A 144,179-nucleotide genomic window follows, 5' to 3' on the forward strand; every position below is an offset into this window, starting at 1 on the left:
GCCTGAAGTCAGGAAGACTCATCTTCCTGAGTTCAAGTCTGGCCTCAGACATTTACTACCTGTGCAGCCTTGAGCAAGTCACTTAACCCTATTTGCCTCAGTTTCCTCATCTGTAAAAGGAGCTGGAGAAGGAAATGGCAAACTACTCTGATTTCTTTGCCACCTAGCTGCTTTATACTACCTTTAGTGTAATCATCTTTTATATACTTCCCTTGCCCTGGGATACAAAACTGTTGCTCATGAGGCTGTTCTATACTCAGCTGATGAGGAAGTGATGTCAATGGCTTAAGCCTTTAATCCTCTAAGCCAATCAAGTCTAAGTCCAACAAGAATTGTTTCACTACCTTTAAAAGACAAACTAGCCTAACTTTCATGACAGTGGGGCTTGGACTATTACCCTCACCACACCTGGTATGAAGAGTCATTGGATGGGATGCAATTTCTGTCTCTGGAAGGAACTCCATAACATAGTAGAGTAGAAAAAAAAGATAATTGCACATGAAACTGTAAATCTATTGTGTACAACTTACTATTCCTTTTAAATATATAATAAATTTATTGTGTAACTCTTTTTTTTTCTTTTCTTCCTTCCCCCTTCTCCCCTGCCCTAGAGATGACTACCATTAGATACAAATATGCCTATGTATGTAAAATCATTGTATATATACCTCTATTTATCAGTTTTTTCTCTGGATGTAGATAGTATCTTTCTTCATAGGTCCTTTGTAGTTAACTTAGAGAACAAAAGAGAGATGTGAGGTCAAGTAATTAAGGCTAAATACAAAGTTGTGCTATAGCCCGTAAGAGCAATGTCACTAAAGATCAAAATGAACTAAGACTGGAGTAGGACGCTAAGGACAACAAAAGGGGCTTTCTGAGCTATATTGGAGGAAAAGAAGGCTCAAAGGGGAGACAGAATTGCTGAGAGGGTGGGTGAGATGAAAATGAACAGTTGACAAATTCTTTATCTTTTATTTTGCTTCTCTTTTTTCTGCCAAGAAGAATGAGTTTTGGACTACAACATTAAGAAAATAATTGCCTAAGATGGAATTAATAACTGAGGTAATAACAAGCAAGCACCTAGCCACCTTTGATAAATCAATCAATAAGCATTTGGTAACACCTGCTATGTGCCATGCACTGTGTTATGCACTGAGAACACAAATAAAAGTTTTTGCCCCTCAGGAACTTACAATATATTCATAGATAAGTATAGAGAAGATGGATATATAGTGATTTGGAGCAGAAGTAAAACTAGCAAGTGAGAAAATCAAGAAAAGTCTCTTGAGGTAGATGGACTTGAGCTGAGCCTTGCAAGGGGATGAGGTACCAGGAAGTGGCAGGGAGATAGGTGAACATTCCAAAAACTGGGGACAGTTTATGCAAAGCCACAGACAGGAAATGGAATGTCATGTCTAGATCAGTGGTTTTCAAACTTTTTTGGTCACAGTATCCCTTTAAAACTCTTAAAAATTATTGAGAAACTTTTACATTCTTAAAAAAATATGGAAGACATCAAGAGCTTTTGTTTATATGGTTATATCAAGTGATATTAAATTAAATTAAAACTGGTATTTTAAAATATTTATTCATTAATTCATTTTAAAATAACAAACCATTATAGATTTATGTAAATAACATTTTAGGAAAAGTAACTACATTTTCCAAATTAAGAAAAATTTCATGAGAAGAGTGGATTTTTTTTACATATTTTTGCAAATCTCTTTAATGTCTGGCATAATAGAAGACAGCTGGATTCTCATATCTGCTTCTGGGTTCACTCTATTGGGATATGTTGTTTTGATAGAAGCATATGAAGAAAATCCAGCCTCTCACGGATATTTAGTTTGTAAAAATGGAGTACTTTAGTAGGCAAATTAACATGTAGTCTTATTATTAAAGTCATTTTAACTGCAAGACCTAAAAGGCTCTTAGGGACTCTAGGGGTCAAAGGACCACACTTTGAGAACTGCTAGTCTAGAACACCGAGTGTATGAGGAGAAGGAAGAGGTACACTGACTGGAAAGATAATCTGGAGCCAATTGGTAAAGGGCTTTAAATGCCAAACAGAGTCTGAATTTTAACTCGCTTCTTTGAGTTTCAGTCAGTCAATTAGCATTTCTTAATATGCAGGGCACTGAGCTAAGCACTTCAGTCAACTAGTGCTTAAGAATAACAATTTGGTAGCTGCCTGAAGTATACACTGGAGAGAGGAGAGGTTGGGTGTGGGGAGACCATTTAGGATATTATTGAGGTAGTTCAGGTAGTGATGGCAAATGTAGAACGAAGAATAGCAAAAAGAAATGGGTTCAACTGAGCTACCACTTCCTCCATTGAAATATAACCTCCTCCTAATCCATTCATTCACCAAGTGAAGATGAACTCAGTTTCCTCGAGCTTCTCATAGCAAGTGATCACCTTTGTACTTTTCTCTTCATCTTACATTTATTATCCTTATTCTTCCCTCCATTAAACTATAACCTCCATGACAGTAGGGCATATGTATCTATAGAAAGCCTTGAGAGTAGGACCTATGTATCTGTAGATAGCCTTCAAGTAGGACCTAGCTTTCTGGTATCCATCTGTAGAGGAGAGCTGGGCCTAAGCATGGAGCTCCAGTTCAATGGAGCCTCCTAGGTAATAGAAACAATGAGGTGACCCTTTCAGACTGTGAGTACTTGTGTTCAAAATCTGTAAAGGATGTTTGAGTGGCTCAATCCCTAAGTGGTCTATATTTGAATTTTAGAGCACAAGAAACTTAGAGTGCACCATGTATAATTTTTAAAGGAAGTAAAGAAAAATATTTACACTTTTTTGGTTTTTGACATTGGAGAAGAAGTTCCTCAGTCAACTGACTAAAGTATAAGCAATATCCCTGGAAGTCTTTACATGTTAAGGTAACTAGCAGAGAGTCAGTCAAGGGAGATTTCTGTTAGTGGAAGGAGTCATTTCTGACAGTCAATAAAAAGAGTTAGCTTTGGAGAAGAAATATTGCCCTTGAAAAGGAATCACTTCATCTTTTCCCTTGAGCCTTTTCTGGAGTGCAGTGGTGGGAGTAGATTGCTTACTCCTTTGCTCCCCATTGGCTCTGGTGTCTTACAGTGGAGTAACACCCAGTAGGAGACACTATGCTCAGCAGAAAGTAGACCCAGAAAGTTTGGTTGCAGACAGAACTGAGCTAAGATGCAGAAGGAGCTAACTCAGGAAGCTCAGCAAAGCACCTACCCAGCAGAGACAATAAACCCAGGAGGAGCAACATTAGGAATCTAGAAGCAGAGAAAAGACATCAGTGTCCTACAGTGCCAGAGGCAGGAGTTGTCCTGATCACATGTGTTCACTTTTCTAAAACAAAAATCCTATATAATGTGCTCATTCTTTCCACTTCTCTGTTTGTGGGAGATTGTGCCTTAAGTCTATGGAAAGAATTTTTTTAACTGCAGCTTTTACTATGCTATTTCAGTACATGCCTTTGTTTTGAGCTAATCAGGTCAACTGAATGACTGTTAAAGGTAAAAGCATCAGTGGAGGCTCATGAGCTATAGTAAAAGGAAGGCAGACCCAGAGAATATCTTGAATTCAGGTTGGTCATCCTAAAGGGGACCTAACTCATGAGTAAGAATTGAGAAGGGAGCCAAATAGTGGGATTACAGCTCTTGAAATCTCCAGCACCTAGCTCAGTGCCTTGCCCATGGGAGGTACTTAATAAATGTAACCCAGGGCTCAAGCCTGGGCATTTGCATAAGAGTCTTCTCATTGATGGAAAAAATGATTACTCTAGAGTCCATGACTTCCTAAGGAGTGAAGTTATTGAAAGCATGAGAGAGAAGAATCTTTTTTCTTCTGGTTCTGACTTCAAGAGAAATAGTCAGTTCCAGAATCTCCTCAAGGAGAGGTGCCTGGAGGGAATGAATGACTGTGCGAAGGAACAGGGATGAGGAACCTGAGGCCTCAAGGCCTCATGTGGCCTTCTAGGTACTTGGGTGTAGCCTTTTCACTGAGTCCAAGTTTTACAGAACAAATCCTTTTATTAAGGGGATTTGTTCTGTGAAGTTTGGATTCAATCAAATGGCCACACTTGAGAACCTAGAGAGCCACATGTGGCCTTCAGACTGCCGGGTCCCCACCTCTGAATAGAGGAGCTGGTACCTCTAGTATGTTTCCATTTCCAGCTTGCCACACTACAGAATTCAGGAAATTTCCTCTCCAGTGAAATCAAAGACTTCTGTCTCTCTCTGTCTCTGTCTCTCTGTCTGTCTGTCTGTCTGTCTCTGTCTCTGTCTCTGTCTCTGTCTCTCTCTCTCTCTCTCTCTCTCTCTCTCTCTCTCTCTCTCTCTCTCTCTCTCTCTCTTTCTCTCTCTCTCTCTCTCTCTCTTTCTCTCTCTCTGTCTCCCTCCCTCCATCCCTCCCTCTCTCTCTCCTGAACTGAGACATCTTACTTCCAGTGAGAGAGTTCATTCACTTTGTTTATTGGCTGACGTACTCTCATTTGCTTGGATAGATGGATTTATTCATTTTTCAACATATGATGGTCTTTATGTAAACTAGCATTTATTAGAAAGGAAGTTAAGCCTTCAGATATATGTTGGGGCACTCCACCATTAAGGGGAAGCAGTCAGGAAAAGTGTCTTGAACATAAAAATAATTTCCCCATGAGTAAAAATAGAGGGGGAGCTAGATGTAATTCTAGTCTAATATGCCCTCTCTGAGTGGCCAGCATCATGCCCCTAATCTTCTTTCCTTCTCTAGGCAGGAATTAAAATATTTAAAGGGTAAGTGTGATTATAAAGATATATATATTTATGCCCTCTTTGAGCTGAATTTAGACAAACCCATGTTACATACCTACATTAGCCACACATACCATGTATCATGTAACCTCTTCTTGGCTAAGATTTTCTTTTTCCTCTCCAGGAGAGAATTTAGAAAAGAGATGAGTTTTAACACCTTGGGCATTCAACTGAAAAAGTTGCTTAAGGTCTTTTAATGTTTCCCTGTAGTGAACCAACTAAAAACAAAACTAGTATCTGGGCTTCGTAGGCAAAACACTAGATGGCAACATTAGACCCCTGTGCTTTGTTGACCAACCTTTTAAGAATCTATCAAGGCTTCATTTAACTTCTTTCTAGAATGAAAATGAAGGACCACTCCCTGCCCCCCATGAAAGTGTTCAACTGATGGCCAGCTTAAAAAGTTGGAAACCAACTGTGGGGAGCTAAGATAAAAACTGTCCCCAAAATGGGATAAAATACATGAAGGGTGATCCCTATCAATAAGCACTTTGAATGTCCCTCCCCAGTGCAAACGATTATGGGAGGAGAGTTGGGATTTCAGCTCTCACTAGGAGCTATAAGAGTTTCTGGATGCTTCAGGGCTGATGGGGTTCTAAAATCAGCACTTAGTTTCATCTTTCCTGTTGTAAAGAATTCACTTACTGTACAGATGAGTGAGTAGAGAAATTCAGCATGGCAGAGTAGATAGGTGGTTATGGAACTAGTAAGTTATGGTCTCAAGTCCCATCTCAGACACATACTGTCTGCATGACCCTGGGCAAGTTACTTAACTTTTCAGAGTCAAGCTGTCTTAAACTAGTTGCAAAGAGGTTGCCAACCTGCATTTGCAGGAAAAGTTTCCTCATCTGGTAGCTCCTATATCAGTAAAAATCACATCCATTCCCTATCCCTAGGAATGTGTGATCCTTTTGGGTCACATGAAGTTGGGAAAGAGATGAAGATTGCATGGGGACTGAACTGTCTGAGAAATTATGAATTATTTTGAGGAATGTATTCATACCCTTAGAAAGCACTGGGGAAAGCCAAGGCTGGTCATGGCTGGTATATCACGAGCAGATTTCATTGGTAGAGTGATGTTGATATAGCTGATGCTTTGGGCTCCACCCAGAGGCTCAGTTGGGTATAGCAATCCTCTGGGATGACTGTTTAGTTTGCACATGTCTAGTGAGAGAGCTCAAACCTAGAGCACCACCTGGTGGCTTACCTAGATATAGACGGACCTCTAAATAGCCACCTCAACCCCATCTTGTGTTATTAACATATGAAATGTTGATACTGCCTGGGGTGTTTCAGTTGAATGAATGAAAGTCTGTTCTTTGGCTAGCTGTCAACCATGTGTGAGGATGCTTTGTATCCTCGGCACACACTTGACTTTGAGGACCCCTAGAAAATTTATGAAATATCTTATTATTTATTTAATTTATTATTAAGTTTATTGATTTGTTATTAATATGTTTTAAGCTGGTACATTCTGACTTGTAGAAAAAAGGTCCCTATCCCAAATGATTAGTTAATAGTAAAAATGGCCTTTAGATGAGATGTAATGAAAAAGGAAGACACAGAAGACCATGGTTATATCCACTATTTCCTAGCTATATGAACTTGACTATAGCATATTGCCTTATCTATTTCAGAAGAATGGGGAGGAGGGGTGGAATTACTGGGGTTAACTAGCTTCTTTAGATATGTTATTCTCTAGTGTTCACTACTGATAAGTGACCAAGATCCATTACCCTAGTACTCTAAGAAGCAGATGAATATAGCTAAGAGAGGAAGTAAGAAAATACTCTTAAATGGGTTAATATCAAAATAAATTTAGTTATCCATGTGAATTTGTTTCAATCTAGTCACATTTGAAAAAGTAATTGGACACATGACACACAGTGATAATTACTTCTATGAAGTACTTGAAGGACTGCATAGTTCTCATTTTACTCTCCCAGAAACACGAGGCAGGTAATACAAGTATCATTTTCCCTATTTTTATACATTAGGAAACTGAGGCCCAAAGAGGTATAGTTACCCACAGTCACACAACTAGTAAGTGACAGAGAGAGGTGACATTTAAGTCCAGGTCTTCTGACTTCAAGTGCAGGGTTATTTGCAGAAACAATGGTCTACCTTTCTGGGACTCACTTTCCACATCCATAAAAGTAAGAAGGATAGAATTCAAGGACCCTTCAATTTACACACTAAAATACAAAAGTGAAAACAGTACACATGATTTTGATCTAAAATATTTATTTTTGCAAGACTTAACTAGAATGACATTTCATGGTTATATATCTTAAAAAGCCATCATACATTTAAGTATTAACAAGAAAAAAAGCAATACTGTAGCAAGAAGTAGGAGACACTCAGTTACTTTCACTTCATAGAGAAGGAAAAGTGGAACAAATATAAGTGAAGAAATCTTTAACCCCACAGCTATAGACAGAACAGTTGCAAAATTAACTTTTTTTAAAAATCTGTCACAATAGTTTTAGATCCACTTTTTAAAAGAAGAATGATTTACCATTGGATACAGTCCTTAAATATGCCATGTATTCTTCCTTAAAACTAATCTTTTAAAATTTATGGTTGGAACTAATTTTTGGTATAATGATAATAATGTAAACTATTTAAATGGTTTAAAAAGGCTTATTTTTCTTACATTCAAGACACTTTAATAGAAAAACACAGAAAAGATTGCACATTGTTCACCTATATCCTATAGAAGAAGAGAGGTTGATTCTAGTCCCTAACAGTATGACATGGGATGGCCACTTTGAAGTCTATGTGGCTAAGTCCATAACATTTCTTGGCACAAACTAAGACACTCCTTGTTGCCCACATATCTCATGAACATACATGTGCTATATAAGATTTCAGCTTCATTTTGATGCATAGGAATTTACGTATGTATCAGACATTCAGAAGAAAAGTTTAAAAGGTGAAGAGAGAAAATGCATCCAATTTCTCATGCCCAGAAGTCCAAAACTTATAAATAATAAAGTTTGACTTGTTTGATCTCATTGGATTGGGGAACTTTCATTATGGAAACACCCACCACCAATGAAAATCAGTAACGGTTTATAACTTGCCTTAAACAATTGCCTGGGAGAACTGAGAGGTTAACTTCTCCTGGATCACAGTCAGTACATGGAAAAATTGGGACTTGAACCAGGTCTTCTAACTACCAATTTCTACTGTCTTTGGTGTTGCTCTACCTACAAACGCTATCCTCATCATACAGTGACCTCACCAGGTCTCAGTAAGGAAATCATGTTACACCTGCTTGCCCTCCTATTGATGGGTTGGCCCTTCTACAAGGGTAGAAGAGGGTATTTTGGTGAGTTGTTGCATTTATTCCAATAAAAACAGAAGCAGGGTGGCTAAGAGTAAAACTAAACTATTGAAGGAAGAAAAAAGATGATCTGATCACTGAAAAATAGAGAGAAAAATTCATATTGTCTTAAAACCACCCATTTTCAATGCAAATGCTAATTAACCAAAGGCCATTGAACCAGACTAAAGCCATGGATTCACTATTTCAAGAGAGGGACTAAGCCCTAGAGGCAAGAACTAGAATGGTTTGGGAGTTTCCAACCATGGATATTCAGCCTCCTCCATCCTTGCTGACACAGTCAGTTATCCAAAAAACTCTTTTAGCTGGATCATTAAGCCCCCAATTCATCTGGATAATTAGTGTGCTGTGAGAGTCACAGACTGCACTTGGCAAAAGAACCAGCCCCAATGAATTCCTCGAGAAGCTCCCTGAACCAAAAGAGAAAGAGGAGGGGTTGACTCTCATTTGATGAACTCCATTTGGATGATTCAATAGATCATCTAAAGAGCTGCATGTCAACCAATTCAAACATCTTTGAGGCATTTCATGCATTATTTTGGAACACTTGGACAATTCACTGAGTTGCAGTCATGTCCACTGACTGTAGATTTTATACCAAATTGCTTTTGCTGAATACCAAGTTAATTTGTGCAGAAAATTACAATACGATTCTTTCAGTTGCTGCAAAAAAAAAAACCAATAAAGTCACAAGACTATAAGATTTTGCTTTTGTTGCACAAAGGAAGCCAGATCAAACTTCCAGATATCCTGAAGGAATAAAGAAATGTTTGGAAGCAATGAAATCCTTCAAGAGAGAGCAAGTTAAGATGGCAGAGTTAGAGACGGTAACCGAGCTGAACTCTCAACATTCCCCTTCAAACAACTTTAAAATCATGATTCAAATCAAACTTTGGCATGACAGAGCCAACAAAAGGTCTGGATGACACATTTTTCCAGCCTAAGAAAACTTAGGAGGTTGACAGGAGGGGTCTGTGACAATGATGGAGGCTTGTAGAGAGCATACACACATGCAGCTGCAGAAATAGCAGAGGGATCAGCAGCCACTTCAGGAGCTCTCAGCCCAGAAATAGTAAGGAGGGGCCAGACAACTGCTCAGAAAGAGATTATAAGGGACTCTTTGTTGGCACTGAGTACAGTTGGCTCTACACAGTTCTGGGTCACAGTTCTAGGTGGAGAGGAGCACTTGTAGTGGGTCTCAAGAGAACATGGTCTCTGGTCAGAGTTTCAGGACAAAGAGGAGCACTAGCACTTGTAGCCACAAGAGAACAGGGGACCTGGTTACAGTTCTAGGGCCAAGAGGAACACTAGCAGTTGCAGGGGAGCAGAGGTCTTTCCTGGATAAGGACCAGAACACAGGTAAGGAAAGCAGCGACCATACCTCTCCCTGATTCATATCACCTTGGAAGCACCAAAAACTTGCAGAACCCCAGAACTAGCTCTGAAAATAGCAGCACAAAAAAACTGAAATATGGGACAGTGCCTCCCCATCCCCAGAAGAGCAGAACCCAATTTTAACATAAAGTTAAGTGAAAAAATAGGCTTGAAAAAAAGCAAACAAAAACCAAAAAAAAACTGCTTAAACATTAAAGGCTACTATGGTGGCAGAGAAGACTAAGATATGAACTCAGAAGAAGACAATAATCTACAGGGAAAGCCTCAGAGAAAAATGATAATTGGACATGAGTCCAATAAGAATCCTGGAAGAGTTCAAGAAAGAGATAAGAGCATAAGAGGGAAAATTGGGAAAAGAAATAAGAGCAATGCAAGAAAATCATGAAAAGAGAATTAACAGTTTGGTAAAAGAGGAGCCTTAAAAACAGAATTGGCCTAATAGTAAAAGAGGCACCAAAATTCACTGAAGAAAAAAACTCCTTAAAAAGCAGGATAGGCTAAATGGAAAAAGAGGTACATAAATTCACTGAAGAAAATAATTCCTTTAAAATTAGAACTGGGCAAATGGAAGCTTATGATTCCACAAGACATTAAGAAACAATCAAAGGCAAAAGCATGAAAAAATAGAAGAAAATGTGAAATATCTCATCAGAAAACAACTGGCCTGGAAAATAGATTAAGGAGAGATAATTTAAGAATTATTGGATTATCTGAAAGTCCTAATCAATAAATGAACCTAGACATCATATTTCAAGAAATTATAGAGGTAAACTACCTTGATATCTTAGATCCAGAAGGTAAAATAGAAATTGGAAAAATCCACCAATCACTTCCTGAAAGAGATCCCTAAATGAAAACTCTCAGGAATATTATAGACAAATTCCATAGCACCCAGGTGGAGGAAAAAATCAAAAAGAAACCATTCAAATATCATGAAGCCACCGTCAGGATCACACAAGATTTAACAGCTTCCACATTGAAGGAGCAGAAGACTTGGATTATGGTATTCCAAAAGGCAAAGAAGCTAGAATTACAACCTAGAATAACCTACCCCACAAAACTGAATATAACCCTTCAGGCAGAAAAAGGATATTTAATGAAATAGAGGATGTTCAAGCATTCTTGATGAAAAGAGCTGCACAGAAAATTTGACATTGAAATACAAGACTCAAGAGAAGCATAAAAAGGTAAACTTGAAAGAAAACTCATGAGTGATTAAATGAAGTTAAACTGTTTACATTCCAAATAGGAAGGTGATACACGTAACTCATAAGAACTCTGACATTTTTTAAATCAGTTAAAAGGAGTTTACATAGACAGAGGCCATGAATGGTAATTTATTGTTAACTGAATGATCTCCACAAAAAATAATGAAGGCATGAGAAAGAAGATTGCACGGGGAGAAAGGGGAAGGAAGATGTATAAGGGGAAAACTTTTTCTCACATAAAAGAGGCACACAAGGAAAAGCTTTTAGAGTGGAGGGGAAAGTGGATGAGGTCAATGCTTGAACCTCACTCTCATTAGAAATGGTTCAAGGAGGGAATTATATACACACAATCAGTTGTGCATAGAAATCTATCTTATCCAATAAGGAAATAAGAGGGAAAGTGGATAAGAGGAAGAGGGGGATGATAAAAAGGAGGCTGGATTAAGGGAAGCAATGGTTAGAAACTAAATAGACTTTTGAGGAGGGACAGGATAAAAAGAGAGAGAAGAAACAGGGGCCCTCATCACTGGGATGGAGGAAAATACACAGTAATCATAACTGTGAGTAAGAATAGGATTAGCTCCCTCATAAAATGGAATTGAGTAGCAGTATGGATTAGAAACCAGAATCCGATAATATGTTGTTTATAAGAAGCTTAGTTGAAACAGAGAGACACACAGAATTAAAATAGGAGGCTAGAGCAAAATCTACTACACTTCAACTGATGTAAAAAAAAGGCAGGGGTAACAATAATGATCTTAAACAAAGCAAAAACAAAAATAGACATGATCAAAAGAGATAATCAAGGAAATTATTTTTTGCTAAGAAAAAAAAGATACCATAGACAATGAAGTAATATCAAAAATTTTACAGCAAGTTTTTCTGATAAAGGCTTCATTTGTCAAATATATACTGAGAATAGAACAGAGTCAAATTTATAAAAATAAGAGCCATTTTCCAATTGGTAAATGGTTTAAGGATGTGAATGGGCAATTTTCAGAAGAAGAAAGCAAAGCAATCTATAGTCAAATGAAAAATGTTCTAAATCACTGCTGTTTAGAGAAATGCGAATTAAAATAACTCTGAGCACCACCTTATACCTATCAGAAATGACAAATGCTGAAGGGAATACAGGAAAATAGGTACAGTAATGAATTGCTGATAGAATAGTAAACAGGAGGATAATTTAGAACTATGCCCAAAAGGCCATAAGACTATGCACACACTTTAATCCACCAATACCACTACTACATCTGTACCCCAAAGATATTTTTAAAGGGAGGGAGGGAGGACCTGTTGTACAAAAATATTTATAGCAGGTCTTTTTATGGTGGCAAAGAACTGGAAATTGATGGGATGCCCATCACTTGGGGAATGACTAAACAAGTTGTGATACATGATTGTAATGGGATACTATTGTGCTACAAGAAATGGCGAGCAGGATGATTTCAGAAGAATCTGGAAAGACTTATATGAACTGATGCGAAGTGAAGTGAGCAGAACCGGGAGAACATGGTGCACGGTAACAGCAACATTATTATGATGATCAACTGAAAGACCCAGCTATTCTCACCAATACAATGATCCATGACAATTCCAAAGGATTCATGATGAAAAATGCTACCCACCTCCAGAGAAAGAACGGGTGGGGTCTGAATGAAGATCAAAGCATACTATTTTTCACTTTATTTTTTTCATGGTTTTTTTTTTCTTGGTCTTTGTTTTCTTTAACAACATGACTAATATGGAAATATACATTGTATGATTGCACACACATAACCTAGATAAAATTGCTTTATTGTTTCAAGGAGGGGGAAGGAGGGTGGGAGGGATAGAGGGGAAGAATTTGGAACACAATTCTTTTAAATGAATGTTAAAATTAGATGAATGTTTAAAATGATTTTTATATGTAATTGGAAAAAGGAAAATATTATTCAAACAAATAAAATACACTGAAAAAATCAGAAGCAGAAAGTTAGACACAAATAAGCAAGTCAATTTTGTTATTACCATTTGTTATTACCATGTTAAATTTAATACTTTAAAGAAACTATGTAACAAGTTCAGTTTTATATGCTAGCAATCCTATAATTAAATATTCATGTTGGTTAATATTTGCCAAGTTCATAATAAAAATTTTTTTTTAATTTTTAAAAGAGTACAAGTTAATGAAGCAGCTTATAGACACACTCAGGTTGTGTTCCATGTCCCCCCCCCACCAAAAAAAAATAATTTGACTGTCTTGATTTGCTTTACCAGGAGAGTTAATCTTTTGCTAACAATTGAACAAGTCTTTAAAAAAAGTTTTTTTTTAAAAGCAGGTTTTTTTTCCAAATTCAGCTATTAATTTGTCTCGTTTAAAAGTCAGTCAGTACAGTTAAAGGAATTTGTACATGTAGTGACCCCTTCACATTGAGTTGGAAAGAGCACTGGATTTGGAGACAGAAGACACAGGTTCAAATCCTGGCTCATCCACTAACTACCTAAGTGACTGGACAAGTCACTTCCTAACTTTGGACTCAAGTGCCCTGATCTACAAAATGAGGAGACTGGATTAGAAAACTTATAAGTTCCCTTGAAGTTTTTAAATCTATGATCCTATGAGTTGGAAAAATTAATAAATGGAGTTGAATCCCATCAAACAACCACTTATTTACTCATTCATTTAAAATAGCCAGCTATTTGATTACATTTAATTAATTTAGATTTCTTTTCAAACCAGTTTGTGTGTAGTCAATTTAGACCTTTGGGGCAAGTGACATGCAGACATGCATTAACAATGACACTGGTGAAGAGACTTTAGTCTTGGCCATCTTTAAATATGGGATTGATACTTAAGCTGTTTGGGACGCTTCAAGTGTTGTTTTACTGAGAAGTTGATGAAATGACTAGATGCCTTCCAACCCTAAAACATCCAGTCCCTTCTAGCCTTAAAAAGGTCTATGATTCTACATGTCAGACTACCTGATGGGATAAAAGCCATCATCATCGTATTACGGATAGGAAATTGCAGGTAACAATACTGATAATAATGATACATCTGTGCAGTGTGGGTTCAATGATGTTATGGGATCAATACCCCAAAATCTCACCAAAGCCAAAACAGAGTTCTGCCCCATATATTTCCAACATAGCAAGCATGACAGGATTAAAACCAGTGTTAGGTTAAGCAAAATCTTTAGACACAGCCTCAACAAAGTTTGGTGCTGACATCAAGATCCCAATGGTACAGATGATAGTGAAGACTGAAAAAGCCATCAGGCATAGGCGATCCACCACGCAGGCTGCAAACTTCCACTCATTGCAAACAGCTTCCTCCTCATCCTGGTCACGGAATCGATTGGCAATGTAGCGGACCTCCTCCAGGATCTTAGCTAGGTCTGGGTCCCCCTCAGAGGTGTGCCCACTGTGCAGGAGATTTTCCTCCTCAGTGGGAGAACAAGTCATCCTCCCACAGATGACCCCAGAGTCACTAGCAGGCATGCAGTGCGTCCCCTCCAGTCCACGGAAGCCAATATAGAGCATGTTTCCATTACTGGTTGGTTGCCCTGACATGGCATTGAGCTCCACGCTGGTCAGGCTACATCGGTGCTGCTTGTGCTGGCAGGCAGGGCGGACCTTGTCCTCTCCTGGTCGTTTCATTCTCAGAAACCAGGCACACCAATTCAGAAGGATAATTCTGGTCTAGGAAAGATATGCAGAGTGCATTAGGATCCAAGCCCTTTATGCATGCTGGGAATGGAGCAAAAACAACCTGAACTTGAAAGACAGACTGATTGAAACAAATCTGTCAATATTTGTTCCCAAGTGAAATTTGCTGGAATATAATAGGGAAAAAATGAGTGTGCTTCCCAAGTCAAACAGACATTTCATTAATTCTAGAGGGAAACAGAATCTAATCTCTCCTATGCCCTATTGATTTTATATACGTGATCGGGGATGACAGGCCATGACTGCTGAGCCAGTTGAGAGAAATGAATGAAAATCAACATATAACAGTAGCCTTGATGCAACAATTTTTCTCTGAGAAAGCCAGTAGTCTAGCAAAGAGCTGGCACAAGCTGTCTTAAAGAAGACATCTGGCTGAGGGAACACGTAGGATGTGATATTTCTGAAATGAAATTGAGGATGTTTAATTTCAGTGCAGTTTTATTAGACAGAGGCAGTGTGGTCTCGTGGGTAGCAAGCTGGCCTCAGAGCCCATGTCCCTACCTCTGACATACTTGGCCATGTGCCCCTGGCCAAATCATTTAACCTCTTAGTGCTCTGGGCAGCTTTCTAACATTATAAGTTGCAGAGAAGATGCTGACCTGCACTGGTAAAGAGAATTTTCTCACCTGGGAGGTTCTTATACAAATGAAATTAGAGGTGTAGCACCTATCTGGATTAACTATAAACTGGTCCCTAAGCCTATGGTAGAATTCTATATGCAATGGAAGAAAGTTGAAGTTACTTAGTTGAAATGATATAATATATGTAAAATGCATTTATTCTGCACATAAGATCATCGATCTAGATAGATGAAAGGGCCATCAGTCATCTAATCCAACCTTTCAATTACAAGTGAAGAAATTAAGGCCCATGGAGGTTAAGTGCCTTGCTCAAAGTTACATGGGAAATAAGTATAGAGGTGAGACTTGAACAGGTCTTCTGACTCCAGAGTATATGGAGCTCTTGGTGAGGGAAATCCTTCCACTAATTCAGAATGACATTTGTTTTTCAACTTAAAGTCTTAGAGAGTTGCCTAGGGCACTGGGAGGTGAAATTTTTTTACCCAGATTTTACTGCCTCTGGAGGCCAGGTCACTTAACCTCTGAGTGCTGTAAGCTAGTCATATTAAACTCAGACAGAAAAAGAGGCCACTAAATTGTATGTGAGGACCCCTGTGGGCCACAAATCAACTTACAAAACCACACAGGTATATATTTCTTTTTTATTAACATATCAGCACATTAAAGTCAAATGGGAACTATATTTTAATCTGGTTCGGAGCCACATTTGTGAATGTTATGGGCTGTGTGTACGACACCTCTCCTAGAAGCAATTCAGATTATCACATAAATTGTAGACAAGGTACCAACCTGCATCAGTAAAGGGAATTTCCTTATCCAGATGTTCCCTACAACATTGAAGGGAGGATGCCAAACAATGAATAATCTAGATAATTTAGCTATAAAAAACTCTTGCCTAAATTATCAAATTTATCGAGATATTTTGGGATATTATTTGAGATATATTGGGATATTTTCAAACAGTTATCAAATAACCGTTTTGGTTGTCCATTTTACTTTGTGGTACAGACAAAGCTTTATTCAGCAATTGAATACCTGTTTCCCATCTGAGCTATAGCTAGGAAGATGTGAATCCTGGATATGCAGCACATTCAGTGCTGGTAATTACTTTTATGATATCTTATCAGATTATTTCAATAAACAACTCTCAACAAGATCAAAGAAAAAAGAGACAAAAGAAAAGAAGAGAAGAGGGAGGAAAAGAGACAGAGAGAAAGGTAAAGGGAGGAAGGGAGGAGAAGGAGGAAAGGAAGGAAATGGGCAAAGAAAAGCTCTAGATTGGGCAAACCTTTAATCTTCAACTTATTAACTTTCATTCTCTTGTTTCATAGCAATCACAGAGAGAGGGCAAGGAAACTCAGATGCTTCCATTCAAATTCAGGCTTCCTAAAGCCACCAAATCAGATTTCAAAAGCTAATCCAAATGTTTCTCTTTCATATTTATAATCCAAATGTCATTGCCCAATGCTACATTTATAGTAAAATTTCCCTTAAGCTCAGCCAGTTTGTTAGGATTTCACAATGTTCGCTGAAGAGTAGATTTTGGTTTTGAAATAGAGTCTTCCAACAGTATCACCAAACCATATGACTTAGTCCTACCTTAGTTTTCTATAACGGTGGTGGTGGAAGGGGGATTTTCATATTTTATGATTCACTTTCCACATAAAGAGAAACAAGAAAGATTCTAACTGAGCAAAAACTTTGCATTTTTGATTCACCAGTTAGTCAAAAAACAGATTTGGAAGATCTGTGAGTGAAGATGGATCAATCTTTTAAAGACAGCAGCTCTATTTCAAAGTGAAGGGGAGAACCCATCTCTGAGAACAGTCATGAATTAAAATACAGAGGCATATTCTCCAAAAGTTGATGGAGTTTTGATTCATGGTTTTATTAGGAGGAGGTAGAGAATTCTTGTTGTGGAAGCTCCGTCAACCAATAACGCTCAGCTATTGTACATCTGTAACATCATCTCCAAGAGTTGCCTGAAGGAATCCTGTTGTTAAGTGATTTGCTCGTGGTCACATGGCCAGTGTGTGTCAAAGTCAGAAGTTACATTCATATCTTTCTGACTCCAAGGCTAGCCTTTTATCTACTCTGACATGCTGCCTCTGGGTTTCTGTGGAGGTTTAAAAAAAATTGCTACATATACCTCTAGGATTTCTCCAGGTAGTAAAGTAGATGGTTCATATCTCATGAATGTATATATTTATTTTCCATTTGTCTCTCCTATTAGAATGTAGGCTCCTTGTGGACAAGAACTATTTTTTACCTTTCTTTACCAGAACTTAGCATAACAAATAAGGCCCAGATAAATGTTTACTAACTGCCTCCCAGAAGGCTCTTTGTCATCATTTTGTTCAATGCCTGGACAAAGATACTCTTGTATGTGTATATAATTCCACCTGGCACCAGAAAAAGTATACCCTGAACACCTGATGGAGTGTGGAGGAGCCTTTCCTCTTCCTTCCTTCCTAGAGTTGATATACTCCCTGAAATGTGGGACAGTGAATCTCAAAAGGATTCAACCAGCTGATTTTATTTTGAATTCCATGAACTAACTCACTGCCTTTCAAAGCTGAAGCATCTCAACAGGCAAGATTATCCTCCTGACACTTATCAAATGCTGCTTATGTTCGCCAGTGTTGGTTTCCTGGGTTATAGTCTAGCTTCTTTCCGTACAAATGTCACATAATATTATAGCATCCCACAATAGCATCTTCAAATAACAGATAACTGCAACTGTTCCCTAGGATGCTATTATGTTTCCAATAAGAAAATAAACAGAACCATGCACCAGATAAAGCAACAGACCTTTGTCTCTGAGTTTAGTGTTTCAGCTGCAGTTCACTATAGTTTCAATATGTACTTATGCCTGGATGTGTACAATAAACATATGTTATAAATTAAGGTTTTTCTGGACAGCCTTATTGGGTTGGTGAAATATGGATGAGTCATTATCCTAGGTCCTAGTGCCCTAATTCCATCATTTTCACATGAATTGTGTGTATATCGACCTGCTGATATAATGGTTTGTGGAAAGAGCACTGGATTTGGGAGCCAGAAGGCCTGAGTTTGAATGTTACTTCTGCTACTTACTATCTGTATGACCTTGGACAAGTCACTTCCACTCTTTTGGCCTCAGTTTCCTCATTCGAAAAGTGAGAAATCTGGACTCTCAGGTCCCTTTCAGCTGTAAAACTTATGATGCTTTTTATTAAGTATTTCATACAGTGTGGGAGGTCCAATGGTGGATACCAATAAAGTATGAGACATGCCCTCAAATAGCTTAAAAATCTTCTTGGGGACCTAAGACTCACAAAAAATAATTAGAGAATTAGGTGTAATAGTAATTAAGGTGAGACTTTTTGCTGTTGACCTTTAATGATTCTGACCTTTGTTTGAATGGGACAGAAAAAGTGGGATGTTTTTGTATTTCTCAGCACTGAGACAATTGGGAGTCATTGATTTGTATCTGATGTGATATTGGGGGTGGGGAACTTTTCCATGCCCAGCCTGGGTGAGGTCTGGGCCCTCGGGGCCCTGAACAGGATATATAAGCGCAGAGGTTAACATTCTCTCTCAGAGCGCTGAGCCACAGCAGCAGTGGTGCGTGACTCTACTCTGGGCCAGCCATTGTAATGAGCTCCCCGGCTGAAGACTCAGATGTTGATAACTATGAATAGTATTTGGTCTGTAATTCAGGGTGCTGGTGTTTTCCCCTGAACTAAGTAAATGATATTTGTACACTGGATTAAAGTAAGATTGTTAACCCCTTAACGTTGCTTTCCTTAGTAAAGCAGATGAAAAGGACCTGGGCTTACAGCATTCTGTGAGCTGGTTGTTGTTGGCTTTACACCCCCACAGCAGCTGCTAGCTGGATTGTTGATACATTAGGCAATGTGCTACAAGAAGGAGTTGAGGTTTCATCAGCATCTTGAACTCCCAGTGTGGAAATTACTTTTGTCGACACAGATCACCACCCGCTATAATTTAGTAAAGTTCCAAGGAGTTCTAAATCTCTTAGGCACACAGGGTTCAGTGACCTGCACAGAGTCCACTAGTAAGTATCAGAGATAGGATGGGAGCCCAGGTCTTCCTGACTCAATGCTCAACTCAATCTATTATGCCATACTGCTTCTAACAAGTACATTGTAAAGTTTTTAAATCTGTGATATAGGCAATAATAATCACATACAATGGAAGTTCAAAGATGTCAGTTGGGAGTATCTATGAAGGAGGGAGGCTTTGTGAAAGATACACGGATAGGATGAGGTAGATGAAACAGGGCAGGAGAACACTTTAGGGGCATGGGAGGTAAAGCAGGGTTCTTTACCTTTTCTGCGTTCTGGACCCCTTTAGCAGTTAGTTGAAGCCTGTGGACCTCTCCTCAAAATAATGTTTTTTAAAGCATAAATTAAAATACATAGAATGTACAAAGAAATTTGTTGTTATTCAGTTGTTTTTCAGTCATATCCGACTCTTTGTGGCCCCATTTGGGTCAAAGATACTGGAGTAGTTTACCATGTCCTTCTCCAATTCATTTTACAGATAAGGAAACAGAGGTAAAGGGGGTTAAGTGACTTGCCCAGAGTCACACAGCTAGTAAGTGACTGAGGCTAGATTTGAGCTCAGGAACATGAGGCTTCTTGACTCCAGGCCCAGTGCCCTATCCACTGTGCCACCTAGCTGCCCCCAGTTTATTGAAATACAGTTATCAAAATTTTTTTAAAGTTCACAGACCCTAGGATAATAACTCCTGATCTGGAGCTAGAATGAACCTCAGAGGCCACCTAATCTAACCTTTTCCACTTACAAATGAGGAAACTGAGGCTCAGAAATGTTAACTGACCTGCCTAAGGTCACACAGAAGAGAAGTATCTGAAATGGAATTTGAATCCAATTCCCCCGATTCTAGAAGCAATGCCCTTCCCACTTTGCTACAATGCCTCTTCGGGTAGGGAAGAACAATATGAATCATGGCAGAGAGGTGGCAATGAACAAGACACATTTCCAGGGAAATGAGGAGACTAGTCTAAATAGAGTAGAAGTTAGGGTAGGGTCAAGTACATGTTTGTATATTGCAATAAAAAGAGAGGGAGGGAGGGGGAAAGAGAGAGAGACAGAGAGAGAAGGATGAATAGATATGGATAGATTGGATGGATGGATGGATGAAATAGATAAATTAATGAATAAATAAAATAATAATAACTTGTCAGGACAACAGGCTCCTTGTACTTGTGTCAGATGTCACGCACCTCATCAGGCTAGCCTCCTTGTTCATTCTCATCTAAGTGCAAAGGCATGTGTGAATGGAGTGTGGAGGGCACTAAGGAGCACAGTTTCGTTGAAGTGGAGTGGCAGCATTAACCTCTGGAGGAGCACAATAGTGGCACAAACTACATTATAGGACTTTGACAGGAAATGAAACCCCAATTGAGAAAATTTGGTTAATAAGGCTTTCGGAATTCAGGACCAGCACTAAAACATAAGATCCTAGGGATGATTAAGGTCCTCACTGTGATGTCTGCCTGCCGTAGCAGTTTCTATAACCTCATTAAAAGCTGCCCACCAAGCTTAGCATAGAATATTTAGTTGCGTAATTAGAATATGAAGCATTTCCATTTACTAGCAAAGAAAAGGGCATTAAAGACCTATTGCTGACACACGTGGACAAGAAAAATGGAAAAGCAAATGTGGACTATAGCCTTAAAAGCACACACATTTAATTAAAGTATGGCTCAAACTACAAACAGTTTTTACAATATTTAGAAAGAGACTGATAAAAAACCAGGCAGGATGGAGCAAAGGAAGGAATCAGTCCTATCAGGCAGCAAACACGTTTATGTGGGATGTGCTTTCACAAGGTAATGACTAGCCTTTTGTTCTCAAAACTGTTTCAGGTGTCACTAGAGGGGTTCTGAGGCCCTAAAATCAGCCCAAGGGATCTGGCGATTGCCTTGAGGTTGCTGGGGGTGGAAAGACTCTACTCAGAATCACAGCTGCTTCAGTCAGCCACCTCTACCGCAGGGCAACCTCAGAGTTTTAGCTCAGCCAGAAAGAGATATAGGAAGACACCTTAAAGAAATAGTAGGGTCTAGCAAGCAGTATAGTGAGTTAGATCGTGTGTAGGCACCAGAGAAGGAACCAGAAGATAGTGAATTATTGAAGGTGGGGGGCGGGGGTTGGATTTTGAGAGTCATTCCAATCAATCAATGAGCATTTATTATTAAACACCTACCATGTGCCAATACTAGGTTAAGTGCTGAAGATATCTATGTGTGTGTGTACATACATATACATGCACATATACATACACATATACATATCTGTGTGTGTGTGCATTTATATATATATACATAGTATATATAATGCATATAGATATAGATATATGGTGGATATCTCTGTCCTGAGGGAACTTACAATTTAAGTAAAGGAAGACAAGATATACATATATATGTATATACATAAAAGCATATACAAAATATATATAGAAGAAAATTTGATTTTGAGAGAAAAGGCACTAGCAGCTAGGGGCAGGGATCACAAAAAACTTCATGTAGAGAGTGGCACTTGAACTAAGCCTCAAAGCAAACTAAAGATTCTAAGAGGCAGGGGTGAGGAAAGAGTGCTTTCCAGGCATGGGGAATCACCAAATCAAAGTCACAGAGATGGGAAACAAAGTGCGATGTATGAAGAATAGTAAGAAGACCAATTTGATTTGATTGTAGTGTACATAAAGTGGGGCAGGGGTGGATTGCAACATGGCTAGGAAGATAGGAAAAGGTAAGGTTATAAGGGGCTTTAAATGTCAGAGAAGTTTAGAGAAGTAATAGGGATCCACTAGAGTTTAATGAGTAGGGAAGTGACCAAATTACCCCAGGTAGACTTGGAATAACTGAATGGTGAGAGGACTTTTAAGGAAAACAAGGCAGTCCACATAGCCTCCCCTTTCCTCCCAACCTACCTCTCTCATTCCATAGGTTTCAAGAAACTAAGAAGCAATTTTATGAAGACTGAACTGAAACAAAAGCCCCTGAGGCAACCTCTCAAAGTGTATTGGAGCTCCCAAGAGTACAACCAAAAAACCCAGATTGCTGAGTTTTTCCCAGACAGGGAGCATTGCCCAGAGCATTCATGAGGAAGGTATACTATATAAGGTATTACTAAAATGTAATGAGATAGATGTTTTTTCTTAATAGTAGAACTTAGACATCCAAATTAAAGTTGTCTCCTTGTTCAAAATGTTCAAAGTTCATCTTGTATACAATGTCCAAAGTAGTCACTTTGGGAGGCCAAATACTTATTCTATCAAGTTTGTTCTTGTTTGACAGAGTTTTGTAATTCTTATTATGGAATCACCTTCAAAGCATGTGCCATATTTGAGGGAATGCTTTTCACAGGTGGCAAATCTCCAAGCCATTAGAATAGATTTGATTTTTGGAAACACCGAAAGTTATTAAGTGCCAGGTGAGTAATCAAATTGACAATACCATTTCACTCTTTGGTTAAAGTAAAAGTAAAAATAAAACCAAACAATGAGGTATGACTATGGAGTCATGAGGTTGTCTTACTTGTGTGGTTGTAATCCTATGCTGGCCCCAAAGAACAGTCCAAAACAAAACTCCCCCAAAACATGGTTTTATGTTTTGGGCAATGATAACATTGTTGGAATAGTATAATATAATAATAGTATAATATTTGGATCTAGAAGGACCTTAAAGTTCATTTAACTCAACCTGTTTGTTTTGCAAATGAGGAATCCAAGATCCAGAGAGGTTCAGCAAGTCGCCCAAGGTCACAGAACAAGGGAGTGGCAGAGCTGGGACTCTTAACTATGACCTCCTGATTCAAAGTTTTAAGCTCCCTTTGACGTCCTCATTCACTAGGGGGGAGGGGTCTCCTAACAAAGCTTAGATGGCCTCTTGTCCAGTATGTTGTACAAAAGATGCTATGACGGCTATGGATGATCCTTCCAAATCTGAAATTCTCTAATTCTGAGTAAGAACCTATGTGATATTTATTCTACTTTATCTGGGCATGGATACTGAAAATACACTGGGAGTGGCGGAACAAAGAAGAATAAGGACATGCAAATGGGTGAGCAGAACCTCTGGCCAACCCACTGTTAGGCACAAGATACTGCTAGATCCCTTCTATTCCTTCAAGCTGTCTTCCTAGGTCTCTCTCTGGCTAAGCTAAAACTCTGAGATAGTCCTGAGGTAGAGGTGGATGTCTGTGAAGCAGCCGTGATTCTGAGTAAAGTCCTTCCACCCCTAGCAACCTCAAGGCAGCTGCATGATCCTTTGGGCTGATTTTAGGGCCCCAAAACCTTTCCGGTGACACTTGAAAAACAATTTGAGAACAAAAGACTAGTCCTTGCCTTATCCCCAAGGAGAAAAAAAATAGAAAGGTCTCCTATACACTAAAATATTTAGAGCAGAACTTTTTGTAGTAACAAAGAACTAGAAACCAAGTAGATGTCCATCAGTTGGAAAATTGCTAAATATATCACGGTACATGAAAGTAACAGAAGATCACTGCATTGTGAACAATGACAAACATGGCTATTAGAGAAGCAAACTCTCATCACCTCTTGCAGGGAGTATTACAATAGCCTCTTAAATGTTCTCTGTGCCTCACACCTCACGCCTCTCTGATCACCCTTCACACAGCTGCCAAAGAGATGTTTCTAAAATGACCCTGTCATTTTCCTACCTAATACAAATTCCAGTGCCTCCCTATTGTAACTCAGATCAAATATAAGGGCTTCTCTTGAATGTCCTTCAAAACCTCACCTTACGCTATCTTTCCAGCCTTATTTTATAGATTTTCCCTTTTGTGAGCAGTCTATGGTCTAGCCAAGACCTGCTTGGTTTGTTGCCGTTCCTCACACAAGACATTCCATTTCTGCCCCTTTAAACTGACTGTCTTCAAAGCCTAGAATGAATTCCCATCCCTATAATATCCTTCTTTCCTTCAAAACTCTATTCAAGTGACATCTACCTCAGGAGGTCTTACTCTGGGGTCTGTGAACTTTATTTTTCTAATACTTTGATAACTGCATTTCAGTATAAGTGGTTTCCTTTGTGATCCTACATGTTTTATGTTATGCATTTGAAAACATTATTCTGAGGAGTGCACAGGAGTGCCACAGGGGTCCATGAGCCAGAAAAGGTTAAGAATCTCTGCTCTACATGGAGCCTTTCCTAATCCCCCGCAGCTGCTAACGCCTCCCTGAAATTCACCTTGTGTTTATTTTGTCTCTATCTTGTGAATACTTATGTGTCCAGGTTTCTCCCTTAAGAGAACGTAAGCTCCTTTAGGGCACAGTTTTTGTAACCCTGACGCCTAGCATACAGTAAGTACTCAATAAATGCTTGCTCATTGATCAATTGATTGGAAACATATATACAGGCACAAAATGAAGTGAGGAGAGTCAGGAAAATCAATGTACACAGCAACGCAAAAGGAAAGAATAATAAACAACAATAAAAACTGAACACTAATTATAATGACAAAGACTGGACACAAGACTGTCCTTCCTCCCCTTGTTTAGAGCAGTGGGGGACTATGGGTGCAGAATACAGCATATGCCAGCAGATTGAACAGCTGTGTTATTCAGTTTTGTTGAAATGCCTTCCCCTCTTCTTTCTTTTTTTCTCTTTCTTATAAGGGATGGCAGTGGGGAGGAATATATTGGGAATGAAGGGGAGGCAAAAACAAATTATGTCAACAAAAATGTTTGAGGCTGGTCAACACCAGATTTCAGCGTTCAGTGAAGCAACCAATTTAGACAAACAGGTAGGAATTATGAGCTTAGTCTAATAGCAAAATAGTCCAAAACATGGAGGATGGTCTGTGGAGAGGAAGGACAGGAAAATAATTGAGCGTTGAGGGTGGAAGAATGAAGAATGCAGAGTTTCAACCTAAAGTAATATCCTTTGAAGAAGAGGCAGAGAAGTCACATTCCCTCTTTGCTCAGTTGTATATTGATTGTATCACTAGGCCGAGGCATATAGCTTTCTCCCCCAAAAAATATTAATCTGAAGAGCAACATTCCTTCAAATGTAGACTTTCTGGCCTATTTCTGACTTTAAAAAAATCCTTCATAATCAGAGCCTATAGAACTAAATCAAATACAGTAATATAAGTAGGTCCTTTCAGATAGACAGAATGTAAATGGGGTTTTGGAAGTGCTCATACACTACCAATATTTTTTAAGGAGAGATCTGTCCCTGAATCCAGGTTTTAGGAGTCCTGACTTACCCACTTCGGCATTTTTCCTCCGTCAGGATCATGGTGGTGATATTGCAAAACGATGACCGTCACCACAACAGAAAAACCAACAATGATCATCGTGCTGGCAAAATACTGAGCTGCAGAGAGAACAGAGCCACTTAGCCATAGAAAGTCATCATCATAATTCTTCAGTGAGTATCTGCACCAACAATAAAGAGAACAGGCTGAGCTGCACTGTTTTCATTTGCTGCAAGTAATCCCAATTAGTTGGAAGAAGAGTTCTGAGGAGCAATGACCTTCCTAAGCTCCATGCCCCTGGTAGATGACACAGCCCCTGGCATCTATACAGAGGCTGGCCCTGCTTGTAGAGCCTAGAGAGTCAGGGACCTGCAGGGAAAACAGACCTAATGAATGAAAAGAACATTGGACTTGGCATCAGAAGACCTGGTGTCAAATGCCACTCTACTAGTCATTAACTGAATGACTTTTGGCAAGTGGCTTAACCTCTCTGAAACGGAATTTCCTCGTCTATTAAAATGGGAATGATAATTTTTGAGCTAATAATGATTCGTATCACACTTTATAAATACTCCCTCTTTTGATCCTCACAACAAACCTACGATTATCATCCTTATTTACAGATGACAAGACTAAGGTTAAATGATTTGCTCAGGATCATGCAGGTGGTGTCTAAGAGCCAGGACTTTCTGACTCCATGTCCAGCACTCTGTCCACCACTCCACCTGCTCACTTTCAGTATTCTCATCTGTAAAATGGTAAAATTGCACCACACAAGGTTGCTAAGAGGAAGAACTCAGATAACCTACGTTAAAGCATTTTACAAACCTCCGAGAACTATATAAAAGCTAGCTATCATCATCATCGTTATCAGCTGCCTCACAGCGTTGATGGGATCGATTGAAATGTGAGCTTACATAAACATAAGTTTTCATGATTATTACTATTATCACTGTTATTGCATAATTTGGGAATCTCCTTCAGCAGAAGTGGACATGAAGAGGACTTGGTAGATATCAGCCTGACAACGACTACAGAACGGAAATATTTGAAGTACAGAAGTGAGAGGAGTAGGAAGTGAAAGAGGTAGAAAGAATATAAAACAACAAAACCTATTTGGCAGCATTGTAGTGTAGAGCAGTAGAAAGGGAACAGAAAGGGGAGTCCGAGAACCCAGATTCATATTCCAGTTCTGCCACTTTCTACATAGAGGAGCCACTTCTGATCTCCTCAGTTCCCTCATTTATAAAAAGAGGTCTAGACCAAATAACCTCTAAAGTTTCTTTCAGCTCTAAATCTAAGATCCGACTTACCCAAGTTTGAGTCTACAACCAAATCGCCTACTCCTTTCTATAGTTGTTTGGCAGCGAGGCAGCATAGTGGATAGAGTGCTGGGCCTGAAGTGAGCAAGGCTCATCTTCCTAAGTTCAAATCTGACCTCAGATACTTACTAGCTGTGTGACCCTGGGCAAGTCACTTAACCCTGTTTGCCTCAGTTTCCTCATCTGTAAAATGAGCAGGAGAAGGAAATGGCAAACCGCTCCAAGATCTCTGCCAAGAAAACCCCAAATAGGGTCACAAAGAGTAGGACATGACTGAAAAATGACTGAACCACAATCTGAAGTTAAAGTCTATTAAGAAATCAGGTTTAAAAAAAACCTGCAGGACTAACCCTACAAAAGTAGCCAATTTCACTTTATAGTTTTATTAGCTCTTTTTCCCTATGTCCATAAAGTATACAGGAATACACAAAAGATCTGTGCCTTCATCAGCTTTGGTAACTCTCACCATTATGATTTAGTAGAGACGTCCAAGTGAGCTTCCTGAGACACATAGAAATGAAGTGGCTTGCCCAAAGTCACAAAGCTAACAAGTGTCAGAGAACAGGAAACTCGGTGTTTCTCTTGAGTCCAAACTCAGGACATCCAGCCACTATAAGGCACTACCTCCCCTGTCCATAAAGCAGAATCTTCCCAAGCCCTCCTATTAGCTGGGATATACTGGACAATGGAGAATTTTATCTCTGTATCTCCCTAACCAACCTCTTGCATATTTTGCCTTACCTATTAATGGCACTGAATCGGACGTTGCAGGCATGATTTCTGCCACGAGCAGCATGAACACAGTGAGAGACAGTAAAACCGTTATTCCTAGAGCAAAACAAACAGTGCAGTATTAGGGAAGGATAGGGAGGAAGTTTTGCCAAGAACTGAAGACATTATCCCTCATTTAGAATAACTGTTCCCAAGACATGTGTTATCGATGTGACCCTGGACAAGTCACCTCCCCTCTCTGAGTTTCAGATTCCTCATCTATAAAAAATGAGAATGATAAAATCTGTATTCCCTACCTCTTGAGGTTATTGTGAAGGTACTGCTTTTGAAACTTCAAAGTGCTATAGGAAAAAATTCAAGCTATTTATTTTCCTTCTTTATTTACTTCACTGGGAATCTCTCCAATTTTCTTCCTTGTTATATGGCCATAAAGACCCTCCACTATTTGAAAACGACCTGGCAAGTGACTTATCACTGGACTCAATTCTCCAAAGGGACTAAATCACTCCCTGGAAGCAAGTTATATCCTCTGGGGACACAGTTACTCTTTCAGGCCAGGAAAGGATAATTTAAAAGCATGGTTGCTGCTATACTGGAATGTTAGAATTTATATTTGTAGTTCCAAGACACCCTAAGTCTATAAAAATCCTTCTAAGAAAAAAACATCAGTATGAAGAAAATTTTATTATGATTAAGACATTTTGATGCCCCAGCTAATGGTCCATAGTAAGAGTGTTCCATTGATCTATTTAAACTTAGCTCTATAAAACTATTTTCTGCTATCTCGAGATTTTAACAAACTTGCTTTGCTTTAGAGATTCTTTACATATATGCATATACATATGTAATATCATCTGTGTCGTGAACACCTTTGGTAGTCTGGTGGAGCCAATGGACTCCTTAGGACAATGCTTTTAAATGCATAAAATAAAATAAATAGGATTATAAGGGAAATCTATTCTATTGGAATACAGTTACCAAAATGCTTTTTCTTTAACAAGTTCATAGACCTCTGTCACTCAATAAACATTTAAGCACCTACTATGTGCCAGGCACTATCCTAAGCACTGAGGATACAAAAAAGTCTCTTCCTGGCAGTGCACAGTTCAGTTGGGGAGAGAACATGCAAACAACATTGTATAAACAAGCTCTACAAAGGCTGTATTGGAAATAATCAACAGAGGAAAGGCACTAGAATTAAAAGGGATCAGGGAAGGCTTCCCGGAGAAGGTGGGATTTTAATTGAGACCTGAAGGAAGCCAGGAGGCAGAGATGAGGAGAGAGAGCATTCCAGGCATGGTAGATGGCCAAAGAAAATACGTGGAGTCAGGAGATGGAGTGTCCCTAGTTCCATAAGAATGACCCACCCGCATTCAAGTCCTTTGCTCTGCTCTCCAGGCAACCTTGGATATGTCAATGATACTCTCTGGGCTTCAGTTTCTTCACTTGTAAAATAAGGAGTTGGATTAATTTATGCATTTTCTTCTAGCTCTTGAGTCTCTGATTCTATCTAATTGTTATTTTCAAGAACTTATCATTTGCAGGTGTGCAAGGAAAAAAGAGGAGAGCCTGTCACAATTCTTTCAGTTCGGATTGGATGGCCAGGAAAGCACAATTCCTTTTACCCATCTCCTCAAATATCTCCCTCAAGCTTATTAGAAAAACTCACCTGAGGTTGAAACCATCCTCCAAAAATAACAATAATCCTTCAATACTTTAAGGACTTGTGATTTTTGTCAGCGTGGTTCCTCATTCCATCCATACAGATTGCAACCCTGTATACTTTAGCAGACAGCGAATTGCTGTAGCCAAGAAATTCATCTCCCTGTGGTTCACGTGGAGATGAACCTGCCTGGATTTACCAAGGCCGGTGCTGTTATGATAAGCATACAGTCTGTCCCTGGGCCACACTCAAAGTCTTTCTAGAACTTCCACTTCTCTGGCATTGCCCCCAAGAATTCAGGGTTACTTTTGCACCACTGAGGGGCCTTGGAGAAGGATCAGAACATTTGATTTTGGTCTGAAACTGTGACTTTTTATTGGACAAAACTCCAAGTGAAGATCAGCACCTTCTCTGTGACCTACAGTCTTAGAGAGTTGAGTGGGAGCCCTGAAGAGTTAAGCGACCTTGCCCAGGGTGACAAAGTCAGTATCATTTTTTTTTTTGTTGCTTAGTCATTTCACTTACATCCTTAGAAGCAGTATTCAAACTTGAGTTTATGACCCTGAGACAAGTTCTCTCTATATGTAATAGAATAAAATAGAATCAAAAAGCACATTTGAAAACCAACCAATCAACCATCCCAGAAGCATGTCCAAGATAAAATGCAGGTCTGTCTGTGTAGGATACCTCCTTAAGAATAAATGGTAATTTGCTATGAAAATGCTTTCTCCTCTTTATCTTAGAGCAATCAAAGCACTTCTAACTTCTTAATTCTTTAACTGTTTCCTTTCTGATTACCACACAGTGAAGAAAAGGACATTTGATTGGCTACTAACAATTAATTCATTTATTTAATCAAGTATTTATTATTATGGGCCAGGGATTGCGCTGAGGGTAAGACTAAATCACAAACAAACAAAAAAAGCCGTCCCTACCCTCAAGAAGCTATGGTTCTATTAGGGGATAGGGAGTGGAAGGGGGGTCAAACAGGATAACTATGTATACTGATCCATGTACACTGATCAATAAATGCAAAACACATACAAAATAAATTTAAATAATTGGGAAGAACATACTAGCAACTGGGAGGATGTAGGAAATGATCTTTGAAAGAAACTAGGAGTTCTAAAAGGTGGAAATGAGGATCAAGTAAATTTCAGGCATGGCGGACAGCCTGCGCAAAGGCAGGAAGACAGAAAATGGAAGATGATAGATGAGAAATGTTGTTGGGAGGCCAGTATCATCCAGCATGAGGAACGCTGGAACAGGACACAAAGGCAAAAGCACCATTACTTCTCTAGTTCCTCTCACAATGTAGCCCTCCTAGGTTTTTATTTCCATTCTGGTGTGACCCTGGAGAAGGGCTCTAGAAGAGGATCATATCTTTAACCATTCAGTGGTGCCTGAAGGGTAGTTCATGGTTCTCTGGCAGATATAGCATCTAATCAATGTCCTAAATCAGAACCCCTCATTATGGTAGTGAAGCATACCGAGTAAGGGCCCCTCAGACCACAAGGCTACCTACTGTGGGAGGTATGTAATAACCAATTAGCACAATAGTATTTGGGGTTATTTTTATGTTTCAAATAGTGAACTCTCTCTTAATTTGGACAAAGTAGTACGCTGCCTCTTTTCTGACCAGCAGGAGTCCTACATCCATGATAAAGCTATTATCCCCTCCTTGATAATGTTTCCCTGGGTTGAGAATTCCCCCTTCCAATCTATTCGTGGTATTTACCAAGTGAGATTTTCTCTCCGGAGTCTGCAGGAAGCAAAAACACTAATAGGGCGAGTGCAGATATCAGCACGCACGGGATGAGAAGATTAAGGCCGTAATAGAGCGTCCTGCGTCTCATGGTCACGGTGAATGTTACATCTGGGTATGGTTCTTTACAGCAATCATAAAATCTCTCACTCCTCTTTCCAGGAATTTCTAGGTGGAAAAGAAGGAAAAATAATAAATTGTTAAAATCCTTTTGTGTTATCTCTAACATCTGATCTTATTTTTTTAAGGTCTCATTCTTGAGAAAAAGCATTTATTTCTAATCCTATTTTTTTCTCTTTTAGGTACACTTAGAAAATCTAGAAATAAAAACAAGAACAGATTGGTAGAGTCCAAAAAATTCATTTTGTCAGTGTTCCCACTGCCTCAATCCAAACCTCATTAAATACACTTTGCTCTTTGTACTCCATCTTAAATTTTAGTTCCCTTAAATTCATATATGCACACCATCACCCACGTTTATAAGCTGTTGCTCCCATTCCCATTAATAATCCCCTGCATCTTTTCTAAATTGGAGAGTTGCTTTTTGAGGAGAAAAAATTGCAAATGAATGGAGAGGACTAACTCCATCAGATATTTGAATGAGAGCCAGGTACCTATTAATGTTACAATTTCTAATACTTTTGGGGGAAGGCAAAAATCAAAGAACTAAAAATAGCACAGACATTTAAAAGCTCAAAAGAAAAATGCTTGTCCTCCTTTCAGTTCCAGCTTAATTTGATCTAATGACCTGGGTTCAAATCTTGGCCTTGTCATTTACTACCTTTCTGACTAACTTGTTTTGGCCTCAGTTTCCTCATCTGTAACATGAGAGTGTTGAACTAAATACCATTTAGTCTCTTCCAAATCTAAAGTGATGGCCCTGTGATTCTCTATTCTAGTTCTGCTTCCCATCCTCAAGAGGGGGTAGAAAGTGGAAAATGAATGACATATACATGCTTTTCTACTTCAGTGGATTTAAGATGTAAGTAGTAATTTACAGGGCTTATTGGGCTTTGGGAGAACTAGAAAATCATATCTAAAACTGAATTTCCTCCCTCAATTCACTTCTAGTTTCAACTTTCCATTTTCTGTTAACACATCACCACCATTCTAAGATTTCCTAGGCTTACAACCCTTTAATTTAAACTTGCTTCTCTTTATTCTGCCTCCTCCCCTCCCCCAACCCTATCCTTATCTGATAAATCACCAAATTCTTTCTTCCTTCCTTCTTTCTTCCTTTCTTTGTTTTTTCTTTCTTTCTTTCTTCCTTCCTTTCTTTCTTTCCTTCCTTCCTTCCCTCTTTCTTTCCTTCCAGAATCTAGCCCTTCCTCCTTATTTCTAAATTCATCACCCTACTTTAAGTCCTTACCCCATCACACCGGGCAAGCAGTATGGTAGAGTGGGAAGAATGCTGGATTTATTTCAAGATGAACTGAGTTTGAATCCCAACTATGCTACTATGTGACCTTGGGCAAGTAATTTCCTCTCTTTGGGACTTAGTTTCTCCTTTGTAAAATCAGGGAAATGGATTGTTACAAGATAACTTCTGAGGTCCCTCCCAGCTCTAACTCAGTGAAGGCTGCAATAGCCCCCTAGCTACTCACCAAGCTCTAACTCCCTCCCCTCCTCTGATCCATATACTTCTGACACAACAATCATTTAATACAATACTTTTGTCCTTTTACCCTTCTTCATAGGTGCCTATAATAGCTCTTGCTTGTCCATAAGATCTAATCCCAATTCCTCCACCTACCATTTGGGACCTCAGAAATTAATGCTACCTTATGGGAGGATGGCATGGCATTGTGTACAGAACTGGACTTGGTTTCAGGAAGACCTGGGGTCAAATCCTATCTCATTTACTAGCTGTGCAACCCTAGGCAAGTCTCTTAACCTCCCCAATACTCAGTGTCTTCATCTATAAAATGAACAGATTGGGTTTAAAGATCTGTAAGGTCCTTTCTAGCTCTAAATCTATGATCCTATGAGCTATTCAACCTGATATTAAACTATCAAACAACCAACATTAATTAAGAGCCCACTATGTGCCAGGCATTTACTCTCAGTTTGTTCATTACTATCTTTTTGGCTTTGTTCCTTCTGTTCCCCATAGTGAAATAGCTTTCCTCTTCCTCTCATGTAGTCAAATTCTAAACTTCCAGCTCCAGATTTGCCTCCAACCTTCCATAATTAAACCTATTTCATGATAATCCTTCCTTGACCACATAATCACATAATTCATATAAAGACTTGAAAATGTTTTCTAGTTTTTTCATGTCTATATCTTTGACTAGATGGTAAGAATCCAGTTCATTCAATTTATTAAGCAACTACTTTGTGCCAGGCACTGTTATAAGGGCTAGAAACCCAAAGACCAAAGCTAAAGAGTCCATGCCCTCAAGGAACTCACATCTTGGTGGATCAGAGGGGGAGTTTTGTTGTTCAGTCATGTCAAACTCTTCATGGACCCTGTAGACCATGCTGTCCATGGGATTTTCTTGGCAAAGATTATTAGAATGGTTTGTCATTTCCTTCTCCACTGGATTAATGCAAACAGAGGTTAAGTGACTTGCCCAGGGTCACACAGCTAGTAAGTATCTGAAGTGGATTTTGAACTCAGGGCTTCCTAACTCCAGGCCCAGCATTCAATCCACTGAGCTACCTAGTTGCCCTGGAGGTGAGGCAGTGAGTACAGCATATATACAGAACAATTAAATACAAAAAATACATGAAGGAAATATAATGTAAATTGTGGGGAGGAAGCACTGAGAACCAAGGGGCTCATGGATGATGAGGTGGCCTTTGACCCGAACCTTGACCAGATCTAGGAATTTCAAGAGGAGGAGAACATAAAGAGGGAAAGCATCCCATGCATGGAGATTGACACAAAGATGAGACTCAGAATGCTGCACACAGGAATGGCAAGAAGTCCGGTTTGGCTGGAATATAGATTGTAAGAGGAGAAGAAATGAGAAATAAATCTAAAAAGATGAGTTGGAACCCAATTATAAGGAGACTTAAATGCCAGAGAATTTAATCTTAAGAAGTAAGAAGGAGCCATAGAAGCTTCTTGTGCTGGGAAACAACGTGACCAACATCATGCTTTAGGGATATTAATCTGGCAGCAGTCTGGAAAATTAACTAGAAAGGGGACAGCATGCATGAGGATAAGGCCTGAGTCTTCTACTTCTTTTGAATCCATCACATAACCTTAAAAAGTACTGACAACATGCCAGGCTCTTAATAAGTTGAAGCGTTGCTTGCACAGATTTTTCAGACCAGTATGGATGAGAACATGCTATTATTCTGTATTTGTACTATGAATTAATTGCATTCCCTATGCTAATGAATGCAATTGGCTTACCAACTAAATCCCATTCTCCATTTGAGATGTAGCCAGAAATATCTGCTTCTTGCATCTGTAAATCCAGCGACCATCCTCCATAAGACCACGACCCAAACTTCAGTTTGCACTGTTGTATGTCAAAAGGAAACCAGCGCACATCAATGTAGCATGAGCTCTTGAATATGCCTAGATTGATTGAAGGGTAATCAAAGGGAAAATAAGAAGTCAATGCAGCATTTACATCATCCCAACTCAGGTCTAGTAATTTGTCCTTACGACACAATGGGTTTCATGGTGCGTAGCTTCAGAGCCATGCACAAGATCCATCACTTGTACCTTAAGAAATTAAATGTTTGCTAACTTGCTGGATGGATTAGAGGGCACCATGTTAAAATATTTATGAGGTTTCCTCCGTTAGCAAAGCTCTTCATTCCATGATTCATAAGCTGAACCTTGCTTATTTTCTTCCTGATGTTAATAGTCTCTTCACAGAGCAGATTATCTGGGACTCGGGATATGTGGATGTCCAAATCATTGATTCTCAGCACTAAAAGGGCCTTGATAAGTTATCTAGTCCATTCACCTGCCTCCAGACAGGACTACATAGAAAACTTTCTGGTTTGAAAACGATAATTTTCTTTAAAAAATCTCTAAGACAAAAAAACACTTCACTGTATTTCTATGTTTTTAGATTCAGTTGGGGATGACAATTCTATTCTAATCAAATGCTCCCAGAATATATTCTGCAGATAGTAAGATAAAAGAATAGGCATTTATCTGAACAATGACCACCTGACCAAAATAGGTCTATTCAACCACTCTCATTTGCAGCATTAGACTTCAAAATTTAAGAAGTAAAGAAACTGGAAAAAATCCAGGGGACCCAAAAAAATAATGATTAGAGGGTTGAAACACAGGCTGTCCCAAAAGTCTTAGTGCAGCTTTAAGCTTTAATCACTTAAGCTTTAATGGTTTAAAACTGCACTCAGACTTTTGGGACATGCTAAAAATGACTTTGGAAGAAAAAGTTGAGAAATCAATCTTCTAGCTAGAAATATATGCAAGGTCACTGCAACTAGCACAGATCCCACAAGCACTAAACAAGATGTAATGGCCTTAAATTGTAAAAGGAGGGATTTTGACTAGGTTTAAGAATTTCTTCCTGACAGGGCCTGTTAAATACAGAATTGGTTACCAAGTGACATCCCCTAGGGCTCTCAGGAGGAGAAATGACACCTGTCTGGAGTGGTTTAAAAGTAGCCCTGCCTGGAGCCAGAGAAATGGACAAAATGATGGTTGAGGGCATAAACAATTAACAATTTAGGTTGGAATGGGACAATCAGTTTATGCTACTCCTACTCCTTCCTCCGAAAAAAGGAATTAGGACTAGTATGTCAAATTCCCATGAGAAACCAAAAGCAATTATATCCAAAAATAGCTCCATCCACCTGAATAATCAATGTTCTTCTTTGCTGGTGATGACTGAATAATGCTTCCAAAGACTCAACCCTTACACTGTGAGTTGCTACAAATAAGCATAAAGAAGAAACACATGCACAGAATAGAAAAGTCATCATGGGAGAGATTATAGGAGAGCCAATGCTGAGAAGCCAAACCTGCTGAACAAACTACAGCAAAAACAAACAAAAAAACCTTGAAGTTTTCAAAGCAGAAACCAGCAAAATATCTCAAGTTCGATTTTTTAAAAAGCTATCAGAAACTATCTGAACTTCAAAAATACACGTAGCCAAGAGCAATAAGTGAATCATTTCTATCAAAAGTCAATGAAATACATAACCTAAATTAGATTGCTGCCATCTTGGGAAGGGAAGAGGGATGAAAAATTTGGAACTCAACATCTTGTTAAAAATTAATGTTGAAAACTATTTTTTTAAAAACTCAATGAAAGCAAACCTTCCATTGGTAAAGATTAATAAGGAAAAACCTTTGGGCATCCAGGGCTTTGGTTTCCTTACTTTATCTATACCAATATCACGTATGCTGCTGAAAATGAGAACCAATGCTAGGAAGTGGGTCAACAAAGCCTGGTAAGAAAGAGGAAGCTTGATGCAGTGCTAGACACGAAGGTGGAGAGCCTGGGTTTGAGTCCTTACTTGGTTACTTACTCCCAGTGTGACCTAGAGAGCAGGGGCCACTTCAAAACCTCTGGGCCTCAGTTTACTCAATTTTAAAATAAAGAGGTCAAGTGATATCACTGCAAAGCTCCATTCCAGCTCTAAATCTATGATCAGGGCACAATTCATCAATTATTTCTTTCCCATAAATGATTAGATTGCATTTTTAATGTATCTTCATTTGTCATTGTCCAGTCATGTCCAGCTCTTTATGACCCTATTTAGAATTTTCTTGGCAAAGATACTGAAGTGGTTTGCCATTTCCTTCGCCAGTTCATTTTTACAGATGAGGAAACTGAGGCAAACAGGGTTAAGTGACTGGGCCAGGATCACATAGCTGCTAAGTCTCTGAAGTCCAATTTGAATTCAGGAAGATGAGTCTTCCTGACTTCAGGTCCAGTACTTTATCTACTGTGCTACCTACTTGCCCCTGTATATCCATTCTGTTTCTCAACCCTCTGAATACATAATATGATAAAAGTAATAGAGATAATCAATTCACCAATTTAATTTAGTAGGTATTAATGAACCACCTTTAGAGCACATTGCCACGTATAAAGTATTTGTAGAACATAGTAAAGACAAAAGAAAGTCTTTGCCCCCAAGGAGCTTATAATCTAAAAGAAGCAGGGAAAGGGAGGGCAGAGGCTTGTGATATACAGAATATGATAATTACTATATTGTGTTGAAGGGGAGAAATGGGGCAGAGAGATTAATCCAGCAGATTGGACAATGAGTGAAGGTGAGAAAACTTCTTTAAAATATGAGTTAAATCAGTCCCAAAGTGACTGAATTTCAGACAGACCCAGAAAGGGATAGAGATCAAAAGCATCTTATTGACTTGTTTGTTAATACTTTTGGTTCTGCTTTGTTTAAGGCTAGGAGGTTTGAGTAAGATTTGGCCTCTTGTTTTAATCAATTCTGAATTTAAACAATTCTTGTTGATTCAATAATAATTTAAGCAACTCTTGTTTCTTCAGTTTTTGCCTGTGTGTGTTTTATGAGTTAAAAGAAAGAAGAGGGGTGGGGCAGCTAGGTGGCGCAGTGAGTAGAGCACTGGCCCTCGACTCAGGAGGACCTGAGTTCAAATTCAACATCAGACACTTGATACGTGTACTAGCTGTGTGACCTTGGGCAAGTCACTTAACCCCAATTGCCCTGCCAAAAAAAAAAAAAAACCTAAAAAAGTACTTCAAAAAAAAAAAAGAAAGAAGGGATGTGGTATGGTAGGCAGTGCTGACTTCACCTAAGATTCAAAGGCAAAGGGGCATTCAAAGGCAGACCTGGCCTGCGGAGAAGAGCTAACATCACTAAGCACTAGCAATATAAGAAACTGACAGTAGCATATAGGCAGTACCTGGAGAGGAGTGTCCTTTGACAGAGCAAGGCTGTCACATAAGCAAAAAGTATTGGTCATGCCTTCATTCAATGATGCAGGTCTGCGACATACATGGACAAAGCACCCTTAAATTCTTTTGTAAACTTACACACACATACACACATACATACACACACACACACACACACACACACACCTTACCTGGAGGGAGGTATTGACAATGTCCCGAAGAATTCACTAAAACATTGGTATGAAATGTAGCATCAAATCGCTCATCAGCACTAAAAAGAGATTAAAAAAGAATAAATTATGACATATGGATATAGTGGAATACCAGTGTGTCATAAGAAGGAGGTAGCTTCAGAGAATCTGGGAAGACTTGGAGGAACTGATGCAGAAGAAAAATAGCAAAGCCAGGAGAACAATTTATACTCTAACTATAAGATTGCAGAAACAACCAACTTTGAAAGAAGTAAGAACTCTGACCAATGCAAGGACCAACCATGATTCTAGAGGACCAATGATTCCAATCATCTCCCTACAGTGAGTCAATAGACAAATATGAAGAATGAGATATACATTTTTAATATGGCCAATGTGGAAATCTGCCTGTTTGACTATGTATATTTGTTACAAGAGTTTTGTTTTTTCATTTTTCACCCCTGGGCATAGAGGTGAGAGGAAGAGAAAATAAATACTTGCCAATAGAAAAACAAAGTTTTTTTTTAAATTTCATAAGCCAGTGCTAATAATGAGTTAACTTCTTGAGTGACCCCTATGTTGGTAATTAATTTGGTCAGATTAACTTGGACAACATCCCTGAGAAGCCAGACAGCCCATGATCCAGGGCTGAGTTTGTCACAGTCAGCACAAACCAGTAGCTGAAAGACATTCCCAGAGCACTGCACTGAGTGAGCCAATTACTGCCCCTGTTCCATACGTGTGCATCACTTTGTAGGTGAATATAGACAGATTGTCTTAACATCAAGTAACCAAGAAGATACACCTTATCCATCTCTGTCACTGTGTCTTCAAAAAAATGTGGATTTATGGATAATAATCTTTTCTTTTAAAATGTAAATAGTATTGGGTCTTAGAAATGAAAATGTTACCACTAGTGATTGTGAATCCAGATTTGATTTGCTCATCCAACTAAGTTATGGTCACCTGATTGGTAAATAATTGGTTCTGTTTCAAGTTTTAAATCCATGATAATTGCTTGTGGTGTAGCTATATTTCTAAATTTTCTTATATTGTACAACTTGGTTAACATTGTATTACCTATATTGTTAGAAAAGCAATTCCTCTTATAATTTAGATGTTAGATTAAGAATTGTACTTAATTAAGAATTGGCAAAGCCCAGTTTTTAAGCATCTGAGCCTGATTCAATTCAAAATCAACTTTCAAATGAGCTTTGATCATGTTGCAAGTGAAAGAATCAAGACTATAGTTCTTTAAAAATGCAGCTTGGTACTGGAAATAATAAGGACAACCATACTCTTGAAACTGGGATGGTAGGAAAAACTAGGTTGCCATAAAACTGTCAAGGGATGCCCTAAACATTCCCCTACAACATTACGAGAGGGGTAGGGAGGAGGCTATACATAGACATGCCTACACACGAGCAATGGAATTGGATAAAGCCTGCTTTGCCCAGGTAGAACACTAGCCTGGACCACTGAGCTTGGGCATGGCTAGGGTGAGTTAGTTGGGACCCGTACAGAAGATGGCAATCTCTCCTCTCTCAGGAGCTCTTACAGCCTACCTCATCAACCATTTTCTGGTACAGCAATAAAGAGGAGAACCCTATCAGGAATTAAGAACTCATCAGAGAAGCCACTATTTGAGAAATCTTGACTCCCCTTTTCCACCTCAAATAAATCACCACAGGATTTGGGGTAAATAGCGGTGGGCTCAAATCTTAGATTTGCTATTTATAACCTGTGTAACTCTGGGCAAGTCACTTCTCCATCTGAACCTCAGTTTCCTCATGTGGAAAATGATAGATTGAACTAGATGTCCTCTAAAGTCCCTTCCACCTCTAAATCTATGGTCCTCTCATCCTAGCTAATCCACAAGGAATTTGAGAAAGCTTTTCTCAGCTTAACCCCATTCAAGGTTCATCTTTGTTGCTACTGTGAAGGAAGTTTGGAGGGAGGAGTAATCACTATTGGCTGGGGCAAGGTACACAGATGAGATAGCACGTCAACTGGACCATAGAGTGTCCAGAGGATTTTGATATGCAAAAACAGAATAGGTAAATTAACTGGCTTATAGTATGTAAACTTTATTCTCTTCATTTTTTGAAACCTAAACATCTTCCATTTTCCAACACTGTAGTACGTCTCCAGTTCTCTATAGTCAGTCCAAACTCTTCAAGGACAGGGAATGTTTTTTGCCCTTTTTTGTATCCCCATGGCTTAGCATAGTGCCTGCCATACAGTAGGCCCTTAACTTGACACACTGATTCAAGAGTCATACATGTTCTGTGTGTTTGCTGGGCCCAGTGACTTGAACTCATAAAGGGTACATAGTCTCTTTCTTACTATGCCCTAATTTAACTCAGGCATCCCCTGCTTATTATCTGTTTTTTGTTCTGTCGTTTCCAATCCAAAGATCAGTCTCTGACAAAGAAAACAGAAGGAAAATAAAAGTTAAGCGGCTCCATTTTCTCTGTCATCGGTTATCCTCATCCTATTCCCCCAAGCTGTGGTCCTACGCAGCTTTAATCCACCTCTGTTATCCTTAGCTTTCCTTCCAAGTCTCAGCACACTCTGAGATATTTAGTCCTCCTGATGTTTTTCTTATAGGACCATGCAGTGATTTTTCATAAAGTCCTGTGAATCCTCAGCACCAAAACACAATTTGAATGATTGGATGAGCCAGACAGTCAGGTAGTCAACAAGCAATGATTGAACGTTTACTATGTGATAGACACTTACTAAGAGCTGAGAATAATAAAGAACAGCAAAAACACAGCCCTTATCCAAGGAAATCCCATTCTAATAGGAAAAACCACATGCAAATAACTATGTACATGATACAGATACACACACACACACACACACATATAATCTATAGAGTGTATAGAGCAGTGTCAAACTCATATAGAAACAGATCCCACATAACTTAGAAAACAACAATTTAACATTATCTGTGTTATATTGTATTTTTATTTATTTTGTCAAACATTTCTCAGTTATGTTTTAATCAGCTTGCTCTAGGGAGTTTGATACCTCTGGGAAAGAAAGGTAATCTCAGAGAGGAAAGTGCTAGCAGTAGCAGAGGGACCAGAAAAGGCCCCCTACAGAGGGTGGGATTTGAGCTGAGTCTTTAATGAAACTATGACTCCAGAAGGTAGGATTGAGAAATAAAGAACATTTCAGACACAGGGGAGAGCCAGGGAAAAGACACAGGAGTGGGAAGATGGAGTGTCCTATGTAAAGAATAGCAAACCCTTTGTCATAAATCATAGAGCACTTAGGGGGAAGCGAACTGTCCAAAAGACTAGAAAAGTAACTGTAAAAGACTTCAAATGCCAAAGTCAGCAATTGATATTTGACCCTAAAGGTAATAGGGAGCCATTGGAATTCACTGAGGAGGAGTGTGGCATGATCAGACCTGAATTTTAGGAAGATCACATTGAAAGGTGCATTAAAGTGGAGAGAGACTTGAAGCAGAGAGACCAATCAGAAAGGTCTTACAATAGCCCAGGCCAGAAAATACAGTGTCAGAGTTGCAGCCACTAAAAAAGTCAAAAGTGATGGTGTAGAATGTCTTGATCAGACTCACAGGACCTGATACTGAGCTATCACATCAGGGATGGAGCATCATTGCAAGCCTTTCCAGGAGGGACATGCAAATGTGAGAGAAGTACAGAAGCCCATCTAAGACTGACCTTCCATTGGTTGATGGAACCGTGAACACTTGGAGGACAGACAAATATGCCTGAGTACAGTCATATCATGCCTACTGATATAATAGCTCTGGCTGAGGTTCACTAGCTGCAAAGTTTATAGTCTGTAGAAAGTACTGTCACGGTGATTGATCCCTTGGGCTTCTAAATTCAGCTTTTCACAGCAGCACATCTGCCTGCAGATTGCTATATCCCAGAAAAGAAGTGATAGCAAAGTTGAACCTACTGAAGAACAATGCCTACCACATCTGACATTGAATGTGCTTCCAGAGTCTGGAGGAGCTCCATTTGTAAATGGACAACAATGGGATGCCATGCCCCTACAAGATGGTGCCACCATGCCCCTACAAGATGGCATGCCTCCATACCTCAAATGTGAGCAGTTCCTTCTGGATTTCTTAGTTCTTTTCTATATAGTCAGCTTTTTGGAGAAGTAAAGGCAAGGCTGGAACAGGGGACTGTATAGACTGTGACAGGATTACATCCACAATGATAACTCAATGAATTGAGCTCCCTCCCCACTGTTTCTATTTATCTAGAGATATCAAGAGAGGGAGCAAAGGAAACCAGTTTTTCAAGTCATCCCGTGAGCTCTCCCCCTATGGTGTCCACTGGAAAAACTTAGGGGCTTAAGCAGATCATTTAGAATGTATGGGAGAAAATTTTGCACTCTGCATTTTAGTCACAAGCCTGTCAGAAACAATTTTTATTATTTTATATTAAACTAATTCTAAGCATCTTCCACTTAGAGAGGGGGTTCTTAACCTTTTTTTGTGTTATGGATCCCTTTAGCAGTCTGGTAAAGTCTACGGACCCCTTCTCAGAAGAATGTTTTAAATTGCATAAAATAAAATGCAGAGCATTATAAAAAAACTATTTTTATGAATGACATAGAAATATGTTATGCATATCACAAATATATAAAAGTATAATAAAATAATTATATTATATATAATATATAATAAAAATAAACTATAAAATATATTTTTAAAATATATAAATATTATATAAAATATCATTTTCAAAACTTTTTTAAAAAGCTCATAATCCCCAGATTAAGAATTTCTGGCTGAGAAAAAAGGAAAGGGATCCAAAAATGGACAGTTTCCCCATTATTTCAAAATTCTCTAAGACAAGCCATTTTGGCATTATAATTTATATCATTCCCAGAAAAGAGACAAAACTCCACAGTCCAAATTCAAGATTAAGCAAGATTTTAGATAATAATGTGCTTCATCAAACAAAACAATGGTCACTTAACCATGAAGAACACTCCCTTTGACCATTCCCTCCAAACATTGTCTTTTCTAGCAGGTCATAGGTGGACTCAAAAGATATTTCCATTAACTGAAGTAATGAAAGGCTTCTCTCTTCTCTTAAACTGATCGTTCCCCTAATCCAGACAAGGCATTGGGTAAGGGTACTGCTTCTACCCTAACTATTTTAAATGGGAAAACTTTTTAATAGTTTCCTCAAAGAAAGTGGTTGGGTCTTTGGTAAGGGAGGGAGAAGAGGGCCTTGTTTAGGTGATATGGTTTCTCACCCAGACTAGTCCAAAGCCTTCAGACTAGAATTCTGGGGGAAACATTTCCTTAATATTTCTAAAAGACTGTGACAGGAGGAGTCTGCCTTCCCAGGAGTCATTCCCAATCAACTCTTTAACTCTTCCGTCTTCAAGTCTTGTCCCCTCTACCTCACATCTGTTTTGCATCTGTCTCCTCTCCGTTCACAATGTTACCTTCCCAGATCAGGCTTTCATCAGCTCTTTCCTGAACTATTGCAATAGCCTCTGAATGACTCTCCCTGACTCAAGCCTCTCCCCTCTCCAATCTATTTGCCAAAAAAAGCTACCCAAGTCCACATCAATCCCCTATTCAATGAACTCCAGAGGCTCCTAGTTACCTCTGAGCTCAAATACAACTATTCTGTTTGGTATCTAAACTCCTTAACAACCTAACTCCAACCCTTCCATACTTATTATACATTATTCACTTTGATCCACCCACCGTATGGCCAAACTGGACTTTTTGTAATTCTTCACACACATCATATCTCGCATCTTTATACATCTACATAGGCCCATGCCTGGAATATACTCCCACTTAACTTTCATCTCTAAGAATCCCTAGTTTCCTTTAAAAACTCACCTCAATTGAGATGAGGAACTGAGGCAAATGGGATTAAGTGACTTGGCCAAGGTCAGGCAGGTCTGAGATCAGATTTGAACTCAAGAAGATGGGTCTTCCTGACTCTAGACACAGCACTTTATCCACTGCACTATCATTCTACTAACAATATGACCTTATACAAATCACTTGTAAGTCTCAGACCTTTGATTTTTTTCAGTTGTATAAGGTGGCTTAAAATATTTATACAAGCTCACTCACAGCGGTCATCAATCAATCAGCATTTATTAAACACCTATTATGCGTCAGATAGCAGGGATACAAAAAATGAAGCAGCCCCTATTCTCAAGGAGCTTGTGAAGAAAATGATTTGTAAACCTTAAAACACTCTATAAAATGTGAGCTATCATTATTATTACCAACTCAGCAGTCCCAAGCCTTAAGGCCTCTTGGTATTAAATCTGTTTAGTTTTAAATAGACCAGAAAACACTGACTAAGGTGGACTTGAGGCTGATATTGGGGGGGAAGGGAGAAAATGTGATTAAACGTTCAGCAGAAAACAAATGATGTGAAGAGAAGAGAAACAAATACCAATACAGCAAGAGAACAAAATGAAGGGGCTGCAGGAATACAGGTAACACAAAAAACCCACCTCTTGGCAGGAGATGATAATATTGGGGAAATAAAAGAGCAGAAAGTGGAGAATAAATAACAAAAACAGAATCCTATGATTCTATAAGTCCACGTACAATGTGCCTCTCAACTATGTAAGTGCTGGGCCTAAGTATGATTAATGATGCTTCTTATTAATCCTTCATTCTTCCTAGCTTACAACATCCCTGGAAGACAGAGCAGAAACAGAATAAATGAAGATGAAGTAGCTAGGAAGTGGCATGAATGGGGAGAAAGTGGACACACCAAATTGCTTAAGAAGAAATAAAGCTTTGAGAAAGAAACCACACGATGGACATTTTGAACTGGTTTCGCTTTTATTCGTGCATTTTAAATGCTAACAATTGGCAGAATGGAACTTCAGTGCCCATCACCAATAAACCTTAAGAGAGATGGAGTTTTCTGAGTATTTCCAAGTATCAGAGCTCCTGAACTATAATGCCAACATTATAATCGGGACCAGTAGACTCACTTCACCGAATGCTGCCGATACTTCCAGTGCAATGAGATTTCCAGGCTCTCTACACATAATGCAATAATGGAAAAGGTGAATTGTATCAAACCACCAATAACTGGAAAATGTACCTGTTTGGTTGCCAGGCATGTGTTTTGCTGAATTCGGGTAGTATTTGCCCTTGTTTTAAGCCAATTTACCTAGACATTTGCTGCCATTAAATTAGGTTTGAGGTTAAGAGGCAAGGCTAATTAAATCCTCCAAAGCATCATAATAGTACCTTAAGTATTTGCCCATAGGTCAAGCTTTCCTCGGGCATAGATAACTGAGAAAAGCAGGTTCTTAGCAATCATCATCAACCTGGTGCATTTTCCAAACACAACAATAGTTTTTATTAAAAATTAAACAAATAGTTTGATAAGTTTCAATTTCTATATATAACAGTGGAACATCCAAAGAAGTTCCAGGAGAGTATTCATGATACAAGTCAAGGACACTTATCACTAAACTTCACTGTTCTTTATGACAAGTGTTTCTTCCAGATCTATCTATCCAGCCTTAGTCTTGTTCCAGAGCTCTGAACCTGTATCACCAACTGCCCACTGGACATTTCCTACTGGATATCCCTTAGGCATCTCAAACTCAACACATTCAAAAAAGAATTCATTTCTTTTCCCCAAAACCCATTCTCTTCCAAATTTCCCTATTTCTGTCAAGGGCATTACCATCCTTCTAGTCACCCAGGTTTGAAATCCCAGAGTAACCCTCACCTCCTTATTTGTTCAGCCCACATCTTTAATCATAGATCAGGTCTTAATGATTTTCTCTCTAGTCTAATCCACCAGAGAAGGAAACCTCAGTATCTGTGGCGAGAAAACCTCATGGACAATATGGTCCATGGGGTCCCAAAGAGTTGGAAATGACTGAACAATTGAGCAACAATGTGCCAGGGAAGGAAAGAGAGAGGAAGGGAACAGGAAGAGGAAGGAGAAGGGAAAAGAAAAGCAATAGGCATCGATATAGTGTCTATTGTGTGCCAGGCACTGTGCTAAGTGCTTTTATGAATATTATTCTATCCTCACCAGGACCCTGTGAGGTAGGTGCCATTATTATCCCCATTTTATAGTTGAGGAAACTGAGGTAGACCCATAGGCACACAGCTAATAAGTGTTGAGGCCAGATTCGATCCACTGAACCATCAGCTGCCTTTGCTTTATAAAATACAATCCCTGCTCCAAAGGAGTTCACATTCTAATGAGGAACGCAGTACACAAATAAATAAGTAAATACCAATCTTAGATAGAAGGTAGTAGGGGGACGGGGAGATTGGGATAGTCCTCCTACAAAAAAAATGGAATTTGACCTGAGTCTTGAAGGAAGTCAGGAGGCAGAGGAAAGAAGGGGAAGGATTCCAGGGGACTGCCGGTGTATCTCAGACCCTCAACCCAATATCACCTGGAATATTACTATAGCCTTCCAATTGTTCTTCCCTCCTCAAGTCAATCCCTTCTCCACTGTCCACCTAGCTTGTCAAAGAGGACTTCCTAAAGTCCAGGCCTGGCACACAGTAGGCCCTTAATAAATGCTTGGTCCCCCCTTATAGAGGAAAGTAAGTTCCTGCCTCAAGGCAGGAATAGTATCTAGTATAGTGACTGGCATGTAGTAAGGGCTTAATAAATGTGTATTAATTGATTGATTCTTAGTAAGGCTTCATTCAATTTTTCTTCCCTGCCCCCAAGCGTTTTTTTTCTCAGCTGCTGGCTACTTACCTAATTTTCTCAGTTTATTATCAAAATTTAGGTGCTAATTGCCTCCTTAGCATCCTCCTCTCAATTGTTCTGTCCCTCCCCACTGTGGAATGACAGCTTATAATCTAGAAGCAAAGGCCTTGGATTTGAGCTCCAAGTTTGTGTGTCTTATGCGCATTGGGGATCACTCAAAGGATTTCCAAAATAAAGGCCTATCCTATCTTTGCATCTGCAGCAGGACTCTCCCTTTGACAGTCTTTTTCCAGCCATGTGTTTCATCTCTATTTTATACAATGGCCCTGGCTAATCATCTGAAGCTTCTGCCCAGAGACTCCTTAACTGCTTATATCAGAGATAGGTTGAGTAGCTGATAGCAGACTTTATATCTACAATGAACTAATGTTTTTAAACCCACCTAGGACAGCAGTTATTGAACAAAGATAACTGCAAGGTTTCTTCCCACGGCATGAGTAGATATAAGTGTAAAAGCTGTAACTTGGGTTTTTTCCAATATTTTGAAAATTCTTTATGTCACCAGGTTACCTACGTGGCAGAATATCTGGAAACATTTTTTCCCACTTCAAGTAAAAACAAAGAAATTCTTTCAGCAGGGGAGAAGTAAATAAATATTTTCCTTTTTCTGCCTTAACCTTGGAATTAAGATGAGCCACAGTCCAGCACACAGGAATTCATCATGTTATCCCAACCGAGCTATCAACAAGAAAGACAGAATATTTAATGTCTTGTTCTGTTTTAAGTAAGGATGAAGGATAAGACAAATTTTGTAATGACCTGAAGAGAGTATATTATATTTGTGCTCCTGCCAGTATCTAGGAACAGCAAGGTATGCACAAAATGCAAGTGGGTTGCCCTATTAGTGTAGGTAAAAGGATTGGAGGACCACAAGTTATCTGCCATCCAGGTTATCAGGGAGAATGAAATGATCCTTAAAAGAGTAGAATATGTATTTTAAAGGAGAAACCAAAAAGGAAATGGGATCTGAATAGGCAGGGGAATTTTTTACCATTATCAGAAGGTTGGAAGATGGAAGAAGATCACTTGGAGAAAGGAGGGAAGAAGACCCACTGAAGGTCTGGAGTTATGCAATAGATACGAAGTTCTTCCTAAAGAAGGTGGAGCTGGACCATCTGAAGATCATGAAATTGTAGATTTAACACCAGAAGAGACCTTAGAGGCCCTCTAGTCGAATGCCCTCATTTTACAGATGAAGAAACCAAGGCCCAGAGAGATGAAATGATTTGTCCAAGATCACACAGTTAGTAGAAGCAAAGCCAGGATTCAAACCTAGGTCCTCTTATTCTATATTCAGCATGCTTTCCTCTGCACCATGGTAGAAGAAAATGTCTTCTGTTCTAAGAAATAATTATATAGGTTCACAGGTATCATCAAGAAAAAAAAGTCATCCAATAATAGTCATAGAAAAAAAGTACAAAGGGAGGTGGTTAGTAACTCCCTAATGAGGGGTACCAAGGTAGCAATATGTCAACCTGATATGAGCAATGGAAAAGCAAACCATTTAGAAGATGATTTCTAAAATCTAATGATGATTAACCTTTCCTAATGATTCACATGGGAAAAATTATACCACCAGAAAGAACCTAGGAAGCATTGTAAGAGATTATGGTGGCCTAGAAGAAATTGAAGGCCTTAGGGACGCTGGTAGCATTTTCATCACTATCAGAGATTGATCTCAATCGCTAATCAATGACTAATTAGTGAACTGAAAGCAAGGGTTTCATATGAGTTTGGGAACCATTTAGAAACAGCCATTTAAAAAGCTGGTGTCGGAAAAAGGCATTTGTATTTCTGGATAACAACTTAAAATACTGGAATGGTTCAATTAAGTTCACGTTGCGTGCAAAAGACAGTAATGATAAAAAATGAAATAGTCTCTGCCCTCAAAAGGAGAGGAGCTCTAACGACAAAGAGAATCAAAGGCGACTTCACTAAAAAGAGGGCGTTAAACCAACCTGTGGGCCATCTTAAGGATTCTGAGTGGTAGAGGAAAGGAGTGAGTATACTCCAAATATGTTATTTTTGTTGTTTAGTCATTTCAGTTGTGTCCAGTTCTTCATGACATCATTTAGGGTTTCCTTGGCAAAGATACTGCAGTGGTTTGCCATTTCCTTCTCCAGCTCATTTTACAGGAAATTGAGGCAAACAGGGTTAAGTGACCTGCCCAGAGTCACACAGCTCATAAGTGTCTGAGGCAGGATTTGAACTCAGGAAGAGGAGTCTTCCTGATCCTAGACCCAGCATTCTATACACTGTGTGACCTAGGTGCCTTCCAAATGTAGGGGATGGCTTATAAAAATGCATGGAAACAAGAGATGGAATGCTGATTTCAGCAAACAGCTAACACGCCAGGTTGTCTAGAACACAGAAAACATGAACAGAAGTGATATGAGATAAGGTTAGAAAGACAAGCTGGAGCCAGAATGTTGAAGACTCTAAAGGTCAAGCTAACAAGTTTATGTTTTAGAACAGAGGCAGTAGGGAGCCATTGATGGCTTTTGAGCAGAGGAATGATGAGATCAGATTCAGACTTCTTCTCTGGTATGACAGATGGGCCAAAGAACTTTATGTGGATTTTCCAGATTGCTGGGGTGCCGTACCCCTATACACGACTATATGGAAGAGATAACTATAGCTGTGTTTAGATTAGAGAAGAGAATATTACAGAGGGACAAGATAGCATTTTTGAAGTCCTGGAAGAGGTAATGTGTAGAAAGGTTAAGATTGTTTTTCTTGCTGAAGGGAATATGCATATATATGTATATGTTTATGTATATGTATATATATATATATATGTATAAGTGAATGTATATGTATGTATATATGTATGGGTATATATATATGTGTGCGTATATATATATACATAGAGAGAGAGAGAGAGAGAGGACACAGGGTGGGTTGAAGATGAAGGGAAGATATCTAAAAGAAATAAAATCAAATTAAGGGATGAGAGAGGAACACATTTGGAGAGGGAGATAGGGAGAGATGGAATGGGGTGGATTATCTCACATAAAGGTGGCAAGAGGAAGCAGTTCTGGGGGAGGAGGGGAGAGGGCAGGTGAGGGGGGAATGAGTGAATCTTGCCCTCATCAGATTTGGCCTGAGGAGAGAATACCATACCTACTCAGTTGTGTATCTTACCCCACAGGAAAGAAGAGGGAGGAAGAAAAAGAAAATAAAAGGGGGGGATGATGGAGGGGAGGGCAGATGGGGGTGGAGGTAATCAAAAACAAACACTTTGGAAAGGGGACAGGGTCAAGGGAGAAAATTCAATAAAGGGGGATGGGTTGGGAAGGAGCAAAATACAGTGAGTCTTTCACAACATGAGTATTGTGGAAGGGTTATACACAATGATACACACGTGGCCTATGTTGAATTGCTTGACTTCTTAGGGAGGGTGGGTGGGAAGGGAGGAGGTGGGAGAATTTGGAACTCAAAGTTTTAAAAACAGATGTTCAAAAACAAAAAAAAAAGTTTTTGCATGCAACTAGAAAATAAGATACACAGGCAATGGGGCATAGAAATTTATCTTGCCCTACAAGAAAGGAAGGGAAAAGGGGATGGGAGGGGAGTGGGGTGACAGAAGGGAGGGCTGACTGGGGAACAGGGCATCCAGAATATATGCCATCTTGGAGTGGGGGAGGGTAGAAATGGGGAGAAAATTTGTAATTCAAACTCTTGTGAAAATCAATGCTGAAAACTAAATATTTTAAATAAATAAAGAGGAAAAATAAAATTTAAAAAAAAGATTGGTTTTCTTGGTCATGAAGAGTATAACTAGGAGTCATGGCTGGAAACTGCAGAGAAGTAGACTTGAAATGGTATAAGGAAAAATTTCCTAACAGTAACAGAACGGTCCTAAAGTGGATCGGGCTAGTTCAACTGGTAATGGGTTCCCTATCACATAAGTAAAGGATGGAAGACTATTTGTTAGGGGAGTTACAGAGATGAAATTGTGTGATTCTGTGACTACTGGAATACTTTTCAACAACATGATAAATGGAGGATTTTAACCACCCTTCATAGAATTTTAGAGTTGAGACATTTCAAGTCAATCTCCGCTGAAATTATGAGTATTGTTTACAACAACCCCAATAAATGGCCACCTCTTCTGGTGATGGGGAACTCATTCTCCACACAGACACATATAAACATACATGCTTCTCCAAGGTAGGCTGAACCTCTAGGCAGCTCTATTAAAAAGTTTGTAGTTTTTTCATTTGTTGTTTCATTTTTATGTGACACCAAATTCTATAACCCTATAACTTTAGAGAATCACAGAATTTCAGAGTTGGAGAGGGTCTCAGTGGCTATTTAATCCAACCCATAGCCCCAAAAGAACCCCATTAAAAGCTCACATTTATATATGGGTTAGCAGCTGTATCTGAGTATTTTTCTCCCTCTCCCTTCCCTAGTTTAAATTTGGTTTCATTTCATTCCTGGTAAGATAACCATATGCTCACATTCTTTCCTTTTTTGTTTAGTAGTGAAATAAACAGCTTTGTGTTGAATTAGAAATGAATCAGAAATGTTTACCACTGCCAAAGGATGGAACAGAGTAACCAGTTTCGCTGTTATTATGAATAAGAACAAATGATTTAGGGATGTCGAAATGAAAGTTGGTGAGCCAGTGAATTTTAGAAAATGATAAAAAGAAAAGTGATAAAGTTCCCTCAATTAGATTATTCTGTGTAGAAGCAGTCCCCTGTGATTCTCCTATCATTCCTATGTGCATCCAAAAAAAAAATTCAGGATCTTGGTAAATGTTCTTGGTGCTTAAATTCCCTCATCAGTATTAGGTACATTGAGTTCATCTACATGGATTGTACTATTTGTTAGAGGCAGAGCAGCCGATGAAATAGAATGTAATCTGTGAAGTAAATAAAATCTCCTAGGAGATGTGGTGCTCTGGAAGATGACAACGAAAGGGGAAAAAAAGTTCACATGTATTAGGTACTTAGATGGGAACTGGAGCATTAGAGGTATCAAGCCCTGATTGGCCTCTGCCCTTGTACATCTCTAATCTTAGAACCTGGCTAATTCCCACCTGTATCTATGGCCTCAAAAACAGACTTTGAACCAATCTTGTCCAAAGTCAAGGGTATACTAAAGATCTTGGGGCGGGAGTTTATAAGCTCAGTATTCAGCCTTGTAGTTGGTCTGTTGTGATTTTTAACCCCATCTCTCCAATATCTGAGTTCTGGTCTTGTTCCTCTGTGGCCAAGCCCCTGTCCCCTACCACAAGGCCCAAAGAGTTGAGTTTATGTCGTGTTACCCTGTAACTAAATCTCAGTGGGATCTAGATTTTTTTGTTCTTGAACTATTAACTCTCCATGACTGGATCCCTAATTCCTTGACTGCCCGAAAATCAACTAACTGCCTGACTTCTTAGATCTCTCCTATATGGATGCCTTGGGCTTAGACTTAGCTAGACACATTGGATCTTGGATTCAGTTTATAGAGTTACATTCTGCTTGTCTTTTCTTCTCAATAGCTGATCTTCTACCTTCAGACTCATGTTCCTGTATGCTCACCCATGAAATAACCAGCCCCTAGTCTAGCTCCCATGTTGTGATGCCCATACTACCCAAAAAATTCTGCCTGGACTCCTCATTCCGACCTTCTGTGGTCTGGCCTATCAAGGTACCACCTGAGCCTTATTAATGTAAGAAAAAAAAAACTTAGAATTTTATCAATGATATGACATGGTCATAGTCAAGTTAATACAACAGTGAGCTTTCTCCCTGAAGCTAAAATATGGTTTAAAAAAGTTTTGAACATTATTCTGAATAAAAAGAAAGCCTGAAGCACCATGCAAATTATTTCAAAGAATATGCCATTTGCTACTACAGGATCTCAGAAAACTTCCTTCAACATACACCAATTTATGTTGGTTGTACCCAGCTGTTCTCAATGAAAGTGAGGAAGGAGAGTACAATACTTTGAGTCTACTGGCTAAACCTGTTTCAGATGAAATATAACTGTAGCATCTAGCCTCCCTCCCCTTTATGTGCAAACCCAGAAAAGCTAGCCCAAGTGCGAGGCACTTCTGTGGCTCAATACTCACTCAAAACTATAACTAATGAGGCCGCACAAATGTGCTTAATTTCACCAGCTAGCGAGAAAACACATTACTTCAAAGCAAAAGAACACTTAATGGAACAGCATGTCAAGCTGTGATAAGGAACTATCCACCCTCCTTCCCCACCTCCACTCTCCCATGTACACACAGAATAGATTTACTCTCTCACAGAGCACCACACTTACCAGGGCACACATCCAGAGAGTACATGTAACTACAGAAAACACACGGAGAGCACACACATAAGAAACAGACATCACTAGGGAGCATGTATAAAGAAATATATACTGGGAACCCATGTTGCTAGAGCATATAAATGGAAAGAACACACACAGGAACTCACGTGGTCAGGAGACATGTGTGATGTGGTAATTCCTACCTCTGGTGATAAAGAGAACCTAATGTCCTCTGAAGACATCACTGCACTGCTCTCTGTTGGGTGTCGTACCTAAGGTGCATTACCTCTACTGGATCAAATAACTCTGCTAGGCAGTTCTGTTGGTCTCCCCATTGCTGAGATGTTCTCCATAGATTTTTTTAATGCCCATCTAAGGCATTACCCACCACACAGGGTCAGGAAACCAAGAAAAACTTGAAGAATTCCTGAGGCTCAGAGTGAGTTCACCCTTTCTAACACATCTAATGTTAATATGAATTCCCTGGTCTCTAACATCTGTCCAATTTAGCATTAAGATATGCCTACTATACCCTGGTTATTATTGACCCCAAAACCTTTTTTAGCAACTCTGCCCCCACAAAAAAAACACACATCACATAATAGTCATATAGATCCTGCAACGATGAAATCTATCTCCTACTCAAGATCCTTTTAATCAGTAGGTAAATAAAGTTAGGGCAAGAAGAGGCCAAATGAAGCACCAAGCTTCACTCCTTGCTTTATTATGTACATCTGCCAGCAACAAAACCTCAGACTTTTGTGTTATAATCTGGCCCATGCAAAGCCCTACTGTTTCCTTCCATCACCAATTTCTAAAGACCCTATTTCCATTATAAATGAATCATTTTCTCCCCATGGATACAGGCAATGCAACTGTTGTTGGGTAATTAGGAGCTGTTCTCAGGATAGCTTTTATCCCATGTATCTAAAGCTCTTTGAAGAATGTAGATCTTTTAGCTTGCCTTTACACAGAAGCCAATGAGTCAGAGGTTCCCTAAGTCAACTATTCACAGTATCATAAATAAAAATAAAATCTTAGCCTTAGAAAGGATCTTAGAAGTCATCTAGGCTAACTCTTACCTGAAACATGAATTCAATCCAATTTAATACAACAAATATATGCTAAGCACTTACTACATGCACAGCACTACACAAAGTATTGAGGATATAAAAACAAAACCAATCACAAGGCAATCAAAAGTACCTGCTCGCGTGCCAGGAACCGTGCTAAATCTTGCAGATAGAAAGCCAAAAGTGAAACAGTCTCTATCCCCAAAAGAGCATACAGTGTACTGGGGGCAGGAGGGTAAGAATAATAATAACTCATATTTACATAGCATTTTAGGTTTGCAAAACATTTTCCTCATTTTTTCTTTTGAATAACATTTTGTTTTTTCCCCAATTACATGTAAAAACATTTTTTGACATTCATTGTTTAAATTTTGAGTTCCACTCAAAGTTTTAAAAACAGATGTTCAAAAACAAACAAAAAAAGTTTTTGCATGCAACTAAAACATAAGATACACAGGCAATGGGGTGTAGAAATTTATCTTCCCCACAAGAAAGGAAGGGAAAAGGGGATGAGAGGGGAGGGGGGGGTGATAGAGGGGAGGGCTGACTGGGGAACAGGGCAACCAGAATATATGCCATCTTGGAGTGGGGGGGAGGGTAGAAATGGGGAGAAAATTTGTAATTCAAACTCTTGTGAAAATCAATGCTGAAAACCAAATATGTTAAATATATAAATTGAAATTAAAAAAAAATTTGAGTTCCAAATTCTCTCCCTCCCTCCCCTCTATATCTGAGACAGTGAGCAATTTGATAATAGATTATATATGTGCAATCGTGCAAAACATATTTCCATATTAGTCATGTTGTGAAAGAAAACACAGCCCTCCCCTCCGAAAAAAAAACACGAAAAAAGTGAAAAATAGTATGCTTCGATATACATTCAGACTCTACCAGTTCTTTCTCTGGAGGTGGATAGCATTTTTCATCATAAGTGCTTTGGAATTGTCTTGGATCATTGTATTGCTGAGAATAGTTAAGTCATTCACAGTTGATTATTGTATAATATCAATGTTACTGTGTACAGTGTTCTCCTCGGTCTGCTCACTTCACTTTACATCATAATTATTGTTCATTTAAGTCTCTCCAGGTTTTTTTTAAATCTGCCTGCTCATCAATTCTTATAGAACAATAGTATTTCATTACATTCATATTACACAACTTATTCAGCCATTCCCCAACTGATGAGCATCCCTTCAATTTCCAGTTCTTTGACACCACAAAAAGAGCTGCTATAAATATTTTTGTACAAATAGGTTCTTTTCCCTTTTAAAAATCTCTTTGTGATGCAGACCTATTGCTGGATTAAAGGGTATGCATAGCTTTATAGCCCTTTGGGCATAGTTCCAAATTGCTCTCCAGAAGAGTTGGATCAGTTCACAACTCTACCATCAGTGCATTAGAATCTGGACTTTTGGGGCAGCTAGGTGGCGCAGTGAGTAGAGCACCGGCCCTGGAGTCAGGAGGACCTGAGTTCAAATCCGGCCTCAGACACTTGACACATGTACTAGCTGTGTGACCTTGGGCAAGTCACTTAACCCCAATTGCCCTGCCAAAAAGAAAAAAAAAAAAGAATCCCAACTTTTCCACATTCTTCCACATTCCCACCAATATTTATCATTTTTCTTTTCTGTCATATTAACCAATCTGATAGATGTGATGCCATACCTCAGAGATGTTTTAACAAAACACCTTTGTCATAACAACCCCCTGGGGTAGGTAGTGTGTTATTATCCCCATGTTACATATGAGGGATTAGGTTCTAAAAAGTTGTATCTTGCTTATGATTATAAAAAGTGTCAAAGACAGGATTTGAACTCAATCTATCTGCCATGACTAAGTGTTCTAAGCTCTGTTTGAATACTCTTGATGTTTAGGAACTCACTGTTTTCCTAAATAACCCATTCCATTTGGGGACACTGCTCATTGTTAAGAATTTCTTTCTTGTATTGAGCCAAAATCTGCATTCCATAGGCTCTGCCCTTTGAAATGAAGAAAAATAAGTCCAATCTAGTCAATAATCCTGGGAAAGAGTCCTAGAGAAAGAAAAAATTGATACAATATATGAATGTTGAAGATCATGCCATAGCAACTGCTCCAACAGAAGTTCCAAAGGAGTAGAAGTATTAGTCTGAACCGATCTTTAACATATGACAAAAGAACCAAAAAGGAGAAACAAAATCCGTAAGGACCACTAGGAAAAGAAAGTGAGACAGTCATTTCCTCAGGTTAGAAATTACTGTGCAGCCACCCTTAAAAGAGTAATTCAGCAGTAGAAGGAAGAGGGGAGGGAAACAGATGTGTCATCTTTGGTTTTTAAGGAACCACCGGAAATAACCCAGGGGAAAAATAGAAGATCGAAAGTTACTAAAGAGAGATGACTCTTTCTTTAGGAGGCCCGAAGGGGAAGAACTCACTGCATCTGAAGGAAATTAACTTCCCCCCCAAAAATTATAGTTTATCCATATTCCAATCTACCTGCATAATTGTAGGAGCTAGAATATCCTGGTGAACTGATTCTTCACGGCATTTGATCCTGATGTGAATAAATTTGTCAGTTGTCATAACAAAAAACAAACAACAACAAGAACAACAACAAAGACCTAACAAACAAAAAAAGCCAATTATGTAGCTGAAATTGAGTGAAACAAAAATCTTCATCCTTCCTGTTTTCTGTTCTTTCTTCTTCAACACAAAACCATGGATGTGCCATTCCCTTGAAGCCCTTCTCTTGAAAATGATCTCCCAAGGCTAACAGAATTCATTCATTCCATTCAATCATTCAGTTCCTGTAAGAATGATGTTGAGATGTTAAAAGTGCTCAAGTTCAGAACAAAGTGCATCTGATTATGAATGCCAAGGATAACAAGAAGGGCCTTTTTTAAGCTACATATATTGGAAGCAAGAAGATTAAAGAAAGGAGAGAATCTCTAACTACAAGGTATTCTGATCATGGACAATGGAGGAGACATTGAATGAAATCAACTCTTTTTTCTTTTTTCCTTTTTTTTTGGCTTCTCTTTACTGGAAAGGATAAAGTAAAAGTGGTTAACAAGAAATCAAAACCAAAGATAAGTTAGTATCATATCATGGTATCATAGAATCACAGAATCCAAGAGTTTGAAGGAATCTCAACCATACCTGACCAAGAATCCCCTCCACAAACATCTCCAAATAGTGGCCATCCAGGATCTCCTTATACCTTCAGGAAGAAGGAACCCACTACCCCCATCCCAAGGCAACCTATTCTACCTTTGAACAACTCCGATTGTTTCATCAAGTATAAATTTGCTTCCTGGCAACACTATCTACAGGTCTCCAAAATATATGCTTCACCAACTTTACCAATTATATCTTGGAGTACAGAAAGAATTTGTGAATTTGATTGCTGAGTCACTGGCTGGTCTTTGAAAAATGGTGAAGGGCTGTGGTGTAAGAAAAAGGCAAATGCAGTCCCAAATTTTTTTTAAAGGTAGGAAGAAAATTATGATTCCTTCAAACTATAGATTGGTGAGTTTGATTTGGACTACTGGTACAATTTTAAATAAAATTTTTAAAGGGATGATTTTGTGGTATTTAGAAACGGATACGATGATCACTAAAAGCTGGCATAACCATATAAAAAAGGGCATACCAGATTAGCCTCATTTTCATTTCTGATAAGGTAATCAGACTGGCACATCTTGAAGGTTAGACCTAGTATAACTAGATTTCAGTAAAAACTCTCATGATATAACCAAGCTGGATGGGTTAGTTAATACAGCAAATGACAGAGTCTGGATCCAAAAAGACTTCGATTGGTTAGAATATTATGACAAGGCAAATAAAATATAATTGGAATAAATGTATATTTTGTGTTTGTGTTTTTAAGAACTCAATTTCAAAAATACAAGATGGGGAAGCATGGTCAGACAACAATTCCTTAAAAATGGGAATTTTAGTGGACTGTTATGAGTCAACAACATAACATGGTAGGCTAACACAGGCAGCATTAAGAAAGGCATAATGCCAAGGAGAAGTGATATGATAGTTCTACTCTATTTTGCCCTTCTCAAACCCCAACTAAAGTTCTATGTTTAGTTCTGGGGAGAACATTTTAGGAAGGACAGAAAGAGAGGGAAGAAGGAAGTAAAAGGAGGGAGGGAGGAAAAGCAAGATGACTCCCAAGAAGTTCACTTTCTGATAGAAGGAGACAACACATAGAGGAAGTTTCAGCCATAATTTGGATGGGAAAACCCTGTAGTCTTTAGGATGCAGCCACAAAGTAGATGGTAATTCATCTTCTTTAATATTATTTTCATTAATAAAACCATATTGGTTTCTGATGTTGAACTATTCGACAGCACCAAGGACTTTGGTGGTGAGAATTTTCTTTTCCAGGTCTTTAAAGAGCTGTCTGCTGAGGAGGCAGGGGCTAAAGAATCTTTAGAGAAAGTTGCCAGGTTTGCATCTCTGCAAGAGTGGCTCCTTTGGACTATGGCTGTAAGGGACTAGAAATGGGGCCAGTGGTCTGAAAGGTGCTGCTGTTTCTAGCAGGCTTATGTACATGCCCACGGGCAACAGCTGTGGCATTTGATCAGTGGTTAATCAGTAATGACGGGAATAGCAGACCCCACCTCAATAATAGTTACCAAGGCCAAGACAGAACCAAGGTCAGTGGTCTGGGAGGCATTTTTTATGCTCAGGGCTCTTGGGCTCAGGGTCCTGTCTCCACCAGGAATTAAGAAGTGGTTATGGTCTAAATGATTCAACTCACCTCCTTTCTGTCCCTCTTTAGCTAGTTTGCCTTGCCTGTCCCATTAGTGACATGCTATTGGTTATAATGGAGATGGTGGGGCCTTTCTCCACAAGTATTGTTCCCCTTGATGACAGCTTCCAGGCCAAGGAATGGTGGTCTGAGGGTGGGGTGGGGGGAAAGGTGGGATTTGACACTGCTAACCCTCGTGCTCTCGAACTTACTTCCTAAAACTACAACTGCCTAAAAGTGGAATAGGTTTCCTCAAGGAGGTTCAGGTTTCTCCCTCACTAGAGATTTTTAAGTAGAAGATGGACTTGTCAGGAAGAGAGGAGATGATTCTGTGATCAGATGGTATCTCAGCTGTGTGTGTTCTCTCTCTCTCTCTCTCTCTCTCTCTCTCTCTCTCTCTCTCTCCCTTTCTCCCTCCCTCCAGCCCTTTTCATCCCTCCCACACGTACAGTATGCATCTATAGACATAAGTGTATATGTGTGTGCATGTGTGCATATGTACACACACACACACACATGCATATCACCCCCATCAGAGTCAGGTACTATGCCACATGCTGGGGACGCAGATAGAAATGTGAAAACAGTCCCAGCCTTCAAGGAATTTACAGTCTAGCTGGGATGAAGAACATGATCACTCACATGTATATGCCAAAACACACAAAAGAGATCCAAGGGGATTGTGAGCGTGAGGAAAGATTCCTCTTCCATTTCCCCTACCACTTCTGCCCTTTAAATTTCTCCACTGTGAGCCCCTGTGGCACATCCCATGCTCAAACAGAAAAAGAAGGGCAAGGTTATACAGGCATGTGATGCTGCTGGTCTTTTAGAAACCCTATGATTATCTTTTTTTCTATCTTTATTTTCCCTGACAGCTAGCCTCTAAACCTTTCACTCTTTTGTTGTTCATTTGAGAAGTCATCCAGCTTTCCCACATCCCTTCTAATGAAGAATTTGCATCTATATGTGAGCAGTCCCTTTATCAACTGGCTTTGATAGAAACTGCTTTCTGTTAAAGGGCATGGAGTCCCAAACAAATCTCAGAACATAACTTTTATGAATATATTTAAACAAAACATAATGAGACATAAAGTCATTTCTCCATGGATGAATAAAAGTAACGTTTTTTTTCTTAATTCTAGCTTCGGCAAATCTATCTGAGAGCTCCATTTAGATAAGTACGGCCAACTTTACCACCACCCCTCCCATTTAATCCTAAAGGTAATTGGAGTAGGTCCAACGGCAAGTATTGATCTTTCCGATTGGATTCTCATCTCAAATATTTACCACATACAATCACTTACTATCTTGCCTACTCTATGTTCAATGTCATTAAAAATCAATAGTCTCATCTTGAAATGCCCTCATTTGGGGCTAAGGAGGGTTGCCAATTGCTTCTTGAAGGTAAGAAGGGAGATAATCATCTACCCAGAAATATAGAGAGTGCTTAGATTCCAATAGGAAAAAATCCACAGTGGGGAAAAATAGTTCATTGCTAATCTAGCAGAAAAGCTAGGAATATGGATATACTAAAGCCAGCTTATTCTGTTAAAAATGCTCTTCAGGCAGCCATGGCACAGTAGTAAGAATGCAGAATTGGGATGAATCAACAAATATTTGTTAAATATTTTCTATGTGCCACACACTGTGCAGGATACTAGGGATACAAATATAAAATATAAAAATAAATAATGGAATTGGGGATTGGCACTGACTGTACTGCTTACTACATGGGTGGCACTAAGCAAGTCACTTAACCTCTAGGCTTTCTTATTTGTAAAATGAAAGGGATGGTCTCTGAATCATCTCTTAAATTGCTTCCAATTCTAAGTCATATGGGCCTAAATAGGATTTCATATTCCAGTTCTCCATTACTAATACCCCCTGCCAGAACTGGAGACAGCTAGCTGAGCTCCTACACACCTACTCCAGTAAAAACCTGATTTATACCAGATCAAATAATGATCCAATGAGAAACCACAATAAGTGACTTCTTGTACTGCAAAATTGCATAAAAAGTCATATAAAACCTGGCAGGCACTAATAAAGAAGACCTTCGGGACAGGCAAATAAACTGGGCAGACTCCCAGGACAACCAGACTTAACCAGAGTTAACCTACAAGGCTCTAGGCACTGAGGCAGTAAGAACAGAGGATTCTGCCAAGAAATCCCCAGGGTAAAGACCTTGGATACCCCATGGGGTTCTACTGCAGATGCCCCCAGCCTCAGGGACTCTAAGGTCCCCATTACTCTCTCCTTAGATGTCATAGAGGGCTCTGAAAAACCAGAGGAGCCTGACTTGGAGAAAGTCAGAGAAGAAACTAGTGACCCAGGGCAAGACCAAGCAGAGATGACCACATTGAAAACTGCCTCAGAAAACAGAGTCTGGCCCTAGAATAAACTCACAAATCAGGAACTAAAACTAGAGAGACAAACTAACCAAGTAGATCCAGAGGTCCCCAAATGTTGGAGAGAGTAATCCTGAAACATCTACAAGCAGAGATTCAGAAGGAAAAAATTGATTTCCCATAAAGGCTACATGAAAACCTAGAAGAAATGAAACAAAAGATAAGCACTGAAATAAAAACCCTAGAGAAAAGAACCAGAAGGAGAATAGTGTAGAAGAGAAGGTGCCAAGCCTTACCTAAGTAACAAACTCTCTGAAAACTAGAATAGACCAGAGTAAAAAAAAATTACTCCATGTAACAGAAAGAAATATTAGGGAGGAAATTAAAATATTTTAAAAAATAGAAGAAAATAAAAGGTATCTTATACCAAAAACAACTAACCCGGAAATTTGGTCAAGGATAGATTATTTAAAAATTACTGGACTCCTTGAAAACCATGATTTTTTAAAAGCCTGGAAAATATTATTTCAAGAAATCATACATGAAAACTACTCAGATGTATTAGAACCAGAGGGCAAAGTAAAGATAGAAGGAATCCACCAATTGCTTTCTGAAAAATATAAGTATATAATACTTCTCTTATGTCATTCCCAAGAATGACATAGGCAAAATCCAGAGTTCCTATTTCAAAGAAGAAAATCCCGCAAGAAAATTCAGAAATCCAGAAAGAAGCATTTCAAGAACCAAGGGAAAATAGTCAAGATCACACAAGACCTTGTAGCTTCTATTATAAATGAGAAGAGATCTTAGAAAATAATATTCCAAAAAGCAAAAGACATAGGCTTACCACCAAGAATAATTTAACCTGCAAAGCTAAATATGACTCTAAGGGGTGAGGAATGGTGAAGCAGGGAATAGATCTTTAATGGAATCAAGAGACTTCAAAGCATTTCTGATGAAAAGGCAAGAGCCGAGTAGGAACTGAGATAGAAACACAAGAGTCCAAAGAAATCCAAAAAAAGTAAATCTATTTGAGTAACTGGAAAAAGCTGTATGATGATGAAATACTAACATTCTAATGGGGGAAGAAAGAACAAGTGTACCTTCAGAAAGTTAATGTCTTCAAAGGGCACTGAAGGAGTTAAATTTGAAAAATAAGGGTCCTGGAGGGTGGGGTAGAGGGGGAAGAGAAGGGAGGATAAAAAGAATAATACAGTAGTAGAGAAAGGAAGAAAAAAAGAAATGCAACTTGCTGTTTCACATAATGGAGTAGAATGAGAGAAGAAAAATATACAAAGAGAAAAAAGTAGGGGTGGAAGCAAGCATCAGATTAACCTCACTCATCAAATAAGATAATATTTGTAAATTGCCTAGCACATAGTAGGTGCTTAATAACTGATTGTTCTCTCCCTCTGTCTCATCTGAAATAGACAAAGAAGGGTTGAACATCCACAAACTAGAAATGCATCAACTCAGAAGGTTAGGGATGGGAGGGGACTAAGAGTGGGAATGACATTAGGGAGGGTATAACTATGAGCAAATAAAAATTTCTGATCCTAAAGGGAAGGCTAAAAAGTTTTCTAAAAGGAAGAAAATAATTAGAAATTTAAGGGGGTACCTTAGATTTCCTGTTAGACCAATGGGAAATTGCTGAACGGTATATGAGTATAATGAAATATTGTTGTTCTATAAGAAACGATAAAAGAGATTACTGCAGAGAATCCCAGATAGTATGAAATGATACAGAATAAAATGAATAGACTCAGAAGAACAATCTATACAGAGACAGCAATGAAACAAAAAATAATTTTGACAACCTTAAGAACTCTGATCAATAGAATGATGAACCACATCTCCATGGACTCATGGGGAATTATGTTTCTCATCCCCTAACAGAAAGATGAGGGACACCGGTGCAAAAAGAGATATATAATTTTGTACGTAGCCATTACATACATTTGTTTTGCTTGACCGTGCTTATTTGTTGTGATTTTTTTTTCCTTTCTATTTTAATGGGGGAGGAGTTTAGGAAGGGGTTAACAATAGAGAGGGCAAAGAAAGGGCACCAAAATCTTTTTTTTTTTTTTTTTGAAATGTACAAAAGAGAACAGAAGAAAGTTCAGAAAAAAGCACAGAGAAGTAGGACAGTTTTGAAAGTAATATGTAGGATTTATCAAATAACTTTAAAAAACTAAGCTTTATGAAATGGAGATTCGTGATTTAATAAAGAATTCTCTTTTTGTGTTCTGCTATATATAGGAAAATATTCTTTTTCTTGGTGTTTAAACTCAAAATAAAAAATTACTTTAAAAAACACATATGGTCTTTTCGATTCACTCAAGCAGTCAAGGCAGGGTGAAAAAAATAACCCAAAGCTGAGAAAGAAATGTCGTAGCCAAGAGCTAAGAGAGGAATATTAGAGAGTTTGAGGTCAAGCTAAATGTTAATACAAACAATCCCCAGCAAGGTTCTGATTCAACAGTTACTAATTTATTAAGTGTTTATTATATACAAGGCACTGTTCTATACGATGAAAATGATGGAAAAATAAAAAAGACAGAGGTTGCCCCCCCAGCTTGATAACTTATTTAAGACAGTGAATTACAAAGATTATGTCCTGATTGGAGTACATAAATAAAAATCCTGATTAGAATAAGCTGTTGATGATTATAGTCAGGAGAAGGAAGAAGTTATCAGCTTGCCTTATATCTCCAAGAGGCAGGGAAACATCTTTGACTTCTCTTGGCTATCAAATGAGTTAACATCTTGGCTAATAAAAAGAAGACTCATTTCTAATCATTCTAATTCTTCTATACAACATGACTAATGTGAAAAAATGTTTAATAGGAAGGTATATGTAGAGCCTATATCAGATTGCATGCCATCTTGAGGAGAAGAGGGGGTTGAGAGGGAGAAAATTTAAAACTTATGGTAGTAAATGTTGAAAAGTAAAAATAAATTAACTTATAAAAAGAGAAAAATAGATAATTAAAAGAGTACTGGATTTGAAATCACAAAACTTAGAATCCCATCCCAGTTCTGCCACTCACTTGTGTGATTACATGAAAATCACTTAATTTCTCTGACTCTATTTTCTCATGTAAACCTTGAAGAGTCTATTTATACTAAATTCCTTAGAAGCTTGTGAGGACCAAGTGAAATAATGCACATAAAGCACTTTGGCATAAGCTAGAGGCGTCAGATGCTAAGATCTGCCCAGGATCACTCAGTCAAGATGTATGAGAAACAAGACTTGAACTCATGTCTCACTCACTTCAAGACCAGTTCTCTAACTACTACATCTCTCTTGTAATTGTAAAATACTGTGCAAATATCAGCTATTTCACAACACCTAGAATGATTCCCCATACAGAGTAGGTACTGAATAAACTTTTAATGAATTCACATTATTTAAATAAGATTTCTATTGAGTGGTCATTTAATATTTAAATTTAGCTACTTTAATGAGAAAATTTTTCATCTAAGAGAAAAATCATGCTTATCTCTGACCTCATATCAAAGATGCACTTAGAGCCAGCTCAAACAGGCCCTTTGTCATTAACGGTTAAATTTTCAGTGTGAGCATTTACACCTTGGAACAGCCAAAAAAATACAAATTAGGGTTTGATTTATTGTTTTGTTCATTTTCTAGACTTAAGAAAGTGATGGAGAAAACATTAATAAGGCACATTAAAATTTAAAATGTGTTCTATGGTATTTTTTGTAGAGTTGGTTGTTAAACATTTACCAGCTTCTGCCTCAAACACATAAGACCTTAATAAATGTTGACTGATCCTTTGAAACACGCTTACATTTTTTTCCTCATTTTTTATAAAACTTGGTACACTTGGTACCCTTGGAATACTACAGTCATCTGCTAGCAACACACCTAAACTTGAGGAGCAGTAACTAAGGGGCACAAGTCAACTTCCCAAATGTTGAAACTATATACCTAAAATGTGATGTGACAGCAACTATTAAAAAGAGAAAATATTATCCAAGCCATAAATTATAAAGCTCCAGAATCAACAAGACATCTGTAATATATCACGGGTGAACATTCAATGTAAAAGTGAGTTGTATTCAAAAGTTTGAAGTTAAACATTAATCTCTTCATTTCAAATGAAAAAAAATATATATATGTATGTATATAATAAAGCCTATTAAGGAAAGGATTAAAAGGGGGTAAAATGGGAATAGATGAGGAAAAGGGGGAATACCATATGTATTTCATATGATACAACAAGAAAAAGAGCAAACCAAAAACGAAAAAAGGAATCTACTGGCACAGTAAGAAAAATAAAAGCATATTCCACCATCGTGGACATGAAAATACATAAGAGCAGGAACAGCAATAACTTGCGAAAGCAAACGTGATGTGTTAAAAGCTTGAGGCAGCAAATATATGAGGATAAAGAGGATCAAGGAGAAAACACTATTAAAAATCCCACTAGGATGTCTGCTGAAATGGACACAAGACGAGAAATAGGTCGCTATAAGTTCACCTTGAGTAAGGGCTGTATGTGTCGTGTCGGCTCTGTTAAAAATGACGGCTGCACATACCTCAGTAAACTTAAGGACTTACTGTTCTACAGCCCTACCCCATTCATTCCACAGGTGGATTTGTGGATCCTGGCATCCATCCCAAAAAGTGCCTGATGCACTCAAGATGAGACAAAGACCTATAGGTCACACAGGTACACACACACACACACACACACACACACACACACACACACAATGTCACTGTCAGTTTGCCCATCAATTCAACCAACGTTTGCTATTAGTAATGACTCACATTTATAAAGCAATTAAAGTTTGCAAAGCACTTTACAGACATCTCATTTTTTATCATCATCATCATTATTATCATCCATAGCTAACATTTATATAACACTTTAAGGTTGCAAAGTGCTTTATATATATTATGGAATTCTCATTTCATTATTTATTATGATTATTAATTACAATCATCTCATTGTTTATTATTTTATTATTATCTGTATCTAATGCTTCTTCTATAACGCTTTAAGGTTTGCAAAGTGCTTTACATATATTATGGAATTCTCATTTCATTATTTATTATTATGATTATTAATTACAATCATCTCATTGTTTATTATTTATTATCTGTATCTAATGCTTCTTCTATAACGCTTTAAGGTTTGCAAAGTGCTTTACATATATTATGGAATTCTCATTTCATTATTTATTATTATGATTATTAATTACAATCATCTCATTGTTTATTATTTTATTACTATCTATATCTAATGCTTCTTCTATAATGCTTTAAGGTTTGCAAAGTGATTTGCATATATTATTGAATTCTCATCTCATTATTTATTATTATTGTCATCATTTGCAGTCACCTCTTTGTTTATCATCATTATCATTATCCATAGCTAACACTTGTAGAGAGCTTTTAGGTTTGCAAAGTGCTTTACCTATATTATTGAATTCCATCCTCATAACAGCCCCCTGAGGTAGTGTTATTGTTATCATCGTTCAGTTGTTTCAGTCGTGTCTGACTCTTCATGACCCCCTTTGGGTTTTTCTTGGCAGAGACACTGGAGTGGTTTTGCCATTTCCTCTCCAGCCCATTTTATAGATGGGGAAACTGAGGCAAACAGGGTTAAGTGACTTGCCCAGGGTCACACAGCTAGTAAGTATCTGAGGCCAGATTTGAACTCATGAAGACAAGTCTTCCCTGACTTCAGGCTGGGCACCACCTCACTGCCCTTGAGGCAGGGCTGTTATTATTCTCATTTTCAGATCAGGATACTGAGGCTGGGAGAGGTCATGTGATTTGCCCAGCTGCAGGGGTATTTAACTTCCCCACCCTGGTTTCAACTACCTACTACACCACGGCTGATCAGAGAAAGGTGTTCAAACGCACAGAATTCTAGTTAGCTCCATTCCTCATGGTTGCCAAGTGGTGATAATATCTGGTGATTTCTTCCACCTCCTTTTCTCTCTTGTCACTCCCCGCCCACCAAAACAATACCCAGTGCTTTATATCTCTGCAGTTGCCTCTGCTGCCTAGGAACCTTTCTTCTTCTGCCTTCTCTTTGTTTTCCTTCCCCCTCCTTTCCTTGCTAGTTCTCTCAGTCAGTCGGGATCACAGGATAACAGATCTATATAACTGGAAGGCACAATAGAGGTCACAGAATCCAACCCCCTCATTTTATAGATCAGGAAATTCAAAGAGAGACTTAATGCCTTAGCCAACATCACACAGAAAGTAAGCGGTGCAGATGCATTCTGATTCAGGTCCTTTGATGTTCCAAGGCCAGAGTTCTTTCCACCTTCCTCTTGGCTCGGACCTTAGCAGAACTGGATTTTTTAAAGCCATTAAGAACTGTACCCTACAAAGAGCTTTCTCTGAGGAGGCAGGATTAGTGTCTGATAATAGTTTTGCCATTTTCCTGTCTGTTCCCAGTACCTGCCTCTCTAAGATTATCTCCCACCAATCCTGTGCATACTCATTTTGGTACATAATCTATTTAGGTACATGTTGTCTCCTTCCACTAGAATGCAAGCTCCTTAAGGCAAGTATGATTTTTCCTTCTTTGGATCCCCAGTACTTAGAACAGTCCCTAGCACCTAGCAAACATTTAAGAAATGCTTATTGATTGCCAATGATATCTTGCTGATCCAAACTGCCCAGGATGGTATTTCCAAAGAAATTTTCATGAGAAAGTTGACCTACCATGGGAGAACTAAAAAAGGACCTTCAATCCCTGTAACATTAATGTTACAGTTTTTAATGATGCTTATTCCTGGAATTCTATTAAAAGTCAAACATGAAGGAGAACTAGGGAGAAATAATTTATTCATTCTTCCAAGAAATATCTGAGTGCCTGCTCTGAATAAGTTGTCTGGTGTTATATTCAGAGATGTGCCTTTCTCATGTGGAGGAAATGAAAGCATTTGTAGGTTTGGAATTAAAGCTTCCAAATTTGGTTGTTGTTCTGCAGTCATGTCCAATTCTTTGTGACCCCACGGACCATAGCACACCAGGCCCTTCCATCCTCCACTATCTCCTGAAGTCTATCTAAGCTCATGTTTGTTACTTCCATGACACTATCCATCTCATGCTCTGCCGTCCCCTTCTCCTTTTGCCTTCAATCATTCCCAACATCAGGGTCTTTTCCAATAAGTCCTATTTTCTCATTATGTGACCCGAGTATTCAGCATCATTATCTGTCCTTCCAATGAATGGTCTTAATTAATTTATTTAAGCATTGACTGATTTGATCTCCTTGCCATCCAAGGGACTCTCAAAAGTCTTCTTCAGCACCACAATTAGAAACTGTCAATTCTGTGGCACCCTGCTTTCCTCACACCCCAACTCTCACAGCCATACAGTGGCCACTGGAAAAACCACAGCTTTGACTATACAGACCCTTGTCAGGAGGGTGATGTCTCTGCTTTTTAGTAAGCTGCCCAGATTTTTCACAACACAAATTCTAGAGGTGGTGCGGGAAAGTTACTCATCCTTCACACTTTATTTACACATTTAGTTCAGAGAAGTATCCGTGGTAATAATAGTGATGATGATAATAGAAGCTAATATTTATAGAGGGCTTTGAGGTTTACAAAGCACTTTAGATATGTTATCTCATGTGATTTGATCCTTACAGCAATCCTGGGAAATAGAAGCTAGGTACGATGATTACCCCCATTTTACAGATGAAGAAACAGAGGTACAAAGACCTAAAGTAACTTGCCCAGGGTCACACAGCAAGTAAGTATGTGAGGCAGGATTCAAACTCAGGTCTACCGAATTCCAAATCAAGCACTCTCTCCACTGTGCTGCCTAGCTACCTCCACTTACTTGTTTTTTTTTTTCTTGAGAGGGAAAAGCAGGGCAATTGGGATTAAGTGACTTGCCCAAGGTCACACAGCTAGTAAGTGTGTCAAGTGTCTGAGGCCATATTTGAACTCAGGTCCTCCTGACTCCAGGGCTGGTGTTCTACCCACTGCACCACCTAGCTGCCCCCACCTCCACTTTAGCTAGTTGCTTCCACCCTGGTCTATTGTGCAAGTGCTACAGAAATCAATGATGATATTACGACTATTGAAAGTAGATCAATAATAATTTTAGAGCGTCTTTTAAAAAGCTCTATGCCACCAATTCACTCTGAGACCTTGGGTAAATCACTTTCCCCTTGCTGGGGCTCAGTGTTCTCAAGTTTTAAGTGAAGGAGGTAAACTAGATGACCGGCGAGGTTCAGTAGAGCGCTAACATTCTATTTTATGACTTAGAAAAAGGCTACCTAGGCATTTCGCCTTAATAACCAGTTTTGCAGAAAGTCAGTCATGGAATTTCCCGGGAGACTGTAAAGCTATCTCAGTATTTTTTATTGCATCTCTATAAGAAAAAGTGTAATGATCAATTAAAAAACAAAGCTGGCATCACAGACTTGCTCAAAGTTTCAGAGAAACTCCTAGGGTCAGTACCTACTCCTTCCCATGGGCCCTAGCCATCCCCAGCTGTACCTCTGTGTGATTTTAGATACAGATGGCCCATTGGACCAGACAGCCTCAAGGTCCCTTACAATCCTCAGTATATAATTGTATGATTCATCCCTTAACACAGTAATTGATCATATGGAGTTAGAAGGGGCCTTAGAGGTCATCTAGTCCAACACCCTGCTGAGGAGCCAAGGCCCAGAGAGATTAAGTGGTTTTTTTTCAAGGGCACACAGGTAATAAGTAGCAAAGCGGAGATTTTAATTTGGGTCCCTTGACTCCAAATTCAGCACTCCAAATTCTTTTGACTGCATATTAATTTTTATCCTGAATCATGAAGAAAAAACTAACTTAAATTCTACATATTCTATTTACCAAGTTAGCAAAGAGTGTGGTATATTGGGGGGAAATTTCCACCAAAAAAGTTAACATTTTAAGAGTTTTAGTACTTAAACAGCTAAACTTCAGTAAATTATACAATTCACTTATAGGAAGAGATCATTTTCCAGTGATGTTTTATTCACTTACAATAGAAGGTGTTTTTGTTCTTCCTGTTTCTGATGACTGGTGATCACACACTCCTTGTCCCCTACCTAAAAAGAGTTCATATGTGTGTGTATATGTGTATGTGTATATGTATATACATGTACTGCATATGTATACAGACGTATTATGTATCATATATGCATGCATTATGTGTATATATGTGTATGTACATATATACACACCTACGTATGCATGTGTATATGCATACACATACAATGCATATATACATATGCATGTGTGTATTTGTGTATATGTGTATATGTGTACATGCATATGTATGTATTATGCATCATATATGCATGCAATATTTATGTGTATTGTGTGCATGTGTATGCACATACATGTATGTCTATATATGTATATATGCACACACATGCATGCGCATACATACATATATGCATATGCATATGTGTGTTGTGTGTGTATTTGTGTGTGTGTGTGTGCATGAAAACAGGGATCAAATGAGATAATATATTTAATAACTGAGCTGATATTTGAAACCAGGTCCTCTGATTATTAATCCAGGACCCTTGACATTGTCTCTGACAATAATAAAGCACTACACAAAAGTGAAAAATATTAACATTTTGGAAAAAAATATTTGTATCTAAAGGACGAGTTCAACAGGCACTCAATTATTCCAGCACCTTTTTTTTTAGGGGGAAGGCAAGGCAATTGGGGTTGAGTGACTTGCCCAAGGTCACACAGCTAGTAAGTGTCAAGTGTCTGAGGCCAAATTAGAACTCAGGTCCTCCTGACTCCAGGGCCGGTGCTCTATTCAATGCGCCACCTAGCTGCCCCAAATTTCTGAGAAGCCAAAGTGGCGTTATGAGCCAGACCAGGTGGAGTTTAAGAAAATCTCCACTTGGACAAAGGAAGAGTTGCTGAATGAAGCTTAGTTTTTGTGACTTGCCCAAGGTCACTTGGGAACTCCGGGACAGAGCTGGGACAGACATCAAGTCTCCTAATTCACAGGCAAGAAGGCTCTTTTTCCTCAGCAGACTGTGCTGACTCTGATAGGGTGTTTATTTCCTTCCAAAAGGAAAAATCACAACAAGGCACCAATAATTGCTCTTTGTATTGAGTTGTGATTTTTCTCAGCAGAAGTCCTGGCATTAAAACAATCCCGACTACGGCAGACCCAGGAAACAGGCAGCCTCTGCATTAAGGCAAAGAAGGTTCTATTTGTACCCACATTCTTTTCTCCCTACACGCCCCAGCAATTTGGATGAAAATACCATCACTTGCTCTGTATTCATCAAGGAAATAAAGTGACCCATCAAAGAAATGCTGCCGAGATGGCTATTTCACCCTGGCCCAGCCTCTTCAAAGCACAGAAAATAAATTACGGCCCACAGACCATTAGTGCATCATAGACATGCTGCCAATATCTGCCTGGAACAGAGCTAAAATGATACCAAAGAGAAATGTAGGACGACTTCGCTACCATCCTCAATCTGTGTTTCCTTAAAAGCAAAGTTTTCCCAGGGTTGTTAGGGTGTTTTTCATATTCTTCCCCAATAATTGGCACTCTTTAATAAAAGTAATATTTATTTTAATAAGCAATGTCATAAAACTTATCTTATTCCTTTAAAAAAAAGCCATGACACCCTGATGTAAATGAGTCGGTATTGTACCTATCATGTGCGACTTATAGGCCTATTAGCTTGAATGCTGGTAAGCTAGCAAGATCTGTTAAGTTGAGAATACATTAAAATCCCCAACAATGCAAAATCCCAAAATAACACTTTTTAACCAAACTCTATGCTATTTCTCTACTTGTCACATTTTGATTGAGAATTTGACAGTATCACTTATTGTGTATTGCATATGGACAATGAGCTTGGCCATTATATATGCCTTTTAAAAAAAAATCTATTCCTACATTTTTTCCAGCACTGACATGACCTCTAGTCTTTCCTTGTTAAAGGGTATCATTCTCAGTTGTCTCCTTTTTCCTTCTTTCCTTCTTTCTTTTCTCGACCAATATCAAGTGTGACAATCTGAGCTGATTTTGCCCCTTAGCTTATTTCTTTCTGAATTCTCATGTTGGTCTTTCTATTGTCCCATTCTTTAAGCTGTTTATAAAATTTTTCTGTTTTTATCCTATGTGTGTTTGCCAGCCACGACACAAACACACGTTCCTTACTTCTTTGATGACATATTTTCTTTATTTTGAATCTATCGGCAAGCATATATTAAGCAGTTGGTACATGCCAGGCACTGTACCAAGCTCTGGGCATATAAAGAAAAAAGAAAAAGAAAAAAATTCCTTGAACTGACTCCCTGAACATTGCTAGTTAAATGCATAAGTTTTTAAAAGCCCTAGCAATGGTATACAATAAAGTTTATCAGCAAAAGGGAGAAAATAAGGAATGTATTAGATGTATCCTTCTTTATTGCAGGTATAACAAGACTGCTATATAACAACAAAATTATCATACAATTTCAGATTTACTAAAGACCAAATCCTATCCCCTGAAACATAGGGATAAAACCTAAGCCCGTGGTTTCATTGGTACAAAGAATTCTCAGAAGAGGAAATTCCCTCTACCTTTTCTGCAACTTACAGTCTCAGAAGGTTGCCTAAAGCAGTGATATCAAACACAAGTAGAAAAGGGAGCTAGTATCCATAAGAATCCCTGCTGGTTGTATCACATATTAACATTATCTGTGTTCTATTATATTTTTGTTCATTTTGTATTTTACATATTTTTGTATATTCATGTATTTATAATATATAATCATATATACGATATTTTAGGTATTTCTATATTTTGTGTTTTATATATTTACTTATTTTTATATTTTCTTTATTTTGCTAAATATTTCCCAATGACTAAATTACCCAATTGCTAAATAATTTCCCAAATAATCTGGCTCCAGTAGCATGGGGAGTGTTACAAAGCTTCATGTTCAACACCTCTGGCCTAGAGCATTGGAAGGCCAAGTAACTAACCAAAGGTTCCACATCCAGTATGTGTCTGAGGTAGGGCTTAGACCTAGATCTTCCTGTCTTTGAGGCTAGTTTTCTACACTGCCCTTTAAGTATAATTCCACTATATAGAAAAAGCCTGATAAAGACAAGGCTCTGGAAATCAAACCTTCTACAAAACATAACTCACTAGAAATGGGCACTTAGGTAGATACACTGAGAGGTGGCATGATATACTAAAAAAGCTGGCCTCATCATCAGAAAAGACCTGGGTTTAAATCCTTCCTCTGGCACATTTTGACCATGAGACACTGGGCAAGTCACTAAACCTCTTCGGGTTCCAAGTAACTCTCTAAGATTATATAAGTTGCTGAACAAATGGCAACCTGTACTGATAGAAGGAATTTCTTTAACTTTGTGTTCCCTATACCAAGGAAATCACAGGTCCATATCCTCTAAATAATTCAAAAACTGATCATTCATACATGATAGCTCTCTTAAGCAGGGTAACTGACTAATGAGAACACTCCCTTTCCTGATACAGAGAAAGTTTAGTATAAGTTGCCCTGTAACATGGGTTTCTACCATATTAGAAAACATTCCTGATCTTGAAAAACAGAGTTAAGAACAATATAAGTCATCTTGGATATCTCCTTTACAACCACTGGTATAATGGACAGAGTGCTAGATTTGGAGACAAAGAACCTAGAGTTAAATCCTGACCCTTCCATTATACCATCTGTGTGATTATCTTGGGCAAGAGACATGATATCTCTGGACTACGTTTCTTCATTGGCAAAAGGAGGAAGTTGGACTAGATTATTTCTAGCATCCCTTTAACTTCTAAACCTATAGTCTTAATGGATGTCACATTTAACTAGAGGTCACTTGTTTAGCAGCCTTAACAAACTAGAATTCAGAGAAGAACCAAAAGTTAGCAAAACTGAGCAATCCACAAAAGATGTTCCCAAGTTTATGACCTAAAAGCTCATTCACTGGAATCATGTAAGTTCTCCCTATCCCCACGGGGCTTTACTCATAACCTATGTAACCAGTCAACCAACAAGCTGTTTATTAAGTACCTACTAGGTACCATAGCCTGTGTGCTAAGTGCTGGAGACACAAGCACAAAAGAATAAAAACAATTTCAACTTCCGAGGTACTTACAATCTAATCTGCTCTTCTTTTATACAAAACTATTGAATCTGTTTATCTGGGCCAAGATAATTTAAAAGACTTACACTATAGTGTTCAAAGCATGTTCATATATTTAATTTGGCCCTTACAAGAAACCTGTATTGCTTTTGTTTTGCAAATGAGGAAACCGAGGCCCAAGGGATTCCAGTGACAAGTCCACAGTCGCACAACTAGTAAGACAGCGTCCAGATAAAAACCGAGGTATTCCAATTTGAAGGCGAGTGTTAGTTACTCTGTTGGGGAAAGGGGCATATCTGCTAGAGGCAGGCACAATGACACCAACAAAGAGTGGCAAGATAATGGAAGAAATAGGAAAACTTTAAAGGGTAGATGAAAGAACTCGGAAAACACAGCTATGTGGAGATCATACTCAATAGACTCTGAGGGTGATTATACGAGAAGAAGAATAAAATATTTATAATAATGATCCTAAGTTGTTAAGAAAAGATAAATAATGTTCAATACACTCTGGTTAAGAAGGCAAGAAGATACGTAACCTATATTACAAAGATACATCAAAAATAGTTAAAATAAGAATTGGATGTAGGGAAGGAAGTTTCAACCACCTGGAAAGTTCGTTTATGTGGAACACTTCATTCCCCAGTGATGCCAGGGAAATGAAGTGTTAAGTCACTACATTTTTTAAAATCAGACCTGTGATTTCACTAGTGTAGAGGATGACCAATAAGGAACTACCTTTACTAATGCAGCTCTTTGCCTTCTCTGAAACTTAGAGACTCAGAGTTGCCTGAAATACCGGGCAGTTAAGAGACTTGCCCAAGGCCACACGAGCCAGTATCATCAGGAAGCACCATTAGCATAATTGCTAATAACTATAATGGCTAACATTTATATATCGCTGTATATATATATATATTATATATGGTATATTATTTATACCAGCCACTGTGCTAAGTGCCTTACAACCACCATGTCCTCTGGTCCTCATGACAACCTCATCTTATAGATGAGGAAACTGAGGCAAACAGAGGTTAAGTGATCTGCCCAGGGAAACACAGCTAGGAAGTGTCTGAGCCTGAATGTGATCTAAGGTCTTCCTGACTCTGGGTCTAGTTCTCTAACCACTATGTCACCCAACTGCCCATCATTATCAACAAGCATTTACTGAGCACCTATTACATGTCAAGTACATGTTAAGGGCTGAGGATACAAAGAAAAGGTAACAAGGTGCTCCTCACGCTCAAAGAGCTCACATTCTAATGGAGGAGACAATATGCAAACAACTGTGTGTCTAAAAGATATATAAAGTATAAATGAGAGGTAATCAGAGGGAAAGCATTAGTATGGGGCTGGAGAAGAGGGAAGGGGTGACAGGTTAAGGGCCTCCTGAGGAAAATGGAAGCTGAGCTGTTTCTTAAAAGAAGCCAGATGGCAGAGGGTACAAAGGAGAGCATTTTAGGCCTGGGGACAGCCCATGAAAAGGCACAAAACTGGGAGATGAGTAGCAACAAAAGAAACCAATGTCACTGAATCCCAAAGTGCGCAGAGGAAAGTTAAGTCTTAAGAAGACCGGAAAGGTAGGAAAGGGTCATGTACAAAGGACTAGGAAAGAAAAAAACAACAGATTTTATATCTTCTGTGGTGGGTAAAAGTTACTGGAGTTTATTGAAGGAGAGAGGGATGTCAGACTTGTGCTTTAGGAATATCACTTTGGCACCTGAGTGCCAAGGATAGAGTGGAATAAAGCAAGAATACCAGCCAGAAGGCCAATAGGTGATGAGAGACTACACCGGTATAGCAACTGTGTGAGTGAAGAAAAGGGAACATATTATAAGAGAGATGTGGCAAAGGTAAAAACAAGATCTGGCCATAGAGTGGATATGGGGTAAGTGGAAGTGAGGAATTAAGGACACTATCAAAGTTATAGGCCTGAGTAACTAAGAAGATGGCGGGAGGGGGCAGGAAGATAACAATTTTGTCTTGGACATGTTGAACGTGAAAAGGCTAAAAGACATTCACTTTGAGGTGCCCAATGGGCAGTTAGTGATGAGAGATTGAAGGTCAGAAGAGAGGTTAGGCCTGGATAAATAGATCTAAGTATCATTCACACAGAAGTGATAGTTAAATCCATGGAAATAGGACTTGAAATCAGGTCTTCCTGACTCTGAGACCAGCCTTCTATCCATTTAAAACAAATTCAAGCTTTATTTATATAATATATACAAATTAGTAGAGGTGTGATGAATGTTCTGCTTTCAAACATCTTAGTGTGAAAAATCTATTCCTGAAAAATCAAAATAAAATATAAACTCCTTTGAGGACAGGCACTACTCCATTTGTGTCTTTTTTGTTATCCCTTGCATATCCCACCCCAACAGTGCCCCCACTTAAAGCAATCATTTTCAAATGATGATTTAATTGAATTGACTTAAATCTATTAGATCAAAATGTAGCAATTCAACATGGCCATTAAGATGTCTAGATATATCAGATCAACTGTCAGGTATCAGATCAATATCGTTGTTCAGTTGTGTCCAACTCTTCATGGTGCCACTGGGGATTTCCTTGGCAAAGATATGAGAGTGGTCTCCAGCTCATTTTACAGATGAGGAAACTGAGGCTAACAGGGTTAAGTGAGTTGCCCAGGGTCACATAACTAGTAAGTGTCTGAGGCTGGATTTGAACTCAGAAAGATGAGTTTTCCCAATTCCAGGCTCTCCGCTCTATCCACTGTACCACCTAGCTGCCCAGATCAGTATCAGGAATAGGTTTATCCCATAGATATGACCAACAACAGTAAATGAAAACCATAGTCTAAAAAAAAGGACTAAATGTTTAGAAACTGCATGTCTCTGTTATAAAAGGTTTATCTCCCCCGTACAAAAAAGTTAATCATTTTATAGGACTTCCTAGAAGTATTGAAGGCTAAGCATACACTAGCCCTCCTTCCATACTCATGGTTAACTGCTGGTGAAGGCATCTTTATTGTTGCTTTAATTGCCCGGCTGGGTCCCTGCCTCCCAGCAAGGATCTGACAGACTTCTTAGAGCTGTGTCTACAATAGCCCCTGATCACAGGACGGATCTGCCTGGTTAAATAACTGGTTTGTCAAACTTTCATCTGAGGCGGTCTTCTCAAGTACTGATGGCATGACCCTTATTGACTTCTATTCTTTGAATCAGAGCAGCCCTGCTGTCAGGCCCGGTGCAGAAAGTTAAAGATCATAATTCTGATTAATTTAGCTGCAGATCTATGACCCTCGAAAGTTACAGCAGGAGACATTTCAGATGGTAAGCTGTGTCATAAATAACTCTCTCACTACAACACCCCATGCTATCCATTATAATCATGTCCTTGATGTTTTTGCTTGCAGGAGGAAAAGGAGATTAGACATTGGTTTATACTTGGGTTTTTGAATACCCCAAGTATAAAACAAGTGTAGGCAAGAATTCCAGGTCCTCCATTTACCAGCAGAACTCAGGACCCTTTAAAGACAATAAGCAAAAAAAACTAGGACCAGGATAAAATTGGGTATGGTACTCATTCCTGTTCTGGGTTTCACACCTGATTCCCATGCAGTAGTTTAAAAAAAAAACCACACACACAAAGAAACCACAGTTTGGTCTGCCTTTTTCTCAATGCCCCAAACCCTCCTGATGTCATTGGTCTTCTTTGAGAAGGAAGGACAAACAACAACTTCTCTGACTCTGTCCACTATAAATGAGTTCACAGGGTGGATTCAAATAAGCAATGACATTTTACCAGCATGGGATAGCATCAGCCTCAATTCAATATGACAAATATTTATTATGTGAGAGGTACTGTTCATACTGTTCATAGTTCTTAAATTCTAAGTAAAATAAGTAATTTTTTAAAAAACATATACATTCCCTACACTTTAGGAGCTTGCATTCTCATAGGAAAGAAAAGACACGTAGAGAAATAGATATGATCCAAGGCTTAATGTATCATCACAGAGGCAATAGGAAACCACTGGAGATTCCTGGACAACTGAAATAGTCAGCTTTGTAATTTAAGAAGGTTATTTTGGCAGCTATGTGGAAGATGGATTCAAAAAAGGATAGATTCAAGTCAGGAAGATCAAATTAGGAGGCTACTGCAATAGTCTAGAAGAGATTCAATGAGGGCTTGAACTACAGTGGTGTCCCTGTGAGCAGAGAGAAGACAATGTGAGGGTTATTGTGGCAGTCTGGCCATGTGACTCCCTGCTCAGTAAACACCAGAGATTCCCTATTATCTCTAGAATCAAGTGCAAACTTCTTTCTGTGGTATTTGAAGTACCTCACAACCTGGCTCCAACCTACATTTCCACCCTTTTTATTATTCAATACCCCTTCATACATTGGTCTCAGTCCTCTCCAGGCTTCACTCCAGATTTTTTCCCTTTTGTTTTTTTTTTGGGGGGGGGGGAGTGTTTTTGTTTCTTGCAAGGCAATCTGGGTTAAGTGTGACTTGTGCAGGGTCACATAGCTAGTAAGTGTCGAGTATCTGAGGCTGCAGACTTTTTCCTAAGATGATTCTTCTCCCTCTTTTTCAGATTTCTTTTATGCACTGCCTTCCCCCATTAGAAGGCCAAAGAGAAGAGGTAGAAAAGTAATGGGAATGGGAAGGCCAGCATGAGAGTGGGAGGAGCAACACTAGCCCTTACTCAGATTCAAAGTTATGTTATGAACTGATCCAACTGATCCATAACTGATAGTTATGAACTGATCCAACCATCCTGGAGACCAATTTGGAACTATACCCAAAGAGCTATAAAACTGTGCATATGTACTCTTTGACCCAGAAATGCCACTACTAGGTCTGTACCCCAAAAAGAACAAAGGAAAAGGACCCATATATATATAAAAATATTTATAGCAGCTCTTTTTGTGGTGGCAAAGAATTGGAAATTGAGGGGATGCCCATCAATGGGGAATGGCTGAACAAGTTGTGGTATAGGAATGTAATGGAATACTATTGTGCTATAAGAAGTGACAAGTAGGATGGTTTCAGAAAAACCTGGGAAGACTTACATGAACTGATGCAAAGTGAAGTAAGCAGAACCAGAACACTGTACACAGTAACAGCAATATTATATGATGATCAACTGTGAATGACTTAACTATCCTGATCAATACAATGATCCATCACAATTTGGAAGGATTTATGATGAAAAATGCTATCCATCTTCAGAGAAGGAACTAATGGAGACTGAAGGCAGATTTTCACTTTATTTTTCTTGCTTTTGTTTTTTGCAACATGAATAATATGGAAATGTGTTTTGCATGATTTTGCATGCATAATTGACATCACATTTCTTGCCTTCTCAAGAGGTAGGGGAGGAGTTGGAAAGAGGAAGAGAACTCAGAACTCAAAATTTTTTAAAATGTGTGTCAAAAATAAATAATTTTAATACAATCTCCACTGATCAATTATTTACTCATCATTTTTAAAACTTATTTTCAAATGCCAAGGGTGCTTATTATGATGCCCAATATGCACTAGAAATAGTACCTTACACCTTTCAGACACAGACTTGAAAGCCTTGCTAGCTCTGATACAGCATCTCCTTTGAGACAAACAGTAGCTTTATGAGAATGAGAAAAATGACATGGGATTAAATAGATTCCCTGAGGCCACATACCAAGTAGGCAAGAAGTGGTCCAAAGCATCAGGAAATCTCTGTGGGGCTTATTCTTTGGCTTCTAAATCAGTTCTGGAACACACAGACACTGGATAATTTCTAATACAAAGCTAATGTACAAGCACAAAAAAAAATGTTTCCTTTGCTCCCAGTGTGCTTACCTGTTATACAGAAGAATATCTGGTTTCCAAATCTGGCCATCTGGAAAGCGAACATTCTTCACCCCCGGATACTCAGACACATTCCATTGTAAATAGTAATCTGTCCAATACTGACACACAAAACATGAAATTAGTAGCACTTTCTTGCTTATTTGTTCATATTCCTTGTAAGAGGTACCCAAACTCTGAATCAATGGGGGTTGCTTCTATTCCATTACAAATATTATTTATCTACTATCAATGGGAAAGTAGGCCATCAATAAGTATTTGCTAATTTTTTTGTGCCATGCTTGTGATTTCTTCCATGTTATAGAGAACTCCTAATGAAGAGACTTCCTTGACCAATGAATATTGCCATCTGCTCCGCAACTTACAGTTTTAAGAGTTTCTTGGGGGTATTCTGGGATTTGCCCAGAATCACACAGCCAGCATGTGTTTGTGAGCTCCTTGAGGGCAGGGACTGTCTTTTGCCTCTCTTTGTCTCCCCAGTGCCTGGCACATTGTGGTTGTTGAGTCATTTTAGTTGTGTCTGACTCTTCATGACCTCATTTTGGATTTTCTTGGCAAAGATACTGGAGTAGTTTGCCATTTCCTTCTCTAGTTCATTTTATAGATGAGGAAACTGAGGCAAAGAGGGTTAAGTGACTTGCACAGGGTCACACAGCTAGTAAGTGTCTGAGACTAGATTTAAACTCAAGTCTTCCTGACTCCAGGCCCAGGGCTCTATCCACTGAATCTATGTACTTACACCTGGCATATAGTAGGTGTTTAATAAATGTTTGTTGATTGATTGATCAATGTGTCAAAGGCAAGACTTGAGCCCAGATCTTCTAGACTCTGAGTTCAGCTTTCTATCCATTATGCCATGATGTGTCTCTAAGCAGTACAGATTAAATTGTGAGTCCTCAAGGAAGCTTTACTAAATTTTTAATCCTTCCTTTTAAGCTCCTCCCTCCCCAGAAACAACCTTGCCATACATCCTCATGGTTTCTTTACTCTTAACAATCCTTACGTGCTTCAGAAGATACTTGAACAGTAGCTACTCCTATGTCCACTCCATATTTAATCCTTAAATGGTTGTACATAAAGTGCTTGTACTTGGGGTGGGGGTTGGGGAGAGAGTAGGAAGGAGAATCTTATATCTAAACTTGAGATGCCTCCTGTTTGAAGAGAAATTAACTCTTATTTCTTCTTAGACTTTTATGTGACTATTTCTTTGTTTAAAGATTATTAGAGTGCAACAAAGGAATAAATATATCAACTGAAATGCAGAGAAGTCTTCCCAAAAAGGAAGGATGTACTTCATAAATATTAAATGACTAAAATTATTGTGACGTTACAATGGTTGCTGCTGTCCAGTCTGAATTCCAAGTCACAAAAATATCAGTTCAAGATTTTCTGTACTAGTAGCTTTCATTTATACAACGCATCATAGTTTATAAAACACTTTAACCTTCACTGTCCCACTTGGTGTTCAACACAATCCTGTAAGACAGACAGGGCAGGCAGGCAATGATCCTGTTTTTGCAGAGAGAATAAATGAAACTTAGAAAGGCTAAGTGGCTAACCTAATTCACCAGATAAATAAGTATGGTGCCAAGCCTGGAATATAGGTCTCCTGACTCCTGGTAAAGTCCTCTTACCCTATCATACAATACATCTAAAGTATAATATAAATTGAGTATGGTACAGCTGAAAGGGTGCTGGATTTGGTCTAATGGCTGCCATTCAAATCCTCACTCTCTTACCTCCTATGTGAACTTGGGAAAATCACTTACCCTCTCTAGGACTCAGTTTCCTTCCATGTAAAATGACGTGGTTACTTTGAAAGCCCCTGAGGACACTTTCAGCTCAAAATCTATGATTGATATATTTCCACAAAGTATGAGGAAAGACATGCCCAATCATACAGTCACTCCCTATTTTAAGCCCAGTCTAAGGCATAGAAATTATTATTTGTGTAATTAGAGAGAATTCAGGGTGGTCCAGTCAGTTGACTCACATAATTCAGAAAGAGTTATACTCTGGCCCCAGAATTATCTAGATTAACCAGGAACAGGATTCCAGATCTACCTAAATAAGGACACCTTTTCTCATTTACTATGTTTTCATAGAATTGGTGATAGAGCCCTGGAACCCAGTGGAGACAATCTATCTCAAGCCAATTACTAATCGTGATTTTAAAAGAAATCAGAATTCTAATGAAAACTGAGAAATAGGTCTTCAGAGACTCTGACATAGTGCTAAAAGAAAAACTGAAGGCAAATTTCTACCTCTTTTTCATATTTCCTTTTATTCATAGGATCTGAGTCTGTAAAATTCAATGAGATAGGGGTCCCCTATATTTGTCCACATAAGGGATCTCTAAGTGAATTGCCTTCACCAGTCCCCCATCTCCAATTTTCCAGGGCCCTCATCAAATAAGTGGGAACAACTAGTACCTTTCTTTCTCGTTCTGCTCAGGGTCTTTAGTACCAGCAACCCCTTCTCTGTACTCTCCCCCTTCACACTTCCTCACCCTAGTCCTCACTATCTCATCTGAAGAAAAATGCAAAAGTAACTACTCACCCAAAGGTTGGAGATCCCATTATACAAAATGACTAAACTATGTCGAGAATGAATCAGAATGGGGACTCTTTAATGACAAGTTTCCACACACTCTCCATCAGATTAATCATGCAGCAATATTAATCACTCATTTGCATGGTTCAAAACAATGAATTTTCCATGCCTAGCTCAGTTTTATGGTTTATATGAGCATGGCATATGTGCATTTGTTGTGGGCAAGATGCCTGACATCTCTTATGGCTAATGAGATAGGGAAGAGCAACAGAATTCGGGCAATTGGACGTTCTAGGAAAACCTGAAAATTTTCAGGGAAATGCTACTTTTTAAGACTGGCTCAGTTTCAACAATCCTCCATCCTCATATGCCTCTCCCTCCAGCCAGTCAAAATTTTCAAATATGATGGGACCAATTCAAATAAAATATGAATAACACTGGGCTCAAAAGGCTCCGAAAGGCTGAATCTAGTTAGGCAGAGCTAGAAGTCCAAAGATCTCAATTCTACCTGAGCTCTGCCACTAAGTAGCTATGATAAGCTTAGAGAAGTCATCTAACTTCTCTGGACTTCAGTTTTCCCTTCTATTAAATAGAGATAAAAATTCCCCTCTCCTCTTGGCTATGTAAAAAAATCACTATAAGGAGAAAATTAAATAATAGCTATAAAGAGTTTGAATAATTAGAAGTAATATTGACCATATGACATTATATATATATATATATTAGGCCTGTTCTCTGTTTTGCTTTCACAGAGTATAATAGAGTATTAGCATTAGAAGGGAAATTAGCTATGATATAGGTACAGGGGTTCTTAAACTTGGGCCCCTGAAATAGTTTTTTAAAAATATTCTGATAATTATATTTCAATATAGTTGGTTCCTTTGCAATCTTATGCATTTTATTTTATATATCTAAAAACACTGTTCAGAGGAATAGTCCATAGGCTTCCCTAGATTGCCAAAAGGGTCCAGGACACAAAAAAGGCTAAGAATCTTTGATCCAGAGCAAGTTCCTCATTTTATAGATATATTTAAAAAAAACCTGAAGCCCAAAAAGGTTCAGTGATTTGCCTAAGGTCCCAAGGGGAAAGATGAGATAATAACCCAAGTCTCCGGACTCTTTGATGGGGCTCTTTCTTTTACATCACTCTGTCTCTATCTGTAAAATCATGGAGATTTCTGATAGATGGTTTGTTTGATTTTCCTTTTCAGTGATTTATAAATGACCCCTCAAAAGGCTAGCCTTCCCTACAAAAATCTGGCATTGTTTACTAAGAGATTTAATACATAGAATTATATATTTAGAGCTGGAAGGGATTTTAGAATTCATCTAAAATCCTTCCTTTTAAAGGCTGGAACAAGTTCAGAGAAATGAAGAGACTTGCCCATTGTCACCCAGGTAGTAAGGAGAAAAGTTATGATTTGAATCCAAGTCCTTTGATTTCAAAGCTACAAGATTGCCTCCAGATTAGGCCAGACCTTTGCAAATGGAATCCTACTATCATGAAAGATTATCAGTTCCATCTAAAATTCTAATTAGCCAGGGAATTCTAAGCACTGATGGGGATGGGGAGAAGAGGAGGGAGGAAAGGAAAAAGTTATGGTCTCTCCTGATAAAAGCCACCAGTGTCCAGCTTTTAGGGCAATAGTACTCCATAATTATCAGTTCCCTGAACTGATCTCACTTTTATTTTAGTGTAATGGGGGTCAAGAGGTGCCAGCTGGGACTGCTAGCTTTGGACATGAACATGGTGAGAGTAATGATGTGTAGGAACTGAGTTACACTAAGAGCCTAATCATCCCCATCCCCCTTGCCAGAGACTGAGGCAATGTTCTGAGGTGGTATAGGAAGGATTATCACTACAGAGAAAATTATTTATTATATTGTTCAGAAAAATAATTATACTCTTTAAATACCACCTTATGTGATCAGCACCCAGAATGTCGCCTGGCCTCAGTAACTCTCTAGAAATGCCAGAGAGAGCTACAAGGAACTTTGAGTTCATCCCCAGTCCTAGATCCACTCAAAGCATTCTTGTTTTGGGTCCCCAGACCCAGAACTTGTTTTGGGTCTACCTAAGCTTGTGTTTTAGGTCCTCTCTGTGTTTGAACTTTACCCAAATTTTATTTTTTACATTTACTCAAATCCATCTCAATCTATCTGGCTTTCAAGTTGCCCTGTCTATGAAATTGCTTAACTGAGGTGTATGTGATTTGTACTTGACCCATGGCCTTTTTAAAAATCCTATATAACGTGAACATTCCAGAATCTGGGGGGATGGAGTCACCTCTTCTTTCTAGGGCTCTCTACCAAATGACCCAATAATAAATTTCTTTCTAAACTATTTCAGATTTTGGAATTTGTTTTCATAAACAATATCATTCCTGCCCAGGTGTGGGGAGAAATGTTTATATGTTTGTTCTTGCTATAGCTTTGAAATGAATATCCTTTTGTAAAAGCCAATATATTGGTAAGTGGTTAAGTGGAAATGAGCTCCTAAAATTGGGAGGAATGCATCTTGTTGGGACTGGAGCCAGAGGCAGAGAACAGAGACTCCCCAAAATCCTTAGGCTATCAGAGAAACTCATGAAGGAGTAAAACTGTAACAAGTCCTGGCCATGAGGGAATGGGGCCTGAGCAACCATGGTATATGAGCGATAAAATACCTATAGGAAAAAAGTAGGGGAAATCCTGACAACAAAACAATTGAACTACCAAGTCAAAGAATCTACTGTAACAAACACATGACAGCTCAGCTAAGTAAGTCTTCCATGTTTGAAGGATGAAGGGATGGATGGATGATTGAGTAAATCAGTAAATTCAATATAATAGAGTTCTGCCTTGGATTTTGAATAGTGCTTAGTACTGGAAAATAAATCTGATTTATAATATTCTTTCACCTATAATCTAATCTGACAGCACAAAGCATACTAATGTAATATTGTTACACTAATACAAAAAGTAATAATAATTTTGTTTCTTGATAAAATGTGGACCTTCTTCTTAGGATTTATTTGTTCAGCTCTTCCATGACATCTTTAATTCATAAGACCTTAAAGCAACTGACAAGTCAGATCTACAAGTGTCCTTTCTGACCCCATCCCCACCTGGAGAGAGGGAGAGTTTGAAGTTGTCTTCCCTAGTTATTTTCAATTTAGAAACTAAGGATTGTTGACAGTGCTTTTCTGCAAGAACTACAGCCATTAGAAGATTTTACTGGACTTTCAATTAAAGTGCTTCCTCCTATCCAGAGGAGAACCACCAAAGGACAAGACATCCAGAGTAAGACACGCTTTTGATGTCACTAGGGGAAAACATCAGGTAACTCAACCTTGACTTTAAATCATTTGGGGAACTTAACTGCCTTAGAGGGAGCATGGCAATAACCCAAGCAATCGTTTGAAGCTGCACTGGGTTTCCAGGCCTGTTTACAATCAATGATGTCTCTGGATAAGAAGAGTTACACTGACTGTCCTAAAGGCAGCTACCAATAGTAGAAAGAACATGACATTTGGGTGCAAAGACCCAGGTTTGTTACCAGGCTCTCCTACCTGCTTACTAGTGTAATACTAGGCAAGTCACTGACTCTGAGAGTTTCAGTTTCTTTATCTATTAAATAGAGACAATAATATTTACAATAATTAACCTGTCCCACAGGATTGTCATGAGGGTCAGATGAAATAATATACATGAAAACATTCACCAATCCTAAAGGACTTATAAGTAAAAGCTATGATTATTACTTAAACTCAATCTGCTTACTGCCAATGTTTACAAATGTCCTAATATTCCTACTACAAAGGGGTGTTTTCATAAGAAACAGGCCCAATTCCAGAAGCGATTTCAAATAAAACGTGCTGGTTGATATAACCCCCATGTTTCCTTACTTATTCAAAATTCTTTTTAAAGTGTTTTATATGTAATTATGTGGCTGGGAGAAAAGTACTTAGTACTGGGAACTAACAAACATGTTCTAAATCACTGTGTGACCTTAGACAAGTCATCTAATCACTGTACTTCAGTGTTTTTTTTTTCTGTAATTTGAGAATTGCTTGCCCTTACCTGACAGAGATGCAGTGATACAAAAAAGGCAGTGAGGTGTGTGTGTGTGTGTGTGTGTGTGTGTGTGTATACACACAAAGTCTTAAAAAAGACTTTAGGATTTTCAAAGACTCATTAACTAGAAATATTGGCACCCAGGAACAGGCTTCACTAAATGGCCCTTGGGCAAACATAATGAAACTGATCCTCAAATCTACTTTGTAAAGACAAATTCAGTTTGTGGGTAAGATGCTAGGACACTGTGAGGCTAATTTTCTTGGAGGATGCTACTCTGAGGTGAGGCAGGGGAGGGCAGAGCAGGAAGTAGATCATATGGAAGTGTTCCTCCTTTAACTAACTGATGTAGATTGCTAGTTCTGGAGTCAGGAAGACCCAAGTTCAATTCCAGTCTCAGATACTTACTAGTTGTGTGGCCCTAAACAAGTCACTTAACCTGTCTGCTTTAGTTTCCTCATCTATAACATGGGAGCCTATATGTCAAGCATTTTGTAAACCTTAAAGTACTATATAAATTATAGTTATTACAATGACTAATATTATTATTGTTAGATATTATGGAGAAGGAAATGATGAACCATTCCAGTATCTTTGCCAAGAAGACCCCAAATGGAGTCATGAAGAGTTGGACGTGACTGAAATGACTCAACAACAAAACCTTAAAGTATCATATAAATTGTAGATGTTATTTTTATTGCTAGATAGTATTATTATTGCTAAGGACTAATCCCAGTTGTTTATACTTGTCATTACCCTGAAACTCTCAGTGCTCCAGTTGTCCTGCCCTAGTTACGATTCTAAATTTTTGAGACAAGATGCTTTAGCATTTAGATTTTACTATACTGTGCAACTTATTAGTTACATAACTAGAATTAGGTTGTTACAAAATAGAAAGGGATTACACATAAAAAGGCAGAGATCCCAATCAGCAAAATGGGGAAGATTTCAAAATAAGAGATAACAGTTTTTTAAAGTAAATCATCATCTCTGAAAGCCTTGATTACCTCTTTTTTTAGCCTCTTTTCCAATATCATCACGACCGTCACTATTGGCAGCTAGATGGCCCAGTGAGAGTGCCAGGTCTGGCGTCAATAGGACCCAAGTTCAAATTTGGTCTCAGTCACTTACTAGTTGTGTGACCCTGGGTCACTTCACCCTGTTTGCCTCAGTTTCATCATCTGTAAAATGAACTACAGAAGGAAATGGCAAACCACTTCAGTATCTTTGCCAAGAAAACCCCAAATGGGGTTACAAAAAGTTGGACAGAATTGAAACAAAAGAACAACAGCAACAAACCACCCAGGGCTTAAATCTAATTATATTTGACAGTTTTAATAGAATTGTAAAACTGGTCTGCAAACTGCATATACTTACTGCTTCCTCTTTAGGAACCTGACATGGCACACAGCTTTATGTGGTCCACATTATACAAATATATTTACAAAATCCATCAAAACCAAGAGGGGGATGTATATATAAAGGGACGAAAAAACAAAATTCAAAGAGAACATTTAACTTGTTGAGTTTTATTCTGCTGTCTCCCCCATTATGGCTCTATAGCAGATTTGTGGTTTGCAGTGACTGGACTCCAGAGTTTTAAAAGTGAGCAGTCAATATTCAGTACATTTGAAGCGTGGTAGAGGCACAGGATGTCAGAAGTCTGGAACATACTAAAAGAGAAGAGCCAGAGGATGTAAGTAATTCTCCACTCTGAATCATCCTCCTGCGTAAATTCCCTCCTCTCAGAACTGGACCATCTTCTCCATCTGTGTCCCTCTTATAGTGAATTTGTCCATTACTCAAGAGTCACCTTCAATTAGGACAATAGTAGAACTGAAGAAGTTAAAGGTACCCATCCTAAAGATACAAATTTTTAAAGGTTTCCCTTTGGTTCCTAAAGTATTTCATTCTGAAACACACCTGTAGATATTTGTAAGAGGAGAGGGGATTCAGAGGAGTACCAGATCACCTGGATCAACTTTTCAATTAACTTTGATGAGTTTATAGGCACAGACTTTTGTCTGAAGGCATCTGAAGGACATGTCCATGGAGCAAGGAAAGTTCACTAGCACCCTGGAGAGAGGATAACAGAAATGCCTGTCATTGGTTTCCAGGAACTAGAGCTGCCATGAGTTGACTGGTGACTGAAAGTTAGGAGGGAAGGGATACTTGCAAGAGAGTTGCTCCCTCCCTTGTGGTATATAAAATAAGATTAACTCTCTCTCCCTTGGATGCCCAGTCTGAAATGCCACAGAATGGAAAAGTTGGGAGGGGGGAAGTGGGGAGAGATGGTGGTAGGTAAGGATCCAGAATGGACTTTGCCCACCCACAGGAGCAATTTTAGGAAAAGCACCTAGTTAGTTGCATATTCTTGCCTGTTGACTGAAGTATCTGGACACCAAAGTTCCTAGTGCCTTTTGTCTTTCTGATTCCCATTCTACATACAAGTCCGAGACTACAGTTTCTGAAGATAGACAACTAGGTGGTGAAGTGGATAGAACATTGGACCTAAAGTGAAGAAGACTGAGTTCAAATCCAGCCTCAGACACTTAAAAGTTGTATGACTCAGAAAATCATTTAACTTTGGTCTGGTTCAGTTTCCCCACCTGTAAAATGGGGATAACAGTAGCATTACTTCCTAGGGAGGTTGTGAGGATAAAATGAAGCATTGTTTGTAAAGCACTTGGCAAACCTTAAAACATCACATAAATGCTAGCTATTAGTATGTTCCCTCCCCATGTAGCTGAAGCCATTGATAGAATTCCTAAGTGAAGCTAGAGGGGAACAATTCTGAGAGTGGACTTCATTAGCCTCAGGAGGTATGCCATGGGGAATCCCAAATTGGAAAATCCACAAAGTCAAACACTGGCTTCCTCAAGAAAAAAAGGCAGCTAGCTGCCGCAATGGATAGAGTACTACCCCTGGAGCCACAGACACTTACTAGCTTTGTGACCCTGGACAAGTCACCTCAGTTTCTTCTTCTGTAAAATGGAAATCGTAATAGCATTTACTTCCCAGAATTGTAAAGACTAAATGAGTTATCTGAAAAGTACTTTGCAAATCTTAAGCACTATATAAATGCTAGATATTTTTTAAATTATGATTTTCTCATCAGCATGTTCCTGGGAAGAGGAAGAGGAGGAACATGACAACTGCTTAGGGAAGGCTATGTGAACATTTCTAGTCCTTCCTGCAACTGTCCAAGGTAAAGGGGAGTTGGTTGTGTTTGTCCTTTGTTCTCAAAGAGGACCATGATATTAGGGAAATTTTGATTTGAGGGAGGGTGGGCCATGCAAGGTCACCAGCCTCACTTTCTCCTCCAGAGCATCTGGGTCCAGTGGCCTGACATTCACCAGGACCGCTGGAGATGGCCCAGGAAGCATGGGGAGACCCTGACCTTTTCAGGCTAAGGTCTTTTCAGGTTCTCACTTTGAGTGAGGTAAGGCCCATTCAGTGAACAGGCCTCTTTAAAAAGTTAATCAAGGGAAGGCCCCTTTAATCAAAAACTCAAAAAAAATCAAACTGGGAGGAAAAGACCCTCAGGGTTCTTGTCCAAAAGAGGCAAGTACCTTTATCTTCTGGTTGGAATCTATTGAACTGTTTAAGGGCTCTACCTTTCTCTACCTACTCATGGGCTCCTGTGATTCTTTTGGGTGGTGTATTTTCTTTGGGGTAAAATAAAGACTGTTCCATACCCAAAATCCATCAAGTGCCTATGTGAGAGTTAGGAACCCTGTTTCCCTACATTTGAGAAGACACAGATATGTGATCCAACACCATCACAATATTGAGAGATTTACCTCTGGTCCTGGGGTTGAGGGGGGTGGGGAGGGGACAAATCAAAGAAAAAATATTACCCTTGGGGTCAGCCACCAGAATTAGAGTCAGCCCAGGTGAGGCTAGTCTTTAGAGAGCTGTGGAACAATAGCTACACTCACATTTTCCATGACACAGTATGGGGATAAATAAAGTCCCACTCTGATTGTGATGTGGAGATGACCCTGGTATCTCATGGGCTATGTCAGAAGAATATGAGCTCCAGCAAGTGCTACCAGGCTGGAAACATGAGGCAGACTATCTGTCTTTTACCTTAGTACTAGAACTCAGTTAAGTACAAGGAACTTCTTCACCTGGTTGAACACAAAGTGATAAATTTTTAATTTAATACAGCAACGACTCAAGACAAAATCAAGCCAAATTGGGTACTAAAGCATGGAAGGATTGGGATTTGCATCTGTAGATAAAATAACCCACAGTGACAGAATCAAAGGTACTTGATTTATTGAAATACACTATGTGTTAGAAGAGGCAGCTATCTGCTGGCAGACAAATGGCTTGGAACAATTACTGACTACTGAGCTTAGTAAACTTCAGTACTAGAAGGACACATGATTTTGCTGGTGTCCACAATTTTGTACCTCTAAATAACACATTTACTAATGTTAACCAAATGTTAGAGCACTTAGGAATGGAAGGATCAACTCCCTCATTTTATCCAGACTGAGGAAACTGGGTGCCAGAAGGACTTAGGTCGTTTGCCCAAGGTCTGTTGTATCCTATGCCCTAAAATAGGTCTTTCTTTCTCCTTTCTTTCTCCTAGAAACCTACTGTTAGAACTATTTTACATTGCTTTAAGACTCCTCTTCAGTTGTCATTTTGGATTGTTATTTAACTTTCCATGTATGTCTTAATTCCCCAGTAGGTCCCAAGATTATCTAGACCATGCCTTGTATTTCCTTCAGCAATTAGAAATATCCCTTACATACAGCAGGTACTCAACAACAACAAAAAAAGCTGTGGATGAAAACAAATGTTTTAGAAAGGGACAGGGGCAGATGGCACAGAGGAGAGAGAGATGACCTCAGAGTAAAAAAGACCTGGGTTCAAGTCTTAGCTCTGACATACTGGCTGTGTGAACTAAGGCAAATGACCCAACCTCTCAGTACCCTGGGAAATTCTCTAAGACTGTAAATTACAGAGCAGGTGCTAGTCCATATTGCTAGAGGAAGTCCATTCCTCAGTGGTAGCTCCCTGCACCAGTGAGATCACAGGTCTGGTACAAAAAAAATACAAAAAAGTTCAAAAATAGCAAATGTCCAGCCTACAGTGCAGGGATTCCTTGGTCAAAGTTTAACCAAAGGGACTGTCGTAGTCAAATATGCTTTTATAGAATGTTAGGGGTTGCTGGTAATAATGTATACTCCTTGAGGGTGGGGCTAATTTTGTCTTTTTTTGTATCCCCAACGCCTGGCACATAGTAGGCGCTTAATATTTGCTGATTTGACTTAACTCGAACTGAACTGAAACGAAATGAATTTAATTGAATACCAACTATTCAATCTTGTCCTATTCCCTCAGAATAGATACTTAGAACAGTGTTTTGGGATACGGCAAGGTATAATAAACAATTATGGACAGACCGACTACAAAGCTGATGTGTTTTTGTCAGGGCTACTAAAAACAATACAGCCAATAATAACCTTAATTCCCCTTATTTCTCAGGAACCCAAGGCTTCCCTTCAAATAGTTCATCTCTCCAACTTGATGAAAACCAATTAGCATAATGAGGATGAAGAAGACTGAGCATCTGAGAAAGAGATAGATCATGTCACTTTCCCAACCTGCCTCATTTTTCTCTACATAGAAAAATCTTCAAAGTCTGACTCTGTTTTCTCAGAGTAGCATGGAAATGACCCTGGACTCTCAAAGGCAATGCCTGAGAATCCTAAGATCTGTCAGGTCCTCAAAGCTCAGTGTATAACCTAACGATGGACTGTATTAGTTCTATTCTAAGAACCAGCTTAGCCATGTAGGGAAAGGTTCATTCCCCAGTTGGCCACCATATGATGAATTTTTCAGTTACAACTCCAGAACATCTCTGTGTAAGGTACTGAGAGGCTCTAATTTGCTCCAGTCGTGAAAGCATCCATACCTACTAAGTGGGATCTTGGAATCATTGAAGTGCTGTACCAATAAATAAATTTTTAAAATACCACACAAGGAGCACCTGAAATGCAAAGTTGCTGGAAAATTTTGCATTTCAAAGTTGCTCGAAAATTTTGCAACAAACAAAAGTTAGCTGAATACAAAGAGTTTAACTTTATTCTTCAATATGACTGTGTAACCAATATGTTAAATTGTTTGATTTGGAGGGACTTAAGATTAAGTACCTTAAACTGCCCTGCAAATGTCTACCCTCTTCAAGATGTACTTATGAGGATGCTGAGACTACCAGGATGCACCAATTGAAAATGCTATTTTAAAGACCAGCTCATAAAGTTTCTGGAGCCAACTAGCTTATGCTTTTGAGCAGCTTCAACAAATTCTATTTTGATAAGCAATACAGATATAGGAACACGTAGAAGGTATGGCAAACCCCTGGGATAAGGTGATACTGATCTAAGATGTAGCAGAGAAAGAATTAGGTCAAACCATCATTACTTCGTATTGTAAGTGTCTGTGACATTTCCAAGTGGCGTGCCTGCCATTAAAAAAAAAAAACTTTTACCCTTTTAAAATTTTTTTAGATTTCTCTAGAATGAAATATTTTGTGTTTAAAAAGTATAGTTATATTTAGGGGGTTATTTGGGGAATGGATATTCATTTAGTCACTAAAAAAAATTAGACAAGCAAAAAATATAGGGGGAAAGGGTAGGGAGCAAAGTAGATGAGATTCGTCTATAAATGCATTCATTTATTTATTCAAACATTTATTAAACACCAACACAGTCCCTAAACACTAGGCCCTGGGGGCATAAGAATGAAAAGGATACAGTCTCTACCCTTAAGGACCTTATTGTAAGGAGTAGAATAGATACCAAAGAACTACAAGACAACTAGCATATGTTATGTGAAGAAGGAAGTATAAACAAAGCACTCTGAGAGAATTGAAAGAAAGATTACTTCTAGAAGGGAAGAAGGGGAGGAGAATTCTCAACTTACCATTTGCAGCCAAATATTGGTGGTTAAAACTTGATTCTTTTCATCCTGAAAAAAAATAGAGAAACGTTGGTTAGAGATATAAAGATGAGAGCATTGTTTATATGTAACTTACTTGATTTCTTTAATAAGTCAAATCATAGACTTCCACAGCCAAGGAATTCAATACCTAGCAGCCAACCTACTGGTGATGAACCTCTCCCTTTTGAGTTCGGTTGGTCCTTGGACAAACCCTGGAGTCAATCGATTGCTGAGTTATGACTTTTGCTCAAGAATTGGCTTAAGGAATGTCCATTGAGATCAGAAAGGTATGTGGGAGGAAAGCGAATAGATGAATAGTCCAAATACTCCATTGGTATCCCAGAAAAGCTAAAAAAGAAACAAAAAAGAACTACAGGAAGACTCCAAGGATGTTGGAAGGATGCTCTGTGAAGGATCTATGGGAGAGTATACACAAGAATCTCACCAGATGAGAAGGCACAGGTGGGCTTCAATATGTACAAATAGAAAAAAATATCCACAATCCAGGAAGGCGCAGATCTTTTAAGCTACGAAAGAAGTCAACTCATTTTCTCCTTTCTTCATAAAGCAAGTGGAGGAACATATTCCCTTTTAATATACTCTGATACAGCTAATCATCATCTACATGGCTCATTTAAACTGAGACCACAGTAGGATACAGATTTCTTATTGATATAAAGAGCAGGAGAACACACAAGGTACTGGAGGTATATCCTGTGACCAAAGTATGACATAATGCCATGGCAATAGAGGAAAGGAGAGGAGAGGCAGGGGAAGTGAAGGGAAAAGAGGGGAAAGGAGAAAAAGGAAGGGAAGGAAACAGTCAGCTTAAAAGTGAAAAAGCAGTCAATTAGCAATAATTGTCATCATCACCATGAAGTTCTAACTAAACTATGACTATGGGGATGATGAAAATAATAACTCACATTTATATAGTACTTTAAGATTTATAAAGGAGTTTCCTCACTGTAATTCAGTAAAGTAGGCAATACAGACATCACCCCCATTTTACAGATAAAGAAGCTGAGAGTCAGAAAAGTGGTTTACCTACAGTTGTACGTCTAGTAAATATCAGAGCTGGAATGCGAGATAGGGGAAGCAGAAGGGAACAGGCATTTATTAAGTGCCTACTATGTGCCAGGCACTGTGCTAAGCACTTTACAATCTATGTTACTTTACTTTATGATCTATTGGTCATTTGATTAAAGACTCAAGCTGTTTGTAAAAAAAAAAAAAGGGACTACTTCGAGTAATAAACTCAATGATATTTAAGAGAAAGAGGAGATCATAGCAGTCTGGAGTTTGGGTAGACTCCATGGAGGAGATAGGAACTAAGAAAGAATTAGGTAAGCCAACAGGAGCCGGGAGAACACTGCAGAAATGTGGGCAACAGAAGCAAAGAATAAGAATAAAAATCCATGGAAGCAAAAATAAACATGGAATATGAGTTCAATTAAATTTAAAAATTATTTATTAATCATCTAATATATGCATTCACTGTACTGAGTTCTAGGAACATAAAGGCAAAATGAAACAACCTCTGACCACAAGGAGTTTATAATTAACACTGAAAAGGGTGGGATTCTGCAAGTATATGGAAAACAAAATTCAAGGTAATTTGAGGAGCCTGGTATAGGGGGCAGAATACTAGATTTAAGTGGAGAGGAGTTGGACACCCCAGCTCTGAAACTTACAACTCTTCTAACCCAGAGTTCACTACTTGTCCCCTCTGGGATTGATTTATCTCACCTATAAAATGAACAGGCAGCTAGGTGGCGCAGTGGGTAGAGTGGTGGGCTTGGAGTCAGGAAGACTCATCCTCCTCAGTTCAAATCTGGACTCATCCCCTTACTAGCTGTGTGACCCTAGTCAAGTCATTATTGCCTCAGTTTCCTCATCTGTAAAATGAGCTGGAGAAGGAAACGGCAAACCACTCCAGAATCTCTGCCAAGAAAATCCCCCATGGAGTGGGACACTACTGAAACAACTGAACAACCACCTAATCCCTTCCAGCTCCATGTCTATGGTCCTGGGAAGAACACAGAATGAACAGCAGAATTGGATATAGCCCAGAAATCGAGGAAGATTGTTTACAAAGGAGATGACCCTGTAGTTGAGCCTCGTTTAAAAATAATAATAATAAGGCTACTGATGGGCAGAAAAGAAGAGTGAAGATATCGTAGGAAAAGCTTATGTGATGCACAGAAGCAGGAGATGAACTACATTCAGGGAGCAGCCAGTAACATAATTTAGCTAGAATGCAGAGAATGGGGAGAAAAATATGAAGGAGGGCTGCATAGAAAAGTGGAGGCAGGTTGTGGAGATCAGAAGAGGAGATGGGGGAGCAGGATGCTTGCAAGGGGGTAATGGGGAAATTCAGGTTTCAATGATTTGGGCACTTGAGTTTGACAAGGATGAGTAGAAACTCAATAGACCAAGGGTAGGGGTGGGGGTGGGGGAAGGACAGACTTCCTACACCTTACTCCCTTCCACATATGTGATCCAGTGACATTGGCCTCCTTGCTGATCCTTGCATGGGACACTCCATCTTCTGACACTGGACTTTGTCACTGACTGCCCCTCATGCCTGGAATTCTCTCCCTCCTTATCTCTGTCTCCTAGCTCCCCTAACTTCCTTCAGGTCCCAGTCAAAATCCTACCTTCTGCAAGAAGCTTTCCCCAAGCCCCTTAATGCTAGCATCTTCCCTTTAAGATTGTCTCTAATTGGTGTAACTAGGTGGCTCAGTGAGTAGAGCACTGGCCCTGGAGCCAGGAGGACCTGAGTTCAAATCCAGCTTCAGATACTTGACAGGCTTACTAGCTGTGTGACCTTGGGCAAGTCACTTAATCCCAATTGCCCTGCCTTCTCCCCACTGGAAAAAAAAGATTATCTCTAATTTATTCTACCTATATCCTATTCCTACATAGTTATTTGCATGTTGTCTCCCCTCCCCCAGCAGACTGTAATCTCCCCAAGGACAGGTCCTGTTTTTGCCTGTCTTTGTAACCTTAGCACTTAGCACAGTGCTTGCCACATAGTAGGTACTTAATCCTTTTTTTTTTTTTTTGAGGCAATCCAGGTTACATGTCTGCCCAGGGTCACACATCTAGTAAGTGTCTGAGGTCAGATTTGAACCAGTTCCTCCTGACTCCAGGGCCAGTGCTCTATCCACTGCACCACCTAGCCACCCCTACTTTTTTTTGTTTTTTGTCTTTTTGTACTTAATAAATACTCGTTCATAACTTGGTTCTAACATTACAGATATAGGAAAGAGTATAGAGACAAGAATGCAGAGGGTGTGTTTAGTGAGGCTGGGAGGTAAAACAGCAACAGGAAGTAGAAGTATCAGAATGCAGAGGGTCTTGACTTCCAGTCAAAGAAGCTAGAAATTTAAGTATACACTACTGAGCCACTGAAGATTTTTTTTTAGCAGAGAAGTGGCAGGATTAGAAGGGACAAAGAATGAAGACAGTTATTAGCAAATTGGAACAAGAAATTCTTGACCATGACTAGTTAGGAAAATATCTCATCTATCTGGAGTGGCCAACCTACTGCCATGGTAACTTTGCTAAAGGAGAAGCAACTGAACTTTCTGAGATTCAGTGGAGCAGATTCAGCTTCTCCCTCTCAAGAGGCAGAATATCAAGAGCTGAATGGCCACATAAAAGACACATAAACGCACTTAGTCTCAAAATCTTTTGTAAAGTGTGTTTGTGATAGAAGTGGAAAAGGTCCAAACATCTCCAGAGAAAATGGTTATTCCTATCTCATAGTTCTCTCCTAACTCTAGGGAAGAGGCCTGGGATGGAGTTGGAAGAAAGGATAACTTTTTCTATTTTCTTTTAATTTGTAAATGGACAATTATGTTACATGAGCAAAAGAAAATTGAAAGCTGAGCATACATACTTTTTATGTTATAACCAAAATAAATCTTATAGCCAAGTAAATCTGACATACTTAATGATATGCATCATGGTTATTATGCTGAAATTTAATCAAACATATATGTTAAGCAATTTTCACACCTTAATACTTCCAAAGATCTATGCTTTCATCAGTATGAAATCCCTCTGTGCCTTAGGAGATTGTTTCAGAAATTGCTGTGAGAGAGAGAGCATGACACAGTGGAAAGACCACTGTACCAGGAGTTATGGACAAGAGTTCAAATGCCAGCCATGCCACTTAGTATCAGAATGAATCATTTGAGGGGAAGTTGTGGTTCAGTGGAAAGGGGGACAGATTTGTGGTTAGAGGATCTGAGTTCAAATCCCAGCTGTCATTTTCTGGATCCTGTGTGACCTTAATATCTGTTCCTGTTTCTTTGTCCATAAAAAAGAAGGGTTTGGACTGGATGATTTCTGCTGTCACCTTCCAGTCCTAAATAGATGATCCTATGCCATGGCTTAAAAAATCTTCAAGTAATGGGTCAACCTCCTGGAACTGAGCCACTCTCTGAATTTAACGAAGCCGATCCACAGATAACAGAGACCTAGTTCATTCCCATGTCTGGAAGTCTTTTCCTCTTGTATCTCCACCTCCTGGTTTCATTCAAATCACAGCTAAAATTGCACCTTCCACAAGAAGTATTTCCTTATCCTCCCTAGCTTAATGCCTTTCCTCTACTCATTAGCTCCAGTTTATTCTGTATATGTCTTGTTCATATATAGTTGTTTGTTTGTGGTCTCCACTGCTGAACTGGGGACTCTTTGGGAGCAAGGACTCTCTCTCTGTGCCTTTCTTTGATTGGTGCTTAATAAATACTTATTCCCTTACTGTCACTAGGCCTATACCTTTCTAGTTTGGTAGAACCTGCCTAAGGTTCTGCCCTGCTAGCATAGGCTTAGAGAAACCAGGATCACTTTAATGCCAGAATGAGGCATCAGAGGACTTCACTTCAGTGGAAGAAGTTTGCCTAAAATTGCATCAGTCAGTCAGTCAGTAAGCATTTATTAAGCTTCTACTATATTCCAGGCACTGTGCTAAGGGCTGGATCATCAGTATTGCTACTGCACAACCAGGTTTTTTCAGTTTTTCTTTTCTTCTCACTGTGTTAACTCCCCAATATTTGTGGGGAAAAGGTTATAATCAAAATTATATAAGTTAAAAACAAAAATATTCCAAATCAAGATTCCAACTAAAGAAAATTGCTTTTATTGACAGATAATTGATGTATGACTTGCTTTTTGCTTAATAGTTTTTCTGTTTCAATACAAGGTTCCAAAGGATAAGCGGTCAAAGACAATGATCAAATAGTTTTGAAGAGAAAAATTTTAGTCTATAAAAACCATAGGAAAGAATGTTCAACATCATTAATTATAAGAGAAACATAAATTGAGACAAGTCTGAGGTTTCATCTCACAACCAGCAAACTGACGAAGAGGATAAAGATGGAATGAGTCAATGTTCGAGGGTTGTAGAAAGGCAAACACCAATACAGTCTTGGTGAAACAATCACAACCACTGTGGGAAGCCATTTGGAATTTTGCTAAGAAAGTTCAGTGCTTTCCCTATATAATTATCTTCAATTTATCCTGTATATATTGCAGTTGTACATAGTTGTTTCCATGTTGTCTTCACTTTTAGACTGTGAGCTCCTTGAGAGCAGGAAATGGTTTTTGTCTTTCCTTACATTCCCAGGACTCAATACAGTGACTGGCACATTTTTTTCAGTCACTTTTCACTTGTATCCAACTCTTCATGAGGCCATTTTTTGTGTTCTTGGCAAAGATACTGGGGTAGTTTGCCATTTCCTGCTCCAGCTCATTTTACAGATGAAGAAACTGAGGAAAACAGGGTTAAGTGACTTGCCCAGGGTCACATAGCTAGTAAATGTCTGAGGATGGATTTGAACTCCAGAAGATGAGTCCTTCTAACTCCCAGCCAGGCACCCTAGCCACTGAGCCATCCAGCTGCCACATAGTAAGCTAGCACATAGCAAATACTTAATAAGTGCTTTTTGACTGACCAAAAGGTCTCTGACTTAAAAGGTCTTCCCTTTGACTCAGAATCACCACTGCTGGGCATATACCTCATTGAAATAAAAGACAAAAAGAATGGTCCCGTATACCCCAAAATATGTATAGCAACACTTCCTACAGTAGCAATGAACTAGAAACAAAGCTGTCATGATACGAATCTAGGAAAGTTTGTTATACCAATGTTCAAGTAGAAGGAAACATGGAGCCCACAAGACAATGAGGCAAGGCAGCTTTATTGAAGATCAGGCAGCAAGGACAAAGGGCAGTCCACTGAAGTGCTGGATAGAGTTAGTCCCTGGAGGGAATGGGGTGCCCTCTCCCCACAACTAGTAAAGTTTTCTGGGTTTTCATAGGGTTCTTTACTGTGTCCAGCAGGAGCAGGCATTGGGGAAAGGGAATGAGGAGCCTGGACCTGGAGACTGATGCTGATTCATGCTACTGAGGGAGGGAGGAGGAAAGACTCCAAGCAAAACAGAAGTTAACTGATATTCAAACTCCCCACTAGCAGAGTTGACTCTTACTACTGGCCTTACTCTTGACAGGGTAACTCAGCTTACCTGTCAAGGGGTTCTGAGCTTCTTCATTTAAAGGAGTCAGAAGGTTCCTGGAATCACTATTAAAGTAAATAGCCATCAAAGGGGAAAGGGGTGGCCAAATGATCAAAGTGCTAGAGTTAGCATCAGACATTCACTTCAATAAGAATTTATCAATTCTCCTATGTACTAGATGCTAGGCATAAAGAGACAAAATGAAAAACAGTCCCAGGCCTCCAAAAAATTACATTCAATGAATCAATAAGCATTTATCAAGCACCTCATACATGCCTGGCACTAGGAATACAAGTACAAAGAATGAAACATTCCCTACTCACAAGGAACTTACATATTAAAAGGGATACAATATTTTCACATAAATAAAACATAGTTCGGGTGAGAAAGAACATTAACAGCTGCGGAGATGATGTAGGTCCACTTCTCCCTCTAATACCTACTAGCTATATGACCATGGGCAAGTCCTTACAGCTCTAAGAAAGAGAGAGAAACCCTGGCACACTGGACCCAGTCCAAAGCTACTTAGAATCCTCTAGACACAATACCCTATCAAGTTGTTCTGATCTTACTGGCCTCCTTAGTTTAAATAAGTAAGCCCTTTTTTTCTAATGTCTCCCCTTTGCGTAATAACAGTGTGGCAGACAGTGGGGGGCAGAAGAGAAATTTACAAATTTAATTGTGAACACAGCTAATGTGGAAATATATTTTACATGATTGCATGTGTGCATATATATATATGTATGTATGTGTATATATATTATATATATGTATAGTGAGTATTGTATTTCTTGCCTTCTCAGTGAGTGGGGAAGAGATGAAGGGAGGAAGAGAATTTGAAACTGAAAATAAAAATTTAATTTTTTTAAAAAATTTAATTGTGATAAGTAAACAAGCTGGAGTGTTATAGGGTTTGGGGGAAAATGTACCTGCATCTATAGTAGTTCTTGCTCCCCATAATTTCTATCCGCAAACCTGACCATGAATGCATATTGGGAGCTACATATACCTACAGGTATAAGACCCAGAGCCAAGAGGAGGAAGAAAATGTGACAGAAGAATGGACTCTGGTCTAAGAGCCAGGAGACTAGAATTATAGTGTCAGCTCTGACATTAACTAGTTGGGTAACCTTGGGCAAGTCATGTGATATCTCTGGGCTTCAGTTTCATCTGTAAAACAAGGGGTCTGAGCCAGGCGTTCTCTAAGGTCCTTTCCAGCCAAAGACTCTCTCCAATATAATAAATCATCAATGGATTTCCAGTGCTGAGCAGATTGTCAGTTTTCATAGTTCTGTGTACCAACTCTCCCCCAACAGACAAACTGAAATGCTGTAAATTACTTCATGATCGACCATAGCTTAGATAAGCCAGTGATACATGGGATGTCACAGAACACAGGCACAATGTGGAGCGGTTTATCAAATATCCTGTCTCTGTTCCGGGACACACCAGACAAACAGATCTGGTCCTAAAAGAGCTTCAAAGATTAAGATGATGCTTCTTGTTTGAGACAGACTCTGCCATGTCTCAGGATTCTCTTACTTTATTCAGCTTAGAGGAAACTGGGCTGCCCACAGCCTTGCTGCCTATCAGGGGGAAAGGCCCATTTCTGCTGTCATGAAGGGATATAGGCTGTGATTAGCCTCTGGCCCTGAGGTTATGTTGGGGCCTCAGGTCAGTGTATGGCATGGGCTAAATAAAATAAAAATAAAACACCAGGAAGCAAATCTCAGATCTAAGCAATCCCCAGGGACTGATACTGAGAGGAAGGGTCCCCAGGCATTAGTAGCAAAAGAGGATTCTCAGCTTGGAGAGAGATATTCTATTTTCTCCAAGAGTTCCAGGTGAGTCGTGTTCCTGAGGACATCTTTCCTTATCAAATGTGGGAGGCTCAGAGCCCAAATACCATCTCCAGCCCCATCCTGAGTTAACAAGATTTCACCATTACCCTAAGATGTCCTTGATCCATCCCCATTCCATCCATCAGGCACACAGTCAATAAGCATTTATTAAGTGCTTACTGTGTGCCAAGCGGTGTGAAAAACACTGGGGATACAAAGTGTTATGGTAATTAAGGTGGAACTTTTTTTACTGTTTTCTCTTTTGGAGCACTGAGGTAATCAAGTGCCTTTGATGAGTCTGGCTTTGTTCCTTTGATTAAATGGAGAGTCTTTGATGACCTGCTTAAGAAACAAGAAAGCCTAGTTCACATAGGTTTGAGTTGCATGGTTGTGGTGTGCTTTGACTCTGAACAGGGTATGTAAACTCAGGGGTTAGTGTTTTGTTTGAGGCTCTCGCTCACTGGAAGAGGGTCATGTGATTTGACCAGACAAGACCAGACAACACTGGTTAGCCACTGGAACCCCACCTCCAGCTTTGAAAACCCAGATGTTGGTGCCTCTCTCTCTGGTAACTATGTAATTCTTTGGTCAGATAGCTAGAGGCCTGTCTGTTGATGACTGTGTGTGTTTGCTCTGTTTATATTGTCTCTGTTTGTAATTTCTGTTTGTATTTGCTCTGAAGTTCAGGGTGCTGGCTTTTCCCCCTGAACTAAGTGAAAGAGATAGATAGATAGATGTATATGTATATGTATATATATGTTTGATGAAAGTGAGATTGTTAACCCCTTAAAGTTGCTTTCCTTAGAAAAGCAGATCAAAGAACCTGTGCTAGAAGCCTTCCTGTGGCTGGTGTTGTTGGTCTTACACCCCCACAGCAGCAGCAAGCAGCATTGTTGTTACACAAAGAAAGGCAAAAACATGGTCTGTGTTCTCAAGGAGCTCATATTCTAAAGGGGGTGACAATAAGCAAAAAATGATGTGCAATAAATGTGTGTATGTGGAGGGGTCTTCAGTATACATATATATATACATACATATACGTATGTGTATATTCATGTGTGTATAGTTGTATGTACATGTATACATATATGTGCATGTGTGTATAATTGTGCGTATGTCTGTGTGTATGTACATGTATGTGTGTCTACATATGTGTGTGTACATGCATGTGCATGTATAGATACATGCATGCATACATATGTAGTAAGTGTAAATAGAAGGTGATCTGAGGGCTTACCTTCTAAAATTAAAAGGACTAGGGTGTGGAGGACCAGAAAGACCTTGGACAAGAGGTGGGACCTTCAATGCCTCCCTTCAACTTCCAGTCTTCTTGAAGCAAAAGCTCTGGGGAGGGAGGAGGTGGACAGCAGCCTCTCTCTATCAGAGGCAGTGACTAGTCATACAGTCTCAGGCTTGCCAAGCGTCAGTTTTCTGATCTGTAAAATGAGGATAGCACCTGAGGACCACCCTACGTGGCCCATAGAAATACTGTTTCATGATGAACAAACTACACTACCATCTAATTCAATCAGTGGATAAGCACTTGCTATGTTCCAGGCACTACGCTAAGTGCTAGGGATACAAAGAAAGGAAAAAAACCAGTGCCTGCCATCAAGGAGCTTACATTTTAATGGGGGGGAAGTTACTAAAAAAAGTAAGTCACAAGGTTGTTGTCAAAAAAAAAAACTCTTTAACTGCTATGTGAACATGTCCTGAGGGGTGGTATGATATAGTGGTTGGGGAATTGACCAGAGAATCAGGAAGCCCAGAGTTCAAATCCTGCCTCCAACATACTGGCTATGTGACCCTAGACAAGTCACCTAACCTCTTAGTGGACCAGGCAACTCTCTAAAACTATAAAAGTTACTGAGCAGGCAGCTATTTGCCTTCCTAAAGGGAGCTCCTTCATCAGGAGTTCCCTATACCAGTGAAATAATGAAAACTAAAATAAACATGAGCTATTTCTTTTAAGACCTTCACAGGGCTTATGATTTCTCCAAGGGGTACAGAGAAGGAAGCAGAATCAATTTACGCACATGGTACTTTTTGCCTAAATAACCAGCTGTATGTGACTTTTATGCACCTGAAGAGATTGAATTCAATATAAATAAATACCATGCCACTGCCTCCCTTGGGTATTTTGATGTTTGAAATTCAAAATCTGCAGAAGAGCAATCATAATGGCTCTGACTAGGTTTATTCTAGGCAACAGGGCCAGCTCCATCCATCGACGTCCACTACTATATTTAAAACACTCAGCTAGGTGCTATAGGAAAGTACAAAGTATGCTATATGGGTCCTGCACAGAAAGAGCTTACAATCCAGTTGATAGATAAAACCTAGATACATCAAAATGAAAATTATTCATGGCACAAAATAGTATTCCTATGATGTCCCTTTCCCACTCTACCATACCCTTCCATTATGCCTCTGGCACACACTTCTATTAACGTTCCCCCTTTTTAAGGCATGTGCCCTCCCCCCTTCCAAAATCACTTAGTATATATTCTGTATTTCCTTATATGTGTACACGTTGCTTCCTATCAATAATAGGTATTTTTTCCTACAGTTGTTGAGTCATTTGAGTAATGCCCAACTCTTCATGACCCCATTTTGAGGTTTTCTTGGAAAAGATACTAGAGTGATTTGCCATTTCCTTCTCCAACTCATTTTATAAATGAGAAACTGAGGCCGACGGGGTTAAGTGACTTGCCCAGGATTACACAGTAGTGTAATCTCTGAAACCAGATTTGAACTCATGAAGATGAGTCTTGCAGATTCCAAGCCCAGGACTTTATCTACTGTACCACCTAGCTGCCCCCTGATTTTCCTACAGCCTAGGACCTTATTCAACCCTTGCTGAATTCAAATGAAATGAATAGTATCTACAAATGCAACTAATTCAAAAAAACACCCAGTGAGTTGTTGTGAGCTCTGTTGCTCAGTAAAGGCCGTTGTACTCAGAGGTAACATATTCCTGCACTCCCCACCACTTCTGCCTCCAAACCACTATTCCATTATCACCGCTTAACAACTTTTCCTCCTTCAAAGTCCTTGCCCTCTTTTGTACCACTTTAATAGTCTCCAGAGAAGGAGAGGAGTAGGGTTCTTTCTTTCATTCATTCAACAAATATGTATTGAGCATTACTATGTTACTATGTGCAAGATACTATGCTAAGTGCTTGGGGAATAGCACTGGGCCAGATCTGCCACTTGGACAGCACAATTTTTAGAGGAACACACTGTCAAAAATAGAGTTCCACTTGGAAACGTAACATCGGTTAGTTACACACACTTCTTGTTTACTTAAATCAATTAATTTAACACTCATGTGTTGGAATCTACTTTCTAACTTTGGACTTCTCTCATCTCTGCTAAGATCAAAGAACCTTAGAGTGTAAAGAAACCTCAGAAGTCACCTAGTTTGAATGATATTGGAAGCATTATTATCTCTGAGAAGTGGACATCCAGCGTCTGCTTGAAGTGAACAGGAGGGGGAAATCATTAAGTCCACAGCTCAGCCTTATTCCTCTACTCCTCCCCAAGCCATTCCCACCTTGCTGGCCCCTCCACTGTACTTTTTAGAAACTCCATTTGACAATGAATAAGCTCTCCTTTTTTCTCCATCTTCTCCATGAAGGCTGCTTCTTCCCCTATCACTTCTACTAAATTCTGTTTTTTCTCTCATCCCACTACTTTCCTAGCAACCTTATCTGATGATGGAAACTTCGTCAGACTCCAAGGCCAAGACAAAGGAGCACATCTCTCTCTGCACCGAGGCTTCCAGGCCATTTCAACTTTGTTGTTCTTCGGTCATTTTAGTTTTATCCAAATCTTTGTGACCCCATTTGGTATTTTCTTGGCAAAGATATTGGAGTGCTTTGCCATATCCTTCTCCAGCTCATTTTACAAATGAGGAATCTGAGTCCAACAGGGTTAAGTGACTTGCCCAGGGTCACAAAGCTAGAAAGTATCTGAGGCCAGATTTTACTACTATTACTCAAAAGCTTCTATTTTTAAGTCACTGCCATCTGATTTTATCACTCTCTTCCCATCTATGTCACCATTATAGACTTATCCTCGGGATTCTCACCCATATCGTCATGGATTTCCTCTTCATACTATCCCCCACCATTATCCTCCTGAATGCCACTATCTATGCTGACTCTTATTATATTCAACTTGCTAACATAGTCCCTCAGCATCTTGAACTCTAGGCACCTCAATTTCTATGTACTTCAACTACACATCGATTCAACCATACCTTTGAACTTATCATCACACCTAATAGCTCCACCTCCAAAATCCTGAACCCTGAAGTTTTACTCTCATCACACCTTCCCACCTCTTTCTTTCTCCCATTCCCACATTCCCCATAAACATACTCTTCAGGCATATTGAGACCTCTGGATCCTTGGTTCCTCCTTCTCTATTCTACCAGCCTGTAATTCTCATTAAGGTTTTACTTAACTCCCTACATACTGTGGTCAACCATTTCAAAGATGCCATCACTATCACACTAGATTACCCTGCCCTCGTAATGCCCCCTTTCTGCCTTCTCAGTCACTCATTCCTGCTCCCAGGTTGCTGTACAATGCTGAAAAGTCACAAAACTCTGCCAATTAGACCCACTAAAGCTCATGCTATCTAATTTCATCCGCTTAAAATTGGTTTTATTCATAGTTTATTGGATATCTATCCTATTTCCTATAGTGACTGTGCCGAGATTGTTCTACTCTCTCTAAGAGCCCAAGCTCCCTACTTTCAACCAAAGACCTTCATTCCTATCATCTTAAGGTCAAGGCCGCTAGATTAAAAGCTCCCTCAACTTCTCTTCTCTCCACCATAAATTCATCTTAATACAAAAATGACAAAATCAGAAGTTTAGAATACAAGGGATTTTAGAGGAAATTCAATCTAACCAATCTAACTTCTTTGTTTTGGAGATGAGGAAGTTAAAACCTAGTTTTTAAGAGTTTCCTGCCCTTTTTTCCTTGCTTCTGATATTACAAATCAATATATCCTTTCTCCTTTTCCAGGGCTAACTCTTCTACCAGTGTGCTTGAACCCAGGCTCTTGCTTAGGGCATAAAGGAGGTGACTAGAGGGAAAATGGGGGTGAGAAATGCTGAAAGATAAACTTTTCATTTCTTCCAAAGCTTGCCTAAGTTCTCTAAGCTAGTTCAGATTTTCCCATTTTCTTCATAACTACATTTTCAGAAAATGATTAAGTTGTAAATTGCCTCAGAGGTCATCATTTGACAGAAATATTTGTTGTTGAATAAAGAAATTGAATCTAGCCCAACTTCTTGCCCAATGCTAGAATCCCTATACAGAATCCCTGACAGATGGCCATTCAGCCTTAGCTTAAACACTAACTGTGAGGGGACTTCCCTGCCTTTGGAGGCAGCTGGTTCCACAGTTAGATAGCTGAGAAGATCTTCTTGGTTGTCAGTCAAAATCTACCACTTCATTACATCCACTCATTGCTACTAGCTCTTGTATCTTGAGCAACACAGAACAAGCCCATTTGCTCATCCATATGATGAGCCTTTCTAATGTTTGAAAATAACTATTGTATCTGGAGAATGCCACCATTTTATCCCCAACCTACCCCACAAAATATCTCTTCTCCATCTTAAACATTTTTCCTGAGCTTTGGTCTAAGGCAAAACAAAAATAAAAACAAAAAATACCAATGCAGGAAGATGTCTGAAACAGTCTATTGATCCCTGAGGATAAATTTTACACTGTGCTTCAAATGAGTTCTGCTAGTCTTCATATAGTTATCCCTTCCACACTGAGGAGTGGGGGAAGGTGTTAGGGGCACAGTGCCCCCATGATCTAGAAAATCCACATAAAAATTTTTGGCTCTCCCTTCATACCAGAGAAGAAGTCTAAATAATCATGGTATTAAAGAATAAAATATGTTGATATTATGCAATTCTAAATCTCTATTTTATGCATTTCTGAGTTTCTAAACTTTTCCTGTGTGCTTGTTGGCCTTCGCTTGTCATCTGCGGCTTCTGCTAAACTCCCCCCAAATTCCCATTTAATTTCTTGTGCCAACCCATGACATATCAAAACCATGGTGGGGAAAGTTGCCATGTGGAAGGGATAACTGTATTTGGGAAGTAGATTCTAAGACACTTTTCTCATCTCAGGAACCTCAGTGAATCTCCGGTGCAGTAACTTCTCCCTTTCCCCTTCTAAAGTAATTCTTCCGGTAGTTTAGTAAATAAAATGTATTATGCACAACTTAATTTTCTCATAAAACTATGCTTGGTGTATTTAATTTACAGGCATAGTTTCTTTAGACAACTATCCAGGTGGTATACACGGCTAGAACACTGGGCTTGGAGTCAAGAACACCTGAATGTGAATCCAGCCTCAGATATGTACTAGTAGTAGAACTCGGGGCAAATCGTTTAACTTCTCTCAGCTTCATTTGTCTCATCTCATCAATGTCTTTCCTGATCAACGGAGCTAATAACAGCACTTACCTCAGGGGATTACTATGAGGATCAGATAAGGTAATATATGCAAGACACACTACACATTTTCAAGCATTACGTAAATGCCTTAAGTGGCCTTTTCTTAATCCTCATCCTTCTTGATCTCTCTGTGGCCTTTCTTGGATACTATGGATCACCCTCTCCTCCTGGATACTCCCTCCTCTCTAGGCTTTCATGGCCTTTCTCTCTCTTGGTTCTTCCTCTGCCTTTCTAATCAATATATGTCAGTCTCCTTTACTGGATCTTCATCCAGGTCACATCCACTAATCATGGGTGTGCCCCGACTATCTCTCCAGGGCCCTCTTCTCATCTCCCTCTATACCATATTACTTAATGATCTCATCAGCTCCCACAGGAATTATCATCTCTTTGTAGATGATTTCCAGATCTATATATCTAGTCCTCCAAGTTCACTTCTCTCAATATTAACTACCTCCTGGATATCTCAAACTGGATGTCCCATAGTCAATCGTCTCAAATTCAGCATGTCCAAAACTGAACTAATTATCTTTGCCCCCAAACCTCTTCCTAACTTGTCTATTACTTTCAAAGGCACCAAAATCCTACCAGTCATCTAGACCAGGCCTACACAACATATGGCCCAAAGGCTACTTGCAGCCTGCCAAAGGATTTCGGGCAGCCCGAGAAAAATGTAGAGGATGTAAAAGAAAGTAAAGATGTAATGAGTGCTCTGTCTATGCCCTGCTTAACCTGCCTTCCACTAGTCACTATTGTGTCCGTCATGTAACTTAGCGGGTGGGTTGCCACTGCACACGTTCTCTTATTTGTCATGTGAACCACAGCAACCGACCATTACCAGTCCGTCTCTAGTCTGAGAGGAGCAAGAGTTGTATCTTTTCACTGCGTTTTCAGTCATTACTAGCGTTGAACAGGGATAAAGTGAGCATATCAAAGTAACTTTTTTTTAGCATTAATGTGATTTCATGATAAATAAAAATCTTAATAAGTGCAATTAATTGATATTAATTGAAATTTCCCTTTTTATATGGTTTATTCGCAAAATAGTTTAATCATTAATTATATCTTTACTTGGAAGGCGAGTCATTAAAAACCTATCTGCAGCCTGAAGAAGTTTAGCCTATTTTAATTTTGGCCCCTACCTACTGCCAAGTTATACAGGTCTGCTCTAGATCCACAACCTGTTGCATTCATTCCACTCCTCACTCACATTCACCCCACATATCCAATCTGTTACCAAGTCCTGTCCTTTTTACCTTCACAACATCTCACACACATGCCCCCTTCTCTACACAGCCACCACCTGGATGGAGGGCCCAGCACCTCATGCTTGGACAGCTGTAGTAACCACTTGTTTGGTTCTTCTGCCTCAAGTCTCTCCCTCTCCAATCCATCCTACACTCAGCTGCCGAAGTGATCTTCCTAAAGGACAGGTCTGCCCAGGTCATCCCTCTACTCCATAAAACTCTGATAGTTCTGTATTGCCTCCAGGATCAAATGTAAAAGCCTCTCTTTGGCTTTAAGAGTCCTTCACAACGTGACACCTTCCTACCTTTCCCATCTTCTTACAATCACTTCCTTCCACATACTCGATAATTCAGCCACGCTGGCCTTCCTGCTGTTCCTTCCTCATGACCCTCCATCACCTTATCCCATTCCTTTTCCCTGGCTCTCCCTCCTCACCTCTACCTCCAGGTTTCCTGGCTTCATTCAAGATTCAGCTCGAATGCCACCACCTTTGGCAGGAGGCCTTTCCTAGTTCCCTTCTTCCCCTCAACTGTTGGTGCCTTCTTCAGAGGCGACCTTCCATTTACATTGTACATATCTTGTATGTGTAATTTTTGTGTGTTTTTCCCCTATTAGAATGTGGGCCCCTTGAGGGCAAGGATTGTGTTTCTTCCTTTCTTTATATCTCAGTATTTAACACAGTCTAACACTTAACAATAAATTCTTGTTAAATGACATTACCTAAAGTTACTATTATTAGAAATAAACATTTTCTCATTGAAATTACTTTGAACTTTTTAACCACTGCCACCAATGCTAAACATTAATGTATAGTAAGGAACCTAGCACTTATCTTAGTTGTTTTTTTTTTTTGCTAGTATCTTAAGAACAGGAGACATCCTAGTGAAGTTGAGTAAAACAATACATTTTTTCAGACTCCATATTGTCAAGCAATTAAAGAAAGAAGTGGAAAAGACATGGGACTAAGAGTCAAGACTCATATTTCTGGTCCTGGTTCTGTTGTGTGATGTTGGGTAAGTCCCTTAGCTACTCTAAGCTAGAGTTCCCTCATCGAAAGGATCTCTATGATCTAGCTCTAAAATTCTGCAATGCTATGTATACAGAATATGCTAGGGTGGGGGCACTTAGGAATAGACATTTGAATACATATATATGTATGTTTGAGTGCATTTTCATGTGTGTGTATCTATCTATATGTATGTGTGTGTGTCTACCAGCCTACAAAGGGTCTGGAAATAATCATGGAAATGTGAAAAAGATGTACAGATGGATCAGTTGCAAAGAGAGGAGAGGGGAAATTGGGCAGAATTAAAAATAAGTTGGATGAAACACCATCCAGGGTAGAAATCAGGTTGATCTATCAACATGGAGGAATCAGCAATTAATCAATAAATGAAGAAGCATCTATTGAGCCCTGACGGGTGACAGGCATTGTGCTAAGTGCTAGGGATATAAAAACAAAAGTGATCCAATCTCTGCCCTTAAAGAGCTTACATCCTATTCACGTATTTAGTTCAGATGTCTGGAGTAATAAAATGCTAACTGAGAAGGAAACATTTAAAGAAAGAGGACTACTGTTGTTGTGTGTTGTTGTTCAGCCGCTTCGGTCGTGTTCAACTCTTCACGACACCATTTGAAGTTTTCTTGGCAAAAATACTGGAGTGGTTTGTCATTTCCTTCTCCACCTTATTTTACAGATGTGGAAACTGAGCCAAACAAGGTAAAGTGACTTGCCCAAGTTTATACAGCTAGTGAGTGTCTGAGTCCAGATTTGAAAGGCCCCGCCCTCTATCCACCATACCACCTAGCTGCCTCTGAGGGAAGTGTTATTAATTTGTATCTCTTAGATTACATCTAATCAAAGGTTAGCACTAGATATATAGATGCTATTAATATTCTTGTTGTCCTACCACAAGGTATATAAGGAGTATGATGTTTCTACAAATCCTGAGGTTTTAGAACTAAATGCAAACTGTCACTCCTGCTTGTAACTTGGCAATACATGAATGGGGAACTTCCTCAGGCATTGCCTTATGACTCGGTAGATGTCCTGAGGACTTATCTAAGGCACAAAGAGGTTGAGTAATTGCCCAGGTTCACACAGCTAATAAGTATCAAAAGTTCAGATAGGAACCCAAACCTTTGACTCCAACTATGGCACCATTGCCTTTTCAAGGGCAACAAACCATCATGACATTCATGCTATGTGCCTCAGAGAGTCTCACAGTGATCCTCAGAGGATCTTTATTACCAGAAGATTAACTTTGAATCTCACCTCTGAAGTTCTCCCCTTCCCTTCCCCTCTCCTCCCCTCCCCTCCCCTCCCCTCTCCTCTCCTCTCCTCTCTCTCTCTCTCTCTCTCTCTGCATGACCTTGGCTAAGATGCTTACCCTCTCTGGGCCTCAGTTCCACATCTTCTGAGTGAGGCAGATTAACCTAGATGGCTTCTGAGGTCTCTTCCACCTCTAGCTGTACAGATCTTACAAAAGCCAAACAGTAGATGCTCCTCTGTTGAAGAGCCGGGTTCAAAAGGGACAGAAGTAAACTCTTGGGATGAGTTCTGCCCACAGTCTGGTGTGGGTCAGAGCTGGAGAAAAGACAAAGTGACCTTCTAGTGAGGAAGAACCCGCCACTTCCCTAGACAACTTAATTCTTCTTTTGGACAGCTCCAATTATTAGGAAGTTTTCTTTACGTTGAGTTTAAATCTGCCCCTGTGCAACATTCATCCTTTCCTCGTAGTTCTTCCCTCCTACATTAAGTTGTCTAAAACTAATTATTCAACATACAGGCTAAGAACCTAACAAAGAGGCAGCAAGGCGGCAAATGAGAATCGAGGAAGGCCTAAGTTCAAATCCTGCCTCAGACACTTACTTGACTGTGTAAGCCTGGGCAAGTCGGTTTCCTGAGCCAAAAATGGGAATAATATTAACATATCTCACAGAGGTATAGGATCAAGTGAGATAACATAGTAAAGTATTTTGCAAACCTTAAAGCACTGTAAATACTACCTATCAGAAACAATACACAAGCTCTAAGGATGCTCAAACCATTGCTACAAGCCCACTTGGTGGTTTTCCTGTAAAACAGTCTATAGAACGGTTATGTCTCCTGGTTTAATTTACTGCAATGTTGATCTGGATATGATTCTGTTTTTCCAGTAATCAATATACTTGTTTGTTGGGCAAAGAGACACATTTAGAGTACCAACAGCTAAATTGATGTTTGTAGCAGGTCTCAAAACTGTGATTTTTTATACCCTCCACTCCCCTTTTTCACCATTCTGCCATATCACTGCAGAAATGGAAGGGGGCCATATACAACTGAGGATGGTTTTGTCACTTTACGTGCTTCATGGACTGCTGTGGCCAAAAAATTCATCACCTAGCAGCCAACATTCTAGTAATGAGCCTCTCTCTTCACTTAGTGAGGCTCGTCCTTAGAGAACAGTATGTCACCAGGATGGGACTCCCAGCCTTTCCAACTCAGTAGCACTGCCAGTTTTGGCATTTCACAGGTATGTCCTTCAAGAATACAAGGTCACTTCTATGCTAGAGAACTTTGGGGAGTAATATACACGAGTACCTTATTCTAAAGGCAACCAAAATATAAAATTTAAGTATTTTCCAGGGAAAAGTTCTTAGGACAAATGAATAGAAGACAAAATAAAAGCTTTCATTCCTTGCCCCCTACACACACATACACACACACACTGCCCAGAACAGAATCCTGAGACCACAGATTTAGAGCTGGAAAGGACCTTAGAGGCCATTGAGTCCATTTACAACTAAGGAAACTGAGGCACAGAAGAGTTAAGTAGCTTGTCTAGGGACACACAGTTTTAGGAAGGACAAACCTGGGTCTTCCTGGCTCCAAATTCAGTGTCTTATCTCCTACTCTGTGCCATTTGACTCTACCACATTCCTATCCCTAACTCTAAACCTAACCATCACCCACCTGATACCCACAAACCTTTTACATCTGTTATTTGGGAAAATGGGAGCACAGTTCCTAGAATCTATAGCAAGTCAGGAAACAGATGTGGCCCATGGTGTTTGGAACCTGTCTTCTCTAGCTTATTATTTTCCTTCAGTGATTTAGGTAGTCTTTCTTTTATTCTGCATACTTCAACCTGAGCTTGGCTCTGCATATCTGTCCTAATATCTCTCATCACTGGTATCCCACAGGCACAGACCTCCCTACTTGCCAGACCACTAAACAGACCTGAATTGTTGGTTTAGGGTTTTCTTTTTTCTTTCCTTTTTTTTTTGCTTTGAATTACAAGTGTTGTGGTTCTAGCTCAGAATTCCCAATATTATTTGAAAGCACTGATAACGTGTTCCAGCAAGCAAAGCTATTCAGCATTTGCTGCCTCAACTTATTACAGCTTTGCTAAAAATGGGATTCAGATGTGCAAGATGTTCTCCTTATGTGCCCTCCCTTCTTTTAATTATGTATATGCCTCCATTTCTTGGAGAAAGGCTTTTTTTGGTTTGGGATCTCAATTACTACCAATCTAATTAGAAAGCTTTTTCTTTCCAACATTTAAGAAAGAACCGTCTTATAATGAAATGCTGAATTCATGAGGAGCATGGGGACATGGGCCTAAAGACAAAAGGGTTTTTTTCAATCTGTAATTAACGAAGAGCTAACAGCCAACAACAGAAAGTTACAGTGATAACTGGATTAAGGAATCATTCCCTTGGGAAGGAAGGCATTCATAGGAAGTGAACTCTGTTTAAAAAAAATAACAATAAACAATACTCGAAACTTCAGGCCAAAAAAAACCTCTTTCAGTACACCATTTCCATTAATCCTGAATGAGTTAAAAGTGAATAGAGATGGCTATAAGCAAAATTGTAAATTCTCTGAGACTGATTCATTTTTGGTCTTATACCCCTAGAGCAAGGACTTTTAACCTGGGGTCCATGAATTTGTTTTTTTAATGTTTTTACAACTGCATGTCAATATACTTTGTTTCCTTTGTACTCCTGTACATTTTATTTTCTGAATTTAAAAACAACCTTCAATGAGGGGGTTCATAGATTTCAACAGAATTCCAAAAGGGTCCACGGTAAAAAAAAAAAAAAGGTTAATAATTCCTTCCCTAAAGACTAACATAGTGCCTGGAGGATAGGAGGTGCTAAATAAATGCTTAATACATGAGGAAACTGAAGCCCAGAGTGGGTAAGTGATTTACCTACAGTCAAACAACTGTTATAGCAGAATCAGAATCTGAAGCCTGGTCCTCTGACTCCAGATTCATGGTTCCTCCATTGCTCCATACCGCTTAAAACTATGAAAAGCCCAAACATGAGCATTCTTAGGGGTAGACAATTCCAGTTTATTCCAGGATCTGAGGCCTACGCTACCTGAACAAGTCTGCCAACCATATCCCTCCCTTCAAATTACCTTTTCTTACTAAGTGCACGGAAAAAGTAGAGGCTCAGAAGTTAGAGGCAGTTGATTCAAATCTCACCTCAATACTTATTATCTATGTGACTTTAGGCTTGTCACTCAATGTCCCTGACCCTCGGTTTCCTCATCTGTCAAATAAGGTGGTGGTACAAGATAGCTTCTGAGGTCCCTTCCAGCTCTAGTCCTATGTATGATATTCCTCCTTTAAGCTAATCCTCTCTGTCTACCTCCCCAATACTACTAAAATATATAGAGACATATGTAAATACATACTGTATATACAGGTCTTATAGGAGAGATAGAAAGAGAAGAGAGCCATAGAGGAGAGACATAGAGAGATTGAGAAGAGAGAGAGAGAGAGGAGACAGAGAGACTGAGGAAACAGATATATATAGACAGACAGACAGACAGACAGAGACAGAGACATAATTGAAATAAGACCTGCAATTTCATCAGTATAAGGAAACATCCAAGTGAGGCAATTCCCTATACTAGCACAAGTTGGCACTTTATGTATATACATCATTTCATATCACAATTAACTCCATTTGTGTTAGTTCTTCAATACTTCAAAGACCAAAGATTTTGTTGGAGTGGGTACTCTATTGCTGCAAGTGACAAGCCTTCTATGGCTTAGAAGACTTCATGACTTCCTAGGCTGAAAACATTCAGAAACTTGGTTGCCAACATTCTGAGGTTGGGTCTTTCCAAATTTGGTTAGGTTGATCCTTAGTTCAAAAGCTTTTTTCATCATATTGGGACCTGACAGAAATTGCTTTCTACCTACATAGCACTCAAGAACCCAGAGTCAACCAACTCCAAAAGACTAATAATAGAAAATGTTATCCACATCCAGAAAAAGAACTATGGAGTAGGAATGTAGATCCAAGCAGACTATTTGCTCTTTTTTGTTTGTTTGTTTCTTCTTTCTCGTGGTTCCTCCCATTGGTTTTAATTCTTCTTTACAAAAAGACTAGTGTGAAAATATGTTTAATATGGGAAAAAAAAGAACCCAGAGTCAACTTCCCACCACACAAGGCATTGGAGATGGACTTTAGTAATTAAGAGTTTTTCTTGAAGTAACATCACTCTCCCTTATATAACATTCCCAAATCTATCCTTATGGCCACCTATATTTACTTTTTTAAAATGTTTTCTTTTCATTATTATGAACTTGACAATCAATAAACATAAACATTTCCCTATACAAAGAATGGGAGAACAGAGCTGCATATGAAACCATGAGTATCTTCTATGTAGAGTTTATGGGGAGGGGCAATTTTAATTTAACATTTAATTTAACATTGTTGTTCCAACACTTCCCTGCTTGTTTCTGTCCCATTTTGACCTTCCTTCTGCTTAGTTTGGTTTATTCTTTAGCGATCCACTGATGTTCTCTTCTTTCTTCTCTTCCCTTTCTACATTTTCTGTCTAGTTATGAAGTTTCTAACAAAAGTGCATAACTGGAAGGCATTTCTCTTTGTTTAGAGAGGTATTAGTATACTCGATCTTAACCAGATGCTTATTTCTCGGCAAGTTAATCAAATGACTTTCAGTATCTCAGCAGAGAATTGAATTGAATAAGCAAATTAGGCATTATAAACTGAGCAGGCTTCCTCCAGGAGGTTGAAGGCCCACACAAGACTTAATGAGAAGCTGAATTAGTCACTTTGGGGATAGCAAAGAATGTTTTTTCTTTCCTTTATGATATAAGCTGAGTTCCCTGGTCTTCCAAATTCTCCTCAAAGCTTCCCCCTGAAAAGCACATGCCATTACTTGAGATTGATTTACATATCCATGCCTCTAATTGGGAAGATAAAACTATGCCCATTCATTTTTTATTTGTTTAATTTTATTGCTTGGCATTATTGTGTTCCCATCACACTCATTTGTGAAAATGGAGAAGCCCAAGATATTATGTGGACAATGAAGATTCAACACATTAGTTAACCTACTGGAAAAAAACAAAGCATAACTCCAGGGCAACAGGTAGAGTCTCCACCCACAAAGCTACTTCTCCTTTTTTTCTTCTGAAAAGTCTTTTTACAAATATTCCCTTAGACATCAGCAGATGTCTCCATGTCATCCCCATTTCGGTGCCCCACAGCACTTTCCCACTACTCCCAGTATTCTGCCTTTTATCCCACCCCCAGACAATACACTACACCATATGCCCTTCCAAACACTTCCTAAAATAGCTTTTTCCAAGTGTGACTGGCACCTTCCCCCTGGGGTGCTCTTTCAGCTGGAATCCATATTGTCAATCCTGAATTAAAACTCATCAGAACAGGGGACTCAGCTCAGATGCATCTCTAGGGGACTGTGTACATCAAAATGCTTTACACTCAATTAACTGAAATTTAGGCAGGTTCAGTCAGCAGCCAAAGTTAGAAACAGAAAAAAAAATAGGGCTTGCAAAATGATGTTCTCTATCCCCCAGACAATGGGAAAGATATACTTAACCAATTCAGATAGATGGATCTTTATCCTTTACTCTTTAGCAAAAGATATACCATAATTCAGCCAAAGTGCTAACAGAAAAGTTCTTCCTTTTGTCTCACTTAAATTTCTCTTGCTAAAATTAAACCTATTTTCTATGAAACATTTGCATGTATGTTTAATTTAAACATGGATGAAGAAATTGATGGAATCTGGTTCCAATGGTCACCTGGATTCACTAGTCACCTCATCACTGATTCATTTGCATATAATGGTGATTCACAAAAACAAACCAGGAAATAGAAAACTATGCTGACAGAAAAGGAACCAAAGAGTTAGGCTCCAATCGCTGAAACTACACCATTCATCACAACTAGCCAAAGACATATATGCACTTATGCATAGTCTGCAGGTAGAATGCTTCATTTTTATTTCAACAACATAATATTGCAATTTTAAGACCTTCCATTTCCCACACTGTATGTGGAGAGCCGCATATTGTGTGGCAGAAAGAATGGTGATCTTGGAAATGGAAGATCTGGCTTCGAATCCTGCCTCCCACATTACTAGCTGCGCAGCTATGGGGCAATGATAACTACCTCATGGGAACACTTTAAGGGTCTGCCTCTTTTCTCTCACTACCATTACTTAGATGATGTGATAATGACAGCACACTCATTCCCCTTCCAACAAATGGCAATCACAAAAGCTACTCTTACAAACAGTCAGACTCACAAGGCATAAAACACAAAACTGTTTTATTTACAACTTAGTAGGACTCATATTTGAGCTCCTAAAGAGAGTCCAGGAGCATCTTTTCCCTCAGATTTGGGTAGTCTCCATGGTTTACAGTGCTCTCCTGGGTAGAGCTCCTTCCATAAAACAGGCTGAAGTTTGTTCCTCTGTAGCAACATTCCCCTTCAGAACTCCTTTGTCTGTACTGTATTGCTCCTTCACTAGCATTTTTTTCAGGCATCACTAGTCACTGCTCCCAGTTACTCTCCACAGATTTCCTTCTGTAGCTCTCTAAAAGATAATCATGGTTCCTCACTTACCCTCCCAATTTGTTGTTTATCCATGTCCAACTCTTTGTGACCTGATTTGAGGTTTTCTTGACAAAGATACTGGAGTGGTTTGCCATTTCCTTCTCCAGCTCATTTGACAGATGAGGAAACTGAGGCAAACAGGATTAAGTGACTTGCCCAAGGTCGCACACCTAGGAAGTATCTGAGGCCAGATTTGAACTCAGGAAGGTGAGTCTTCCTGACTCCAGGCCCGGCGCACTATCCACTGTACCACCAAAGTCTTGGTTAAAAAAATATGGTGGTCCAAATGCCCCATCTCTCCCCTAACATCCGAGTGATGGATATAGCTCTTGCTGAATTTTGGACTTCCAAGAGCTACCTCTGCTCTCTCCATTTTTGTCTTTATACTCCTTTCCCATGTTTCCTGGGACACTTGTTACCCCTTGGCAGTTTTGCAAAAGATTCCAAAGGGGAGTAGGGAGAGAAGAGTAGATATGGTTTATACATCTATCTCCATTGCATAATCTCCATCCTTTTCTGCTTGTATACCTCCAGCAGGGATGCCCAAAAACTTACATGTAGGTCTCTAAGTCAGTTGCTCCACAACATCCTTCTGCCACACACATTGCTCTCTGCTCTTTTTGGTGGGAGTTGGGACCAGGGTGGGGAGTGTACAGGACTGGGAGTCAGGAGGACCCAAGTTTCAATCCTGCCTCGGGCATTGTGTGACCCTCAGAAAGTCGCTCTCTCAGGCTCAGGTTCTTCATCTATAAATGGGGATGATGATAACACATACCTTACAAGATTGTTGTAAAGATCAAATTAGATAATATGTGGAAAACACTTTGCAAACCAGAAGTGCTATAGAAATGCTAGATAATATTAGCTATTACCAGCAGGGAGGAGGTACCATGGATATAGTATTCCTTCCCTTGGTCTACTCAGAGATTTTTACTAGCATCCTTTCCCCATCAGAGCTCTTAAGGTTTTAGAGAAAGGAAGAAGTAAAATTTAGAGACTGTTGGTTTAGGACTCTGTGTCCCAATTAATATGCTATGTTTCTTTGGATTCCAATAGTCAGCTTGTTCTCTCCCACCCCCAGCTCCCGCCTGATCCTACATATTCCATTGAGGTTAAAAATCATGAGCTGGGAACACAGGGGTCTGTCTGCATATGTGTAATTAATAATTACTCATACATCTGCGGCAAACAGTTTAAAACACCAAAGGAAATTAGAAAATTCTTTAGGTCACCATTTCAACCCCCTTTTAAAGATGCAGCTACTGGGTGTAACTTTATAAATCTAAATAACTATGAACAGCTCTCCCTTTCAAGTAATCTAGATAGAATCCCATGGTTTATATGATTATAATATATAAAACAGAAATAACAAGCTTTAGCAGGGAAAGCATCCTTCAAGAGATGTACAAGCACTGTGGGGTTCACAATGACCCACAGAAATACATCTTGGTCCACACACCAAGGACCTCAAAGAAATGAGGCGTCAGGTTTAACAGAAACCAAGCAGCAAGATTAAACAAAACTTTAATATGCCAGCCCATGTCTTTTGTGTTTGGCTTTCATTAGAAGGGATTTGATGTTAATCAAATCTGTTTAAAACATGATAATTAAATCACTAGTCAGGAAGACTTTAGTCCATCATTCAGTGGAGTATTTAATGAGTTTAGTCCATCATTCGATGGAGTATCTAATGAATATAGTTCACTTCATGTTTGCCCACCTCCTCGTTTAAAGGAGGATTGTAAGGGTTATAAAGATCGTACTCTAAGGGTCGGCCTCTGGTCCAAATACCATATTTAGAAAGCTGACAAGAAAATGAGCTGGAGATTGCACAAGGTCTATTGTGACCCATATACAAACCTTTACTTAAAAAGTGATATTCTATGGCATTTGGCTTTTAATCCAGACCTGTGATTTCATTATTGTGTGGAGCTCCTAGGAAGAAAACTTCCTCTACCAACGTTGGTTAATAACTGATACAGAATACAGAGTGTCCAAAAGTCAGTGAAGTTTTCAAAACTGCACTAAAACTTTTGGTACATCTCTGCATGTCAGAGGCAGCATGATCTAGCATATAGGGTACTGGACACGGAGTCAGGACAACTCAAATTCAAATCTCACCTCAGATACTTATTGACTGTGCAACCCTGGGCAAATCACATAACAAATCACATAATTTCCCAATCTATAACATGAGGTTGGACTCGGTGGCTTTTAAGGGCCTTTCTAACTCTTAATCTATAATCCTATTATTTTAGAGAGTAACCTAGTATGCTGACAGATCAAGTGAATTGCCCAGAGTCACACAGTCATTATGTGTCAGAGGCAATACTAGAATCCAATTCTTCTTCACTCCAAGGCTACATTATGATGCTGCCTCCATTACTACAGTACATATTGTCTCAATAATTTAAAATTACAGCATCCCTATTCTTTAATCATATTCAATTTAATGCTATAAGAATTTAAAAGCTTATTATATTCTCCACAGGGTACTAATAGGTAGGATTTGATCACAGTCTTAAAGGAAAAATAGGATTTTAAAGGGTTTGGATGGAGTGGGGAATAGAAGGCTTTTCAGACAAAGAGCAGAGTATGCAAAAGTATACCTGGATGGAGGAAAACATGGAGGGGGACAAAGGGCAGGATATATACAGAACAATAAGCTGTGCAGTTTAGCCTGGGTATAAACTATGTGGAGGAAGGAGGAATGGCAGCATTACATCAAATTATGAAAAGTCTTTAGTGTTGCCAGGTGGTATGGCATAGTAGGCATAGCAATGAACTTCAATCAAAAAGATAAAGGTCTTCATCCTGGTCTTGCCATTTACTAACTGTGTGACCACAGACAAGTTATAGTTCCATTCAGCTCATTTTTAAAGTGCTGATAATACCTGTACCATCTATCTCAAAAGATGTTTGTGAAATAAGTGCTTTGTAGATAGTAAAGTTTTGAAGAAATTAGTTATTTTCATATAAATCCAACATATAACTTAGATATAAATTATAATTGATATTGCCAAACCACAATCAAACCAGCCAAATTTGTGGGTACATTTCAGCTTTGCCACTCTCATTGAGATGACTTGAACACTGGAGAAATCTGGTTTTCTGTGACAGAGCTTTATTTACTGGGACACTTCAGTTTGCCAACACAATCCCTGCCTTCAAGGAACTTACAATCTTGTGGAGATAGGATATGTAGATATTAAGAATTGACATTCATTTCATTCCTGCTTTTTCCTTCATTTATTTAGGACTTACAGGTTTGCAGAGAACTTTGTATACATTATCTTATTGGATCATCACAACAACCCTACAAGATGAGTGTTATATATATATTGTAATCCCCATTTTACAGATGAGAAAACAGAGGTTGAAAGTTTATACAATTTGTTCCAGGTCACAAAGGATTAATAGAAAGTGGCAGAGGTGGAATTTGAAACTGGTCTTTCTGACTCCAAGACTAGCATTCTACCTATTTTATCACAATGCTTCTCAATGATCAAAACAAAAACATAAAATAATACTTCAAATGTTCACCTGAACGGCATGTGCAAATAATACCTTTAATATATGTAAAGATTTAGCATCCATACAGATGCAACTATGTATTCCTAACACTGATGACTTAACCATATTTTTCTATCAAGCCCCATTCCTTTCCATGTTTTTCAAAGTTCATACTATGCCCATCCCTTTCAATCCTGAAAGAAAAATCTCTCCCAAGACAAAATCACTGAAAAACCTTTGAGAATTTACCAGTAATAAGCAGGCATTTGGTTGCTTTTTTTCAGCCTTTGGGACTAGTATATAAGTACATTGGTTTCTCTTGTGAGAGAAGAAACATTCCCACTTAACTGCATTAACATCAAGGCACAAAAATTTATGTTCAGATATCATCATTTAATTTTATTAATGGGCTTATGGCAACCATTAATAATTACTACATGACATGGGAATGAGTAGATATTGTTGTTTCCAAAAGTAGTTGCAGGCAAATTATGAAAGCTTTACATTCTGGTCCTTGTCCTCCCAGCCATCCATCATGGTGGAATCTATATCTAGGGACCTTCATCATTTTCATAGGAAGATTCTAAAACTCTTTAATCACAAGCGAGCTATTATTAAATGTCTATTTGTAAAAGAGATGTATTATACTTCTTCTTCCAAAGTTTATTCTCTAAGGAAAATAGGGTACTCTTCAACTACTGTTCCAAGTATTTCTACCTCACCTGAGATAAAAGTTTTTGGTCAGAGCTTTTGGTAACTACAGAACTCAGGATGTGCTGAGTTATTTTCAATTCTGTCACCCCAGACTTAACTATCAAAGTTAATACTGTTGCCTCTATGGACTGTGAATCACTGTTTGTATCTAAGAGCAATCAGAAGTAGAGAGCTTAAGGATCCAAAAATAATCACCCCAGAGTGCAAGGTTTGTGGTCTCCCATCATAAACAACATTGACATAATCCCTTTTGGGTGGAGATAACACATCTGCCCATCATCACGCAGCCTCTCCACTGGATCAGTCACACAAGGACTCAAATAGCATCATATCCTTAGCTTTGGATTTGACTTTTTTCGAGGACAACTGTCATAAGTTGCATTTGTCATCAACCAGAAAGCATTCATTAGTCAATCATCTACTTGGTGCAAGGCACTGTGCTAGGTGCTGAGGATACAAAGACAAAAATGAAGGAGCTTGCAATCAATCTATCAGGAGACAAAACATAGCCAATTAGCCAGTCAAGTAACTGGAATTTGGTGGTAACCAAAGAAAAAATATTATTTTAGCCTAAGAATTTATGATTAATAGGCATCACTCCCAAATCAGGACAAACCTGAGTTACTTCTCTTCACCTCCTCCCCACCACCACCACCAGACCTTTCACATCCACTGCCTTCTCTCTACTCATACCACGATCAACCCACTTCATACTACAACCATATTCATGTAGGCCCTGGACTACTTATTATAACAGTCTCCTAATTATTCTCCTTTTATTTCACCTCTTCTGTCTCCAAATCATCCTCCAAACAGTTACCAATTGATATTGCTAAAGCATAGGTGTGATCATGTTACTCGCCTGTTCAAGATGCCACAGTGGCTCCCTATTGCTTCTAGGATAGAACTAATACTATACATGCTTAGATATTTAAAGTCCTTCATAGTCTGGCTTCGACTTACCCTTCTAGAAGAATTGCAGAGTATTCCCCTTCACATGGTCTATCCAAACTAGCCTACTTACTTTTCTAGTGCATGGCAGTTCATCTCCCACCTATGCGCTTTTTCCCAGCTTGTCCCCTATACCTTGAATGCTCTCCCCTCCTGACCTCTGCTCTTAGAACCCCTCTTTCTATTCCACCTCCTATAAGAAACCTTTGCAGATTCCCCTAGGTGTTAGTGCCACACTCAAAAAAAAAAAAACAACACCTTGCTTCATGTATAAGTCAGTATGGTTTTTATTACCTTATCTATATGCATGCTATTTCTCCAGAAGAATATAAGCTCCCTGAGGGCAGGAACTGCTTCATTGTTGTCTTTGTATACACAGCACAGAGAAAGTATTTAATAAAGGCTTATTCATTTGAAATGTTCCCTTACTACAAAAGGAAATTGGACCAATTAAATCTTTTGGTATTAACAAAAACAATAACTCACATCCTCCTCCTTTCTTTTTCTTTTTTTTGGTTTGGAACTATGATTTCATTGGTGTTGACAACTCCTATTAAAGAAACTCCCTCTATACAACAAACATAGGTTAACAAATTAGCTTTGAGAATTGACAGTGGCACTGGGAGGTTAAGTGATTTCTCCATAATCACACAGTTGGGATGTTATTTCACATCAGTCTGCAATTGGGACTTCTCCATCCTGCCTACACAGAAAACCCCTCATCCTGGAAGATCACTTCAGCCATGAAATTCACATCTCAGAAGTACCCTCAGCTCCTGTGGCTCCTCTTCTGATTGGATGGTCCCTCTCGGAATTTCCATTTAAAGATGGCATCCAAAGGGCAGCTAGGTGGCACAGTGGATAGAGCATGGGCCCTGGACTCAGGAGGACCTGAGACATTTACAAGCTATGTGACACTGGGCAAGTCACTTAATCCCAATTGCCTCCAAAAAAAATAAAATAAAGATGGCATCTATGCAGCCATCTCTTTATTTCTCATCAAGCTGTTGTGTTTGTCCTTCGTTTTTGAAGAGGACCATGGCATCAGGGAAACGATGACATGACTTGCAGCTGACTTTGATTTGAGTGAGCAAGGGCTGTGCAAGGTCACCAGTCTCACTTTCTCTTACAGAGCCAGGCGGACAGAGTGACCAGATATTCATCAGGATGACTGGAGATGGCCCAGGATGCAATGGGAGACCCTGACCCTTTTAGGCTAAAGCCTTTTCAGGTACTCACTTAGAGTGAGGTAATGCCTATTCAGTGAATAGGCCTCTTTAAGAAGTGAGTCTCTGGACTTCTCTGGCTACACCCCCATCCCTCTTCAGCTTCTTTTATCTGTTGTGTTCCTCCATTGGAATGTAAGCCCCCGGAGGGCAGGGACTGTCTTTCTGCTTGTATTTGTATTCTTGGTGCTTAGCACAGTGTACATGGTAAATACTCAATAAATGCTCACTGACTTGACTGTTAGAAGTAGCATGTATTAGAGGAAGGACTTTAATTCAAGTAATCCTGACTCTAAGACTAATCCTTCTCTCCCCTACACTATGCTATCTCTCACTCATTCCTCCTGGTTTACTGTAGTTATGTAGAGATGTGACTTTAGGCTTTTCCTAGTAATTTTTCTTGCCTTAATACTAGTTGTGGTAAAGTTGCAGATATTCATTCCCCATTTTTTTTTCAAATGAATAAGGCAAAGGCTTCCTGGAAGGACTGTAGACTTCGACACAACTTATTCATCTTTATATCTAGGAAAGTAATTTTCTTCAGTACAGGATATGGCAGAGAAAGTTAATCTTCACGTTACCCAATTATTGGGAAAAGTATAAAATTTCTCTTTGCGTAGTGCAGCAATTGGGGAAAACATAAGCAGCTCCATTCAAATTGATAAGATATGTCCAGAAGACTTTTCTCCCTTTTCTTTTCATCTTTTTTTTTTTACTGCTTTTCACCTACAGATGCTCTTGTTTTATTTATAGTTCTCTTATCTGTCTCCTAGAGGCAGCACACCATACAGGTGTCTCCTAAATCAGTAGCTCTAGTCTGATCTCTACCCCAAGTTCTAGTCCCAAATTTCCAGCTGTCTGTTGGACAGTTCCATTAGGATGTTTCGCCACAGTCTCAGAATCTGTGTTTTAACTCAATCTTTTCCCCTTATACCATATCCTCTGCTGGTCTTAGACATTTTTTGTTGATGTTCAATTGTTTCAGTCATGTCTAACTACCCGTGACCCCATTGGGGGTTATCCTGGGAAAGATACTGGAGTGGTTTGCCACTTCCTTTTCCAGTTCATTTTACAATGAGGAAACTGAGGCAAACAGAATTAAGTGACTTCCCCATGTTAAACCTGAAAGTTTGGTTGAAGGAGGCAAAGAAGCTAGGTGATAGAAAAATCCATGTTGTTTATTATTTTCCCTTAAAGCATAGCTAAGCTAGCTTACTTGTACGTACAAGGAGTCAGAGCATAAGATCTGGCTGCCTGAACAAAGGAATGAAAAAACTTATATATGTTATTTTAGCAGACCCAGCAAGCCTGTGTTACCTCATTTTTTATGACCCCCATGTATGTTTAACCATGATACAAGAAGAGGATTTTCCTTAATGGAATAGGGTTGTAAAGAATGTTGACCAAGGTCAGTTAATATTCTCCCTTGGGGTTAGGGTCTCATCCTTTAATGGCTAACAGGGGTAAGAATGTCCTTAGGTCAGTCTGATCTGGCCGTGTTGACAGAGGTAAGGGTATTGCCTGAGCAAACTTTTAGAGAACAAAGAAGCCCAGGTCCTGGATCTTCATCCAGTTACTCATTAATTCAGGCTCTGGGTCTAGTTGAAATTAAAATGATATAAAATGGTATAAAATGTTCCACACCCAGGATCACATAGCTAGTAAATGTCTCAGGCCAGAATTGAACTCAGGAAGATGGGTCTTCCTGACTCCAGGCCTGGCACTCTTAGAACATCTAGTAGCACCTAGCAGACAAGAGATTCAATAATTACTAAGTCCTTTATATTAATATTGTGTTTGTCTCATTAAAATAAAGAGGTTCCTTTGACTCGGAGACCCCAATTCTAGGCATATAACCCAAAGAAGTCAAGGATAAACAGAAAGGTCCAATGCAAACCAAAATATTCATAGCAGCACTTTTTATAGTAGCACAGAATGGAAATTAAAGTGGATATGCATTGACTGAGGAATGACTAAAAAAAACTACTGCGGTACAAAAATATAATGAATATTATTGCATCATAAGAAACAAGAAATAGAAAGAATTCAAAGAAATGTGGGAAAATTTTATGAACTGATACAAGTTAAAAAGAAGCAGGGAAAACAACATATTTGTGTCTGTGAATACATACATACATACCCACATGGCTACTACAATGTAAATGAAAAGAACAAATGAAACAAAACAGAATACTGTGTAACTATAATTACCAAGCTTGATGTGGGAAGAGATATGAGGAAATGCACTTTTGCTTTTTGTTGGAGAGGTGGGGGAACATGGGTATGGTACTATTAGACACGATTAATGTGTTGATTGTTTTGTTTAACACTTTTTTTCTTTATTAGAAAGGAAGACTCGCTGGGGGTTGAGGAGAAAGCATACTTGGAAATTACTACAATATAAAAACAAAAGGCATCAATGATGAAAACTTTTTTTTAAACAATCAAAGCATTTGATTAGAATTGTTCTTTTGTAGCATGTCAGGCTTCTATTCTTGAGGTCTGATATGTTACCCACCAACAAAATTGTTTGAGGTGTCATATTCTTAGTCTAATTTCATATTGTCTTGACTGTTTTTTTTCCCTCTAACCTTCTTCTAATCTTGTTAGAGAAGAAAAACATCATTTCAGTTAGACCTGACTCTATAGTAACTTCCAGTGGTTTCCAGAATAGCTTGAAAAAGTGTTTTCATCATTTCAAATTCACCAGGCCTATCATTGGATATAGGGAGGGTGAAGGAGGCAATCCACGATGAAGGCTACCATTTTAAAAGCTGCTCTTTTTGTGAACTAATAAAGATAGTGAACAAAAATTCGAGAGGCAGTCTTGGACGATGCTTCCACACGCAGAATAAATGGAAAATTGAAGCAATTACCCAGTCGATTCAAGTTTAAAAATGCTTTAAATTCAATTATTTGGTTAATATTGAGAAAAGTTCACACATACATCAAATTATCTAGATAAATTCCCCACTTTACTTTTCCTTTGCAGTCTATAGTTTTAAAGTGTATTAATTATGATAATATACTTAAATGGAGCCATGATCTCAGACATATGAAAATGTCAGAAATGAAAAACTAAAATGATCCCAAAAAATGACATAGTTGGGAAGAAAGGATAGTATACTAGAAATTTTGGCAAACTAGAATTCAGTGTATCTCCATGAAACTTGGACAGGGTAAGAATGGATGGTATATGACACATTGCAATTTTTCAAGGACATCTACAAGAAATGTTGTACAAATAGAAGAGTGGAAAGATCCACTTATAAGAAAGGCGTTAGGAAGGCTGGAGTCCAATAGAAGCAAGTGATAGGGTATTTAGTTAGAATGGGTAATATGATGATACTGACCACAGAGAACAGACACAACTATTCAACTATTTTGCTCCTATTTTCTCTACCAAGGATAATGGGGAAAAGATAGAACAAAAAATGGTTAACAGAGAGGTGATACCCAAACTAAATGAGAGGAAATGTGGTACAATAGAACAACATAGAGTCATGGGACCTGAGTTATATTAAAAATCTCAGTTCTACCACTTACTACTTATATTAAATTAGATAAGTCCTTTAATCTCTCCAAACTTGTTTCCTTTTTTTTACTTTTTTAAAAAGTTTTTTTTGATGTGCTTCTCCAACCCATAAGTGGTCTCTGGTAACACATGAAAACAATTAAGTAAAACTAATGATACAGTGACCTCAACTGAGTGCATACAATATTTCACATTTATAACACCCCATCACCACTACCCCTCTATTTTTTAGCTAACATAAATCTATTTTCTCTCCCTTTCATCCTAATGGGGGAAAAACCTTTATAACAGATAAATAGAATCAAGCAAAATAAATTCCCTCAGTAGCTGTATAAATACATACACACATATATATGCCTCATTTTGTACCCTATATCCATCATTATTTTATGTCATAGACAGCATGTTTCATCATCAGTCCTCTGGAATCATGGGTGATCATTTTATTCATCATAGTGTGTATAGCTTTTCCAAGTTGTTTGTTTTTACAGGGTCGTTGTTATTGTATAAAATGTTTAGTTTCCTCACATGTAAAATAAGGGGTTTGGACAAGATAGTCTCTGAAGTTGTTCCCAGCTATAGATCCTATAACCCTCTAATCCCAGTAAAGATGTTTAGAGAGTATATAGCTGCCCTTAATGAGTTTAAGTCATGAATCTCAGATTAATTTGACCCAGGAGGCCAAAGGAACTTAAAGATATAACTCCTGAGCTACTACTGGTGGTTAGGAGAGGTGCCATGGAACTTGGGATGGCCAAATGTCCCTGTTTTCAAAAACAAGAAGGTAGATACATAAAAACTGCAAGATCATGATTTTAGTGTTGATTCTTAATAAAAAAAATATTAGAATAGGTAATTAGAGGAACAGTTTGTGAGCTTTAATAAGGGAAGATATCATCTCCAAAAGCCATCATGGATTCATTGAGAACAATCCATGCCAAATTAACTTCATTTTCTTTTTTTTTTGGTAGGTTTACTAGCTAGTATATGAGGGGGATGTCATGGTCATAGTACATCTGAATTTCAGGAAGGCATTTAGCAAAATCTTTAATGACAGCCTTATGGACAAAATGGAGAGATATAAACTGGAATTATAGGACAGAAGTGGTTTGATGATCAAAACAGAAAGGTATTGACTACATAATGTCTTGTAACCTGGAATGTGGTCTCTAATGGAATGCCCCCAGGGTACCGCTCTGTTCAACATTTTCATCAATGGCTAGAATAAAAGCAAGCATGGCCTGCTTACCAAATTACTATGTTATATGAAGCTGGCAAGGGTAATTAATGCATTGGATGGCCAAAATGGAATCTAAAAAGATCTCTACAGGCAGGATGATAGCAAAGTTTAATTTAACACACTTCAATTTTTTAAAAATCATTTTTCAAACATAGGATTGAGGAAAGGTGACTATTTTCATAATACTTGTTAAAAAGACTTAGGTAGCCCAGTTGATTAAAAGCTCAATATGAATTCAATATAATTCAATTAAATTAATCAGTTGAAAAGTAGTTATTATCAACTATGTGTCAAGCAACATGCTGGGTGCTAGAATACAGAGACAAAAAAGAACTTGACCCTGTCCTCAAGAATCTGACATTCTATGAGGGAAGGCGACATGTACCAACATTTCTGTAGCTGCCCAAAGAGTTGATGTTGTATTAGGCAGTATTAATAAAAGGATAGTATCCCAAGCCCAAGAAGTAATAGTCCAGCCATAGTTTGTCAACATTATTAAATCCAGTTTTCACTGCCACATTTTAGAAGTGGTATTGACAAGCTGGAGGGTATTCAGAGAAGTGCTAGGAGACTGAAAACTATGCTGTGCTAAAGCTGCCTGAATGAACTGAGGATGTTTCACTTTAGAAAAGGCTTTAGAGGGACAAGTTAGCTGTCTTCAACTATTTGAAGGGTTGCCATATAGAAGAGGGATTAAATGTATTCTGTTTGGCCCCAGAGATCAATGGTCAGAAGTTAAAAGGAGGAAATTTGGCCCAATGCAAGGAAAAACTTTCTAATAGTTGAAGCAGTTTAAAAATGGAATAGCTGCTTTGGCATGGGAAAGGGTTGAGTTCTCAGTCCCTGAATGTATTTAAACAGAGCTAAATGACCACATATCAGAGATATTGTAGAGGGATTTCTACTCAAGTACAGGTTGAAGTGATCTGAGATTCTTTCTAGCTCCAGGATTTGTGATTCTATAATTCTATTGTGTAGGCTGGAGCAAAAATAAAATGTAAAGAGGTTCTAGATATATTTCTATCAAAAATTTGGTTTCTTTGACTCTATTTGTTCCTACTTACAAAACATGACCATTTCTTCATCAGTAAAATAAGTGGCTTGGACTCTGTGACATCTCACTTAATATATTCTGATAACTTAAACCAAACATATCCAGACAGATCTGCCTTCTTAAAAATTCCAAAGGACATCTCAACTATAGTGTGACAACCTCTTATGCCATCTCACAACACACTGTCAAAAAGTCCTCCAAAAGTCTAGCAAATTCTTCCTGTCACAGGATAATCTTATTCCCTCCTGTTCAAGTATTGACCTACACAGAAAATCACTGCTTAACATCTGGATCCTATCCCCTCCCTTCTTCCCATTTCCTCCCCCATCCCCACACATACTTGGAAAAGCCAGAGGAGAAAAGAACTTGCATAGAGCAAAAATAAGGTCATGAGATCTCATGAAGAGCTTGTGTAGAGATCGTGTGTTCTTAAAACATTATTGGGTTTACTTTTCTTCTTCCAGATTGTCTTTTGCTTCATTATATTTGCATTCCCAATTGGTTGTTCTCTTTCACTTCTTTATAGAAACTGACCAAGTGTTCATCTAGTTCAAGTTTTTCTATTCTACTACTTAGTCCTGCTGGACAGATCAGAAATTCTGTCATTTTCTCCTCTTTGGCTTCTACTTTCAAGAGTCTTATTTCTTTCTTAAACAATATGGGATCATCCTGCTATGGTTCCATGTTCTCTTAGGAATCTGCAGGGTCCTCTGTCTCATCAGGTATTGATCCAATTTTCTTTGTTTTGCAATATTAGTTTAGGTATGTTTGTACTCATTTAAGATGTGTTGGTGGGCATCTTACCTCTTCTTTTTTAATATCTTTACTGTTGATTTATCTGCTTGTGCTTTAGATTTCTGTTTTTTTCCTCCTGCAATCTTTGCAGCATTAGTCATTTTTCTTTATAATCACCTATAACTCACTTCCTCACTCCTTCCAATTTAATAGCAGGTTGCCCTGGGCTGGATCTCAAAGCTATTTCATCCGTCTCCCATGTCAGGGAAATCACTTTTTGCTTGTCTCAGTCCCTGACCCCAGTGACTTCTGAGGGAAAAGTACTAGCCCCGGCTAGATGCCTTAATTGCCTGAGTGTTGCTACAGTGCCCTGCCACTCCAGGCAGTGCACAGTCCATCTTCCTATACCTTTCCTTCCTCTGCAAGTGGATGGGCAAAGTTGAGGTCTGCAACTCGTTGCCATAGAACGGTGGGGTGAGGGCAGAGACAGCGTATGCTTACAGAGACTGCAACAGCAGCAGCATGGAAATTGTAAACAGATCCCAGAGCACAAGGCAATGGAGCATAAGGGCTTGGGTTGAGGGAGGGCTAAGTAAGTACTAGGGATTGACATTCTATGCTATTAATTCATAAGGTTGTTATCTTGTTAAGGTTCTTGGTGTCTTAGCCTGAAGAGACAGGTGCTTTATCTCTTATGAATAATTCTTATTTGGGGGAATTTTTAAGAGTTCATGAGAACTAGACAAAATGTCCTGTTCTCTATACTAGTCATATAAAAGTCATGAAGAACAAGAACATGACCCCTTCTACCAAGGCTTGGGTGTTTGGGTTTAAAGTCCTCATTTTAGGGGCAGCTAGGTGGCACAGGGAGTAGAGCACCAGCCCTGGAGTCAGGAGGACCTGAGTTCAAATCTAGCCTCAGACACTTGACACATGTACTAGCTGTGTGACCTTGGGCAAGTCACTTAACCCCAATTGCCCTGCCAAAAAAAAGTATTAAAGTCCTCATTTTACACAGTAACAAATTAGGTAGGTTACATTTCACACTATCCAATTTAATAGGGAGGTAAACTGGTTTATGAGAAATAAAATTATTCTTCCTCTAACACACAGGAAATGAGAAGAGAAGCTGACAGATTTTTGCAAGTCAACACATATATTACTCATATTGTTTTTTTACTACATTGAGCTGATTCTGGCACCAGATTCAAAGACCTTGCTTAAGGCTGTCAGGTAAAAAAAATTGGCTTTTCTCCTTTCTTTCTCTACTTGCATTTACTGTACTTGTAGAATATTGAAAATTAAAGTACTCTGCAAAGAACTATGATACAATTCTATTTTATCTCTGGATAATCTCTCCAATTTTCTGCAAGACAAGCATGTGTACACTTGCTTTCAAAAAAGCCACACACAAAAAAACTAGTATAATTTACATGAAACCTGATTTGTGATTCTCTAATTTTCTCCCAGTACAGTGAGAGAATGTGATATCATAGGCTCATTACTTTAGAGATTGTCTTAGCGATTCCTATGCATCATTTTACTGATAAGGAAATGGGCTCAGAGAAGTTAAGCAATCCAAGCTCACACAGGTGGCAAACCCTGAAGTTGAACACATATCTTCTGGCTTCAAATCAACTGTGTTTCTGTGGAGACTGTTGTATTTAATAAATGCTTGTTGATTGGTTGCATTTATGAATAAAATCTGAATGGTGAGAGGTGAGATGCGAGATGAATTGAAATTCATCAGTTTCCCTCTCTCGCTCGCTCTGTTTGGGGAATAATCACGTTATTTCTCTTAAACTGCAATTTAAAACTATAAATTCATGTACTTTAGAATTGAAAGGAACCCAAGAAATCTAGTCCAGTGCTTAGTACAGTATCTGACAAGTGCTGAATGAATGCTTTTTGACTGACTTACTCAGAGGTCATCCAGTCCAACTCCCTCATTTTATAGATAGGGAAACTAAGATCCAGAGATTTGAAGTGAGTTGCCACAAATCACAAAGTTAGTAAGAGAGTCGGGACTGGAACTCAAATCTCCTGACATGGGGAGTGTTCTGTTCATTACATCATGCTGCCTTCCCAATGTGCCAGTTTAATTATGCATAAACTGTGCAATGTGCATATTCATAGGCACATTTTTATCTGCCCATTATGTACTACATGATAATTATGGTGTAAGAATGATTATCCTGATGTCTACAGTGACGATTCTTACAAACAGCTGTAACTTATGAAGTATGGCTAATAGTAGGACAGGAGGATAGCCTGTCTGTCTGGTCCCTGGTAGATCTGAGGCTTAATCTTCCCTGCTACTACACAATGGGGAAAAGGGTAATTATTTCTCCACCAAAAATTACATTCCAGATCCCAGACTCTCCCCCTTGCCTCTTCCTCTCCACTGGCAACTCTTCCCACCATCTGGTCCCTGAAGTCCGTCATTCACAGTCAGTTTTCAGCTTACAACTAAACTAATGGTATGAGGATACATTGGCTCACAACCTACAAAGAAATGAAGTCACAAATTTCAATTCACCCCATATCAGAGGTGATTCATAAATGAAATCAATCAACAAGCGTTTCTTAAGCACCTACTGTATGCCAGGCACTGTGCGAGGATGCAAAGGCAAAAGTGAAGTCATTTCTGCCTTCAAGGTGATTAGATTCTTTCAGGGGAGAAAATGTGTGTGTGTGTTATGTGTATGTATATATGTGTATATGTATGCATATGTGTGGGTGTGGGTGTGGGTGTGTATACACATATATGTCTACAAAATAGAATTTTAGAATTTTCATTGGAAGTTTCTGAATTTTACATATGAGGAAAAGGAGGCTTATGGAGGTTACATTTATATGATATTTTAAAATTTATGAACAACTTCACATGCATTACCTCATTTAATCCTCCCATCAACCCTGTGAGGGGATCCTATTATAATCCTCATTTTGCACCCTAGGAAACTGAGGCTCGGAAACACCAAGGGACTTGCTGAGAGTCACTTAGCAGGTAAATGTCCATATCAGCATATGAATTTATGTCTTCTTGACTCTAGTACGATGGAAGGGAGTCCTGGATCTAAGGTTGGAGAATGGGTTCTCTGACCTCTTGTTGCCGGCATAACGATAGACAAGTCACTTGCTCTGGGTCTCAGTTACCTTATCTGTATAGAGGGAGCAGAACAAGATGTCCTCTAAGGTCCCTTCTAATTCTAGGTCTATGTTCCATGATCCTATGAATTCAAGTCAATAAATGTTATTAAGCATATGCTATGCCCCAGGCACAGTGCTAAGCACTGGGGATACAAAATGGGTCAAAAGACTGCCCCTGCCCTCAATGAGCTTACAATCTAATGATGTGGGAGACAACAAGCAAAATAAAAATTATGTACAAACAAGCAATATACAGGATAAATAAAGAGATAATTAAAAGGTAGAAGACACTAGAGTTAAGAAGCGTTGGGAAAAGCTTCCTGTACAAGACGGCATTTTAGTTGGGACTTTAAAAAAGCCAGGGAAAGTAGAAGGTAGAGAGAAGGAAAAGCATTCCAAAAATGGGGGACAGCCAGAAAAAATGCCCAGGGCTGAAAGGCAAAGTCTCTTGTTGCTGAAATAGCCAGAGACCAGTGTCACTAGATCAAAGAGTACATAACAGGGAGGAAGGTGTAAGAAGAACGGCAGGAGGGGGCTAGGTTATAAAGTTCTGCACTCCATTCACTATATATATATTACCTCTCTAGGAATCCCATCTTTCTTAGTTTGACATAACTTTAATAGGAACATTGGGTCAAAGAGCAGGGATCCAGAGCTCAAAGGAACCTTGAAAGTCATTTAGTTTCTACCCCCCACCACTCCATTTTCCAGATAAGAAAACTAAAGCAAAGAGAAATTATTTGTCCAAGGTCATTAGGATAGTAAGTGGCTAAGCCGAAGTTCAAACTCACTTTTAAGGTTGCAAGATTCAGTGTTCTTTCTGCTACTCCACACTTTTTTTCCATTTAATTATTTAATAAATTTTTTCTCCAATTGCACGTAAAAGCAATTTTAATATTTTGTTTTAGTTTTGAGTTCCCAATTCTCTCCCTCTCTTCCTCCCCTGCGCCTTAATTGAGAAAGCAAGCAATTTGACATAGGCTATACATATGCAGTCATATGAAACAAACTTCCGTATCAGTCATGTTGTGAAAGAAAACACAGATCAAAAAAAAAAACAAGAAAAATAAATAAAGTTTTAAAAGAAGTGTGCTTAAATCTGCATTCATACTCCCTCAGTTCTTTCTCTGGAGATAGATAGCATTTTTCATCATAAGTTCTTCAGAATTGTCTTAGACCATTGTATTGCTGAGAATAGCTAGTCATTCACAGTTGATCATCATACAATATTGTTGTTACTGTGTACAATGTTCTTCTGTTTCTGCTAATTTCACCTTGCATCAGTTCATGAGTCTTTCCAGACTTTTTTGAGCATCCTGCTCATCATCTCTTATACCACAATAGTATTCTATTACAATTATACACCACAACTTGTTTAGCCATTCCACAATTGATGGGTATCTCCTCAATTTCCAATTCTTTCCCACCACAAGAAGAGCTACTATAAATATCTTTGTACATACAGATTCTTTTCCATTTTGTTTTTTATCTCTTTGGGATAGACACCTAGTAGTGGTACTACTGCATAAAAGGGTATGCACAGTCTTATACCCCTTTGAGCATATTTCCAAATTGTTCTCCAGAAGGTCAGTTCACAACTCCACCATTACTGTCCCCTTTTCCCCCATCCCTTCTAACATTTATCATTTTCCTTTTTTGTCATATTAGACAATCTGATCAGGGTGAGGTAGTATCTGAGAATTGTTTTAATTTGTATTTCTCTAATCAATAGTGATTCAGAGCATTTTTATATGACTATAGATAGCTTTAATTACTGAGGCTAGATTTGAACTCAGGTCCTCCTGACTCCAGGGCTGGTGCTGTACTCCCTGTGCCACCTAGCTGCCCCTAAAATGAGGACTTTAAACCCAAACACCCAAGCCTTGGTAGAAGGGGTCATGTTCTTGTTCTTCATGACTTTTATATGACTAGTATAGAGAACAGGACATTTTCTCTAGTTCTCATGAACTCTTAAAAATTCCCCCAAATAAGAATTATTCATAAGAGATAAAGCACCTGTCTCTTCAGGCTAAGACACCAAGAACCTTAACAAGATAACAACCTTATGAATTAATAGCATAGAATGTCAATGTCCATATTCTTTGACCATTTATCAATTGGGGAATGGCTTATGTTTTTTATAAATTTGACTCAGTTCTCTATATATTTCAGAAATGAGGCCTTTATGATAGAAAATTGCTGTAAAATTTTTCCACAGTTGTGATTATTTACTCTGGATTTCCCTCCATTCTATTTGCCCCCTGTTTATCCTTCTCCTTCTCTCTCTCTCTCTCTCTCTCTCTCTCTCTCTCTCTCTCTCTCCCTCCCTCCCTCCCTCTCTCTCTCTCTCTCTCCTCTTTCACCCTGTATAATCTCAAGTGTTTTGCTTCTGACTACCATCTCCTCTAATCTACCCTCCCTTCTGTCATCCCCCTCTCCCTTTCTCTCATTCTCTTCCTTTTCCACTTTCCTGTAGGGTAAGATAGATTTCTATACCCAACTGAGTGTATATGCTATTCCCTCTTTAAGTCAATTCCAATGAGATTAAGGTTCAAGTCTCTACCCCCAACTCCCCCCATCTTCCTCTCTACTATAAAAGCTCTTTTGCACCTCTTTTATGTGACATAATTTACCCCATTCTGCCTTTCCCTTCACCTTTCTCCCCATGCATTCCTCTTTCTCACCCCTTAATTTTAATTTTTGGGGATATTATCCCATCATATTCAACAAGAATTCATGCTGTCTATGTATACTCCTTCTAACTGCCCTAATAATGATAAATTTCTTACAAGTTACAAGTATCAGCTTCCCATGTAGGAATGTAAACAGTTTAATCTTATTGAATCCCATATGATTTCTCTTTCCTGTTTACCTTTTTGTGCTTCTCTTGAGTCTTGTATTTGAAAGTCAAATTTTCTATTTCTCTCTGGTCTTTTCATCAGGAATGCTTCAAAGTCCTCTAATTGAATATGCACTTTTTTTCCCTGAAGAATTATACTCAGCTTTGCTGGGTAAGTGATTCTTAGTTGTAATACTAACTCTTGTATCCTCTGAAATATACTCTAAGTCCTCTGGTTCTTTAATGTAAAAGCTGCTAAATCTTGTGTTATCTTGACTATGGTTCCATAACACTTGAATTATTTCTTTCTGGTTGCTTGCAATATTTTCTCCTTGACCTGTGAGCTCTGGAATTTGGCTATAATATTCCTGGGAGTTTTTATCTGGGGATTCCTTTCAGGAGGTGATCAGTGAATTCTTTTAATTTATATTTGACACACTTGTTCTAGAATGGCAAGGCAGTTTTCCTTGATAATTTCTTGAAAGATGATGTCTAGGCTCCTTTTTTATCATAGCTTTCAAGTAGTCCAATAATTTTAAATTATCTCTTGATCTATTTCCCAGGTCCATCGTTTTTCCAATGAGATAGTTCACATTTTCTTCTTTTTTTCATTCTTGTGATTTTGTTTGTTTCTTGATGTCTCATGGGGTCATTAGCTTCCATTTGTCCAATTCTAATTTTTAAGGAATTATTTTCTTTAGTGGATTTTTGCACCTCTTTTTCCATTTGGCAAATTCTGTTTTTTAAGGTATTATTTTCTTCATTATTTTTTGTGTCTCCTTTACCAAACTAACTTTTTTCATAATTTTCTTGCATCACTCTCGTTTCTTTTCCCAATTTTTTCTACCTCTCTTGCATAATTTTATAATTCTTTTTGAGTGCTTCCATAAATTCTTTTTGGGCTGGAAACCAATTCACATTTTTCTTTGAGGCTTTGGATCTACCAGTTTTAACTTTGTTGCCCTCTACTGGGTTTGTGTTTTGCTCTTCACTGTCCCATGGTAACTTTCTATGATCAGGTTCTTTTTTTGTTGTTTGCTCATTTATTCCAGCCTATTTCTTGACTTTTAACTTTATGTTAAAGTTGGGCTATGATACTGGGGTGAAGGGGGCATTGTCCCAAGCTTCAGGTTTTTTGTGCAGCTGTTTTCAAAGCTAGTTCTGGGAGTCTGTAAGGCTTCAGTTCTTCCAAGGTGGTACAATCTAAGGAGAGGAATGCTTACTACTTTCCTGGCCTTTGCTCTGGTCTGTGAGTGATCACAAGCATTCTTTTCTGCCCTGGAATTGTAAACTAGTTCCCCTGCTGCCACAAGCTCTGGGGTGACACTGCTCCTCCTAGCTCTGGGGCTGTGACCCTGGACCAAGGCTCAGATCTGAGAATAGGCAATACAAAAGAGTCTTGCCCCCAAGACCCTTGTAATCTACTTCTGACCAGTTGTCTGATGCCCTCACCATCTGTGGGCTGAGAGTTCCAGAAGCTACTACTGCAGGGGCTGATTCAATCACCCCCAAGGCCTGCTACTGGTTTGCTAGGGTGAGCTCTGTGCTGGTGCAAGCTATACTGCACTGTACTCCACTCTCACCCCCGTGCAACAGACCTTTCCTGCCAACCTTCTAAGTTGTCTTAGGCTGGAAAATTGTTATGCCCTGTTCTTTTGTGGGTTCCGCTACTCCAAAATTCATTTTGAGGCATTATTTAAAGTTCTTTTGAGGAGAATTTGGGAGAGCTTAGGCAAGTCCTTCCCTTTACTCTACCATCTTGGCTCCACCTTCCCCCCTCCCCCCCCAACTACTGCTCCACACTTTAAAGAGAGCAACAAAGAATAATGGAAAGAGCGTTGGTCTTACAGCAAAAGAGTGGGATCCGTGGTCTGCTACTTATTAGGTATATGGATATAAGCAATAATCTCCTTGGACCTTAGTATCCTTTTCTAGAAAATGACGGAGATCAACAAAATGAGTTTTATTTTCACTTCCAGCTCTATTCTATGATTCTATAAGCATTAAAAAATCCCTTCCACACGCACCCACCTTGGAATCTATGGGACCTTGTTCAAATTCTGTTCTCTGGGGCTACAATTCTTCATGCTAGTCTACCCCTGTTTTCCACCCTCTCCAGTCCAAGGAAGAACTTACACCGCTATGGTAAAGTATAGGATGGTTAAGTGGTTAATCAATAATGATGACTCTAGGCTGATAATAATTATAATAGTGAACTAAAATTGATTCCATGTTAATGAATCAATCGATAATTCCAGTAGCTATTCTATATTAATGAAACAACTAAATAATTGTTAACATCTGATTTTATATGTTATTGAATCAAGCAGAAATGCAATTAGAATCTGGAACAGTGGGGGAACAGTCTGTGCAAATGCATGGAAAGTGTTTGGTTTATTACTAGCAGTCTGTGCCAACATGTGTCCATGGAAAGTTACCAAGAACCTGATAAAAGCACCGGAAGACTGTAATGCAGGCCATCAAGGACAGTTGCCAAGGAAGAGAAGTAACCAGGCATTTGCAGTTGGCCAGTGGGTCATCACAGAAGGATACAGCACAGAAGCTAAGCTTCAAACAGGGGGTTAATTAGCAGGCACAGCAGCTAATCACTGATAAGTGAAATTCATTAAGATAACAAGAAATTTTTGCCTCTAAGAGGTTCATGTAAATCCTTTTTGAACTATGAAAGGGCCCACAAAATGGATTGTTTTGAGGACTCTACTGCAACTAACAGAAGTTGCTAAGTACTCTGCAAAAACCTGTTTTTTCCAGGATGCTTCCAGGGCTTGGCCAACTTAACGGTAATTATGTTCTGAAAATGGACGCATAAATGAATAAATGTGTACATGTGTGCACATTTGTTGTAGATGGAGGGAAATAAAGCTATCCTTGATTAATGAATCTTTTAATATAATCATTTGAATTCTTTGTTGGTTGACATTTTGGAAAAAGCATTGGATTTGGAGTTAAAAGACCTGGGTTCATAGCCCAATTCTTATGCTTATTAATTATAAGACCAGGCAGAAGTCATATCACCTCTGAGGCTCTGTTTCCTCATCTCTAAAATGGGAACGAAAATCTAGTGTCATACAGGCATTCTAGTCCTCTCTCAAGAATTCAATATCCTCACATAGCTTCCTTTGCCTGGTTAACCTCCCAGGATTCATTACACTTGGGAGAAGAGAAGGAAGACTGGTGTGGACTCATGAAGGTAAAGAAACAGAAATGGAGGCCAGGCCAACACAGATGTACCCATTCCCTTGCCACTAGGCTCTAAGATAACACTGTCCCTTGGAGCCCTTAACATCAACTATTTCAAATGAAGGTAGAACCTGAAGGGAGCAGCTAGGTGGTGCAGGGGATAGAGTGCTGGGCCTGGAGTCAGGAAGACTCACCTTTCTGAGTTCAAATCTGGCCACAGACATTTAGTAGCTTTGTGACCCTAAGCAAGTCACTTAACCCTGTTTGCCTCTGTTTCTTCATCTGTAAAATGAGTTGGAGAGGGAAATGGCAAACTCACTCCAGTATCTTTGCTAAGAAAACTCTAAATGGGGTCATGAAGAGTTACATAACTGAAATGACTGAACAAGAAGACCCTGAAGGACAGTTTAGTCCTCAAGCAAAGGCAAGTGGTCCAAAATGATGATAGTGAGATAAAAGAAGAAATAAAAGTTACTAGTATGGAAGGATACAGCATGTGGACCTCAGTCAAAGTGAAATAAATCTTTCAGATTTATGAGCTGTGACAAAATATCCCCTTTCCTTAAAACACGATCATAAATTGAGGAGTAACCTGATGATGAGTAGGTGAAAGTTTCTGTGCTAGAGGGGAGAGGAAGCAGTACAGTCCCACATATTCTGAGTTTAGTCTACATCTTCCAATGTCACACTGCAGCTAGGAAGTGGGACAGTTATGGCCAATATTGATTCTTATAGTCTTTAACAAGGACCACAGGGGAAAATATACAACAACCCTAAAGAATGTGTTCACCTGTGTAAAAGAACAAGGGGAGTGGAAGAAGATAGGGAGGGACTGGACCTGATATTGAATAGACTGTGAAAGCTCTATTAAATCCAATTGATTACATGCTTTTATTATTCATTTACTAATCTAATTAAGCTATATATTCAAATTTATGGCTTTGAGTGAAGGTAGATAAATGTAACAACAGATGGGAAAGCAAAGAAAAGGGGAAAGACAAAAAGGTAGGAGCCAAATTAGACATTTAACAAACTATTCTCCTAGGTGGAAAAGAATCTAGGAAAGTGACAGTAGGAAACAGAGTACTTGGGAGACAAACATGTACCCCAAGGTCCTGACTACCACATAGGACCAGGCATGGATCACAGTATTACCCACACTTGTTTCTCTTGGAAAGCACCTTATAAACTTAAAGTCATATACAAAAATCAGTTATCATTTATTAGTGATTTATCCCAATCTCTCCCTCACCAATCTCACATGGTAAATTTGACCACACTGGTTAGTCTAATAGCATTCCTATTTTGATACCACTAGTTTCCCTTTTGGAGAAGCAAAATCCTTCTCTATTTTAATCCTGACTCAACCACTTTTAGCTTGTATTTAAAAGTTGTCTCCAGAGCCACCATCTTTAGTAACTCAGCCATGTCTCTGATTCTCCCCCATCGCTCCCCTTTGCTTTTAAGACCCGCTTACAGGGCTTCAGTCATATGCTCTTTCTTCAAGTGGTTTCCTCAGGCTTTATATTTTGGTCCATACTGCTTTGAATTATCTGTATCCTGATATTTATGTGCTAAGGCCACAGTACTGCTCTTCCTTCAGAAATATTCTCTTTTCCCTTAATTCAGTGTTACTTAACATGGCCTTACCTCAGTCTTCCTAAGATGCAGCCAACATTTTATTCATCAAAAAAGCACAAAGTATGTCATACATAAGGGAGAATCCCATTGTCAAAATAGCATTGGGACAAAGATCACACCTGTAATGTAGACTGTCCATTCTAATGGTAAGCAGTGAGAAAGATGTGATAGGTTTCACATAGGGAATATAAAATTGAATTCAGTTCACAATTTATTTCACTGTGTGCCAGATTATGTGATGGCGAAGAAATTTTTGCTTCTAAGAGGATCATGTAAGTGCTTTTTGAACTATGAAAAGGCCCACAAAATGGGCTGTTTTGGGGATGCTACTGCAACTAACAGAAGAAATTGCTAAGTACTCTGCAAAAAATGATGCTTTTTGACTAATATAGAAATATGTTTTGCATGATTACACAGGTATAAAACATAATGAATTGCTTACCATATCATAGAGGGGGCAGGTGAGGGAAGGAGGGAGAAAATTTGGGACTCAAAATTTTTTAAATTAATATTAAAAATTGTCTTTACATGTAATTGAGAAAAGAACAAAATATTTTTTTAAAAAAAAACTATGCTTTTCCAGGATGCTTCCAGGGCTTAGCCGACTTAATAGTAAATGAGTATGTGCATGTGTTGGTTGAGGTCAGGGAAAAATGAAGCTTTTCTTCATTAATGAATCTTTGAATATATTCATTTGAATTCTTTTTTGGTTGGGATTTTGGAAAGAGCATTGGATTTGGAGTTAAAAAAAAACCTGGCCTGCCTAGTCAGACCCTTTATAGTTGGCTGTGTTGCCATGACTGATTTTATTAATGTGGTGGACTAGCCCAAGGAGACTGGCTGGGAGAAGTACAGCAGCAGCTCTCTGTATAGCAGACCCCAAGGCAGCCCCCAGAGCAGAACCTGACAGCAGAACCTACAGCAATGTTCATGCTGGCACAAGCATGGTGAGATGTAAGCTCCCTGGAGGCAGGATGATCTTATTTCTTTCTTGGTACCCCCGATGTCTAGCACAATGTTCAGCATGTAACAATAGCTTAATAAGGACTTGTTGGATTTTGTTCATCGGTTCATTTTCTTTTATCTGCCTCCAACCTCATCCTTCTCATGGTTCCAAACATCATCTCTATGTAAGTAGCTCAAAATCTGTTTTTCTTCCCCAACCTCTCTCCTAAGATCCATTTCTACATGTCATAGACAGATAGTAAGGATTACAAAAGATCTTCCTAAATCACCAAGTCCAATGTCATCATTTTTCAGATGAGGAAACAGAGCCCCCAGAGAAGTTAAGTGATTTATCCAAATTCACATAACAAGACAGTGGCCAAAAATGGACTAGAACACGGATCTCCTGGGTCCTAGCTTGGTATTTTTTAACTGTCTATTGAACATTTAGACTTTAATGTCATGACATTACCTTAAATGACTCACATATGAACACAAAGTCACCATCTCTTTTCCTACCAAACCCTCCTCTCACCTCCTTACTTCTGTCAGTGAACCTATCATTTTCAAAGCTGCTTTGATTAATCCCTTACCTTTGATTCCATTAGCGTCAGAGTTATCTACACCAGTGCAAATCACAAGCCCTCTGACTTAGTAAGAGGCATTAGTGAAGGCAGCGGAATGCCACCGAATGCCACAGGAGACGAAAGTTCAAATCCTGATTCTGAAACTAACTCTGTGATAGCAGACAAATCACTTCCTCTCTCCGAGACTCAATCTCAACTACAATATGAAGAACGACAATATTTAACTACTTCCTTTGTGGGGTTACTATCAGCCGAGTGCTTTGTAAACCCTAAAGTTCCTAAAGGAAATGAGAGTTGTTGCCTTTGAGAGTTGCTGTGACCAAAAATTGTATCACCTTGAAGGTAACCCAGTGATGATCTTA

The 144,179-nt window shown here is 38.9% G+C and overlaps 1 protein-coding gene and 1 long non-coding RNA gene across 2 annotated transcripts; both read right to left on the reverse strand.

The window, feature by feature from the left end:
* Positions 1-13,346: 13,346 nt before the first annotated feature.
* On the reverse strand, positions 13,347-34,302 carry LOC118828734 (neuronal acetylcholine receptor subunit alpha-7). Its single transcript, XM_036735576.1, has 5 exons — positions 34,135-34,302; positions 30,744-30,938; positions 27,352-27,438; positions 25,298-25,407; positions 13,347-14,423 (listed from the first exon to the last, which is right to left on the reverse strand). The coding sequence occupies exons 1-5, from the start codon at positions 34,187-34,189 to the stop codon at positions 13,905-13,907; spliced, it is 966 nt and encodes a 321-aa protein (XP_036591471.1). The 5' UTR covers positions 34,190-34,302; the 3' UTR covers positions 13,347-13,904.
* Positions 34,303-37,806: 3,504 nt separating this feature from the next.
* Positions 37,807-93,501, reverse strand: LOC118828735. The gene is made up of 3 exons (XR_005008967.1): positions 93,456-93,501; positions 79,893-80,002; positions 37,807-37,871 (listed from the first exon to the last, which is right to left on the reverse strand). It is a non-coding gene; the product is annotated as an uncharacterized LOC118828735 (long non-coding RNA).
* Positions 93,502-144,179: the final 50,678 nt, after the last annotated feature.

This window comes from Trichosurus vulpecula, chromosome 8 (assembly GCF_011100635.1).
Source record: "Trichosurus vulpecula isolate mTriVul1 chromosome 8, mTriVul1.pri, whole genome shotgun sequence".
Lineage (NCBI taxonomy): Eukaryota > Metazoa > Chordata > Mammalia > Diprotodontia > Phalangeridae > Trichosurus > Trichosurus vulpecula.

Bases quoted from the DNA above. Each gene is read 5' to 3' on its own strand.
- LOC118828734 (XM_036735576.1), bottom strand. From the start codon at position 34,189: ATGCAAGAAGCAGATATTTCTGGCTACATCTCAAATGGAGAATGGGAT. The intron at 25,408-27,351 runs GTAAGGCAAAAT...TTCTCTCTGCAG, and splicing joins CGATTCAGTGCCATTAATAG to CTCAGTATTTTGCCAGCACG. The intron at 14,424-25,297 runs GTAAGTCAGGAC...TATCTTTCCTAG, and splicing joins GAGGAAAAATGCCGAAGTGG to ACCAGAATTATCCTTCTGAA.